The sequence below is a fragment of the Ranitomeya variabilis genome, chromosome 4 (genome assembly GCF_051348905.1).
Source record: "Ranitomeya variabilis isolate aRanVar5 chromosome 4, aRanVar5.hap1, whole genome shotgun sequence".
Taxonomy (NCBI): Eukaryota; Metazoa; Chordata; class Amphibia; order Anura; family Dendrobatidae; genus Ranitomeya; species Ranitomeya variabilis.
Genome location: NC_135235.1, coordinates 291,719,297 through 291,863,475, shown reverse-complemented (window position 1 = coordinate 291,863,475; position 144,179 = coordinate 291,719,297). Strand labels below are relative to the sequence as shown.

Genomic DNA, 144,179 nt, shown 5'->3' with positions numbered 1-144,179 from the left:
GTCCAAAACTGCGGTTTATTTTTTGCCAATGGCGTAGAATCAATACCCCTAAGAGGAATAGGATTTTCCAATGGCTCAAGAACAAATCCGCAGCGCTTGGCAAATGACAGATCCATAAGGCTCAGGGTAGCACCTGAGTCCACAAACGCCATGACAGGATACGAAGACAGTGAGCAAATCAAAGTTACAGATAGAATAAATTTAGGTTGCAAATTACCAATGGTGACCGGACTAACAACCTTAGTAAGACGATTAGAGCATGCTGAGATAACATGTGTAGAATCACCACAGTAGTAACACAAGCCATTCTGGCGTCTATGAATTTTCCGCTCATTTCTAGTCAGGATTCTATCACATTGCATTAAATCAGGTTCCTGTTCAGACAACACCATGAGGGAATTTGCGGTTTTGCGCTCCCGCAACCGCCGGTCGATTTGAATAGCCAGGGACATAGAATCATTCAGACTTGTGGGAATGGGAAAACCCACCATCACATTCTTAATGGCTTCAGAAAGGCCATTTCTAAAATTAGCAGCCAATGCACACTCGTTCCACTGGGTCAGCACGGACCATTTCCGAAATTTTTGGCAATACACTTCAGCCTCATCCTGGCCCTGAGACATAGCCAGCAAGGCTTTTTCTGCCTGAATCTCAAGATTGGGTTCCTCATAAAGCAAACCGAGCGCCAGAAAAAACGCATCAATGTCAGCCAATGCCGGATCTCCTGGCGCCAGCGAGAAGGCCCAATCCTGAGGGTCACCCCGTAAAAAAGAAATAACAATTTTTACTTGCTGAGCGGAGTCTCCAGATGAACAGGGTCTCAGAGACAAAAACAATTTACAATTATTCCTGAAATTTCTAAATTTAAATCGGTCTCTGGAAAACAGTTCAGGAATCGGTATCTTAGGTTCTGACATAGGATTTCTGGTAACATAATCTTGTATGCCCTGCACACGAGCAGCAAGCTGGTCCACACTTGTAATCAAGGTCTGGACATTCATGTCTGCAGCAATCACAAGCCACTCAGAGGTAAAGGGGAAAAGAAAAAAAAAAAATGAGAGAGAGAAAAAAAAAACTCAGAACTTTCTTTCTTATAATCCCGCTTCTGCAATGCATTTAACATTTAATACTGGCCTGGCAAACTGTTATGACCCCAATGGCGAGGGTCTCAGAGATATCGGCAAGTCTGCGAAGTACAAAAATCCAGCTCATAGGGCAGTGGTAACTGGGTTGACCATATATCTACTCCTAACGCCAACACTAGAAGTAGCCGGGGAACATGCCTACGTTGGTCGCTAGATGTCTCGCGCCAGCCGGAGAGCTAACTACCCCTAGAAGAGGAAAACAAAGACCTCTCTTGCCTCCAGAGAAAAGACCCCAAAAGTTGGATACAAGCCCCCCACAAATAATAACGGTGAGGTAAGAGGAAATGACAAACACAGAGATGAACTAGGTTTAGCAAAGAGAGGCCCACTTACTAATAGCAGAATGTAGTAAGATAACTTATATGGTCAACAAAAACCCTATCAAAAATCCACACTGGAGATTCAAGAACCCCCGAACCGTCTAACGGCCCGGGGGGAGAACTCCAGCCTCCCTAGAGCTTCCAGCAAGGATAGGATGCAGATTATGTACAAGCTGGACAAAAATGCAAACAAAAACAAATAGCAAAAAGCAAGAAAGCAGACTTAGCTTAATCAAGCAGGAACCAGGATCAGAAGACAAGAGCACTACAGATTAGCTCTGATATCAACGTTGCCAGGCATTGAACTGAAGGTCCAGGGAGCTTATATAGCAACACCCCTGACCTAACGACCCAGGTGAGCATACAAGGAATGAATGACATACCCAGAGTCAAATCACTAGTAGCCACTAGAGGGAGCCAAAAGGTAAATTCACAACAGTGCACTACACTGCGAATTTGATGCAATTCTGTGCAGCAAAAAACGCTGCGGATCTGCAATCAAATCCGCAACGTGTGCACACAGCCTTTGCATTTAGTGAACCTAGCAAAAAAGCCAAGCAAAAAACAAGTAACAGGACAGTAAGGCAGTTAGCTGGGTGACAGATAGAAGGCGAGGTAGAGGGAAGAGTGCCAGGGAGGCTATTCCTGATCTGGCACACCCCAATAAGTTTGCTAAGTTGGCAGATGAGGGGGGTGCCAGTACAGGGGTAGCACTGCTGCAGCCAGGCATGTCCTCTGAAAGCCGGAGGAGTGACTGCTCCAGTAAGGAGGGAAATAGGAGAGCAGGGCAGGCCAGACAGGTGCTGGTAGTGGGGGACTCAATTATTAGGAGAACAGATAGGGCAATCTGTCACAAAGACAGGGATCGTCGAACGGTGTGCTGCCTACCTGGCGCTCGAGTCCGACACATCGCTGATCGGGTGGACAGATTACTGGGAGGGGCTGGTGAGGACCCAGCGGTCATGGTGCACATTGGCACAAATGACAAAGTTAGAGGTAGGTGGAAGGTCCTTAAAGATGATTTCAGGGAATTAGGCTGCAAGCTGAAAGCAAGGACCTCCAATGTGGTATTTTCCGAAATACTGCCTGTACCACGTGCCACGCCAGAGAGGCAACGGGAGATTAGGGAGGTTAATAAGTGGCTCAAGAATTGGTGTAGGAAGGAGGGGTTTGGGTTCCTGCAGAACTGGGCCGACTTCTCAGTTGGCTACAAGCTCTACGCTAGGGACAGGCTGCACCTCAATGAGGAAGGTGCAGCTGTGCTGGGGGAGAAAATGGCTAGAAGGTTGGAGGAGTGTTTAAACTAGGGATTGGGGGGGAGGGTATTCATTTTATAGGAGGGGAATATAGTGCAGATAGAGACCTGGGCACAAATAAGGAAGTTGGGGGTGGCGGTGGCATGGGGGGTGGGGTTAGAACAGCTAATAATTTAAGAAAGAATAGAGGTACAGAGAGGAACATCAAGTGCATGTATACTAATGCCAGAAGCCTCGCCAACAAAATGGACAAATTAGAACTAATGTTGTTGGAATATAATTATGACATGGTGGGAATATCTGAAACATGGCTGGATGAGAGCCATGACTGGACTGTTAACTTGCAGGGCTATAGCCTTTTCAGAAATGACCGTACAGATAAGCGAGGGGGAGGGGTGTGTCTGTATGTAAAATCCACCTTAAAACTCATCCTGCGTGATAATATAGGTGAATCTAATGAAAATGTAGAGTCCCTGTGGGTGGAGATAAGGGGAGGGGGAAAAAATAATAAATTACTGATAGGGGTTTGTTATAAATCTCCAAAAATAATGGAAGCAATGGAGAATATCCTCGTAAAGCAAATAGATGAAGCTGCGACTCAAGGAGAAGTCATTATTATGGGGGACTTCAACTACCCTGAAATAGATTGGGGAACAGAAACCTGCAGTTCCAGTAAAGGTAATCGGTTTTTGACAACTATGAGCGACAATTACCTTTCACAACTGGTTCAGGACCCAACAAGGAGGGGGGCACTGCTAGACCTAATATTAACCAACAGGCCAGACCGCATATCAAATATAAGGGTTGGGGGTCACTTGGGGAATAGTGATCACAAAATAATAAGTTTTCAGGTCTCCTTTAATAAGATGTGTAGTAGAGGCGTGACAAGGACACTAAACTTCAGGAGGGCAAATTTCCAACGGATGAGAGAGGATCTTGGTGCAATTAACTGGGACTATATCCTGAGACATAAAAGTACACAAAGAAAATGGGAGACGTTTATTAGCATCTTGGATAGGACCTGTGCACAGTATATACTGTATGGGAATAAACATACTAGAAATAGGAGGAAACCAATATGGCTAAATAGAGCTGTAAGGGGCGCAATAAGTGACAAAAAGAAAGCATTTAGAGAATTAAAGGAAGTAGGTAGTGATGAGGCATTAAATAAATATAGAAAATTAAATAAATTCTGTAAAAAGCAAATCAAGGTAGCAAAGATTGAGACAGAGAGACTCATTGCCAGAGAGAGCAAAAATAACCCCAAAATATTCTTTAACTACATAAATAGTAAGAAACTAAAAAATGATAGTGTTGGCCCCCTTAAAAATAGTCTGGGTGAAATGGTGGATGAGGATGAGGAAAAAGCCAATATGCTAAATGACTTTTTTTCATCAGTATTTACAAAAGAAAATCCCATGGCAGCCAATATGACTAGTGACAAAAATTCCCAATTAAATGTTACCTGCTTAACCCAGCAGGAAGTACGGCGGCGTCTAAAAATCACTAAAATTGACAAATCTCCGGGCCCGGATGGGATACACCCCCGAGTACTGCAGGAACTAAGTACAGTCATTGATAGACCGTTATTTTTAATCTTTAAAGAGTCCATAATAACAGGGTCTGTACCACAGGACTGGCGTATAGCAAATGTGGTGCCAATATTTAAAAAGGGGACAAAAACTGAACTCGGAAATTATAAGCCAGTAAGCTTAACCTCTACTGTGGGTAAAATCCTGGAGGGCATTCTAAGGGATGCTATACTGGAGTATCTGAAGAGGAATAACCTCATGACCCAGTATCAGCACGGGTTTACTAGGGACCGATCATGTCAGACTAATTTGATCAGCTTCTATGAAGAGGTAAGTTCCGGACTGGACCAAGGGAGCCCAGTGGATGTAGTGTATATGGACTTTTCAAAAGCTTTTGATACGGTGCCACACAAAAGGTTGATACATAAAATGAGAATAATGGGGATAGGGGAAAATATGTGCAAGTGGGTTGAGAGCTGGCTCAGGGATAGGAAACAAAGGGTGGTTATTAATGGAGCACACTCGGACTGGGTCGCGGTTAGCAGTGGGGTACCACAGGGGTCAGTATTGGGCCCTCTTCTTTTTAACATATTTATTAATGACCTTGTAGGGGGCATTCAGAGTAGAATTTCAATATTTGCAGATGACACTAAACTCTGCAGGGTAATCAAGACAGAGGAGGACAATTTTGTATTACAGGATGACTTATGTAAACTAGAAGCTTGGGCTGATAAATGGCAAATGAGCTTTAATGGGGATAAATGTAAGGTCATGCACTTGGGTGGAAGTAATAAGATGCATAACTATGTGCTTAATTCTAAAACTCTGGGTAAAACTGTCAATGAAAAGGACCTGGGTGTATGGGTGGATGACAAACTCATATTCAGTGGCCAGTGTCAGGCAGCTGCTACAAAGGCAAATAAAATAATGGGATGTATTAAAAGAGGCATAGATGCTCATGAGGAGAACATAATTTTACCTCTATACAAGTCACTAGTGCGACCACACTTAGAATACTGTGCACAGTTCTGGTCTCCGGTGTATAAGAAAGACATAGCTGAACTGGAGCAGGTGCAGAGAAGAGCGACCAAGGTTATTAGAGGACTGGGAGGTCTGCCATACCAAGATAGGTTATTACACTTGGGGCTATTTAGTTTGGAAAAACGAAGGCTAAGGGGTGATCTTATGTTAATGTATAAATATATGAGGGGACAGTACAAAGACCTTTCTGATGATCTTTTTAATCATAGACCTGAGACAGGGACAAGGGGGCATCCTCTACGTCTGGAGGAAAGAAGGTTTAAGCATAATAACAGACGCGGGTTCTTTACTGTAAGAGCAGTGAGACTATGGAACTCTCTGCCGTATGATGTTGTAATGAGTGATTCATTACTTAAATTTAAGAGGGGACTGGATGCCTTTCTGGAAAAGTATAATGTTACAGGGTATATACACTAGATTCCTTGATAGGGCGTTGATCCAGGGAACTAGTCTGATTGCCGTATGTGGGGTCGGGAAGGAATTTTTTTCCCCATGGTGGAGCTTACTCTTACCACATGGGTTTTTTTTGCCTTCCCCTGGATCAACATGTTAGGGCATGTTAGGTTAGGCTATGGGTTGAACTAGATGGACTTAAAGTCTTCCTTCAACCTTAATAACTATGTAACTGTGTAACTATGTAACTATAAGTGTCGGATTGCACTTTTTTTGCAATTTCATTGCACTTTGAATTTTTTTCACATTTTCTGTTACCCGACATGGTAAAACCAATGGTGTCGTTCAAACGTAGAACTTGTGCCGCAAATGATAAGCCCTCACATGGCTATATTGACGGAAAAATTATGGCTCTGGAAAGAAGGGGAGCGATAAACGAAAACAAAAAAGCTCCAGGGGTGAAGGGGTTTAGAAACATGGATATGGACATATCTATGGAAATAGACATAGATATATAGATATATCTGTATGTATCTATCTATCCCATATCTATCTATCTATCTATCTATCTATCCATCCATCTGTGTGTAATGGAGTGTGGGTTGGACAAATGTAAAAGAGGAGGTTGGACAGAAATGACATCACAAATCTTATTGAAGATAGAGGGAGGAGAGGAGGGAGGGGTTGGGTGTGTTTTGGAGTGGGTGTGCCAGGTGCAGAGTTACAGGCGAGTGCAATGCATCATGGAACTTGTAGTATTAGAGCACAGTAAGTCAGGAGAAAGGAAGTTGTCGATTAACCCCATGAGAGCTGGATCCAGCACTAAAGATGTACTGCTACAGCATGATAAAGGGTAATATTGCTAAAATAAACACAGTAGATGTTTTCAGTGGCACATAATAGCAAGATTTATGGAAAAAAAACAAACAAAGGTTATAGTAGTGGACAACTTCTTTAAATTTTAGTTTCATCAGACCACAGGACATGTCTCCAAAAATTAAGGTCTATGTTCCTGTGTGCATTTGCAAACCGTAATCTGCCTTTTTCATGTTTCTTTTGGAGTAATGGATTCTTCCTGGCAGAGTGGCCTTTCAGCTCATGTTGATACAGTACTCGTTTCACTGTGGATATTGACACAATCTTACCAGCTTCCACCATCATCTTCACAAGGTCTTTTGCTTTTGTCCTTGGGTTGGTATGCACATGTCGGATCAAAGCACATTTATCTCTGGGACACAGAACCCGCCTCCTTCCTGAGCGGTATGATGGCTGGACAGTCCCATCTTGTTTGTACTTGCTTATAATTGTTTGTACAGATGAACGAGGCACATTCAGGTATCTTGAAATGATATCCAAGGATGAGCCAGACTTGTGCAAGTCCGCAATTCTCTTCCTGATATCTTGGCTGATTATTTAGACTTTCCCATGATGCTACACAAAGAAGCAGTGTGTTTCAGGTGTGCATTAAAATACATCCACAGGTGTGTCTCTAATTAACTCAGATGTTGCCAAAAAAAACTATCACAAGCATCCAAACACATGACCTCATCATATGGGCAGTCCAGAATTGTTTAAAGGCATAGCAATCTTAGTGTATGTAAACTTTTAACTTTGCAGTAAGTAATAAAAATGCCTTAAAACATTCTCTCGCTCTCATTATTCTGGCATTTGGAAAAAATTAATAATTATGGTAATCCTAATTGACCTAAAACGGGAAAGGTTTATTCTGATTTCATGTCAGATACTGAGAAAAACATGCATGTGTGTCTTTTTATATAGTGTATGTAAACTTCTGGGTTCAACTGTATAAACATAAATATACAAGCCATTACTGCATATATACATTATATAATCACATCCAGATTTTGTTGCTGGAGGGGGGATACTGACCCCCTCCAGCAACAGGGTCTAGGTGTGACTGCTACCTCTGTAATTCCTCTATCTATGCAAACATTGTCTCATTATAATGTACAAGTTTAAATAAGATCGGTCACCAGGTCAAATGCGTCTTATGTTATTCCCACTGCTCCCCTGAGTATTCTACTTTTTTTCTTTTTTTTAAATCCGCCATATGGCTTCAAAGATATAGGTCATTTTATTTAGTGCAAATTTTAATTGTCTTCATGAAAGGGGTGTGGCTGACAGGGTAATAGTGCAGAGGAGCCTAAAGACTCGCCCCAGAGGATTCTGTGAGCCACACTCCCTTTAAAAGAACCATAAAATTAGCACTAAATAAAAAGATCCATATCTCTGGAACCATGTGGTAGATTTTGAAAAAGAATAAAGTGGAATAATCAAGGAAACAGTAGAAATTAAAAACAAAAACTGGACACAGTTGAACTGGTGATAGGTTTTCCTCAATCGCTATCATCATTAGGAAAGGCCAGATGATACAAATTTCCCAGCTTTATAAAAAAACAGCCTCCTCTAATGTTGTACATGAAAAGAGCAGCCATGGGTTCTTCTAAGCAGCTGCCTAGCACTCTGAAAATGAAAATGGTGAAGGCCCACAAAGCAGGTGAAAGCTGTAAGAAGATAGCAAAGCATTTACAAGCTGCCCTTTCCCCAGTCTGAAATGTAATTAAGAAATGGCTGTTAACAGGAACAGTGGAGGTCAAGATAAGGTCTGACAGACCAAGTAAAATTTCAGTGAGAGCTGATCGTAGGATTACTAAAGAGGAAAATCTGAACCCCCTCGCTTGATGCAAAAGACCTTCAGAAACATTTAGTAGACTCTGGAGTTGTGGTACATTGATCTACTTTTCAGAGACACCTGCACAAATATGGCCTTCATGGAAAAGTTATCATAAGAAAACCTCTCATGTATCCTCATCACAAAATTCAGCATCAGAAGTATGCAAAAGAACTTCTAAACAAGCCTGATGTATTTTGGAAAGAAGTTCTGTGGACCGATGAGGTCAAAATAAAACTCTGTGCCCACAATGATCAAAGGTATGTCTGGAGAAAAAAGGGCAGAGAATCTTAGGAAAAGAACATCTCGCCAACAATTAAGCAATTAAACAATTAAGGGTGGATCAATCATGCTTTGGGGTTGTGTTGCAGCCAACGGCACGGGGAACATTTCACAGGTAGAGGGAATAATGGATTCAATGAAATTTCGACAAGTTCTTGGTGCAAACATGACACCATCAGTATAAAAGCTGACGTTGAAAAGAGGATGGCTTCTACAAATGGATAATGATCCAAAACACAAGCCAAAATCCGCAATAAATGACCTCAAAAGGTGCAAACTGAAGATTTTACATTGGTCCTCACAGTCCCCTGATCTGAACATCATTGAAAATCTGTGGCTAGACCTCAAAGTAGCAGTGCATGCAAGACGACCCAGGAATCTCACAGAACTGGAAGAATTGTCGTAGGAAGAATAAATGAAAATCCCTCAAACAAGAATGGTAAAACTTTTGCATCTACCAATCTTCCTTTTTGTGATTTTTTTAAATATAAAAGTTGAAAATATATATGTATTGTATATATTTTGTTTGCCTAAAATCCAAAGGAAATGTATCATTTTTAACTTTAGGCCTTTTATAAATCATTTAATTTTTAACTTGTTTAACTATTCACAATAACAGTAATTTGGCCAGGGGTGCCCAAACTTTTACATGCAACTTAAGCAGAAATGTGCAACAGACCTTGATGTGGCAGCGGTGGAACTAAGATGACCGGAATAGAGTTGAGTTTGCATGCCATGTCACGGGAGAAGAGACAAGACCAGCTGATTACACACACTGCTGGAACTGGGACAGGTGAGTAATAAGTGACATCAAACATTTTCCAGTGCTCCTATATTTATTACTATGCACAGTAGTGTTTTCAGGACTGTATTTCTTCAAATGTTTCCAATGTAATCTATGAAGAGAAAATGGAGGAAATTAAAGGGGTTGTCCTAGTCATCAATGTCTAAGGGTGCGACACTCGGCATACCCTCCTATCAGCTGTTCCCTGTGTCAGCAGCTGCCGTAACTGCTGAGTTGCGGGGCTGCACAGCACAGTTCAAGCGACGGAATAGTGGCCGTGACTGGGCAGTGCACATCCACCACCTATTCAAATCAATACGAGGTGGATGTGCAGTACCCAGCAGCGACCACTATTCCATCAATGGAGCTGTGCAGCTCCGCAACTGAGCAGTTCCTGCTGCCGATGTCACAGATGATTGGCAAGAGTGCCGGGTGCCGCACCCCACTGATCAAACATTGATGACCTATCCAAAGGACAGGTCATCAATGTTCAAGTCAAAGACAACCCCTTTAAGGAAGCCCCATAACTAAAAAGTGTCATAGTTGTCTGTTTTTGGCATGCTCAGCAGCTTCCACAACCTCCTATAGCAACATATGATGTCGGTCTATAACATTTAAAAAAATATTTTTGAGGGGTTGTGACGACACAGCATTTAATTTTAATTATGCCAGACGTATATTTTCAGTAGGCCGGGAGACAGACTACTATTCATATGAGCCAAAACGTTGACTCTTGAATTGATTATTGTGTTGCCATGCTTGGAGGACAGGGTCATTGAACAATTGATGCTTGCTAATATGTTGATTACCCATTGTATAAGTCCATGTAGCTTGTTGACCTGCAAAACAGTGAAGGACAAACTATGCAGACCGATTAAATACTCAAACAATGAGCATTAACCTCATCCCACCTTCCCATTGAACTATGGATGATGGCCATGACAACAGCTCTGGGTATAGAAAGTGATGTCTATCTTTCTGGAATGGAACTCTACAGAACAACAACCAAGGCACCATGGCTCCATTAAGAGGAATCAAAATTTGACATTCTACAGGTTGCAAGCTAAGAGACCACGTCTCTAGCTGGAGGAATACAGATCTGCTTCATTGGCTATTACTGAGTCCATGGAGACATTCGGAGATGCCAGGTTGTGACCCTCCAGTCACCTGGCTCCATGGAGACGTTCGGAAAAGCCAGGTTGGGACAATCAAATCACATGGCCACATACCTCAATGGAAAGTTAGCTTGTTTTTACCGCCTCTCTGTGGGTGCCCACTAAAAATGGGGTGTCACTGATGGGGTAGTCGGCCCTGTAAGTCCCAAAGTCGCAGCTGCTCTAATCCTGGCGAGCAAGTGGAAGGGTGAAACTCTGTAATTTGCACCATCCTGGGTATTTGCTGGGACTGTTCTATATGTTATTTTGTGTTGGTGGTTCAATAAAGTATTGCCACACTCTTTTACCCTCACCCTGTGTTGTCTGAGTAGTATTCTGCCCATGGAACAGGAGAGCAGGCATTCAGCGGGATGAGCCCTTGTCCATGCGGTCTTCCTAAAGTCAGCCAGGCTTGCGGATGAGAGCACCCACTAACCCTTGTGTCTTCACAGGGGGTGGGGATTATATTTTTTTAAATAAATAATAGATACTTTTTTAGGTTTTCTTTAAAGATCCCGAGATCTAATGAAAAACTTCAAATAAAGTTCCCATGTGGCAGCATGCTGGTCGTCTTCTGAGCAGAGGGCCTTTTGAGACCTCTGAAGCACCAGGGGAATACAGCTGCTACTTCTTCACTCCCTACAGCCCGGAGATATATTCCTGGGGGACATCTACTCCATGTCTGGATTTGCATCAGGTTGCAATGATATTGTTCACCTAGACTTTTCGAGGCAACATCCTGGACATTATGACAAGCTCACAGCTCTAAAAATACTTCCCAGCTGAGCCATAAACACTTTCATGACACACTTAGCCATAATATTACACCCAGACCACATCTGAAAATCTAATGATAGTGTTGCGTTTCTCCATTCTTTCATTGAACTCTGCAGAGTTTGTCATTTATTCTAGACGTTAAGATTCTGCTGATCTCAGGCAAATCACAGAGTTTTCAGCCAACAGCTTGGCTGTGGAGTAGAAAATCTGTCCCTGCTTGTCTATGAAGCAAAGTGAGAACAGGGCTCTGGGGATTCAGTAATAACTCTGGAGAACGGTAAATCCCCCGGGTCCCATTTCTGACACTGAATCCTGGAATCCGGCCATAAACTACAGTAATATAAATACTGATCTATCAAATAAAACAGTGGATACAAGATACGCCATCTAGATGTAGGAAATAAAGTCAGAGTCATTGTCATGAGAGGTGGGATATGGCCCTACAGCATGTGCCAATGTCTGTGCCATACATTATGTGCCCTATCAGTGGCACAAGATGAAACTTATGGGCCCCAACAAAAGATCTCAGTTTAATGGGATTGAGCTGCAGTACCAGACGTAGACCAAGGAAGGGATGCATTGCAGAGTCTAGAAAAATAATAAAGGGGCTGCAAAGTGTAACAGACCAATAGGGGTTGTAGAGAAATGGAGGGGTCAGCGGCTGCTCTAGTCCTCTAGCCGAAACCGCATGAATCAGGACTCATCCCACCAAAAGCTCTTTCTCCTTTTACCGTGGGCCTAATACTATTCAGACCACACAGGGCGATGGTAAATCATTGTGGCAATACTTTATTGAACCACAAAACAGGCAAATAACATATAGAACAGTCACAGAAAAATACACAAGATGGTGCAAAAATTCAGTCTCACCCTTCTGCTGACTCACCGGGATAAGAGCAGCTGTAACGCCAGAGCTTCCAGGGCCGACTACCTCCACCTGTGGCAATCGCAGAGAAGAGGTAACGATAAGCTTAGGAAGCTGACAGTCCAATGAGGTACAAGGCAAGGTGACCAGAGGGTCAAAATCGGGCTTTTCCGAACATCTCCATGGATCCCAATCCTGGCTTTCCCAAATGTATCCATGGGGCTCAGGTGACTGGTGGGTCCACATCCTGACCTATCCAAACATATCCATGGGTTCAGTAATGGTCAATCGAGCAGATCTCTATTCTTTCACTCGAGGCCGTGGTCCCCTAAGATGACATCCTATAGAATCTCAAATCCGTGTCCCTTGTGATGGAGCCATGATCTGGTTGTGGTTTTGTAAAAAGTCTCTGGTTCTTTGGATCTTCGGATGTGTTGGATCTATATTGTCACAGAGGCATATCCCCTTTTTATAGTTCACAACTGTACTTCAAGCCATTATTCACATGTCAAGGGGAAGGGGTGATGAGATTAACTCACATTGATTATTTAGTTTGTCCTTCAATGTTTGCAAGTAAACAAACTGCATGGCCTGATATAATGCGAAATCAACGTACCAGCAAATATCATTGTTCAGTGAGCCTGCATCCCTGTTTTGCAAAGATAACAGTATAATAAACTGTAGGGGCTGACTTGACCATCCAAAGAAAGAAACACATAAATTCAAAAGTCAACATATAGATAACAGTCTATTCCTCCTGGCTTACTGAAAATGTATGTCTGGTTAATTAATATAAAATACTGTGTCATCACATGGGGTCCTACAGATTAGCCCCAAAGCAAATGTTGGTACCTTGGTAGATTAGTAGCTTATTCCAAAGCCACACATATACCTTATATGGCTGTTGACCGAACCATCATTCGACCGGCAGCTATCTAGGTCACCTCTCCCATACATCGGAGAGCTCTCTTTGCCGACCATTCCTGTGTTCTCTATGAGAGGGTCAGACTTCTCTGGCGGAGGCTTTCTCCAGGGAGCAGAAAACCATCGGACGTCTAAAATTGGACATGCTGGGTCTCTATCTATCCTGACATTATCTATCGAAAGCCCCCATACACATAAGGCTGTAGGCCAAATCCATCGATAATGGTGTGTTCGGTGGAGGTTATTCTAATATATTTGGGGGTCTTAAGAATAGGCTATGCTTGAAATCGGCATAATTATAAGAAGCAATTATGCATGTATATCAACCGCTGTTTTCCAGGCGAGTGGAGCGCAACAAGATCAACTGAATGTCTGGGCAACATTCCGAGAAGTGGTATCAGTAGTTCTGTCTGCAATCACTTGGAGCTTAGAAGCTAGCTACATTCAATTTATACATGGGGATCAAAAACAAAACAGTATGTAGGACAGCATGAAGCACCTTAGCGTGCCCTAATGGTGGCTCCATGCTGTCACAATTTGATTGGCCATACAGGGGAATTTAAGAAATTAAGCTTCACCCCAATAAAGTAATACAGTATTAAGAAATTATTAATTTGAATCATGTATGGTCGGTTTATTATATAGTTAATTATTTAGAAAACTCAACACAAGAAAAATAGTTAAATTTGGAGGTCGTCCAAGACGGATGTCAGTGGCCATGTTTATGTCTGCTCCATCCTTGTACATACAACTTACTTTGGATGTTAAAGCTAACAGTGGGAATTAGTACTTAGCTATTTTTTTGCTACACCAATTTGTCTGGTGAGAACCACAAGAGAAAGATGAAATGTCCCTTTAAAGGGGCGGTGGGCGAACGCATTTACTGTTTATTTAAATTACACTAGACCTTAAGAAAATGTTTATGGTTCGGTAGGAAGCAGGAACCACAGTTTAAACTCCCTGCCGCAGCTCGTTTTCTCTACTAAATATTAGACCTCGGTTTAGAAAAGAAGCCGTTCCGAAACACACGGTGAAAGAACACACGCAGGTACTGAGTCAGATATTTCTATGGGGGCCAAAAATAGCAAAGTCAATAATGAGTTTACCATCATTATCATTATCTAAAAGTTATTTTAAGCAAAAAGGGCCTACAGAGTAGAATTAATAGGTCTAGCCCCAAATTTAATAATTTTCTTAGTTTTATGTAAATATAAAACTTCAGGACATTTAACTTTTACTAAGGCCAAAGTTCCGTGGCTCAAATCCAACTTACCTGGAGACATAAAATGCTGAGACAGGCTCTCATGTTCTGCTTCCTACTGTGATGTCTGCCTTTTTATAACTATATATGTTAGTATATAGATATTCGTCCTCTGCAGTCCATCGGGAAGTATAATCTGTCCCTACTGAAGGGGACTCTATTGGCCCAGATGGTCTAGAAGCCTGAATCCTGGACCCCAATTTCACGAAGGATGTAGCTCTATTCCCGAGTTTATTGACTATATAATGTATTTTGCTCTCCAGAAGGCATCTGTATCCTTGTGTTACTGAAGCGATGGCCGGGGAACCACCACGGTGCAGGAAGACTACTGTACACAAGATGAGGTGCAAACAACAAAGGGTAGATTAATTGGAAGGCAAGGAACAAAGTGAATGAGGAAGATGCAAACAGGGGTATACAATGGTAAAAGACAATTTACAAGAGTTATAAACGTTATCTTTCCCGTATAATAGCACGGTGCTCCAACTATTACAGACTCAAAATATGTCTAACCAGCAAATGTAAACAATAAACAAGTGATGATGCTACTCTACGTATAACCTCCCTGGCCTTTACTAAGCAGTTCACACGGCTCCCGTGTACTGACTATTGAAGCCTACACTACGCCCTAACAGGTGCACCAAACAGAAACAGACTCACGGTGATGTTGGAGAATCAGATCCAGTCCCAGGGGGCCCCCAGCAGTCTAATATGGTGGTGCGCACGGCTTTCTGTCAGCTCTGTGAAGCGTGGTCTTCTCCTTGCTTCTGGATCCTAGGGATGCTCCTGGTAACTGTAAATCCCTTTCTCTGTATCTTCGTGGCTCTCTTGCAGCTATATCAGGACACAGTTCTTCTCTCTTTCAGCTATCAGCACAAAAAGTCCTCTCTGCAGCAGCCTCAGTTCACACACGCTGCTCCAGCTCCACACCTGCACTCTTCCAGACTAGTTCATCACACCGACTATTGCAGGGGAGAAGCAGAACATTCCATCACGCCAAGGGGGTGCAGCCTCTTAAAGTGACAGCGTGTTCCTTACTGTCTATAACAGCACCACCCTCTTACATTACCTGGGCACTATATGGTGCACTATAGTAGGGGGTCAATGGAATAATACCCAGGGCACCAGTTAACCCGAGGACCCCCTCTTGTTAAAGATAGCATGAATGAAGTTTAACCAGGGCAGGGGATGTAAATGAAAAGGACTAAGGGGTAAATCAATGGATTTAGTTTATCCAATTGACTCTAGGAAAAGTTAAAAAGAAGCACTGTAGGTTGGCCCCTACCTTAGGGTGATTTTTTTCAACTTTCCAAGAATCAAAAGGAGCAAACTGTATATAATGAAAGAAATCTTCAAACCTTACAGACAAGTAGGTGACTTGGTGACCAAAATGTACATCATCACAAAGGTGAAATGTTTGACTGTGGTTATAAGTTACAGGCACAAACTTCTGTTTTTTTCCCTGTTTCTAGCTCTATCCTACATTATGTCAGATCCTGGAATTGTTGAGATAAACCCAAGTATGCCATGGGCTTGCTATTTGGTATGTTGTAAGATACTGTAGGTGCTGGTTCTTTAAGTACCTGAGCACCTAGCGGCCCTTGAAGTCACAGAGGGCCAGGTCTCCTGTGTGAATCATATGTTCTGTAACCTTTTAGGTTCCTGGGCGACGCATGTAAATTTATTTGATGGGGGCTTTGTTCAGGCAGAGCAAATGTTCTGGAAAACAGTGCCCTATATTGTGCTCACAAAGTTCCGTCTTTTGGGCCCCCACAGTAATATTGCCCATAATTGCACACCTTAATAATGTCCCCTTTGTGCACTCTGGACAGAAAAAATGCCCCCTACAAAATAATAATGCAATCTGTGTGTGCCCTGGAAAGAAACATTGCTCCAAACCATGCAGTACTCGACTTCCTCAAGACTACCGTCGACTTTCTGCTGCTGCTCCCAGTGTCTGGCCCTGGCTACGGTGCTGATGTAATGTCGACAGCACGGTAGCCAATCAGTGAGCTCAGTGTCTCAGACCTTGGAGTTCTGTCTATACTTTTATGCACTACCCATAGCTGACTTGATGGCTGCCACGCAGTCAAGGTGACGTCTGAGCCACAGCCAATGACACATATCGGGAGCAGTGGCGGAGACTCACCGGTGGACCTATGGAAGGTGAGTTTAGCGGGGTTTATTTTTTTAAAGCAAAATGCAGCAAGGGATGAATTATATTTGAATTGAATCAACCCCTTTAATTATCCATTTGAAAAGTAATAATGCCCTTTAAATGCCCCTTAACAAGTAATGATGCTGTAAGTACCCCACTTTATCAAATAATAATGTCACGAGTGCATACTTAACAAATAATAAGCCAGGAGTGTGCCCTAACAAGTATTAAAGGGTTCGTCCGGTTAAAACAAGTTGTCACTTATCACTTTTCACCAATCGACAGAATGGGAAACATTTATTTCCGTTAGAATCAGGCAGCAATGCACATGCTCGACCTCCACCCATTCATTCCCTATAAGGCTGCCGAGCTCAGGCATTTTCTAGAAGCCCCATAAAGCAGTGGCGTATCCGGGGGGGCAGCCGGGGCATGTGCCCCAGGCGCAGCCGACGGGGGCACCAGCGGGCCGCCTGATGATGCGGCGGTCCAAGGAGGCTCCTCGTCGAGTCATACCCAGGGGTCAGCAAGGAAGGGGGAGCGGGGGCTTTCTAATTATACTCACCTGCTCCTGGCACGGTCCCTGTAGGTGCCTGGCTCCCCAGCTTCTTCCTGTACTGAGCAGTCACATGGTACTGCTCATTACAGTAATGAATATGCGGCTCCACCTCCCATAGAGGTGGAGCCGCATATTCATTACTGTAATGAGCGGTAACGGTGACCACTGAGTACAGGAAGAAGCTGCCGGCGCCGGGGAAGCAGGGACTGCACCGCGCCAGGAGCAGGTGAGTATAACGGGGAGCGCAGCGCTGCGTGATATTCACTTGCTCCTCGTTCCAGCTGCCGCTCCGTCTTCAGCGTCTTCTGCAGTGACGCTGAGGTCAGAGGGCGTGGTGACGTAGTTAGTGCGCGCCCTCTGCCTAAACATCAGTGCAGAAGACGCTGAAGATGGAGAGGCAGCTGGAGCGAGGAGCAGGTGAATACTGAAAGTGCCGGGGGCCTGAGCAACGGAGAGGTGAGTATGTGATTTTTTTTTATCGCAGCAACACCAAATGGGGCAAGTGTCTGTATGGGGCCTCTTATGGGGCCATAACGCTTGTGCAGCACTATATGGGGCAAGTGTCTGTATGGAGCATCTTATGGGGCCATAAAGTTTGTGCAGCATTATATGGGGCAAGTGTCTGTATGGAGCATCTTATGGGGCCATAATTAACGTTTGTGCAGCACTATACGGGGCAAATATCTTTATGGAGCATCTTATGGGGCCATAATCAACATTTCTGCAGCACTATACGGGGCAAATGTCTCTATGGAGCATCTTATGGGGCCATTATTAACCTTTATGCAGGATTTTATGGGGCTCCTGATTCAATATGGATATCCAAAAACACTTAACCTACTGATGTCTCAATTAATTTTACTTTTATTGGTATATATTTTAACATTATGGGGATTCAGGAATGTATCTTGGCTTGGTCATACAGTTTCAATAGAGTTAAGGTTCAAATGGGGGAGGTTTGGGGGGGGGCGCCAAACTGATCCTTTGCCCCAGGTGCAGGAAAGGCTAGATACACCTCTGCCATAGAGAGTGAATGGAGTGGCTGTTGGGCATGGTGTGTGCCTCTACATTTTTTAAAGGGGACAAAAATTTCCTTTTAGTAATAAAAATTCCCAAAATCTGCTGATCAATGCGGGTCACAGAGGTGGGACACCCACCAATTAGGATCCGTAGCATAGGTGATAACTAGAGATGGGCGAACCCGTACGGTAAAGTATAGGGTCTGTGCTGAACACCTACTGTTTGGGCACAAACCCCAAACATCGGGTGTTTCCCACTCTGTCATCTGCATGACAGCATCATTTGACAGCACGAGAAACACTGGCGGCTCTGTTCGGCGGTAAGATTATTCCCACTGGTTAGAGCACAGCGGCTCCCACACTGTCAGATGACAGCATGAGCCAGCAGCAGGCGCTGGCTGTTGGGAGTATTCATCACTGGGCGCCTGCGCTATAAATAAATAAATAAATATATAAATAAAACGGTGTGGAGGCTCTTCTATTTTTGATAATCAACATGGCAAAACTGACAGCTGTGGGCTACAATCCTGAGCTGTCAGCTTTATCATGACTGGTTATCAAGAATAGAAGGGTCCCCATGCAATTTGTTTATTATTTAAATGAATAATTGAAAAAATAGTGTTGAACCCCCCAATTTTGATAACCAGCCAAGCTAAAGCAGATAGCTGGGGCAGGTATTCTCTGGCTGGTAAGGGGCCATGGATATTGATCCCCCAGCCTAAAAACGGCAGCCCACAGCGCCCCCAGAAAAGGCGTATTTATTAGATGCACTAATTCTAACGCTTTGCCCGGCTCTTCCCATTTGCCTTGTGATGGTGGTAAGGGGGGTTAATATTTGTGGGATTGATGTCAGCTGGTTTATGGCCGCTGACATCAAGCTCACAAGTTAGTAATGGAAAGGCATCTATAAGACTAACTCCATAGTCAGATTGTAAATAATCACACAGCCAGAGTAAAGTCCTTTAGTTGAAATTAAAAATACACACCATTTTGCTTTTTAATTTAAAAATAAAAAACACAGTTATACTCGACTTACGCCCATTACATTGAAGTCCTCGTCCCCTGTAAAAAACTGAAAATAATAAACAACAATAATACTCACCTAACAACCATTCCACTGAAGCCCTGATCTTCTATAAAAAAACAACCATGTCCCTCACCTGTCCGATACACTGTCCCATGTCCCAATCCATGTCTGCGATAAGTGGTTCTCAACCATCTGGGCTGAAATGAGGGGAGAGAATGAGCTGCTTCAAACGTAGACTCAGTGACTAGCGGTGACATCATCGAGATTACTGCAAGTCACTGAGGCTGCGTTGAGTGAGCAGCTATTGGCTGTACAGAAATCTATGAGCTGTAGAGAGGTGGTTGGCAGGTTGAGCTAAGTTCTCTTCTAGAATGTAACTACTGCACACATTCAACCAGGGTTGAGGTAGGCCAAAGATTTCACTTGCTTCTTACGTTACTTGAGTGATATCTATTGTAAATTCTACAATAGCTCAGAAACCGGCGAATCCTTGCAGCCCAAAGTGTGCGCACTGGGGTGATTCAAAAGTCTGCAGTCACACAGAGTGACTGCAGACTTTCCCTTGTAGATTGAACAATATAGTCCTCCATACAGTATTATGCACACCACATAGTCCTCTATACAGTACTATGGGCACCATATAGTCCTCCATACAGTATTATGGGCACCATATAGTCCTCTGTATAGTATTATGGGCACAACATAGTCCTCCATACAGAATAATGGGCCCCATATATTGCTCCATACAGTATAAGGGGTCCCATATATTGTTCCATACAGTATTATGGACCCCATATATTGCTCCATACAACATAATGGGTACCATATATTGCTTCATAGAATATAATGGACCCTGTATATTGCTTCATGCAGTATAGTGGCCCCATATAATGCTCCATACAGTATATTGGCCCCATATAATGCTACATTCAGAATAATGGGCCCTATATATTACTCAATACAGTATATAATGGCCCCATATAATACTCCTTACAAAAAATGGGCCCCATATAATGCTCAAAACATATAATTGTCCCCATATATGACTCTATACAGTATAATGGGACCCATATAATGCTCCATACGTTTAAAAAAAATCAAATACTCACCTCTCCCAGGTCCCTGCAGCTCCGGTCTCCTTGCCATCTCCTGACTCTCTGCACTGCCCAGCAGAGGTCATGCTGTAGTGACGTAATCTAATCCTCTGCCCTAAGACACAGAGAATTAGAAGATGCTGAAGAAACCGGAGCAGCGGGAGAACGAGGAAAGGTGAGTATTTGAGGGGAACCACTGCTGTTTACGGTAATAATGCCTCCAGAGTGTCCTTTTTTCTGAGTCATGATGATCCAGAAAAAAAATGTATACTCACCAGTGTCGCCAACTTTCTCAACAGCCAAGTCCTCTTTTATGCAATTAGTGACCAAGCGTAGGTAGAGCAATGCGGTAAAATCACTGTCAGGAAGCTGATGTTACTGGTCCTTCCTTTATATTCCCCATTTATTTTCTTTTATCTAATAATGAAGAAAACTATCTGAAAAACGTGTAAAACAAGTGTGTCAACTCAGTGATACATAAATATCACAATGACTTGTGCAAAAAGACTCTGCTACGTATGTGTTGTAATAACAGCTAGTAGAAAAAAATGGCATAGTAAAATATGAAATGTATGCGCTCCTACTGCTAGAAAATCACCATACTGCCAGTATATGGATGAATATGAGACCAATCGTCAATGCATTGCAAACAAGAAAAGAGGAGGACGATCAACAGGTCTAGAAAAAAATCAAATACTTTTATTAATTATATAAATTGATAAAATCTACAAATACAGGACAAGGAGATATATGGATAGCCAACAGGCAATAAACAGCCAGGGCACAGAAGGCAATGGAATAACAGTGATATCAGGTATAAAAACAGTGGTCATGTATATCCAATACAGCAATATTATCATTATATTTATGACTCACTGAAACAGAAGACCTTAGGACCCTAATCAACAGACACAATGGTCTGATGTGCATGAGCAAGTGGTAAGCAAAATTGAAAATATTGCTGTCAGTGCAGCATAGAGTAAGTAGCACAAGTGTGAATGACCATACAAAAAGGTATAGCATGAGTCTGAGTAATGCAACAATGGACAGTAACCACATACAGTATGTACCAGCGTATTGAATAGAGAATGCATTAATAAGTATAGAGAATTTGCATGATCAACCTATACCTTAAAACATGCACATAGAAGGGAACAGGATTACACTGCACCGGCGTGCCCGCCCCTACGCGCGTTTCGGAAGCCTTCGTCAGGGGGCATGTACAGATTAGAAAGGCGGTTTAAATAACGCCGACTGCGGGAAGTGTTACCAGCCAAGGCCCGGAAGTGTTACCAGCCGAGGCCCAGAAGTGACGCATCCCATTGCCGAGGAAACAGCAACGCTGGACGGCGTCAGCATCATGGAGCCAATGACATCCGGACATGTGGGAAAACCTGGCCAGACGTCACCGCCCCATAGAGATGCAGAAAGCCGGACAGGGCAGTGACACCCAAGCATGCATGCATACAGGTTCGCAGCCAGCAACACAGAATGCAGGTAGTGCAAATAATGCAAAATATTATAAAATGCTGTGGCCATCATAAATGTACAAAGTACATGGTAGAAGCAAGGATACAATGGATGCAAAGACATACAATTGTCTCGATAATACCCTGGCCCTATACCATGATTCATACTGATGGTGACCCACAAATTGAAAGGACTATAGAATAAGTTATAAAATCACATTTGGTAGATATATAGAAAAGATGTTAGCATGTACCAGCAACAAAGCAACAATGGAAATGATGAAAAATAAGGCAGAAAAAGGGAAAAATATATAAACAATAACTGTCATAGGCAGTATCAAATTGCATAATAGCAAATATATATATTCTTGCTTGTAGACATATACAGGATCCATGTATGTTAGCAGGCAGTTCAGACAAGCATCAACTGGGACACAGCATGTAAGTTGGCGGTGAAGCGGGTAACCTAAATAATAAAACAACGCACACAGTTAAAAACAATAAAAAACAATATGCCTATATGGGATGGCAAAAGTGTCAACACAGCAAACCAGCAATCACAAGAATGGGGCGAAGCTTAGGCACTTATTGAGGCCATGAGGTTGGACAGTCAGTAGTGTCCAAATCCATTTGGCCTCAAGAGGGCCAAGCGTTGAGTTATTCCTCCACCACGGAGATTGGTTGGAAGTATATCTATCCCTCTGACCCTGAATAAATTACTGCTACATTGGTGATAGAGTTTGAAATGGCATGGTATTGTCTTTAGAATGGAGATGTCCATGTGGTTGATGGCCGCCTGTATACCCAATACGTGTTCACGTACACACACTTTAAGTTGGCGTGACGTAAGGCCCACCTAAATTAAAGAACAAGGACATGTGACATAGTACATAACATTAGTTGACATACATGTTACATGTTTTTTAATCTTGTACGCTTTAGAGTCATCATGATTTGTAAATGAGTGACAAGTATCAATACTGGGACAGGCAATGCATTTCCCACACAGAGCGCATCCACGCCTAACTGCAGCGCCATCAAGAAATGTAGTCTGCATTTCTCCCTCATAATGACTAGTTACCAAATGGTCACGGAGATTTTTCAAACGTCTAACAGTAATGGCAGGTCTATCAGGCAATATTTTTGAGAGAATAGGGTCAATTTTCAGGATGGGCCAATATTTCTCAAGAACGGCACGCATTTGATTGAATTGTGAATGGTAATTGGTGATGAATCTCATCTGTCCCTTGGTGTCCTTCATTATATTGTTGTTATATAGTAAGATATTGTGGTTAGAGTGTTTAGCTATAATATAGGCCTTCTTCACCATTCTATTACTATACCCTCATTCCTTAAATCTGAGTTTTTGCTCATCAGCTTGTTTTTCAAAATCATGATCTGTAGAACAAACTCTCCGAAGACAGAGAAACTGCCCTACAGGGACTGTTCGAATAAAGTGCTGTGGATGGGCTGTAGAAGAATGTTGGTGGAAGTGGGTTTTCTGAACAGACAGGTTTGTATCATATCGTATATCGATATCATATCTGATCCCTCCTTAGTGTGACATCCATAAACTCAATTTTATCGGTGTCACATGTATGTGTAAGGTGTATATTGAGGTCACAGCTGTTCAACTTGGCCATAAATTCATGAAGGGAAGCGGAGTCACCCTGCCAAATCAAGAGGATATTGTCAATGTACGAAGAAGGACCCCTTGAAGATAAAAAAAATTATGAGTCAGAGTGAACTCTAATATTTGTAGAATTAGTTGACACAACGTTGGGGTGATATTGGACATGACTAGAAATACTTTTGTGGCTCTAAGTCCATCACTATGGGGAATATTAGTGTAGAGGGATTTTTGTGGGTATTGTCCGCGCTGCTGAACAAATGATGATATATATGTGTGTGGTATTTCCAGAGGAAGAAGTCATATATAGACTTCGAAACGCATTGGATAAAACCACCATTAATTTTCATCAATACGTCCGGATTTCCATTTGTTCAGCAGCGCGGATAATATCCAGAAAAATCCTTTGTATGGTTCTTGATATGGTCAATCTTTGACCCGTGGATCTGCGGCAGCTGACGTTTATATGCCCTATGAAAGGAGCACCAGGTGAGCACCTTACGTGCGCTTATCTCCCATAATTTCAATGTCCAAGTAGAGTCCATCCACCTAACGTAGGAGTAGACCCGTGTCCTTAATATATGAAGGGAGCTTGACTACCAAAGTGTGTAGTTTGGAGTCAATCCACCTGTTCACCTGCTCCAAGTAATTCCCCCCTCCCGAAATAATCAGGCGGCCAGGTGGTACATAGATGTTTTTGTGAATTTTGGGAAGAAGATACATTGTAGGAATAGTGGGATCATCGACTAGTAATGCTAAGGATATTCTTTAGTAATGATACCATCATTAGTTGCTCTGTCAAGAATGGATTTAAGTTGTGCATTAAACGCAGACAAGGGGTTGTACCTCATTTTCTTATAAAGAGTGTTATCATTTAATTGGTGGTAAGCTTCGTTTTCGTATATTACTTTAGGCCAGATGACAATATTACCCCCCTTGTCTGCTGGTTTAAGCAAAATATCAGGTAGATTGCGTAAATATTGTGATCGGTCCCGTTCAAATTTAGACAAGTTATCATTACGCACATGGCGGGGAATCTTCAAAAATTCATTGGTGACGACTTGGACAAAAAGATCTATATTGGCACACATAGAGAGAGGGGGGAATTTCTTGGAGCGTGGAGCAATAGAAGGAGGTATCTTACCTCCTTCACGAACGTTGTGTTCAACAGCCAGCAATTCCAATGTCCTCAGTGCAGATTGTTCCTCCTCTGTTTGGAAACAATTTATAGACATTACCATTGTGAAAATGACGCATAAATATCACAATGACTTGTGCGAAAAGACTCTGCTACATCTGTACTGTACCTATATCCGTACGTCAGCTCTCGGCAATGTATATCACTCTCTGAAATGTTAGTGTCCACTAGGGAATAGATATTATATTAGCTGACCTTATAAACAGAGGATTTTTCCTTTAATGAGGAGGTGTCACCTCTAACTATATAGGCAGGAGAAGTGCTGTGCACACTCTTCTTCCCTAGCAGGGAATTTAATAGGATGAGTATAATTTTAATAGATTTGGCAAAGTGACTGTATTCCGGCATGACAAATAAACTTAATAGACTAAATTGCATACCTGGAAGTTGGACAAGTTTAGTAGAATTTAAGGACACAGAAAACACAGGAATTCACGGACATGTTATAAATGACAGAACGTAGCAACACGGAGCACGTTCATATATACAAAGCATAAATACATTGGGTTTCACATTCCTGTAAAAACTGACAAATGATAACATTACAAGCCCAAGCTAAGATTATACTGGATGGTTATTAGCGCTTTTTTTTCTGAACATTTGTATATTATTGAAGCATCACTCTTATTACATACTTAAAGGAACACTCCAGGCAAAACAGGGCATGAGAGGGTAAAGCATGCATAGTCTCTTTGGGGTCCTTTAAGACCTTTGTCCCCTCATACTGTACACTTTGTATAATAACCACACATCTCCTCGCTTACTTCCCAAAATTTTCAGATTCTGAAATATTCGAGATTTGATTTGTACAAATTTTGCTCTTCCATTGACGTGCCAAAATAACCAAAGATCCAGGTGGAGGATTGGGGAGTTGTAGAGGAGGTGGCATAAGGGGTCAGGTGAGGAGCTAGAACAGGCGAGTATGTGTTTGTTTTTAATTTTTAACAACAATAGGTCAGATCTCAGACAAATTCACATAGGTAGACACCACCGAGATAGAAGAACAGGCAAGGAAAAGAAAGGGGGAAGGGTTGTGAATTAAAATTTAGCTTTTATTAGTATTGTTTAATAATTATAATTTTAGAAAATTATAATTACTAAACAGTACTAATAAAAGCTACATTTTAATTCACAACCCTTCCCCTTTCTTTTCATTGCCTATTTTAATTTTTAAGCCATTTCCTCTCCTCTGTTTATTATGCTTTGGCATCTGGAAAGACCTCTTAGCATAATAAATGTCATTTTATGTGCGTTGCGACACTTTCTATTAAGTCCGATATTGATTCAGACCAAATCAAATCTGCCCGAAATGAGTTTGGAAAATCCGCCCATCTCTACGGCTAAAATTAAGTCTTATAGGAACATTCAGACCTCTTTTAAAGACAAACACATTAACCATTGCAAAATTTGATGAGTAGAGATTTTCATAGTCCCATGCTCTTACAGTAAAGAATCCTTGCTTTCTAGATGTACTGGCTTGCCCCTTGTTATAATTGCAGTACTGGGTACAAAAAGATTATTAATACCAAATAATTAAAACATGTTTCCCAGGATCAGGCAATATTTACCCAAAAGGAGGAATGGGCTAAAATAATAAAATATCATGTACTCACCTGTTTTATTCCCTTGGCGTTCCAGTGATGTTGCCAATCAGGTCTTGGTTTTCCACCACTCTCTGTTAAATGCAACTTCTTATGAAAAGCTGTTCACAGTGAGTCTCTTTCTGGGATCTCCAACGTTTAACTGTAATCTGACAGGGAAATTAGCAGAATATATTCAATTTTCCCGCTGCGTCACCCCAGGGGAAACTAAGAATTACATGATGCCCACTAACATTACCCCGTCCCAACACTTACTATACATTTCTAGCACTGAAGCCAGACAGCAAGAAGTCAGCATTAATAGAAATTTTACAAAATATAACTCCAGCAATCAGGCAATCATATGGTCAAGTTCTCTAATGGGGCTAAAGAAAAGTTAAAAAAAAATAATAAAATGGTAAAAAAAAACTCACACAAGATTATTTCATCCATTAAAAATGTTTTTTTAAGATTAGAAAATAAATAATTGCCATCATCATGTCATACAACAACCCAAACTATAAAATGATCAAGTTATTTATCCAGCATTGTGAAAGTCATAAAACCAAGCTAAAAAATACAATGCCACACTTGCTGTATTTTGTTCATCCCACCTCTCAAAAAATAAATGGGAAAAAATCTGTGCAGACTACTTTTTTTTTTTGAGGCATTCAAAACACCACGTTTTCAAGCGGAAACTGCTTCAAGGAAAGTTCCTTTTGGGGGAAGGTTTTGGTAGAGATTTTCTATTCCTGAATAGTGATAGGCAGACCCGTAAATGTTCAGGTCCGTTGGGTTTGGCCAAACATTTTTTTTAAAGTTTGGTTCGGGTACCAGAGCGATACCTAAACTCGAACCCGAATCAAATGAATGGGGGGCCCGGACATCCACTGTTTCCCCCGTTGTCATCTGTGTGATAGCAAGAGAAACACCTGCTCTGATTGGTGGTAAGTTCGTTACCGCCGGTCAGAGTGCTATGGTTCCGACACTGTCGTACAGATGACAGTGTGTGAAACAGCAGCTGTGACAGGCAGTAAAAAGGTTACCGATGGTCACAGGCATTGACTGATGAGAGTACTATCTTCATCAGTGTACGGCCGATCTCGCTAATAGTAGCAAGAGCAGGCTTACGATGATGAGAGTATTCATCAGCTGTCCCTTGTGAAATAAAATAGAAAAATAGAGCTAACCAATGCTCTGTTATTTTTGCTAACCAATGCAAGCAAAACTGACAGCTGCAGGCTGCAGCCCTCAGGTGTCAGCGTTTTTTTTGCTGGTTATCAAAAATAGTGGGATCCCCACGCTGTTTTTAAAAATTATTTAAATATATAATTTAAAAAAATGGTGTGGAGTCTCCCCATTTTTGATAACCAGCCAAGTTAAAGCAGACAGCTGGGGGCTGGTATTCTCAGACTGGGAAGTGGACATAGATATTGGCCCTTCCCTGGCTAAAAATAGCAGCCACCATGCGGAAATTCTGCTGCTTTGGCCGGCTCTTCCCACTTAACCTCGTGTGGTGGCAAGTGGGGTAATATTTGTGGGGAAGATGTCAGCTTTGTAATGTCTGCTGACATCAAGCCCACAGGTTAGTAATGGAGAGACTCTATAGGACACCCCCATTACTAACTCCGTAGTCAAATGTAATAAAAACAGACACCTTTGTTTGAAAGAAACACTCTCCACCCTCTTTCACCTATTACTGTAAAATTAAAAATAATAAAACACCATATTCCTCACCTGTCCAACTATAATCCCCTCTATTTTTGATAACAGCCAAGGTAACGCTGACAGCCCACTCTGTCGATTTTGCCTGTGCTGGTTAGCAAAAATAGAGGGGACCCCAGGCCTTTTTTAAAATTTATTTATTTATTGCACATTACCATTCAGGTTTGCCCATCCCAATTCCTTTAGCGTTTCCTGAATGGGTTTTAGTTTATGTGCACGCAAGGTTTATAATCTAACCGTGGAACCGCTGGAGTTTTTCTATTAAAAAGCCGCTTTAGGAAAAAGTTTGCGTCTTTTTTTCCTAAAGTGGCTGCGACAGTGGTTTCGCGGTTATTTCTACAGCGATAGCTTTTTCTTCCTGCATCTTCTATAATAGAGCGCAGGCGGCTTCCAAATGAAGCTGTACAAAGCATGAATGTTACTTATTTTGTCCTCTCCAGCGTTTCCGAACCCCAAGTCGGAACATGAGTACAGGAATGTCGTTTTTTTGTGGCGGTTTCGCCGTGCTTTTTCATGCGGATTCCAGGCAAAAATGCCCTGAAAAGACATCAAATGCCAATACTGTTAAAGCGTTTTGAAGTATTTTGGGAATGTTTTCGTGAATTATTTTTTTTTGCAGCCTTTTGATTGGACAGTATCTAGTTTGCACTGGAATCCATAAGGAGATACTTCAAAGAAGTGACTTCCTCTTTCAGTTTTTCCAACAGGCGTTTTTTTTTAATTCAAAATGGAAAAATAAAGCTCTATATATGGACAGACAAGAAGATTAACATAGGAAGAATCTTTCAAGCAACCTTTCAGGTGATTTTGTGTGGCATCTTCTGGAACAGATCAGCCCAAAAAAATCCATCTACATGTAGACAAAAATGAAATAAGTCATATATACCCCAAATTGCTACCATTGAAAATACCAACTCATTCCTCAAACAACAGCCTCTTCACAGCTCAACGGGAAAATTTAAAAAAATGATATCTCGGAATTTGAGAAAGCAAAAGTAAATTATATTTTCGTGAAAATCTTTTCTCCGGTAAATGTAGCAAAAATGTGTTTTTCTCTGTATCCCTCCCAAAAAAAATAACAAAGATTTTTCAATATACATAGCCCAACCCGATGCCCTTAAAAACATCCTGTCCCGGGATTAAAAAAAAAAAAAGAAATGTGCCTACATCATCAGAAAAATAAAATAAAGCTTTGGCTATTACAAAGATTTGGATAAAGAAATTAAGGAGAAAAAGTTAAAACTGCCTAAATGACATTAGGGTCCTCCAGGTAGAGAAAGATATGATTGTCACATGTTTGTTAGAATTTGTCTTTGGCCATATGAGCCTAAAACCTGATGAACCAAATTTGTGAACGTTGTTGACTAATGATGTGGAATAACAACCGTACATCTTGGCATGTTGGATGTGATGCTTCAGACCTTCAGGTTCCTGTCCTACAATGACCATATTGGGTGCTGAAGATACTATATTCCGAAGGAAACCTGTTTTGTGGAGCTGTAAATCATTCAACGTAACATAATTTACTAAATCATTACAAGGAATATTTCCAATAAAACTTAAGATCCACATTAACTTGTAGGTAAAATAAACTGTCCGAGAACCAAAGTTTAGACGTCCAACTTAAGCATTGGAGATCTCATGCCTTTCATTAAAAACAGCCCTGTGGTCTTAGCTTTGGATTATGGAGGTTCTTAAATATGCAAATTGCCTCTTCTGAGAAAAAGAGGACTTAACTCTATAGCGCCACCTGTTGGAAGTAGCGATCCTACAAGTCACAATCAACCCTCTAACGAGTCGTGCAATATGACTTAGGATAAAAGCCAAATCAGTATCTCAATTCGCAGACACGGTGTTTCGGGCTGATGGCCCTCGTCAGTGCGAAGCATGAGAACTGATTTGGCTAGGTGAGAGGCTCTGGACTGGGGTCTAAGGGGTATCGTTTCTCCTTATGGAGAGTGACATACCATGAAGCCTCGTTAACATGTGGAACCAATAGACATACTTGTGATCCCACTCAGAATCCCAGGAATGGTCACCGATTTAGATGACTCCCAAAAGAGTTGATAAATCTTCCGAACCATAGCAAAAACAGTGACACCATATGGTTTCTTTCATGGACGGAAGGAGATGAGAGTTGCTGTTCATAATAAGAGAGGGGAGAGGAGAAACAGATATTCTACAGCATGTTCCATAGAACTTTATGAACACCAACTGCCATCTCCTATCTCAAAAATCGGAAAATATGTATTCACTGGAGACACATTTTGGCCATGAATTGAGAATGAATGATTAATCCATGAGGAGAAAGAAGCAGATATATTATGATATATTGCAAAGTTTCTTATTGTTACCTGCACTATTGATTTATAAAAAAAAATTAAAACAATGGCTATCCTTTAAGCAGCCAATTTAACCCCTTCATGACTTTGGGATTTTTCGTTTTTCCGTGTTCGTTTTTCACTCCCCTCCTACCCAGAGCCATAACTTTTTTATTTTTCCGTCAATTTGGCCATGTGAGGGCTTATTTTTTGCGGGACGAGTTGTACTTTTGAACGACATCATTGGTTTTAGCATGTCGTGTACTAGAAAACAGGAAAAAAATTCCAAGTGCAGTGAAATTGCAAAAAAGTGCAGTCCCACACTTGTTTTTTTGCTTGGCTTTTTTGCCAGGTTCACTAAATGCTAAAACTGACCTGCCATTATGATTCTCCAGGTCACTACGAGTTCATAGACACCTAACATGACTTAGGTTGTTGTTTACCTAAGTGGTGAAAAAGAATTCCAAACTTTGCTAAAAAAAAAAAAAAAATTGCGCCATTTTCCGATACTCGTAGCGTCTCCATTTTTCATGATCTGGGGTCAGTTGAGGGCTTATTTTTTGCATGCCGAGCTGACATTTTTAATGATAGAATTTTGGTGCAGATACGTCCCTTTGATCGCCCGTTATTGCATTTTAATGCAATGTCGCGGTGACCAAAAAAACGTAATTCTGGCGTTTCTAATTTTTTTCTCACTACGCTGTTTAGCGATCAGGTTAATGCTTTTTTTTATTGATAGATCGGGCGATTCTGAACGTGGTGATACCAAATATGTGTAGGTTTGATTTTTTTTATTGACTTATTTTGATTGGGGCGAAAGGGGGGTGATTTAAACTTTTATATTTTTTTATTTTTTTTCACATTTTTTTTACTTTTTTTTTACTTTTGCCATGCTTCAATAGCCTCCATGGGAGGCTAGAAGCAGGCACAGCACGATTGGCTCTGCTACATAGCAGCGATCTGCTGTTCGCTGCTATGTAGCAGAAAATCAGGTGTGCTGTGAGCGCCGACCACAGGGTGGCGCTCACAGCTGCCGGGGATCTGTAACCATAGAGGTCTCAAGGACCTCTATGGTTACAATACTGAAGCATCGCCGACCTCCGATCCGATGTGACGGGGGTCGGCGATGCCGTCATTTCTGGCCATTCGGCCGGATGCGGTAGTTAAATGCCGCTGTCTGCGTTTGACAGCGGCATTTAACTAGTTAATAGGCGCGGGCAGATCGCGATTCAAAACAGCTGACATGTCCCGGCTTTGATGCGGGCTCACCGCCGGAGCCCGCATCAAAGAGGGGCTTCTGACCTCGGACGTACTATCCCGTCCGAGGTCAGAAAGGGGTTAAAGGGTTTGTGTGATTTGGAAACCTCATTCTAAACAGCCCTATAAAAGGTGTGATTTCTGAGTGGTTCCCCAATCAGGATACATATGTATTAGCTAGAGTAGAAAATAACTATAAAAAAGTACCTCTTCTCAAAGACCTGGCATGTCCATATTTTACACACAGCTCATTCATTTCAATAGGCCTTGCTTTTAGGGCACGAGCTCAAGTTTAGTATTTGCGCCGGAAAAGCGCTGCATTTTGCGTATGTTTTTGATGCTTTTTTGCTTGCGCTTGTTTCCCGTCCTCTTTACACTGGCTGAGGAACAATGATGGGGAAAGAATGATCACTAGTAGATCAATCTGTCCCCACACAGTATCATCTTAGCAGCATATATGCTGTTTTCACTAGGCGATGTGCTGCCGAGAACAATGATTTTTGCTACAGCATAACCAATCCAATCACTAGATGAAAAGGTAGCATTTTGCTTGTTTAGTATAATACACTCCCTATAGTCCTCCATATAATATAATACACTCCCCATAGTCCTCAATATAACATAATACACACCCCATAGTCCCCCATATAGTATAATACACTCCCCATAGTCTCCCATATAGCATAATGCTCTCCCCATAGTCCTCCATATAATACACTCGCCATAGTCCTCAATATAACATAATACACTCCCCATAGTCCCCCATATAGTATAATACACTCCCCATAGTCCTCCATATAATACACTCCCCATAGTCCCCCATATAGTATAATACACTCCCCATAGTCCTCCATATAATACACTCCCCATCGTCCTCAGTATAACATAATACACTCCCCATAGCCCCCAATATAGTATAATACACTCCCCATAGTCCTCCATACAATGTAATACACTCCCCATAGTCCCCCATATAGTATAATACACTCCCCATAGTCCCCCATATAGTATAATACACTCCCCATAGTCCTCCATATAATACACTCCCCATAGTCCTCAATATAACATAATACACTCCCCATAGTCCCCCATATAGTATAATACACTCCCCACAGTCCTCCATACAATGTAATACATTCCCCACAGTCCTCCATATAGTATAATACACTCCCCATAGTCCTCCATATAGTATAATACACTCACCATAGTCCTCCATATAGTATAATACACTCCCCATAGTCCTCCACATAGTACAATTCACTCCCCATAGTCCTCCATGTAATATAATACACTCCCCATGGTCCTCAATATAACATAATACACTCCCCATAGTCCCCCATATAGTATAATACACGCCCCACAGTCCTCCATATAATACACTCCCCATAGTCCTCAATTTAACATAATACACTCCCCATAGTCCCCCATATAGTATAATACACTCCCCATAGTCCTTCATATAATACATTCCCCATAGTCCTCAATATAACATAATACACTCCCCATAGTCCCCCATATAGTATAATACACTCCCCATAGTCCTCCATACTATGTAATACACTCCCCACAGTCCTCCATATAGTATAATACACTCCCCATAGTCCTCCATATAGTATAATACACTCCCCATAGTCCTCCATATAGTTTCATGCACTCCCATAGTCCTCCATATAATATAATACTCTCCCTCTAGTCCTCCATATAATATAATACTCTCCCCTTAGTCATTCATATAATATAATCCTGCATATAGTATAATACACTTCCCATAGTCCTCCGTATAATATAATACACTCCCCATAGTCCTCCATATAATATAATACTCTCCCCTTAGTCCTTCATATAATATAGTCCTGCATATAGTATAATACACTTCCCATAGTCCTCCATATAGTATAATACACTCCCCATAGTCCTCCATATAGTATAATACACACCCCATAGTCCTTCATATGGTATAAAACACTCTGCATAGTCCCCTATATAGTATAAAAAATGGGTGAAAAATGGTGAAAAATACTGAAAGAATTGATATGCTGCAGATTTAAAAAAAAAAAAAAGTTTTAAATCTGCAAGGAAAAATTAAAAAGCAAGTATTGTAAAATGCTGCTTCTTTTTCTGTGGCAAAAACACAGCAAAAAAATACAATGTATGATCAAGCCCTACATAGTTTTTCTTGTGGTGGTCCTGCAATTGAACATTCGTGATCTGATGGCTGCAGGACCAAGTAGCAGCAAACACTTCTAACAAAAACGGGTTTGCACGATGTGGTCAACCACTTTGAGCCATGCCCCTCATTATATTTGCTGACTCTCCACTTTACTTTTATGCAGCCTATGTATATTTTACTGTGACATTCCAAAAAAAAGAAAAAAATTCCAAATCACATTCTCGACATGCCTTGTCAAGAAGAAGAGCATTGTTGAGGTTACTGTCACTCTTAATTATTTTCAGGTAGAGCAATCACTCCAGATAATTGCCTAATTGTGCAATATGTTTTCACTCTTGTTTCACTGCAAATTAGTTGCAGGGCATATCAATGTGCAATTTATCATCTAAATAACCAGCACTCATCACACTCCAAGTGAGTTGCTTTAAATATATTGTTATCTTTGTTGTGTAAATGAGTGACAGCCCGGGCAGTGCAGTGTATATATTATGTGGTTATCATTACAAGATTGCATGATGTTTTCCAAGTCAAGTCTCATACTTTACCTAAAGGGCAAAAAAACATTCAAAAATGAAGTTGCTGTTTCCACCTTTTTGGTTCTACACCAACTCCTATAATGCAGCAAACATAGGCTCCTCATGGGCTGTTCTTGGGTTATTTTAAAATAGGAGACCCCCATCCCTACTTCTGAGGAACACAACCAGAGGTCACTTATCCAAGAGCCCAAAAATGTTAGGATACAGAGCTAAGAATCCTGACATCTCAGGCTCATATGGAACCTAAATTCTTGGGATAGGAACGGAATGGGCAGGTTCTAGATTGTTCTTCCCAACATCAGGTGGGCACTTTTTATTTTTGAGATTTATCCGCAATGGGCAGTGAGAAGACATACAGGGTCAACTTGTTAACGCTCACTACGTGAGGTGGATCCTCTAAGCCAGTGTTTCTCAACTCCAGTCCTCAAGACCCAGCAACAGGTGATGCTTTCAAGATTTCCTTAGTGTTGCATAGGTGATGGAAATTATGCTTGAGCAGGTGATGAAATTGCACCTGTGCAATGTTAAGAATGTCCTGAAAACTTGACGTGTTGGTGGGTCATGAGGACTGGAGTTGAGAAACACTGCTCTAAGCCTTAGTTCAGGAAGGACACACAGACCCAGGGTGTCGATACAGTTATCAGGAAAGCACATAAGCAGCAAGGACTGTAAAGGCTCATCAGGAATCTCAGGGTCAGAGGTACAGATGAAGTGAAATCAGTCAGGGGGCACAGCAGAGGGCAGCGGACCCAAGGGAAGGAAGCGGAGACTGAGAAACCCGGCACAAGTGTGTAACACCACTTTTCCAAATCAAATTTTCCAAAGAGCACTAACCTAAAAGGTCACACCTATCTTTTCTGACACAGGTCCTCATCCTCATGTCCCAGCGTGTGGCAACACCAAGAGGGTATGTTTAATTTTTGGCCTATTTATCCATATTATAGTCCAGTTTCAGGTAGTGGTTATATAACAGACTTTACCAGAATAAGCCTCAGATGGTATCTCACTATCTGTGACAAGGTAGTAAAAAAAGTGCTGAATATTTTATCTTTTGGCTTTAGAGTTATTAGTATTTTAGGATGTGATTGTAGCATTTTATCCTACAGCCTGTCTTAGAGCTCATTTAGATGTCCACGGCAATTGGTCTGAGCACGGAGTGCCACAGCATGGACTGACCATAGCTCTCCCGACTCGAGCGTGATAGCTTCACATATTTCTATGAGCCCCAATGTCGGTAAGTGCATTGTGGTCTGACCTCAAAAAGGCTTAAAAGGACGCCTGAATTAACCCTAACTCAGATCTCACCACTGAAGGCTAAAGTGGTTCTCTACCTGAAACGCGCAGGTCCCATCCATAGTTTCCAAACTGCTGTATTGATAAGTGCCACCTTGTAGATACTGTATATCTAGGGAAGTCTTTGGAGGAAGCCTTTAACCGGGATTCTACGATTTTGACAACCTTTTTTAATTTCCACTACAGGTTGGTTTAGAATAAATAGCCCCTTCTTTGATGGACTCCACATAACCACGAATGGCATGATCCCCATGAGCTGACCTGGTTGTAAAGAAAGGACTTTATCGCGATGAGACCCATTTTAATCTTTCCACCATTGGTGTATAGATCACCATAGAATATTAATGACCTTTCATGTTTTTGTTCCTGTTTTCGATTTGTTTGTTGGAGGCTTTGAAATTCTGATATCTAAGCGGACAACATAAAAAATGTTTATCCCTTTCCTATCTGCTGAGACCGGAGGCCTTCCCTGCCTTATATATCAAATATATAATGTTCCTATGATAAGTAAATTTTTCAACTTTTTGCATGCTCCCTTTATAATTGTAGACAAGGCTTGTGACTCGTAGATATATTCCTTCAGGTAAGGCTTGCGCTGGCATGACCGGCAGCTGTAGAGGCTCTGTCATCCTGGAACCTGTTGTAACGATCTTAACTTTTGCAGGAAATAAACCACTTATATCAATTAACACATGCCTGCGGTGCTGGAAACCGTTCCAAATTTTATATAGACTCTGAGCTACGCTGTAAATCTGCTTCTGTATATATGTATGTATATAATTGCTATAGATTTCACTTATGCTACAGGTAGACTGCCAGAATTTAGTATTTGTTTGCTTTGAGCAATATTATATACACACACAGGGCTGCGGAGTCGGAAAGTCAAACCTCTGACTCCTACTCTGACTCCGACTCCTCAATTTCCTTGACTTCCGACTCCACCAAAATTGACACCTACTCCAACTCCACGACTCTGACTCCACAGCCCTGCACAAATGTGAGCTAGATTGTTTCTATAAAAATGTAATAAATTTCTCCTAACCAAACTAAATTTGACCACAATATGTTTGACATCCACCATTTTTTAGTTTTCCATTGAATATAATACAAAATCATTGCTTTTACTCTAGAGTTTAACCTTAACCTTAACCTTCTGCCTTAGTCTTTGGAAAAAAGAACTTGGAGACAAGTTCTTTCTTTAGGTCTGGATGAAGTCTTCACCTACGTTTGACTAGTGGTTTATCCAACTGTTCTTCTTTAGTAATCTACTTGAAAGGTAAATTCTCTTGAGATTTTTTTTTTATGGATTTTAGATCAGGGCCAAACATCCGATGTCTCCTGCCAATCTTGGATGCTTTTTGGAGTATATTATACTCCTGGAGAATCCATGTGTAGATCTTTCTGATACTACATCTGTGCTTCATTCCACAATGTCTCTATAATCTTCTATTATCATCATAAGAACATAGAATTCCATTCAGTGGTCTTGATCCTGGAGCTCTCCAGCTGTTGCAAAACTACAACTCACATCATGGAGCTAATTTTTATTACAACTTTCATCTCTCTTACGATTTTCCTTAGTTCTATCTTCACCAGCTGAATGATCTTTCTTATCACTCGTCTTGTAGCAATGTCTAGGAATGTTGGCTGTAGTTTCACGAGCCTTGTCTTAATAATATGGCTTTTTCCAACAGTTCCTTGGTCTCAAGATGGAGGTAGAGTTGGACTGTCCCTCCAGATTACTAGCGAATTCTCTGTAGGTCCACGTTGTGGCTCAATAATGGGGCCCTAAGATGCAAGAGGAGACAAACTCACCTGAAGCTCATTTGAACCCTTTCTTATGATTTTAGGGCAATTCTCATGAGTTAATTTTTAGACAACTTATCAGAATAACTTAATGATATGATCTGTCTGTGAAATGATAGCAGCATAATATAATGAGGGTTTGCACCTCTTCTGGACAGCTTAATGAAAGGTCCCCAGAATTGTTTAAGTTGGTGAGTTAAAGTTACGCCTCTATATGGATCTGGATTCAGAACTGAAGATATCCTTTCATCCCCAGTATGATGTGATTTGTCACACACATTCCAGAGATAAGCACCATATATCATGCAAAAGTTTTAGGAAGAGGAGAACTTTCAAAAATGAAAGTGTTAATAGTTTACTTTTGCAAATTAACAAAATGCAAAGTGAATGAACAAAGAAAAACCTAAATTGAATACATTTGCTGATGTGACTACTCATTGCCTTCAAAACAATCAATTTTTCTCTATACTTATCACTTGCACACAGTTTTTGAAGGACCTCAACAGGGAGGTTGTTCCAAACATCTAAACATCTTGGAGAACTAACCACAGATCTTCTGTTGGTGTCACTTGCGTAAATCCTTCTGTCTCATCATGTAATCCTAGATAGACTTGATAATGTTGAGGTCAGGGCTCTGATGGCGCCATATTATCACTCCAAAGAACTTCTTGTTCTTCTTTACCTTGAAGACAGTTCTTAAATTGTCTGTATGTTTGAGGTCATTGTCCTGTTGAAGAATAAACTTGAAGTCAATCAGATACCTCCCTGATGGTATTGTATAATGGATAAGTATCCGCCTGTAAATCCGGCAAAAAAGAACCAGGACTATGGCGCAACGAGAATCTGACATCAGCCAAGGATGAGACAACATTCCTCTCCCAAACCTCCAACAGCTGCTCTCCTCACTTCCCAGATGTTTACAGATTGTTGTTAAAAGAGAGGATGATACACAAATGTAGATATTTCCCTTTCCTAACATTTTTTAAATGTATGGCAGCCATCAATTTTTAGATGATTTAATTTTTTTAAATGAAATAGAAAAATGTCCAACGTTCACCTTCTGATCTGAGTCCATTGTCCTGCTGCAAATAAAATATGGCTGTAAGAGATGTCCAAATCATTGCATTCTTGTTTTCTTTACATTTTGCAGGCCTAATTTTTTTTAAATATGGGTGTATATACTGTAATATATATATGTATATATATATATATATATATATATATATATATATATATACATACATATATATACAGGCTCGGACTGGCCCACCGGGAAACCGGTGGATCCCCCGGTGGGCCCCTGACTCCGACAGTCTCTCTCTTCTGAGTATCCCTGCCCTGCATGCACGATTTAAGCCCTGCCCCTCCCCGCTCAGCAGCAGAGGGGAGAAAAGCTGAGCTTCTGGCATTGCCTGGTATGACATAGCGTGGGGAGAACAGTGTGCGGGCAGGATCTCTACCTTCTCTCTCTCCCTCCCCCGAGTCTCTGGCTAGGATGGGGGGAGAGAGGCTCAGCACAACCATTTCCCTGAGCTACACTAGCTAAGATGCTGCTGGAGCCGCTCACAGCAGTAAGCCCCGCCCACCAGCATGGACCGGGTCAGGGTGCTGGAGCGCGGGGCCAGGAGAGCTGTGCAGCCACTGCTGAAGAAAGTGCTTAGTGAAGTGAATAGAAGATGGCCTCTCTCCCCCATACTGCTGTCAGACAAGCTCTAAGCTCTGCTGTCGGCACGGTCAGGAGGGGGAGGGGAGCTCCAGAGGAACACAGTGCTGACCTGAAGTGAGTCCTGGAGCTTCCTGTTTATGTCTCTATCCTGACCATGTTCTGTCCTTCCTGTGTGCCCCATACATCTGCGCTCTCCCTGCCCCCTCTACCCTTTCTGCTTTCTAGTTGCTGATATCACAATGTCTCCCCCACTGCTGTTCTATGATGGTGACAGGAGATCCCCATCTTCTTTACAGCGCTTGCTGCCCGAGATCCATCTACCTTATTTCTGTGTGTGTATAAGGCTCTGTGCACACATTGCTGATTTTGATGCGTTTCCGCAGCGTTTTTGGGCGCGCGGCATTGCCTCAAATCCGCAGTGCGTTGTGCACACAGTGTTAATCAATGGGAAATACAAAAACGCTGTACACATGCTGTGGAAAAAACGTTGTAGGTTTTTTCCCAAGCATGTCAATTCTTTGTGCGGAAAGGCAGCGTTTCTGCACCCATTGACTATACACTGAGTAAGGCAAATCCGCACATCAAAAAACGCATGACAATCCACAACAAATCCGCATCAATTCTGCATGAAATCCGCAAGCATTTTGGCCTGCATTTTCTCTGTAAGAGATGCAGATTCTGTGCGGAAAATTCCACAGGCCAATCCGCAATGTGTGCACATACCCTAAATGTATACACAAATGCACACCTATACACTATATAAATAAGTACAGTATGTACAGTATGCATGTCTGCAATGCATTTATGTAAGTGAATGTGTATACAATACATTTGCCATTTTTAGTGATGGATTCAGACATAAAAAAGCATATACAGTTATATGAAAAAGTTTGGGCACCCCTATTAATCTTAAGCTTAATGTTTTATAAAAATTGTTTTTTTGTGCAACAGCTATTTCAGTTTCATATATCTAATAACTGTTGGACACAGTAATGTTTCTGCCTTGAAATGAGGTTTATTGTACTAACAGAAAATGTGCAATCTGCATTCAAACAAAATTTGACAGGTGCATAAGTATGGGCACCCTTATCATTTTCTTGTTTTAAATACTCCTACCTTTTTACTGACTTACTAAAGCACTTTTTTTGGTTTTGTAACCTCATTGAGCTTTGAACTTCATAGCCAGGTGTATGCAATCATGAGAAAAGCTACTTAAAGTGGCCACTTGCAAGTTGTTCTCCTGTGTGAATCTCCTCTGAAGAGTGGCATCATGGGCTCCTCAAAACAACTGTCAAATGATCTGAAAACAAAGATTGTTCAACATAGTTGTTCAGGGGAAGGATACAAAAAGCTGTCTCAGAGATTTAACCTGTCAATTTCCACTGTGAGGAACATAGTAAGGAAATGGAAGAACACAGGTACAGTTCTTGTTAAGGCCAGAAGTGGCAGGCCAAGAAAAAGATCGGAAAGGCAGAGAAGAAGAATGGTGAGATCAGTCAAGGACAATCCTCAGACCACCTCCAGAGAGCTGCAGCATCAACTTGCTGCAGATGGTGTCACTGTGCATCGGTCAACTATACAACGCACTTTGCACAAGGAGAAGCTGTATGGGAGAGTGATGCGAAAGAAGCCGTTTCTGCAAGCACGCCACAAACAGAGTCGGCTGAGGTATGCAAAAGCACATTTGGAGAAGCCAATTTCTTTTTGGAAGAAGGTCCTGTGGACTGATGAAACCAAGATTGAGTTGTTTGGTCATACAAAAAGGCGTTATGCATGGTGGCCAAAAAACACAGCATTCCAAGAAAAACACTTGCTACCCACAGTAAAATTTGGTGGAGGTTCCATCATACTATGGGGCTGTGTGGCCAATGCCGGCACCGGGAATCTTGTTAAAGTTGAGGGACACATGGATTCCTCCAGGGCCGGACTGGGACTAAAATTCAGCCCTGGCATTTGAAGTTACACAGGCCCACTTGTCACATGGTGACTGTATAATACCTTTGTACACTTGTAGGCAGGGCCGGTTTTAGGCAAAGTGGGGCCCTAGGCAAAGTTTAAAATGGGGCCCCAAATGCTAACATATTGCACATCACACAGAAGCCTTTCTGTTGTATTTACGTGCGCTGAGTTCAGGCCGCTAAACGAGTTTGATCGACAATACTGAAGTTGTTCAACGCTTGTTTCCTGGCCTCTTTCCACCAGCTGAGGAATAATGATGAGACAGAACGATCACTAATAGATCACCATACAGTATCATGTTTTCAGCAGCACATCTACAGTTTACACTGGCAATGTGCTGCTGACAACAAGGCTTTTTGTTCCAGCAAAAACAATCCGAATATGCAGCATTTTACTTGTTTAGTAAAATACACCCCATAGTCCTCCATATATTATAATGTGCTCCATAGTCCTCCATATAGTATAATACACTCCCTATAGTCCTCCATATATTAAAATACACTGCTCAGTCCTCCACATAGTATAATACACTCCTCATAGTCCTCCATATAGCATAATACAATCCTCATAGTCCTCCATATAGCATAATACAATCCTCATAGTGCTCCATATAGTATAATGCACGGCCATAGTCATCCATGTAGTACAATTCACTTCCCATAGTATAATGCACCCCATAGTTCTTCATATAGTATAACGTATTCCCCATAGTCCTCGATACAGTATAATGCAGCCCACATATAGTATAATGCAGCCACCCCAGAGTATAATGCAGCCACCCCAGAGTATAATGCAGCCACCCCACAGAGTATAATGCAGCCACCCCAGAGTATGTAACCCCATAGAATATAATACAGCCCACCTCCCCATAATATATAATGTAGCCCCCCATAGAATATAATGCAGCCCCCCATAGTATATAACGCAGCCTCCCCCATAGAATATAATATACCCCCACAATAGTATATAACACAGCCACATAGTACATAACATGGCCTCCCCCATAGAATATAATATACTCCCCATAGTATATAGCAAAGCCCGCATATTATATAGCACAAACCGCATAGTATACAGCACAGCCTGCATACTATAGCACAGCTCGCGTAGATAACACAGCCCACACAGCAGTATTCAGCACAGACCACACAGTAGTATACAGCACAGACCACATAGTAGTATACAGCACAGCCCACGTAGAAGTATACAGCACAGTCCACACAGTAGTATACAGCACAGCCCACAGAGTAATATATACAGCACAGCCCACAAAGTAATATATACAGCACAGCCCACAAAGTAATATATACAGCACAGCCCACAGAGAACTATATACAGCACAGCCCACAGAGAACTATATACAGCACAGCCCACAGAGAACTATATACAGCACAGCCCACAGAGAACTATATAAAGCACAGCCCAGAGTACTATATACAGCACAGCCCAGAGTACTATATAAAGCACAGCCCAGAGAGTACTATATACAGCACAGCCCAGAGAGTACTATATACAGCACAGCCCAGAGAGTACTATATACAGCACAGCCCACAGAGTACTATATACAGCACAGCCCACAGAGTACTATACACAGCACAGCCCAGAGTACTATATACAGCACAGCCCACAGAGTACTATATACAGCACAGCCCACAGAGTACTATATACAGCACAGCCCACAGAGAACTATATACAGCACACAGTAGTATACAGCACAGAGCACAGCCCACAGAGAACTATATACAGCCCACAGTAGTATACAGCACAGAGCACAGCCCACAGAGAACTATATACAGCACAGAGCACAGCCCACAGAGAACTATATACAGCCCACAGTAGCATACAGCACAGAGCACAGCCCACAGATAACTATATACAACCCACAGTAGTATACAGCACAGAGCACAGCCCACAGAGAACTATATACAGCACAGAGCACAGCCCACAGAGAACTATATACAGCCCACAGTAGCATACAGCACAGAGCACAGCCCACAGATAACTATATACAGCCCACAGTAGTATACAGCACAGAGCACAGCCCACAGAGAGCTATATACAGCCCACAGTAGTATACAGCACAGAGCACAGCCCACAGAGAACTATATACAGCCCACAGCAGTATACAGCAGAGCACAGCCCACAGAGAACTATATACAGCCCACAGCAGTATACAGCACAGAGCACAGCCCACAGAGAACTATATATAGCACAGAGCACACAGTAGTATACAGCACAGAGCACAGCCCACAGAGAGCTATATACAGCCCACAGCAGTATACAGCACAGAGCACAGCCCACAGAGAACTATATACAGCCCACAGCAGTATACAGCACAGAGCACAGCCCACAGAGAACTATATATAGCACAGAGCACAGTAGTATACAGCACAGAGCACAGCCCACAGAGAGCTATATACAGCCCACAGCAGTATACAGCACAGAGCACAGCCCACAGAGAACTATATATAGCACAGAGCACACAGTAGTATACAGCACAGAGCACAGCTCACAGAGAGCTATATACAGCCCACAGCAGTATACAGCACAGAGCACAGCCCACAGAGAACTATATACAGCCCACAGTAGTATACAGCACAGAGCACAGCCCACAGAGAGCTATATACAGCCCACAGTAGTATACAGCACAGAGCACAGCCCACAGAGAACTATATACAGCCCACAGCAGTATACAGCACAGAGCACAGCCCACAGAGAACTATATACAGCCCACAGCAGTATACAGCACAGAGCACAGCCCACAGAGAACTATATACAGCCCACAGCAGTATACAGCACAGAGCACAGCCCACAGAGAACTATATACAGCCCACAGCAGTATACAGCACAGAGCACAGCCCACAGAGAACTATATACAGCCCACAGCAGTATACAGCACAGAGCACAGCCCACAGAGAACTATATACAGCACAGAGCACACAGTAGTATACAGCACAGAGCACAGCCCACAGAGAACTATATACAGCCCACAGCAGTATACAGCACAGAGCACAGCCCACAGAGAACTATATACAGCACAGAGCACACAGTAGTATACAGCACAGAGCACAGCCCACAGAGAACTATATACAGCCCACAGTAGTATACAGCACAGAGCACAGCCCACAGAGAACTATATACAGCCCACAGCAGTATACAGCACAGAGCACAGCCCACAGAGAACTATATATAGCACAGAGCACACAGTAGTATACAGCACAGAGCACAGCCCACAGAGAACTATATACAGCCCACAGCAGTATACAGCAGAGCACAGCCCACAGAGAACTATATATAGCACAGAGCACACAGTAGTATACAGCACAGAGCACAGCCCACAGAGAGCTATATACAGCCCACAGCAGTATACAGCAGAGCACAGCCCACAGAGAACTATATACAGCCCACAGTAGTATACAGCACAGAGCACAGCCCACAGAGAGCTATATACAGCCCACAGTAGTATACAGCACAGAGCACAGCCCACAGAGAACTATATACAGCCCACAGCAGTATACAGCACAGAGCACAGCCCACAGAGAACTATATACAGCCCACAGTAGTATACAGCACAGAGCACAGCCCACAGAGAGCTATATACAGCCCACAGCAGTATACAGCACAGAGCACAGCCCACAGAGAACTATATACAGCCCACAGTAGTATACAGCACAGAGCACAGCCCAGAGAACTATATACAGCCCACAGTAGTATACAGCACAGAGCACAGCCCACAGAGAACTATATACAGCCCACAGCAGTATACAGCACAGAGCACAGCCCACAGAGAACTATATACAGCCCACATCTCTTCTCTTCCTCCCCTCACCTCCTCCGAGAATGGCCCCACAGTCCAGAAAAAAAAAAAACTCTCCTCACCTCTCCTCGTGCCCAGCGTTGCTTCCTGGTTCCTGCTCCTGTCTCAGCAGCTGCAGTCTGCCCGGGACACAGCAGGTGCGCGATGATATGACATCATCGCGCACCCGCAGTGTCAGAGGCAGAGTGGGGAATGATGGGAGAGGAGCGTCTGTAGACGCTCTCTCCTCCATCATTGCATTCAACTGTACCGGCGTCTATACGCCGGTATAGTTGAATGTGACGGCGGGGGCGGCGGATTGAGCGGCCCACCACTGGCACCGGCCCTTCTGGCATTTGCCAGAAGTGCCCTATGGCCAGTCCGGCCCTGGATTCCTCTCAGTATCAGCAGATTCTTGACAATAATGTTCATGAATCAGTGACAAAGTTGAAGTTACGCAGGGGATGGATCTTTCAGCAAGACAATGATCCAAAACACCGCTCCAAATCTACTCAGGCATTCATGCAGAGGAACAATTACACTGTTCTGGAATGGCCATCCCAGTCCCCAGACCTGAATATCATTGAACATCTGTGGGATCATTTGAAGAGGGCTGTTCATGCTCGGTGACCATCAAACTTAACTGAACTGGAATTGTTTTGTAAAGAGGAATGGTCAAAAATACCTTCATCCAGGATCCAGGAACTCATTAAAAGCTACAGGAAGCGACTAAAGGCTGTTATTTTTGCAAAAGGAGGATCTACTAAATATTAATGTCACTTTTCTGGTGAGGTGCCCATACTTATGTGCAGCGCCCCAGAGTCCTGGTCGTTGCAGTAATGTCGCTCTTCCACCAGGGGGAGTGATGTTACGTCTGATTGTACTAAAGGAGTTCACCTGACCAGGTATCACAGTCACACACTACACTTCACACTCTAGTCCACCAGGGGGAGCAAAGGTTCTATGTACTAGGCCACTCCTCACAGATGGGTAAAACTGGTGGGTTGGATAGGAAGTTAGACAGAAAGCTACCTGGGTTTGACCCAGAGAAGACCTGTCAGGCAGACAGGGGGAGGAGGAACATCTGAGCTGCAGACAGAGGGTCTCTGTCAGGGGTGGGATCCTGACAGAGGCCAAGCACGAGATAGAACGTTACGGAGCTGCGCCTGCACTTCATTGCGGCAGCATCCTAAGAAAGGACACGAAGCGAAGTATATTGTGGAGAGTGAAAAACGAGATCACAGCACAAGGAGATAACACCAGGAGGTGTCCTGCCTTAAGACCGGCAACATCCTTCCGAGGCGCGTAGCCGGTGGCCGGAACACCGAGGGAGTAATAGGCTCTACGCATTACTTCAGAGACCGGCAGGACAGTTAATTCCAAGTTGGCTGCCCGACCTTAACCTAATGAAGACAACGGAGGCAAATTGTGGGAGAGGGGCGTCTCTAGGGTCCCTATAAAATAGCTCCAGGCCAACCCCGTCATACGGGTTGTCCTATCCATATCATCTGTTGGACAGAGAGAGAGAGAACATCAGAAACATCCACGAAAGTTGTGAGGACTATCCCGTGGTGCTCAGCAGGGAGGTACTACAACACACAGGCGCTAGTAGGAAGGCTACTGATTTCCACCTGCAAAGGGAACTCCGGATGTGCCTTCGGACCGACCGGATTCAGCCAGCCCTGTAAACGGTACTCTGGACTGTGGACGCTGAAGTCTTCAGTAAAAGGTAAAGAGACTGCAACCTTTGTGTCCTCGTTATTCATTGCACCTTACGACGTCCAAAATCACCATCTACACATCTGGGAAGCCCTGGGGATATACTTTACCTGTGGGAAGGTACACCATCTAGCTGCCATTCCATCACCCCAGCGGACCCCTAGCAGCGTCGGTCACCCTGACCGAATACAACAGGTGGCGTCACGAACACCGTGTAAACCACTACACCTTTAATTGGGCACCCCTTAGAAGGGCCACGGACCGGATCGGGCCACCGTGACATCCCTAGAACTGAAAGAGACAGGCCCGGTACCGAGTACCCCGCTGCCCTTTGCCTGGGGGCGATCCATATGCACCTGTCAAATTTTGTTTGAATGCAGATTGCACATTTTCTGTTAGTACAATAAACCTCATTTCAAGGCAGAAACATTACTGTGTCCAACAGTTATTAGATATATGAAACTGAAATAGCTGTTGCAAAAAAAACAATTTTTATAAAACATTAAGCTTAAGATTAATAGGGGTGCCCAAACTTTTTCATATAACTGTATGCTTTAGTTAAACGCGCCACAAAAAAATGCTCATGTACCTTTAAAAAAACCTTGCACTTTTAAATGCAGAATGAATAATATATCTATAATGTTATTTATAGCAAAAATATAATAGTAAAAAAAAATTACTAAGGGTTGTTCCATTTTAAAAATTACTTCATAATCTTCGGGGTATAAAAAAAAAAGGTCAAAAACAACTGAGCTTTAGGGTATGTTTCCACGTTCAGGAAACGCTGCTTGTTTGACGCTGCGCAATCCTGTCTCCACTATGCGTGGAAACCCGCACGCGGCGGCCCTGCGACTCCGGACATGCTGCGCGTCTTTTCAGATCGCAGCATGCCCGTACACCTTGCGGGGACGCAGCGTCCCCGCAAGGCATATCACAGGGCCCTATGGGAGAGAGCGATCATCCCGGATGTGAAGAGTTAACACATCCGGCATGATCGCGTCCCATTAAGGGGGCGGGGCTTAGCGCCGAGCGGCTTCGCCGCTGCGGCGATACCGCCGCCCATCCGTACCGTGGAGACATACCCTTAGGCTGTGTGCCCACGTTGCGTTCTTTATACATTTCTGCCGTGTTTTTGCTGCAGCGGAAGCACTTAAAAAATGCATTCCCATGCAATCCTAAGGGATTCCGCAGTTGTTGTGCCCATGCTGCGGATTTTCCCGCTGCGGAATCACATAGCGCTAAAATCCACAGCATGTTCATTATCCCTGCGGAATCGCGGAGATTCCGCCACCATAGGATTGCACTGAAACGCTCACTTTACGCATATGGCTATGCCCACCATGCATAAAGTGAGCGCTTCATGTGCAGATGGTACCCGGGTCTGTAGAAGAGGAGTCTCTCCTCCAGGCCCTGGGTACCATATTCATGTAAAATTAAAAAAAAAAGAATTAAAATAAAAAATAGGGATATACTTATGCTCTGATGGCCCCCGGAGTCCTCCCGGCTCTCAGCGGTGCACGCGGCGCTTCCGTTCCCAGGGATGCTGTGTGCGAATCACCTGGGATGACGTTGTGGTCACGCGACCGTGACGTCACAAAGGTCCTTCGCGCAAAGCATGCCTGGGAACAGAACGTACTGGGAGCGCCGCTAAGGAGATCGGGGGCCGTCAGAAGGTGAGGATAACCATATTTTTTTATTTTTTTTTATTATTTTTAACATTCTATCTTTTACTATTGATTCTGCATAGGCAGCATCAATAATAAAAAGTTGGTCACACTTGTCAAGCACTATGCTTGACAAGTCTGACAAACCTGTCAATCACTTTTCCAAGCGATGCTTCAAATCGCTTGGAAAAGCGCAAGCATTCTGCAAGCTAAAAACGCTTGTAAAGCGCTTGTGTTTTGTGGTAAAACGGCAAGGAGTTGCGGAAAATGCTGTGGACATTTCCGCAGCATTTCTGCAATGTGGGCACATAGCCTAACTTTTTAGCTTTGTTGATTGGGTGCAGCTGTGAAGTTGTCTGCAGCGCTGAGGTCAATCACTGAACTCAGTGTCTGATGAAGATGTCACAATCCACTGAGTTCGGTGATAGATTACAGCACAGTAGACATGAGTCTCATCAGAGATGAGAACAGTGGAAAGAGGCCTCGCTGGACCCCGATAGAGTGACCTTATGTACACACGGTGTCTTTTTCAGGATTACCGGTAGTTTGTTTGGAAAACACCTGAAAAAAGGATAAAAAATAAAATAAAATGATCCAGTGTAAAAATGACTTGTACATAAGTTCACTCTTTTTCAGCGTCTTCTAACAGCTTTAGGTTTTCAAAGATGAAAAATGGCTGAAAGAAGGCAGCAAGAAGCTCACTATTAACACTCATAATAATAATAATAATAATAATAATAATAATGCCTGTTAAAAAAAGAAAATCTTAAAGGGAACCTGTCACCCCAAAAATCGAAGATTAGCTAAGCCCACCAGCATCAGGGGCTTATCTACAGCATTCTGGATGCTGTAGCTAAGCCCCTGATGTATCCTGAAAGATGAGAATAAGAGGTTATATTATACTCACCCAGGGGCGGTCCCGGTCCGATGGGCGTCGCGGTCCGGTCCGGGGCCTCCCATCTTCTTACGATGACGTCCTCTTCTTGTCTTCACACCATGGCTCCGGCGCAGGCGTACTGTCTGCCCTGTTGAGGGCAGAGCAAAGTACTGCAGTGCGCAGGCGCCGAGCCTCTCTGACCTTTCCGGCACCTGCGCACTGCAGTACTTCGCATTCCAGAATGCTGTAGATAAGCCCCTGAGGCTGGTGGGCTTAGCTCACCTTCGATTTTGGGGGTGTCAGGTTCCCTTTAAGGCTTGTGCACACATTGCGTTTTTTTCACGTTCTTTTGCTATAAAAGTGAACGGGTGTAGCTAAGGATCACATTGGTATTCAGGTTTTTTTTCTTTGTATTGTTATAGTAACAGAAAAATTAAACTAAGGCCATGATCACACGCTTAGTATTTGCTCAGTATTTACCTCAGTTAGGCCATGTGCACACGCTGCGGATTCCATTGTGGAATTTTCCGCAGAGGAATTGATAAATCCACAGTGCAAAACAGCTGCGGTTTTTACTGCGGATTTATCGCGGATTCTAGTGCGGTTTCCGCTGCGGTTTTACACCTGTAGTTTTCTATTGGAGCAGGTGTAAACCCGCAGCGGAATCCGCACAAAGAATTGACATGCTGCGGAATATAAACCGCTGCGTTTCCGTGCGTTTTTTTCCGCAGCATGTGCACTGCGGATTTCGTTTTCCATAGGTTTACATTGTACTGTAAACTTATGGGAAACCGCTGCGGACCCGCAGCTGCGGAAACGCTGCTGTTCCGCAGCGAAATCCGCAGCGTGTGCACATACCCTAAAGGTCCTTGAGACCTCTATGGTTACCATTTTGATGCATCGCTGACCCCCGATCATGTGACGGTGGTCAGCGATGCGCTCATTTCCGGCCGGAAGCACCGGTTAAATGCCGCTGTCAGCGTTTGACAGTGGTATTTAACTAGTTAATAGCGGTGGGTGAATCGCGATTTCACCCGCTGCTATTGCGGGCACATGTCAGCTGTTCAAAACAGCTGACATGTCCCGGCTTTGATGCGGGCTCACCGCCGGAGCCCACATCAAAGCAGGGGATCTGACCTCGGACGTGCTATCCCGTCCGAGGTCTGAAAGGGGTTAAGTAAAAGAGCCACCTTCAGCAGCACCAAGGCTGCATTCTGTGAAGGTGGCTCTTATGCTTAGTATCCCTAGGAATGCTGAAATAATCACTTTTATAAATTTTGCGCCATACCTGTATTGAGTCCCAGAGGTATGTCTTCTCCCCCGGTGTCAACCGCCTCCGAGACGTCAATCATCTCCCTCTTGCGTCTGTGCGCTGCCTCCTGTGTTCAAAATACATGCCCAGCGCCTGCACTCTGCCAACGTTACTCGCCTGATATAAGTTCTCGGGCAGTGCGCATGGTGCATGCCCGAGAAATGTTGGCAGAGTGCAGGCGCTGGGCATGTATTTTGAACACAGGAGGCGGCGCACAGACGCAAGAGGGAGATGATTGACGTCTCGGAGGCGGTTGACACCGGGGGAGAAGACATACCTCCGGGACTCAATACAGGTATGGCGCAAAATTTATAAAAGTGATTATTTCAGCATTCCTAGGGATACTAAGCCTAAGAGCCACCTTCACAGAATGCAGCCTTAGTGCTGCTGAAGGTGGCTCTTTTACTTAACCCCTTTCAGACCTCGGACGGGATAGCACGTCCGAGGTCAGATCCCCTGCTTTGATGTGGGCTCCGGCGGTGAGCCCGCATCAAAGCCGGGACATGTCAGCTGTTTTGAGCTTGTGATTGGTCGCGTGAGCGGTCACATGAGCGGTCACGCGACCAATCACAAGCCGCGACGTCATCGAAGGTCCTAAACTCCTCATTCTTAGGAACGGAGGCTGCCGGTTACATCGGTAAGGTCCAGGGGCCACCGGACGGGTGAGTATATCCATATTTTTTATTTTAATTCTTTATTTTTTACATGAATATGGATCCCAGGGCCTGAAGGAGAGTTTCCTCTCCTTCAGACCCTGGGAACCATCCAGGATACCTTCCGATACTTGTGTCCCATTGACTTGCATTGGTATCGGGTATCGGTATCAGCGATATCCGATATTTTTTGGATATCGGCCGATACCATCCGATACCGATACCTTTGAGTATCGGAAGGTATCGCTCAACACTAGTCGCGAACCAGATTCAGCACTGAGAGAGGGTTGCGAGCCACATCCAGCCCCCACTTCCTTCAAAGTAGTGTCAACCAAAGCCCCCATTACAGGTATAATAACCAAAGCTTTGCACATAAATCACTCTAAAGCAGTAAACTGAGATCCATGAGTTCCCACAATACCCCCATTCTGTATTCTCCCATCAAGGACTCCCAACACACTGTCACATCCAGCTTTGAGCACCTCCTCTAACAGGTAGTACCACCTTCTAGTGTACCATACCTAAAACATCTCTAAACCCCTAAGACCAGTAAATGTGCATCCAGATCTGCACGTCTGTGCAGGGCAACTCACAAAATTTACCATTTTGAGATGTTCTCTTCATACCAGTTTGCTAGACATTGAGCTAATGCACCAAGCTGGAAGACAGTCGCGAGCCACAATTCATGGGACCGCGAGCCACATGTGGCTCCCGAGCTACAGGTTGGGGATCCCTGTTCTAATGAATATAATGAAACTTACTACTGAGCCTCCTAACAAATACTACAAAACAAAGGTGTACCTAGCCTGAGCATTGAAATTTAGAGTGGGCCCCAGGAGTCAGTTCCATTGGTGGACCCTAGGCACCCCAGTCTGACACTGGGGCTACCCGAACCCCCGCTACATAATTAAGACGTGTACTACCTTAGATTATACGCTGATATTAGTGTGTTTTACCGCACAATTGGTGGTCTTGTATTTATTGCTATGTAGCTACATAGTGGGCCCCAAGAATGATTTTCTCTGGTGGGCCCAAGGTGCTCCAGTCAGGCGCTGTATATATATACCTCGTATATATATATATATATATATATATATATATATATATATATATATATATATATATCCCTGGCAAAAATTAAGAGACCACTGCAAAATGTTCAGTTTGTCTGATTTCTCTCTTTATAGGTATATTTTTGAGCAAACTGTAAATTGTTCATTTATTCTATAAACTTCTGACAACATGTCTCTGAATTTAGAAACAACAATACTAATGTTTTAGCTCAGGAAGAGTTCATAAATCAATATTTTGTGGAATAACCATGATTTTTATTCACAGCTTTCATGCGTCTTGGCATGCTTTCCTCCAGTCTTTCACACTGCTTTTGGTGCAAAAAAGTAAGCAGTTGGTCTTTGTTTGTTGGCTCGTGACTATCCATCATCCTCTTGATCACATTGCCAGAGCTGTATATATATATATATATATATATATATATATATATATATATATATACATATATATACATATATATATATATATATATATATATATATATTCTTTCAGTTGGTAGGAATGTCTTGCAGTGAAAATGCTTCTATGGGGTTTCCCAGTATCAATCTGAAAGGTGAAACAAGATATGACATGATAAAAAATACCAGTGAAAGTGTTTCACACAGCTGGGATCTCCAAAACTGGTGCCTTTAAAATGAGTGTTATTCTAACAAAATATTACAGAAAATAAGATTTTAGACTCATTGATTTTGCAGAGCGCATATTTTGTTAGCATTTTTTAGCACCTGTATGTTGGCAATATTTGGGAATTGAACGACAAAGCTTTTTGGGTACTGCATAGTATTTTAGCTTTGTATCACCATGATTTAGTGTACTACATAATAGTACCTACCATTCACATAATTACATTCTGTAATCCATTATGGTAAAAAAAATAGTCTTGTGCTAAATAAGTGGGAAAATAGACTGGAAGTGCGCCACCAGTTCATATGGCACTGGTACTTATAATAGTGGAAGTCTCAGATGTCAGTTTTTAGCCTCTAAAACCTACTTTTCCTAGCGTTGGGGTCTGCATGCATACACATTCGATAATAGTCGGCGACTCATGGTGGCATCGGCTGACCATCTAATGTGTGAGGTGGCCTCCCAAATCTCCCGAAAGATGATGTTGGCAAAGAAAATGATCCCTGCCATTAAACCTTTAATATCTGATACTTTTGATAGTGCGGATAGACCACTGCATGAGGAGTCTGAGCCAAGTGTTCCTATGTATGTAGGATCGGGAGCGGGAGCGTCAGGAGTCAATCGTTCTAGTAATTAAAAACTCTAAGGATAGTGGTTTCAAATGTTTATATACTGATATAATCTATCTCCAATGATTGTGAGATTCACCATAGAGATCTACTTGGTGTCAAAAAAATCTACTCTGACAATAAAGACATAACAGAGTAATACATAATTGGACAGATACCAGGAGTAGTGAGGTTCCTGCTCACAAGCTACAATCAATGAGGAAATAAGGGCGACATGAAAGGTAAATGGTTAAAGTGCTTGTATTGTACGGTCCGGTCATCAATATAAATACAGTAAATAGGACATTCCAATAACGCTGCATGAACCGGTCACAGCCAGTATGTGTACAGCACAGATACAGCGTGCTATTACAGGTACAGTAAGTGCATGGAGGGTGTGAGAACAGTTTATAGAAGATTCAGAGGAAAACGTTAAAGGGGCAAAATGGGAATAGTTAGATAAGTGAGGCGATGGGCCAGTCTAAAGAAATGCGTTTTGGACTGCCCTTAATATTATGGATATTGGGGATTTATTGAACTGTCTTGGGTAGCGCATTCCAGAGAATTGCCGCAGCACATGAGACGTCTTGGAGATGGGAGTGGGAGGTTCAGATTATTGAGGATGTTTAGTCTTAGGTCATTAGCGGAACAGATAGGGTGATAGACTGAGATGATGGAGGAGATGTAGGGTGGTGCTGAGCCATGGAGAAGTTTGTAGGTGAAAGAGAAAAAATTGATTTATGGTATCACTAGAGTGCAAAAAAGTTAGTACTAGCTGTACTTGCTTCCAAAAATTATACTGTGTAGAGTCACATTTGCCTTCCTGTTTTGAAAAGAGACAGTTATTATTATTGTGCTGTGTGCCTCCTCATAGTAGAGCATCTGCCTGCAGCCCCCTCATCCTGTAGATCACTCATCTGCTTTGTTCTGCTCCTGTGCCAGCCTGGCTTCTCCCTCACTCCTATGGTAAGTGATGAACAGCCTCGGATTTGTACACATTATGCCTCTGCAGGTGCTTCTCACTAAGAATATCATCAAAAAGTTAACTTATTTCAGCTCTTCAACACAAAAAGTGAAACTCATATATTATAGAGTCATTTAGAACAGAGTGATCTATTTCAAGTGTTTTTTTTTGTTAATGTTGATGATTATGGCTTACAGCCAATGAAAACCCCAAAATCATTATCTCAGTAAACTAGAATACTTTATAACACCAGCTTGAAAAATTATTTTGAAATCCGAAATGTTGGCCTACTGAAAAGTATGTTCAGAAAATGCACTCAATACTTGGTCGGGGCTCCTTTTGCATCAATTACTGCATCAATGCAGTGTGGCATGGAGGCGATCAGCCTGTGGCACTGCTGAAGTGTTATGGAAGCCCAGGTTGCATTGATAGCAGCCTTCAGCTCGTCTGCATTGTTGGGTTTGGGGTCTCTAGGGTTACGGTTGTGGCTAGGGTTGGGACTGGGGTTAGGGTTGGTGTTAGAGCTAGGGTTAGGGTTGGGGCTAGGGTTAGGGTTGGGGCTAGGGTGAGGGTTGGAGCTAGGGTTGGGGTTAGGGTTGTGTTGGGGTTAGGATTGTGCTGTGTTTAGGGTTGTGGTGTTAGAATTGTGGTTAGGGTTTTAGTTAGGATTGGGATTAGGGTTAGGGGTGTGTTGGGGTTAGGGCTGTGTTAGGGTTAGAGTTAGAATTGGGGGGTTTCCACTGTTTAGGTACATCAAGGGCTCTCCAAACGCAACATGGCGCCTGCCATTGATTCCAGCCAATTTTAGTTTTAAAAAGTCAAACGGTGATCCCTCACTTCTGAGCCCTGCCATGCACCCAAACAGTGGCTTTCCCCCACATATGGGGTATAGGTGTGCTCAGGAGAAATTGCACAACAAATTTTGTGGTCCATTTTCTCCTGTTACCTTTGTGAAAATAAAAAAAATTGGGTCTAAAGTAAATTTTTTGTGAAAAAAGTAAAATGTTTATTTTTTTCCTTCCACATTGCTTTAGTTCTCGTGAAGCACATGAAAGGTTAATAAACTTTTTGAATGTGGTTTTGAACACCTTGAGGGGTGCAGTTTTTAGAATGATGTCACTTTGGGGTATTTTCTGTCATATTGACCCCCCCCAAAACTCACTTCAAATGTGAGGTGGTCCCTAAAAAAATGGTTTTGTACATTTTTTGGGAAAAATGAGAAATCGCTGGTCTGAGAAATCGCTGGTCAACTTTTAATCCTTATAACATCCGAACAAAAAAAAATTATGTTTCTGAAATTGTGCTGATGTAAAGTAGACATGTGGGAAATATTATTTATTACCTATTTTTTGTGCTATGAATCTCTGATTTAAGGGCACACAAATTAAAAGTTTTAAAATTGCTAAATTTTCTAAATTGTTGCCAAATTTCCATTTTTTTCATAAATAAACACAAGTTATATCGAAGAACTTTTACCACTAACGTCAAGTACAATATGTCCCGAAAAAACAAACTCAGAATCAGTGAGATCCGATGAAGTGTTACAGAGTTATGACATCATAAAGTGACAGTGGTCAGAACTGTAAAAATTGGCTTGGTCACTAAGGGGTTAATATGCTTGGATACAGCACTCTGTGAAACAGCCAGCTTCTTTAGCAATGACCTTTTGTGGCTTACCCTCCTTGTGGAGTGTGTCAATGACTGCCTTCTGGACATCTGTCAAGTCAGCAGTCTTCCCCATGATTGTGGAGCTACTGAAACAGACTGAGGGACCTTTATAAACACTTAAGGAGCCTTTGCAGGTGTTTTTTGTTAATTATTCTAATTTCCTGAGATAATGACTTTTGGGTTTTCATTGGCTGTAAGCCATAATCATCATTAACAGAAATAAACACTTGAAATAGATCACTCTGTTTGTCTGACTGTATAATATATGAGATTCACTTTTTGTATTGAAGAACTGAAAAAAATAAACTTTTTGATGATATTCTGATTTTGTGAGAAGCGCCTGTATATACTTCGGTGACACTTTGTGACTACAGTGGTGCATACACTTACTGTGCCTCACATACAGACTTTCTTTGGGCTGATGGACTAACTTCTCGCTTGTATTTTTCACTTGTCTATCTTTGTTATTTAATTTTTATTATGTCTCTTTGACCACCATTGTTTTGTATAAACAATCAAATCTTTTATATGCAATCATAAATTCCTTCTTCTCCAGTTTTCTTTCTAGCTCTCTCTTCATAACAGAGCATCTTGTGGCTGCAGCTCCCTCATCCTAGCAGAGAATCTGCCTGCATTATAGCATAGCATCTGTCTGCAGCTCCCTCATCCTAGCAGAACATCTGCCTGCATTATAGCATAGCATCTGTCTGCAGCTTCCTCATCCTAGCAGAGCATCTGTCTGCATTATAGCATAGCATCTGTCTGCAGCTCCCTCATCCTAGCAGAGCATCTGCCTGCATTATAGCATAGCATCTGTCTGCAGCTCCCTCATCCTAGCAGAACATCTGCCTGCATTATAGCATAGCATCTGTCTGCAGCTTCCTCATCCTAGCAGAGCATCTGTCTGCATTATAGCATAGCATCTGTCTGCAGCTCCCTCATCCTAGCAGAGCATCTGCCTGCATTATAGCATAGCATCTGTCTGCAGCTCCCTCATCCTAGCAGAGCATCTGCCTGCATTATAGCATAGCATCTGTCTGCAGCTCCCTCATCCTAGCAGAGCATCTGCCTGCATTATAGCATAGCATCTGTCTGCAGCTCCCTCATCCTAGCAGAACATCTGCCTGCATTATAGCATAGCATCTGTCTGCAGCTTCCTCATCCTAGCAGAGCATCTGTCTGCATTATAGCATAGCATCTGACTGCAGCTCCCTCATGCTAGCAGAGCATCTGCCTGCATTATAGCATAGCATCTGTCTGCAGCTCCCTCATCCTAGCAGAGCATCTGCCTGCATTATAGCATAGCATCTGTCTGCAGCTCCCTCATCCTAGCAGAGCATCTGCCTGCATTATAGCATAGCATGTGGCTGTGGAGCACCCCCACGTAAGGGCAATGGGGTACTCGGTACCGGGTCCTTCGGTTTGGGGAATGTCATGGTGGGCCGACCCGGTCCGTGGCCCTTTGAGGGGCGTCCAGATAAAAGGGGGTAGTTTGTATGGGATAATATTCGTGACACCACCTGTGGTATTCGGTCAGGGTGACCGACGCTGCGGTGAGGAGTCCGCTGGGGTGATGTTATGGCAGCTAGATGGTATACCTTCCCACAGGTGAAGTGTGTCCCCAAGGCCTCCCAGAAGTGTAGGTGGTGATGGTGGATGGTGTAAGGCGCAGAGAATAACGAGGGCACAAGGTTGCAGTCTCTTTACCTTTACTGGAGGCTTCAGCATCCACAGTCCAGGGTACAGACCACAGGGTAGGCAGAGTCCAGCCGGCCTGAAGGCAAATCCAGAGTCCCCTTATCCAGGTGGAAATCAGTAGCCTTCCTCTAGCGCCTGTGTGTTGTAGTACCTCCCTGCTGAGCTTCTCGGTAAGGTCCTCACAACTGTTGTAGATGTTCTAGATGTTATTTCTTCCTCTCTGTCCCCCAGATGGTGTGGATAGGACAAACCCGTATGACTGATGGCCTGAGGCTTGTTTATAGGGACCCTAGAGATGCCCCGACCCCCACAAGTTGCCACCGTGTCTTCTTAGGTATTAAGGTCGGGCAGCCAACTTGGAATTGATTGTCCTGCCGGTCTCTGGAGCAAGGCTTGGAGACGGTTGCTCCCTCGGTGTTCCGGCCACCGGCTACGCGCCTCAGAAGGAGGCAGCCTATTTCAGGGCAGAACTCCTTCTGGTGATATCTGCTTGTGCTATGACTTCGTTTCTCACCCTCTACAACACAATTCTCTTCGTGTCCTTTCTTAGGATGCTGCCGCACGTGGGGCAGGCACAGCTCCGTGTCTTTCTGTCTTGCTAGGCCTCTTAGAGGATCCCACCCCTGTCAGGGACCCTCTGTCTGCAGCTCCGATGTTCCTCCTTTCCCCTGTCTGCCTGACAGGTTTTGCCTGGGCAAAGCCCAGTCAGCTTCTCTCTAACTTTCTATCCAGCCCACCAGTTTTACCCTTCTGTGAGGAGTGCCCTAGTAGATAGGAGCAAGGCTCCCCCTGGTGGTCTGGAGTGTGAAGTGTGGTGTATGGTTTGTGAAACCTGGTAGGAAGATCTCCTTTATTGCCATCAGACGTAATATCACTCCCCCTGGTGGAAGAATGACATCACTGCAACGACCAGGACTCTGGGGCGCTGCAGCTGCAAGTCCCTCAACCTAGCAGAGCATCTGTCTGCAGTTCCCTTCATCCTAGCAGAGCATCTGCCTGCATTATAGCATAGCATCTGTCTGCAGCTCCCTCGTCCTAGCAGAGCATCTGCCTGCATTATAGCATAGCATCTGTCTGCAGCTCCCTCATCCTAGCAGAGCCTCTGCCTGCATTATAGCATAGCATCTGCATGCAGCTCCCTCATCCTAGCAGAGCCTCTGCCTGCATTATAGCATAGCATCTGCCTGCAGCTCCCTCATCCTAGCAGAGCATCTGCCTGCATTATAGCATAGCATCTGCCTGCAGCTCCTTCATCCTAGCAGATCATCTGCCTGCATTATAGCATATCATCTGTCTGCAGCTCCCTCATCCTAGCAGAGCCTCTGCCTGCATTATAGCATAGCATCTGCCTGCAGCTCCCTCATCCTAGCAGATCATCTGCCTGCATTATAGCATAGCATCTGCCTGCAGCTCCCTCATCCTAGCAGAGACTCTGCCTGCATTATAGCATAGCATCTGCCTGCAGCTCCCTCATCCTAGCAGATCATCTGCCTGCATTATAGCATAGCATCTGCCTGCAGCTCTCTCATCCTAGCAGAGCCTCTGCCTGCATTATAGCATAGCATCTGCCTGCAGCTCCCTCATTCTAGCAGAGCACCTGCCTGCATTTTAGCATAGCATCTGTCTGCAGCTCCCTCTTCCTAGCAGAGCCTCTGCCTGCATTATAGCATAGCATCTGCCTGCAGCTCCCTCATCCTAGCAGAGCATCTGCCTGCATTCTAGCATAGCATCTGCCTGCAGCTCCCTCATCCTAGCAGAGCCTCTGCCTGCATTATAGCATAGCATCTGCCTGCAGCTCCCTCATCCTAGCAGAGCCTCTGCCTGCATTATAGCATGGGATCTGCCTGCAGCTCCCTCATCCTAGCAGAGCCTCTGCCTGCATTATAGCATGGCATCTGTCTGCAGCTCCCTCATCCTAGCAGAGCATCTGCCTGCATTATAGCATGGCATCTGTCTGCAGCTCCCTCATCCTAGCAGAGCATCTGCCTGCATTATAGCATAGCATCTGTCTTCAGCTCCCTCATCCTAGCAGAGCATCTGCCTGCATTATAGCATAGCATCTGTCTGCAGCTCCCTCATCCTAGCAGAGCATCTGCCTGCATTATAGCATAGCATCTGTCTGCAGCTCCCTCATCCTAGCAGAGCATCTGGCTGCATTATAGTATAGCATTGAGCATCTGCCTGAATTATAGTATAGCATCTGTCTGCAGCTACCTCATCCTAGCCCAGCATCTGCCTGAATTATAGTATAGCATCTGTCTGCAGCTCCCTCATCCTAGCAGAGCATCTGGCTGCATTATAGCATAGCATCTGCCTGCAGCTCCCTCATCCTAGCAGAGCATCTGGCTACATTATAGCATAGCATGTGGCTGCAGCTCCCTCATCCTAGCAGAGCCTCTGCCTGCATTATAGTATAGCATCTGTCTGCAGTTCCCTCATCCTAGCAGAGCCTCTGCCTGCATTATAGCATAGCATCTGTCTGCAGCTCCCTCATCCTAGCAGAGCATCTGCCTGCATTATAGTATAGCATCTGTCTGCAGTTCCCTCATCCTAGCAGAGCATCTGCCTGCATTATAGCATAGCATCTGCCTGCAGCTCCCTCATCCTAGCAGAGCATCTGCCTGCATTATAGCATGGCATGGAGCTTCTGCCTGCATTATAGCATAGCATCTGTCTGCAGCTCCCTCATCCTAGCAGAGCATCAGGCTGCATTGTAGCATAGCATCTGCCTGCAGCTCCCTTATCCTAGCATAGCATCTGGCTGCATTATAGCATAGCATGTGGCTGCAGCTGCCTCATCCTAGCAGAGCATCTGCCTGCATTATAGCATAGCATCTGCCTGCAGCTCCCTCATCCTAGCAGAGCATCTGGCTGCATTATAGCATAGCATGTGTCTGCAGTTCCCTCATCCTAGCAGAGCCTCTGCCTGCAGTGTAGCACAGCATCTGTCCGCAGCTCCCTTATCCTAGCAGAGCCTCTGCCTGCATTATAGCATAGCATCTGTCTGCAGCTCCCTCATCCTAGCAGAGCCTCCGCCTGCATTATAGCATCTGCCTGCAGCTCCCTCATCCTAGCAGAGCATCTGGCTGCATTATAGCATAGCATGTGTCTGCAGTTCCCTCATCCTAGCAGAGCCTCTGCCTGCAGTATAGCACAGCATCTGTCCGCAGCTCCCTTATCCTAGCAGAGCATCTGGCTGCATTATAGCACAGCATCTGTCCGCAGCTCCCTCATCCTAGCATAGCATCTGGCTGCATTATAGCAGGACTCTTGGCCCCCCACTCCTGCATCACATAGGTATGGTATATGCGGCTGTGTGCCGCCAACGCTATTAATACGTATTTGCACTGTTATTTTGATAAAGTAATTATGCGCTCTCATTATGTGTGGGTTAGTGGTTAGTGGTGATGCGGGGGGGTGTGGCTAATTGAGCCCTTTCAGTCTGTCCATGCTTAGCTATGGGCACTATTCATCTCCTACTTTGTGACATTTACCTGGTTTTTGTACTGTTTTTAACGGTTATTTAATAAAGTTAACCTTTTTGACTACCTTTTTTTGTGTGGTCTTTTTGTACATTATAGCATAGCATGTGGCTGCAGCTCCCTCATCCTAGCAGAGCCTCTGCCTGCATTATAGCATAGCATCGAGCATCTGCCTGCATTATAGCATAGCATCTGTCTGCAGCTCCCTCATCCTAGCAGAGCATCTGGCTGCATTATAGCATATCATCTGTCTGCAGCTCCCTTATCCTAGCATAGCATCTGCCTGCATTATAGCATAGCATCTGTCTGCAGCTCCCTCATCCTAGCAGAGCATCTGGCTGCATTATAGCACAGCATCTGCCTGCAGCTCCCTCATCCTAGCAGAGCCTCTGCCTGCATTATAGCATAGCATCTGTCTGCAGCTCCCTCATCCTAGCAGAGCCTCTGCCTGCATTATAGCATGGGATCTGCCTGCAGCTCCCTCATCCTAGCAGAGCCTCTGCCTGCATTATAGCATGGCATCTGTCTGCAGCTCCCTCATCCTAGCAGAGCATCTGCCTGCATTATAGCATGGCATCTGTCTGCAGCTCCCTCATCCTAGCAGAGCATCTGCCTGCATTATAGCATAGCATCTGTCTTCAGCTCCCTCATCCTAGCAGAGCATCTGCCTGCATTATAGCATAGCATCTGTCTGCAGCTCCCTCATCCTAGCAGAGCATCTGCCTGCATTATAGCATAGCATCTGTCTGCAGCTCCCTCATCCTAGCAGAGCATCTGGCTGCATTATAGTATAGCATTGAGCATCTGCCTGAATTATAGTATAGCATCTGTCTGCAGCTACCTCATCCTAGCCCAGCATCTGCCTGAATTATAGTATAGCATCTGTCTGCAGCTCCCTCATCCTAGCAGAGCATCTGGCTGCATTATAGCATAGCATCTGCCTGCAGCTCCCTCATCCTAGCAGAGCATCTGGCTACATTATAGCATAGCATGTGGCTGCAGCTCCCTCATCCTAGCAGAGCCTCTGCCTGCATTATAGCATAGCATCTGTCTGCAGCTCCCTCATCCTAGCAGAGCATCTGCCTGCATTATAGTATAGCATCTGTCTGCAGTTCCCTCATCCTAGCAGAGCCTCTGCCTGCATTATAGCATAGCATCTGTCTGCAGCTCCCTCATCCTAGCAGAGCATCAGGCTGCATTATAGCATAGCATCTGTCTGCAGCTCCCTTATCCTAGCATAGCATCTGGCTGCATTATAGCATAGCATCTGTCTGCAGCTCCCTCATCCTAGCAGAGCATCTGCCTGCATTATAGCATAGCATCTGTCTGCAGCTCCCTCATCCTAGCAGAGCATCTGGCTGCATTATAGTATAGCATTGAGCATCTGCCTGAATTATAGTATAGCATCTGTCTGCAGCTACCTCATCCTAGCCCAGCATCTGCCTGAATTATAGTATAGCATCTGTCTGCAGCTCCCTCATCCTAGCAGAGCATCTGGCTGCATTATAGCATAGCATCTGCCTGCAGCTCCCTCATCCTAGCAGAGCATCTGGCTACATTATAGCATAGCATGTGGCTGCAGCTCCCTCATCCTAGCAGAGCCTCTGCCTGCATTATAGCATAGCATCTGTCTGCAGCTCCCTCATCCTAGCAGAGCATCTGCCTGCATTATAGTATAGCATCTGTCTGCAGTTCCCTCATCCTAGCAGAGCCTCTGCCTGCATTATAGCATAGCATCTGTCTGCAGCTCCCTCATCCTAGCAGAGCATCAGGCTGCATTATAGCATAGCATCTGTCTGCAGCTCCCTTATCCTAGCATAGCATCTGGCTGCATTATAGCATAGCATGTGGCTGCAGCTGCCTCATCCTAGCAGAGCATCTGCCTGCATTATAGCATAGCATCTGCCTGCAGCTCCCTCATCCTAGCAGAGCCTCTGCCTGCATTATAGCATAGCATCTGTCTGCAGCTCCCTCATCCTAGCAGAGCCTCTGCCTGAATTATAGCACAGCATCTGCCTGCAGCTCCCTCATCCTAGCAGAGCATCTGGCTGCATTATAGCATAGCATCTGCCTGCAGCTCCCTCATCCTAGCAGAGCATCTGCCTGAATTATAGCACAGCATCTGTCTGCAGCTCCCTCATCCTAGCAGAGCCTCTGCCTGCATTATAGCATCTGCCTGCAGCTCCCTCATCCTAGCAGAGCCTCTGCCTGCATTATAGCATAGCATCAGTCCGCAGCTCCCTGCGCCTCCAGTGCGCACCAGCCTCTCATCCAGCAGCGCACAGCCGCATCCTCCTCCTCCTCCGCTTCTCCTCCAGGCTGTCAGTGCAATGAATGAACCCAGCCTGCACAAGCTGCACATATCGTCCCCTGTCACTCCCCCAGGAGGGTCTGAGCCCTGTAACCCCGCCTGGGTATCACCAGCCCGGACCTGCCCCTTTCTCCTCCTCTCCCAGTTGCTCCATCCCGGGACTCCTGCAGCTGAGCTGACATTCTGCGCCTGACCCAGGCAGGAGGCACTGCTACAGGACTGTGCCATGCTGAGGTCACTATGCTGATGCCACCTGCAGTGCCCTCCTAAGGAAGGATCACCACCTGGACCACCAGAGCCAGCTGTCTGCCAGCTTCACCCCTCTGGACACTGGAGCTGGCACATAACTTCCCCCTGTCCTGAGCTGCTCCTGGATACATTCATTACTAAAGAGGAGACAGTGAAGGAAGTAGGCTGCAAATAGCTGGGTCACTCGAGATCTTCTTGGATATTGAGATTTGCCCCCTGAGGACCTACAACAACCTGCTTCATATCTTGTATTTCTACACTTTGATATTGGGAACCCCCTCAGCTTCTCAGGATGACCCCTGAATACTTCTTGAGGTCCTTGTTGATGATGATTTTAGCAGTTTTTTCTGCAAATGCTAGCAACTGGCTGTAAGTGATGTATTCTATGTTCTTCTCTTCCTTTAAGATGTTATCATAAGACAACTGTATGGATTATATAAGAGGGACAGGTAGCAGCAACCTCTCACCTGCTGAGTCTTTCCTGACCAGTTACCAGCATGTAGCACTCACTTCTGCAGAAGAACTTGCAATCGAGTCACACTTTGAGGATCAATGATCAGATCTTATACCTGGCAGCTTTAGATCCAGTAGGTATAATTGGGTGGTGGAGCATTACTGCAGCAGACTCTTGGTAGCAGAGCTTGCAATCAACCCTGCTTTAAATTCATAAAAAAAAAGTCAATTTTTAATACAAACTCAGTTGAGTACAACTTGCTGAGCTGAAGAGCTGACATCTTTCCTGTGCAATTAATTCATTTCATAGCAGCAAAGTAAATAATATCCAGATCCCTGAGTATTTCAGGGCAGCAGAGCTAGCAGTCAGTGCATGGTGATAGAAGAAATATAAATGATTGGGTCGCAGATCAGCATGTGGGACACATCCTAGGCTGCAGAGCTAGCAATCCATTTATTTCTTATTATTTTCAATTGCCCCTTACAGATCATCCTAGCCAGAGATCTTACAATTAGTTCGGAAATGGATACACAGTCCCTAAAATAGGCATAGGTGTCATTTATATCCAATTTATTATCCATTTATATCTCAGTAATGCATTGTGGATGGCATTGATAAGCTCTTAGTCAATGAGATATAAAGCAGCAGCCTGTGGTCACACCAGCCTGGTCCTTGCTGCTGGCATTGCTGCTTCTGCTGGCATTCTTCTCCATTTGGTTGTCCCATATCCTAATTTCCTATACATATTAGATTAATATTACACTGAGCTTTCCTCACCCCTCTGTCCTTACACCCAGCACTACAACAGGTGCTTTATCAGCAAGTCCATGCTAACAACATCCTACATGGATCTCGGTGCCAAAAAGGACAATTTCTATATAAGCAATGATTGGGAAAGGATTGATACAATTGGTTCTGCATAAATGTACAATATTATTGCAGATTTCTTCCAAGTACAATAAGAAAAAGCAACCAGTAAGTGAAGGAAGTAGTGGAGTTTATAGAATTAGCAATGGAAAAGTGAAAATATGAAGGAGTTTGTGCTAATAGCAATAAGCAATAGCAGATTAGATGATGGATAGATATATAGATAGATATTAGATAATAGATAGATGATAGAGACATAGATAGATAATAGATAGATAATAGACAGATAATAGATAGATGATAGACATAGGTAGATGATAGATAGATATTTGATTGATAGATAATGGACAGATAGATGATTTATAGATAGATAATAGATAGCTGATGAATAGATAGATAGATAATAGACAGATAATAGATAGATAACAGATAGATAATGGATAGATAGATAATAGATAATGGATAGATAGATAGATAGATAGATAGATAGATAGATAGATAGATAATGGATAGATAGATAGATAGATAGATAGATAATAGATAGCTGATGGATAGATAGATAATAGACAGATAATAGATAGATGATAGAGACATATATAATAGATAATAGATAGATACAGTAGATAGATAATAGATGGACAGACAGATAAGATAGACAGATAGATACTAGCAGAGGTCATATGGGTTTGTCAGCAGATGTAACAGCTCTGTGTAGGTCACATACATAGTAGCAGAGCTGAGTTTGCCACTGGCACCACTCCTGCTCATCCTGGTTTTGCTTAGGACTGCAGATCATCCTAATGATGCATTATGAAACCATCAATCTTTGTGTTGCTCCATGAAGTCTTTTGGTTGTGTTTACAGACTTTTTGGCAAGGATTCTATAGGGAGGATATTATAATGCATGATAAGTGTGGACATCAACTACTTCATTAAATAGGGAGGGAAATCTGCCTCTGAATCCACTCTGAAATCTGCACAGGATTCACATTGTGCAGAATGCCTGATGGGGTGGATTTGTAGCAAAAACGTCAATGAAAATCACTTCTTCACATGTAAATAGGGTTGTTGTTTCTGCAGCACCTGGATGGATTTTTTTTGCAAATCTTACTAGGATGAATGGGACAATCACAGACATTTTTTTGCAGCATTTAATAGTGACAAGGGCTGATTTAGGAAGCAGAGATATGTGGAGCTGATTGGCAGGGTGCACACAGGGGTAAGCTGGTAGAACTGGTAATAAAAGACGTCTGCAGAGTAAACAAGTTAAAGGGGTTTCCAGTAGATTTTTTTTATATTAAAAATGTGCCCATGAAAGTATTAAAACAAAGCAGAACACATTGTCACCCATCCAGTGATGCTGCTAATTGGTGGAGGGTATGATAGATGAGTATTAGTTCTTTTTTTCTTATATAGAGGTGGGGGCACTTTTTGAACTTAAAAAAGTACTGGACACTATCTTTGATTTCCTCACTCTTTAAGCTATTAATGATCACCATTTCTACACCATGTGGCTAACAGGGGGAGCTGAGACCACTCTGGTTACACCTGAGCTCTTAGGGGTTAGGCTTTAATGTTACTCCATGACAATTTCAGCTATGCTACATCTTTACAAAGCATAGATATATGCACAGACTACTTGCATTGTTACTTTTGCATAGTTGTATATAAGTTCTGTCAAGTTTTCCTGGTGCTGGGTCAGGACATTCCTGCATAGTAGCTGCTCCTTGGCTTTATTCTTGCAGACTAGACTTGTAACTCCATTCAGGTCTTTTTTTTTTTTGCAAAAGTAAATGCCCAGTAATGACTGAGAGACACATTATCAGGTTAATCCAGATGGGAAAAAGTGAAATCTCTGGTTATTAAGTTGAGTATGAAGAGTGACATGGAAGTAGCTGCTGTCATCATAGATGAGGGAAACAGTGCAGGATCATTGTATGCAATAATTCTGCACCAAATTGTTGTTTGTGGCTCAAGGTAAAGTCTTCTAAATGATCTGGAGCCAAAGGCAAGAGGTAAAGTAAATGACCCCTAGTGGTAACAATGGGGAGATGTCCACTAGCCAGTATGTTCTACATACAAAGCTTATTTACAAGGTCTGTTATCACATATTAGTGAGAATCATGACTTCTAGAATAACCTGTCAGATACACTCTTGCAAGGCATGCTTGGATTTTTAGTTTCTTGATAGGGAAGATTTTGAAACTTTTTATTTATACAACGTGACAATAAAGATCCCTATAGAAATTGTGCGTGAAATGTGCAAATCTGCTGCCTTAGATGTAACATAATACAAAAGATATGGGAGATATTCTCTGCAGGGCTTGTTGTGTAGGTCACTTGTCTATCCTCAGGGAGCTTTGCTCAATTGCAAGTGAAGCCTGTCTGTTGTGTATTGCTGATAAAGTAATCTGATCTGAAATATACATTTCATGGAGCTAAACTTGAGATTCACCCATAATACTGGGTCACCGAAAATATTCTTGCTCCAATCTACATTTAGAATTGTTTAGAGCTTGCGGTGACCTCTGAGGTTAGCAGGGATATTTTATAAAAAATAAATAAATAAAAAGGGTGACAAAAAATAAATATTTTTTTAATATACTGTATATATATATATATATATATATATATATATATATTTTTTTTTTTAATTATTTATGTTATTTATTATTTTTAGATTTTTTTAAAAAATATATATATGTACATTCCTTCCCACTTATTTATAGAATTGCATTTCTATACACCTAAAAGATTGCAAAACCTATGTGATGACAACTATTCACCTAGGTATCTTACCCTTCAGATGGAGAAATGTTAGAGGAAAACATTTTAATATCATTTTTATTTAATTTTTATTCTGATGTTTTTTTTTCCATAAATTTTGCATTTTATATTTAATTATATTTTTCTTTTTCTTTAATGTCACACCCATATATATCACGAATAAACATATATATGAAAATATATTATATACATATTATTTATATACATATTTACACAAATAAATGTATATATATTTTTTATATATGTATTAATATATATATACATATATTATATATTTAGCTTAATGTTAAGGCTAAGTTCTTACAATGAGTTTTTTACGCTGCGCATTTTTGAAAAAATGCAAGTAACCTATTTTACTTAATGGGTGTAGAAATGGTGCAGAAAATCTGCAACATTAAAACTCATCGTGTGAATGTAGCCTAAGGCAGATCAGCCTGTAAAAAAAATAATGAAATAAATAAAAATCACTAAAATGATTAATTATTTACATCCAGTTATTCTCGCAGTTTGACCTCGTTACTAATCTAGTGGTGGTCGTATAAATAATCACGTCGCTTGCAAATCACGTTTAATTGGTGTTTCTTGGATGAAAGTTTACACACTACACGGTTCAGTTTAGCAAGAGGTTACTTTTTATTGCAGATTAAAAAAAAAAAAAAAAAAAACGTTCTGGATGTCAAATTGTGGTGTCAGCTAAACAGATACTTATTAAATCCCAGTGAAAACGTTGAAAATCTCTATTATTATAAACAGCTTGATTGCTGTAATATCAATGAAGCAAATCGTCTCGGATTAACACTGAAAAAAAAACTGCCAGTGATTTTCATGTTAGAAGAAAGGTCAATGCTCAGCTGTATATTTTCTGGGCAAAAATAATATAAACAGCACAAAGGCATAGGATAAGATAACTGGGGCCCAAACAGTCAGCCATGACTTATTGGATAAAAATAGTTTATGTAGAGCGGCAGGAATTATTTAGATTTTTTTTATTATTATTTTAAAAAATATATAATAATAAACTACAATATATCCTGGCTTATTTTACCTACTGTAAATATTTTCAAATTTTTAATGTAAAAATATATATATATAAAAAAAAAACATAAATGGTTGTGCAAATTTACAATTGCAGACATATGTTTAAATGTGATACATATCGCAGCTAATTGCCGCATAAATGTATATTTTTTTTATTAAGTTCTTAGAAAATATCATCTTGCAGCTCATTTATTCTATTGTATATATTTATAGTGCTGAATATAGTAAATTGCATTACCGGCCTAATTATACTATACAATAATTTGGCAATATGGAGTTTTATCACTTCTTAGCGCTATATATATTTTTTTTAGCATAGTGTTCTTTGTGTAATTTTGGGGGGATGTGTTAACATTTTATCAAGTTGAAGAAACGTGACTTGTGTATATAAATATATATATATATATATATACATATATATACTGTATGTGTGTGTATATATATATATGTATATATATACATACATACATTTATACATATATATATATTTATACATATTTATATTTATATATATATATATATATATATATATATTTGGAAATTCAAAGTAATCCAAAAAGTCTAAATTTTGCAGAAAACTCTCAAATCTTCGGTATCCTGCAAATTTAACATTTTCCTCTTATCCCAAAAAAAATCATAGAAAGTTGTTGTTTTTTAAAAAAATAAAACACCATTCACTTGTATTTACTATACCCCCAAATCCAAATGTGCCTCAATTTAACATATGAACCCCACTGGAGCATTTCTTAGCTATTTGGATGGGTTGCAGACATTTGACTCGATGGGGCCCTCTAGCACCTGTCTCTATGGTATGTGCACCCCTGAGCAAAATTTGTAAGCCTGAGCGAAGGTGTTTTACATTATTATCTCTGATTATTTGGTAAATATGGAGCAATTATTGTTAATTAATATAAAAACAAAGCATTGAGCGGTGTCTTTTTTTACTATACCTTGCTACTTTTTAGGCCTTTTTAGTTGCTGATTGGTGGCGTTATGGAGAATGCAGTGTTTATGTAACAGGGTTAGGGGTAGTATGATACTCACTGAGGTTGGAGTCTGGAGTAGTCCTGTTGCTGTGATATTTGTAAGGCTGACGGAGCATGACGAGCTGCTAATCTATCATATATGTCATGAAAGCTGCTGTCGTCACAGTCCCAACAGGACGGAGGTGGTGACTGTCAGCCGAGTCCTGCACGATCTTTGTGATTTCTAACATTGGGATACTACTGTGCTCGGTTGTCCATGTCCCTCTGGAGGTAACCTTATAGACAATGGGATGTATAAATTGGGTTTTATGTGATGTTATTGGTCAGTAGTATGTATTATTATCATCATTGTTGCTATTGTTATCACTTTGTGTTTATTTCTTAGCATAAAGAATTTAAAGGGAACCTGTCAAGAGAAAAAAAAACGCTATTAATCTGTTAATCTGCGGGTTCTGATCCTCCCCAATTCCCACACTTAGAGCCCCACTGCCAGGAGGAAATGACTTTACCCCCGGCAGTGTTCAGTATTCAGTCATGGGCGTGAATCTGGCAGGTTCAGTCCCCGCTCTAACTGCGCCCCCGGCACTGACTGACAGCCATCCCTAATGATGAGCGATTCTTTTTTAAATTGTTTTCCTTGATTTTATTTGTTTGATAAATTTGGCACAGCTTTATATATAAATCGTCTGTCTAGAATCATTTCTACACTTTTTCCCCTTTTTAGTGGCTTTTTAAGAAGTCCCAAATATGACTTGTAGCTCATTTACATAGCAGCTTGACCACTTCAGCACCCACTTTTCCAAATGTGACAAATTGCAGAAAAAAGTTTAACATTTTCAAGCAAAAAACAAGAGTGTGCCAAAATCTGAAGACTTCTGATGCCAAAAAACTAGAGCAAAAGCCTTAAAGAGAATCTGTTAACAGATTTTTCTTATGTAATCTGAGAGCAGCATGATGTAGGGGCTGAGACCCAGATTCCAGCGATGTGTCACCTACTGGGCTGCTTGGTGCAGTTTGATAGAATCTTTGTTTTCTGTGCTGTAGATTTAGCAGTGCTCAGAATGCTGAGCTGTGTATAACCCCGCCCACAATGCTGATTGGCAGCTTCTTGTGTACACTGTAGTTTGTCAGCAAGCTGCCAATCAGTGGTGGGGGCGGGTTTACACAGATTAGTTGGACTGGCTTACATGTGCAACCTAGTCTGGCAATGATAATCTCCTGCGATTCTCCTGATATGTTCTAGTCCCCGCTGCTGCATGTCTCGCGATTTTTTGACAACTGCAACACATGCAGGGATTGTCTAATAAACAGGAAATCCCTGAATGTGTTTCGGCTGTCTAACAGCCATGAGACATGCAGCCGCGGGGACTAGAACGTATTATTCGAGCACGCCGAAGATGCTCGATTAGCACCTGATCATGCTCAGATAACACCTTATCCCAGCACATTCGCTCATCACGAATATCTACGTATAAAATATGTATTGTGCAGTTTTACTAACAGAATGAAAGAGTAGCAGCCCCTTCAGAGTCTTCCCTTACACAGTGGAGCTCCCATCCTCTGCTATGCAGGGTAACTACAGCTCAGCACCAGAAGAGTAGATGGGCAGAGGCGTAACTACAATGGGTGCAAGGGTGGCAATCACACCCGGGCCCTGGAGCCTAAGTTACCCCAAAACTCCCTTTGGCCTATATAAAAAGACCAATACTATTAAAGACTTGTAATAATTGTTTGGTCCAGTTGAAGTTTTCGCATTGGGGCCCATTGAGCTTCTAGCTGCGCCACTGTAGATATGGTCGACTGCAGGTCTGTGCACAGCAAATGGATGGGAACTCAGCTCTGAAGAGAAAGACTGTGAAAGGGACAGGGGTAATAAATGAAGACTCCAGATCTCAAAATAAGTGGTCAGAAAGTGATGGCATAACCTAGCAATATACCCTTACGTTCTAAGATAAGAATATCCCTTTAATGGTATCACTATTAGGGAATCAGTGGAAGTTCGGGTTCTGGTACCCAACCTGAACTTTGTTCTGGGGTACCAGAACTGCACCCGAACTTGAACCAGAACCCAAACTCCATTGAAAACAACAACATTTCAAATAATTTGATTAATTAAGATTTGAGTGTCTCTTAATGAATCAGGAGCGTCTGACTCTACCCCACCGCCTCATCAAGAACGCCATGAACAACACCGATCTTAATTAAGCAGGGTCATAATACTTCTAACAGATGAAAGTTTGCTAGCATTGTATCCAAATGTATATTGCTCATCAATATATCAACAACCCAAGTGCAGAAATCACCAAAAACGAATGTGCGTTTTTTACCTACGGATTTACTAATGCAAGTCTATGGGAAAAATCCGCACATAAAACTTAGCGTACCCACAAGAAAATGGCAATGTTGCGGGTCAGTTTTTTTTTAAAAAAGCACAGTGGGCATAAGATTTTTATAAATCCCATCCACTTTGCTGAAACTGTAATACGCAGGATTAAAAATTCATCGTGGGCACATAGCCATAAAGGTCAACAATCTTTTAAAACACATTAGTCTTGTACTATGCTTAAAAAAAAAAAGCACAATAACTACAAAAATCACACCAGTGGAGGACATTTGTGTAAAAAAAATTGCAACTTTTTAAACTATTGCACAGGATGAATAAGGCAAAAAACATCTCAAGTTGGCTAACCTTGCCCACACTGATGATCAAAAAATATAAGTAGCAAAGAGCTTAAAAGAGGAACAAAATGGGTAATAAATTAGGCAGGAAAAAAACAGCAAAAAAAAATCATTCAAGAAAAAAAATGCTAATTCAATGAGCAATCAGGCGATATGTAGAACTTTTTATTATACTGATTTGAGCTCGTATTGTCTTGATTCAGGGTAATGTTTTATTCATTAGAACTCGGAATTAGTTATGAGCGAGCATGCTCAGATAAGGTGTTATCCGACAATGCTGGTGAGTTAATAGAGTATCTTCGGCGTGCTCGAATACTATGTTTGTGTAACTGCAGCTGCACATCTTACGGCTGTTCGACAGCCGCAACACATGCAGAGGATGGCCTGTTTTTTAGGAAGTCCCTAAATGGCGACTCAAACATAGTAGTCTAAACAAAGAAGAGGAGCCACTTATATGAATGCATTCATATAAGTGGCTCCTCTTCTTTGTTTAGGTTCATGGCATTGGCCGCTTTTTGCACCCCGATTGGGATTCAGTATTATATATTATTGGTAGTGCGCTCTTCTTTTCTATTTGGTTTCAAACATAGTAGTCGAGAATGGCGACTCAAACATAGTAGTCGAGAATGGCGACTCAAACATAGTAGTCGAGAATGGCGACTCAAACATAGTAGTCGAGAATGGCGACTCAAACATAGTAGTCGAGCACGACGACTCCATCACAGTAGTCGAGAATGGTGACTCCAACATAGTATTCGAGCACGGTGACTCAAATGCAGACAAGCACGGCGACTCAAACATAGTAGTCGAGAATGGCGACTCGAATATAGTAGTCGAGCACGGTGACTCAAATGTAGTCAAGTACGGCGACTCAAACATAGTAGTTGAGCATGGCAATTCCAACATAGTAGTTGAGCACGGCAATTCCAACATAGTAGTTGAGCACGGCAATTCCAACAAAGTAGTCGAGCACGGCGACTCGAACATAGTAGTGGAGCTCAGCGATTCAAACATAGTATTCAAGCACGGCTACTGAAACATAGTAGTCGAACACGGCAACTCAAACATAGTAGTCCAGCACGGCAACTCAAACATAGTAGTGGAGCACGGCGACTCCAACATAGTATTCAAGCATGGCTACTCGAACATAGTATTCGAACACGGCAACTCCAACATAGTAGTTGAGCACGGCGACTCGACCATAGTAGTGGAGCACGGAGATTCAAACATAGTATTCAAGCACGGCGACTCAAACATAGTAGTCGAGCACGGTGACTCCAACATAATATTCGAGCATGCAGAAGATACTCTATTAAACCCATGAGCGTGATCGGATAACACCTTATCCAAGCAAGCTCGCTCATCGCTTCTCAGAAAGTCAGAATGTAAGTGAACCCCAATCGTCACCATCTGCAGGGCGCATTACACCAACAGCAGGATATTCCTTCCGCACGTGTGTACGTTCCAGTTCCTGTCTACCGCTGTTTATATATATATCACTTTCCTCTCTATATCCATGAGAATTTGGAGCTTTTTATAGCACATCATCTTGTGCCTGGCTTCAGTCAGTCAGAAGGTAAGGGCCCGCCGTTGTTTGCATTTATCAGACCTCTTGTGCATATTTAAAGTCCCACTTCTGCAGATTATTGCTTTTATTAACACCATCGCAACGTGGGACCTGATCTTTACGTTTCAATGTGCAGCCTGTCTACTCGTTTATGGTGCATTTGACTGTAATAATCACTTAACCTTCACTCTTGTGGTTAATATGTCAGCTGCAGAGCAAGCACATAGCTGGGGGTACTGTAACATTTATATATAAACCATTGTGGTTTACAGCCCCGTTGTATTACGTTAGAGCCTGGAGTAAATATCAGCAGCAGATGTCAGATTTATGGTCAGCTAAGCTTAATTGACTCTGTGTAATGAGAATACTACACACTGGTGGCCTCAGGACTAAAAACTGGTCAAGACTTCTTTTTACAAACCAATTGCAGAGCAGCTGTTATTTTCCTACTTTGGATCAGTTAGTTAAAAAAAGATATCCGATTGGTTGGAACTGTGCCAGACATGATGCTAAACTGTAGTGCCAGCGACACTGTATTCAGAAATGGCAGCTACGTTATCACTGATGTCATTTCGGGAAAGCCCTTCATCAGGTAAAACTCCAGCAGCGGATTGTAGCAAACATGGGATTGGCTAAAAAAAAGCTGCAAAGTAAGAAATCTGAAAAAAACAAAGTGTTAATAATTTATTTTTATCAATTAATAAAATGCTAAATAAATCTAAAACACATCAATGCTTGGTGACCGCGCTTTGCGCTCAAAACGGCGTCAATTCTTCTAGGTACAGGGATTTTGTAGGGTTATAGTTTGGAGCATGCTTAACCAATTATACCAGACAGTTGATAATTATCATTTTCATATGTAGTCATTTCCGGAAACAGAAACAGCTGTGTAGGAGTCTTATACTGGGTGAGGAACAGTCAAACATTGCTACAAAGGTGAGGTTGTTGAAGACAGTTTCATGTTATAGGTCAAACACCACAGCAACAGGACACCATGTAGTTATACTGTAAGGTCTCTCTCAGGCAAAGATTTCAAAGCAGACCGGGGTATCAAGATGGTCTGTTAAAGATCTTTTGAAGAAACTTCATGAAATAAGCAATGTTGAGTACCGTACATGCAGTGGTCGGCCCAGGAAACTTAGTGCAGCAGATGAAAGACACGTTATACTTCCTTTCGAAATTGAAAGATGTCAAGCAGTGCCATCAACTTAGAACTGGCAGCATCCAATGGGACCCAATTACACCAACTTTTTGGGGAAGTCTGATCAAAAGTGGTCTTCATGAAAAAAATGTGGCCTATAACCAAACCATCTACGGTACATGGAAACAAGGCCAAACAAAAGACTTAACTATGCACAAAACATAGGAAATGGGGGCGTAGGAAAAGGACAGCAGGTGTTCTGGACTGATGAGTCAAAACGTGAAATATTTGGCTGTAGTAGAAGCCAGTTTGTTCGCGGAAGGGCTGGATAGCAGTACAATAATGAATGTCTACAGAAAGAGTGAAGCACGGTGGTGGACCCTTGCAAATTTTGAGCTATATTTCAGCAAATAGAGTTGTGAATTTGGTCCGAATTAATAGTGTCCTCGATGCTGAGCAATCTAAACAGATACTTATCTATTATGTAATAATATCAAGGAGGCATCTGATTGGCTACAAATTTGTTCTGCAGCTCTACAGTGACCCTAAAAAAAAAAAAGCCAATGTCATAAAGATCTATTTTTAGAGTCAGGAAGAACAAGGAGTCCGAAAAGTGATGATATGGCCCTACAGAGCCCTGATCTCGACATCATCCAGTCTTTCTGGAATTCCATGCAGAGACTTATGAAAGTGACATCCACAGATCTGTGGGTAGTTCTCCAAGATGTTTGGAACTAGCTCCCTGACGAGACCCTTTACAAACTGTGTGCTAGTGACAAGTGTGCCTAGCAGATCTGATGAAGGCAAATGGCGATCACACCATTGATTTGATTTTGTTCATTCACTTTGCATTTTGCTAATTGATAAACTATTCTTTCTTTTTGAAAGCATTTTTACTTTGCAGCATTTTTTCCGCACCTGCATAGAAAGAACATTTGTACCGAACTATGTATGCGCTCCTTTACCAGACCCCTAAATATATTTAAGTCTTCTGTATTCACCCCTTAGCCCCCTTTTTCATCCTCTTCTTCCAAGAGCAGTAGCTTTCTTATTTTTCTGTCTCTTACCTCCCGGTATCCGCAGCTCTTCTTTTGATTAGCCGGCCCGGTGTGATTCCACATGTGCATCACCCCGCAACAATAACGTTATACCAGGATGGCGTTTCACAAGAAAAGCCATAGATGCCAGGAGGCAGTTCCCATGGCTTCGGCCCAGCAGCCACAGATCACTGACAGAGCTGATAAACCAGGTCCTATGACTTGATTTGTACCACACAACCTATACAGGGTGGGCCATTTATATGGATACACCTAGGTGGGCCATTTATAAAGTTGGATCCAATATGGCCGACTTCAAAATGGCCGCCTTGGTCACCACCCATCTTGAAAAGTTTTCCCCCTCCATGTCACAAACAAGAAGTTGATATCACCAACCATTCCCATTTTATTTAGGTGTATCCATATACATGGCCCACCCAGGTGTATCCATATAAATGGCCCACCCTGTAGTATGTATCATCATCTACATCACTGAAAGAGACTAGGCCTCACTTACAAAAAAAACAATGTTGTCCATAGCAACCAATCAGAACTCAGCTTTCATCTTTCCTGATCACTTTTAAAAATGAAAGCTGTGCCCTGATTGGTTGCTATGGGCAACAAATATAATTTTGCTTTTTTTTTCATAATTCTCCCCCTGTTTTCCAGTCTTCCCAGTATAATAAGATAGATAATGTACAGTGGAGTATAAGTAGCGAGCGCCTGTCACTGCTCTCTTCTTACATTGTGTATGTTATGACATTATTATCCAGGCCTCCTTTAATCTGTACAAGTGCAGATTATCCAGCGCTGTCCTTCTCTCATACTTTCCATACATGTCGCAACCTGTACACTAAATATCTGCGAATGGTGACTTCATATTAGTGGATCTGTGTGAGGTCAACACACTTGCACTAATAGAAAAAGGAAACAGCTTGAATAGCAACTCCTCAGTGTCCCGTTCTTACGGCAGCGATGGCGGTGCCCTGCACATCAGCGGACAGGTTTACGTCAGTCTGTAGTCTGAATGTATATTTTCGGATTTGTCCTACTATGAATGGGAGCCATTCCATAAACCACATGATATTAGGCAATCGCTGCTCCAGAGATCTACCCCCTAGATCTCAGCCCCCTCATAGTACATATTGGAGCAAATGGGGCAATATTCACCCAGGGGGCAGGTTGGTTCTAATTAATAACTAATAATAAAGGAGGAGACTGTGAATTGGAGATTTCGGAAATTAAAAGAAAATAAAAAAAGACAATTAACCTCTTCGTCTCCTGCCTCTGCTCATTGCTGGTCCTCGTTATGCCAGGGCATAGTCTATGAATAAGGGCTCGTTCACACGACGGTATTTTCGCTCCGTTTTTTTCACCAATGGGACAGTGCAGACAAGCGATTTTATTCACTGACTGAATCTGCGTGTGTGCACTAGTTTCTTCCGAAAATCAGATGAGACTTATCTATTCAAGTCTATGGATGCAGGAAAAAATTGGATGCCCTAGTATAGCGCATGATTTTAATGCAAATATTTCACATTTTAAAGGGGTTCTCCAAAATTGGAAAACAGAAACAATCACGTACTTTGTCTGCAGGCTGTATCTGGTGCTGGTGAACATCCCCATTCACTTAAATCAAGCAGAGCTGCAATACCAGACCGAGTCCAAGGTCTGGGGGTGGTGCTGTTTTGGGATTTAACAATCTATGCTTATTTCATCCTATGCAAGCCCTTAAGGTCTCACTGCTCTGGGAAGTCAATGGCTTGAGACCAGACCTAACATAAAGTACATTTGGGCCCAAGAGTGAATATCACAGTGGGCCCCTGTGTACCTCACCTATGGGCTTGACAACCAAAGTGCATTTGTACCCAGGTCAGAATGTCCCCCTAAGGCCAGGGTCACACGACCATAATTTTGGCCTGAGTGCTGTCTGAAAAATCAGGCAATACTCGGATCAATGTTATTCAATGGGACTGATTTTTTTCAATTTTTTCATTTTTATGGATGAAAAGCTAAACTATTTTTGTACACATTTGTGTGAACCTATGCACAGTGTACTAATATTTTGGGACCCAAGTAATAGTGGATCAATGAAGTTGGTACCTATATCTTCCTATATGTGTCTTCCGACCAACAGATCTTCAGGCACTCAGTGGTCTATTCTTGGTACGGGGCTATCCTTGGTATGGGTTTAGTTTAGGCTATCCTCTACCCTCTAGGAAGAGTCAAATAAAGGCATTTGGGTACTTGCTCTATTGGATCTCATCTGTTTGGGCACCTGGGGCTGCGGCTAGTCGAATTCAATCCCGTCTAGGTGGATGGGACAAGTTGCAGTACCAGGCAGTCACTTGTACATAGGGCATTTAATGATGTTTTGCAACCCCTTAATGTCCACAAAAAGAAGAGAGTTGATTCAGCACTTTATGCTAAATTTTCTTCCATTAATATTCTATTGGTAAAAACATGATTCAAGGAAAAATCCACATTCTGAAATGGATAAATGTGTCATGCAAGGAGAGATTCAAAGTCCTGGTTGACGCGTTTTGATGCTTCTTATTCATAACCCTTAATGTGCTAATCAGCCGGGATCCTAAAGCTCAGACATGCACAAATTAGACATTATTTTCCAATCCTTTGTATAAGCCATCAATGTTAAAGTCTCTATGCATCCCCTTTCACCAGAACTTGTCATTTGCATAAATACATATAATTATTTTTACCTGGTATAAATGCCGCTGTTCTCCTTAATAGAGCATTGTTTCGTTTTTGTTCCGGCTCCTCTCCGTTCCAGAGATAAGACCAACTTTTCCCGATATATAGGTGTGGTCCTCATGAAAATATTCATAGAAACAGTTGACCACGCCCACTTGACTAAAAAGACTAGATTTCTATACAGGAAAAAGGAAGCCATTTCTCAGGTATGGAGAGGCGCAGGAACAAAAGAAAAACATCGCCAGATTAGGGACAATAGTGGCGTCTACACTAGGTATAAACAAAAATGTACATGCTTATGGCAAGTGACAGGTGTCCTTTAAGAGTCATAATGTGTCAGACGAGCTCTTCCGCTGATGTTTTACATGGCAGCATGTATCTGTAAATGGAGCGTGTCCTGTGGATGGCGGTATTTGGATGAAATGTTTGCTTTCTTGCATCAACTGTTAGCACACATGTCATTTCCACTAATGTGAGGATTGTAATCATACACAAAAGCACCATTGTTATGTAGGTCTGACGAAAGACGGTCGGTATGGGATTTTAGCATATTTTAGTAGTATAAAATATTCCATTCCTGAACCAGGATGATCAGGATGTGCAGATCTCTCGGCCCACATAGAAGAGTTCATAGACTTGTGAGATGATACAGCGGTGTCGGGCCACGTCCTATGACCACCGGGGGTTCTTTTATATAAGGTTGGCTTCTTCAATCAGTAAATATGGGTCGTTGCCAAAGACAAATGGATGGAGTCTGGTGCTTCCTCTCCGAAATCTTCTTAAAGTGATGACGAAAAGCAATTCCAGTTATGGCTGGCATTAAGTAACCCACTTCTCTTGCTCCTGACGAGCGTACTGACGGATTGATATGTGATGCTTGCATTCTGCCTTCGTGACTTTCGCACTTTGTGTCATTCTCGGGTCTGAAACGGAAAGTGATTCGATTTGGCCATCATTATTATTTTTCACTTTAGATCAAGTAATTCATTTTAGATATTTAGTTTAAATACATTAACATAATTACCCTTTAACTACCTCTTTTTCTACTCTCTTACCCAGAATGGAGCATGAGGCTAAAAGTGACTGCTTCCAATAAAATTTTACCCTGACTTTTAAATCATGGAATCGCTGCCACATCTCATAGAATCATAATCGCTGCCACATCTCATAGAATCATAGAATGTTCGAATTGGAAGGGACCTCCAGGGTCATCTGGTCCAACCCCCTGCTCAATGGTGGATTCACTAAACCATCTCAGACAGATGTCTGTCCAGCCTCTGAAGACTTCCATTGAAGGAGAACTCACCACCTCTCGTGGCAGCCTGTTCCACTCATTGATCACCCTCACTGTCAAAAAGTTTTTTCTAATATCTATTCTGTATCTTCTCCTACTTGTAGTGCCAATGCAAGGCAGGCCATTATTTGGATCACTCAACTCCAAATTCGGAAATACAAATTACTTTTGCACCAAAATCAGTTTTTGCCCAGGTTGAAGGAAACTCTAAAATCTTCCTTTATCTTTCATATATGAAGTAGTTTAATGGAATTCGAGAAAACTCTGCCTCAGGAGCAGCGCCACTCCTCTCCGTAGGCTGTAACTGGTATTGCAACATTTGTACCAGACAAAAGAGGTGCTTTTCTTCTCCAATAAATTGCTAATCTCATAGAGGCACAAGTGTTCGGATAATGGAGACAGAAATATCTGTTTGGGGCTTTATCTTTGTATCTACGGTCGGATTTACTATCACTCAAGTTCTTAGCTATAAAACGTTGAGCAGCTCTGCTTCAGACTAATGGAAGCCAATGCATGATTGATAGCAGCGTGTCTATGTTTCCCCAGTGTCTCCATTTCCTTATTGCTGGAAAAGTGATCTCTCCGTGTTATCATGCTAAGCATTTGTAAAATTATTTGGCACCGCTCAGGTTGCAGTGGAACGCCAGGACATATCCAGCCTCTCGCTGACAGTTCTTCAGCTTCAGATTTCTGCAGGGGGAAATCGACAAGTTTACTCCAGCGAGTGTCTGCTGCTTTCTGCTGCCTGGGATCAGCCATTACTTTATATTCATGGGCCATAAATTAATTACCGGTAATTAATTATACATTTATATAGGTGAAGCTTATTTACTACAATACGTGTACTTAATTCTTCATTATGGTTTTAATATCTGTTTGTTGTGATTTAATTTGATCGAATTTTCTCTATAGCTACAGTTGGTTGCACAGTAAGGGTTGCAGGGCCAAATATTGCTCCCTCTGACTATTAATAAGGGTTATTTCTACCCGAAACGCGTAACCTTATGGATTCTAATATTTTTTAACTTTTTTTAACTTTTTAACATTCGCAGCAAAATTTTTCTTTTCCTTTTGCTGGAGTTTTGTGCTAATGGACCTCTTTATATTATTTTGACCTGGTAGCCAGTCTGGTGTGTTTTCCATAAACTTTGACCAGAGACTGTCTATTCCTAAGGGTTTTTCATGCAGAATTCCTATGGATCTCCTTTTATTACTAACGTAATTGGAGGGTGAGCTAAATATATTTCTATTGCTCCCCCTAACCCTGTAACAATGATTTTTTAGTGCGCCTTTAAAACAAATAATGTCGCAATGACCCCTAAATGCCCTATTTTAAAAGTAAAACTGCCCTTTAGTGCCCCTTTGAAAAGTAATAATGCCCCCTGAGTGCCCTCTCCAAATGTAGTAATGCGATCTTTGTCCCACCTACCACAAAAAAATAATGCAGCTATGCCCTCTTCTCCCCTGCGCCCCGACTGGGTCAGCGCATGTGGTCAAGTCATTATGCCACCTGCATCGAGACGTTGGCATTAGTGATGAGCGAACGTGCTCGGGTTAGGTAACCGAGTATCTGCACAAATAATATGTTCGAGTCCTTGTGGGTACATGTCTCGCGGCTGTTAGACAGCAGCAACACATGCATGGATTTCCTGTTTGTTTGACAATTCCTGCATGTGTTATGGCTGTTGAACAGCCGAGAGACGTGCAGCTGCGGGGACTCGAACATATTATTTATTAATCATTTCTTTTGGCCCCTTGAGTTAACATGGAAGGTCAGCTTTAATAGTCTGAGCACATGGCGCTGTACTATGCGTTGGACTGACCTTTTTTGCTGTGGTCCTATGCCTAGGAGATGATGACCCAAGGTGGCGTAGCCTTGTAGCAGTTGGTCTTCTCGGTTGCTCCCTCCGCACGTGCTGAGTTGCAGCAGTCTTCATGCATTGCTTTACCCAATATACTGTAGTTACTTAACGGGGTTGTCCAGTACAATTTTATTTTTTAACTTTGGACCTAAACACTATCAGGCAGGTAGTTGGTAACTATCTGCCTGTTCTGCTCAGCACAGATCTCTGTTGGCACAAAGTGGTCTAGACCGCTCCTCTCAGCGATTCTTTGGCTTCTGATGGGGCTTCCGCTCTGCTCATTTGATGGGATGTAACTGCCTATGTCATGCTGAGTGACAGCTGGTTCCCCGCTGCCTAACTGCAAAAAGCTGGCTGTCGCTAAGCAAAATGTTGGTAGTCACGCCCTGTCAAAAAAGTAGCCCAGAAGAGGAAGAGCTGCTCTGTTAACGTGAAACAGCAGAATCGCCGACAGGACTGGTCAGTGATCACTCAGACCAGGCGCCGGGTAGACTATGCCGGTAGTTTGCATCTACCTGCCTTAGTTCTTAAGCCCACAGATAAAATATAAATTAGGCCCAGACAACCCCGTTAAAACAGCGGCATTCTGCAAAGTGACATGTGGACAATTGAAATGTGTAAGACAAACCATAGGTTCAGTCCTTAAAAATTTGCCATAGCTGCAATAAATCAACATAAAAACTAGAAGTCCGCACTTTGTGTTTTCTACAATTGTTCGCTGAGAATTATTAGGTCTGTACAAAGGTTTAATTTTGACATGTGAACTGTAACATTTTCTTTCATTGATGGCAAACAGTGATATTTGCTTTTGTAAATAAGAAAATTAATTCTAAAAAAGTAACATTACATTGTGTATTAACGAGGGCAGATTGACACCACTTTTCAAACATCATTTCAGAAAAAGTGATGGATATAAGCGAGCACCTAACGAGATCATTGCTTTAGTCTGGCCTACAGACACTCTGGTCGCACAGCAGCAGATAGGTGAGATAAGTTGTACAACCAAGGAAATTGAACACTTCTTTTGCAGCTATCACATGTTGTACATCCTACCGATAGGTGATCAATATGTGAGTCTCAGACAAGCCCTCTAACATTAGACCCTCTCGTCAGTGGCTAAATCGAGAGTTACGTCTGGAAAACGGTGTTTGGATATATGCGCTGACTGTGCCATTGACTGTAATAATGGAAACGGAGTCAGTGTGTGCTCTGTCGGACATCACTTTTGGTGGTATCCACCTATTAGAGGTGGGCTCCAAGATGCAATCAACCATGTTTTGGAGACATCCTCAAAAAGGTGGATACGGCTTAAAATGATTTCTGCCAGAGCACACACTGACTCTGTCTGCGTCGTTGCAGTCAATGGCCACGTCAGACGAAGGCAGACTCACCAAAGTTTTCCTAGGGGAAGCCGCTTCCGAAAACAAAGTGGTCATTTTCTTGAATCTGCTTCTCGGACTTTTTTGCCTATGTTTTTGCAGCGGTTTCGCCACCGGAGCCTTTTTTCTATGGTTAATAGCTACCATGCCGCTTCTTTTAACGTGCTACTTCTTTTAACTGCTTCACGGTTTCTTAACCCTAAAGCAGTTAAAAGAAGTAACAAAAAACGGAAGAGGTCATTTTACATTGCTTTGAATTATGCTCAGTTTTTGCGGTGCTTTTTCAGGCGAGTTCCAGGAGGAAACCGCTTGAAAAAGAAGTTGTGTGCCCTTATTGTGTGCTCTTATTGTGTGCCCTTATTGTGTGCACTTATTGTGAGCCCTTATTGTGTGCACTTAGTCTTAGCAGGTTTTCTTTAAAGGTACAGTATATGAATTTTGCAGGTGTTTATACTACTCCATCACTAATATGCTGATTACTGGCCCCCTGCATTTCGGCTGCATTTAGTAACTGGTAACTTTATCAATAATCTTGTTTTAGCTGGCAGAGAATTTCCTGAGCCATCGCTGTTGGGTCTTGGAGAAGGTAACTTGATCAATAATATGAAGTGGTTGGAGTATCCATGTTAGGGTTTCTCCAGCAGATGGTAAACCCATTCCCTGGTGTCAGTGGCAGGAAACAGGTTGAGCCAAAGTGTTAGAGCAAGGGAATCTCAAAGCTGTACACAAGATAAATAAGAATTTTGGATCACCGTGAAAAGGAAGTTTCAAATATTTGAGGCCTGTAAATCTTTGGGAGGGCAGGACCGAAATGAGGAGCTGATATGGAGGGTCTGTAATAAGCACGGTGCTGTAGGCCTCCCGGAGGTTGGTCTGTCAGGCTCGGGAAGGAATTTCAGCAGCTTAACACATAATTTATAGCTCAACCATTTCCAGCAAGAAAAATGAATTATGAATCTGTATAGAATCCTACATTGACACGGTGGGCAGGAAAGCTCCAGGCAATCCTCGTATTATGATCCCAGGGCGGTAAAATAGCAGCGAGACATTGCACAACTGCTTGTAGGGTCTACCTGCTTATTAATCTGACACTAGGTCATATTTCATACAATGCAGAGAGCAAAAATTACATGCAAAATGGGGGTGAAGCCGGCCATACATGAAATAGCTGTCTGCTGAATGTTCATTCGGCAGACAGCTATCTCTCCTGACTCCCCCATACTGATGAGCACATGTCTTGGCTATTAATTCATGTATTTTCCATATTGAGAGAGGAGAAATCCGCTGCCAGACTCCTCCAGTACCATGTTATCTCCCCTGAAAATAAAAGAATCAGCCATTGAAATTTCTACTGCCTTATCTGTGGGGTTCCCATAGAACTCAGATGATCAACTGGTCCTGTCGAAATCACCAGGTTCAGCCGGTTTTCATCTAATGTGTATGGAGGTGTTTACTCAAATAGAAGTCCTGGTATTTGAGAACCAAAGACCTCCTCGGCCAAACAGCTAGAGACCAGTATCTGTAGTCATTTCTCTATGCACCACAACACAGTCTCCGTATCTTCTTGGCACAACTTCCACCATTGGGCCAAGAGTCCTACTAAAGGATGCCTTCTGTAAACATCACTCTTGAGTCTTTGGTACTGCCTCTAATATGTTATCCTGGTCTCCTTCCAATCATATGCAGTGATGACATAATGTTCACATCACTGCACCCATAGGTTAAAAAAGGTGAATGGGGACTACCCCCTAATATTATGGCTCTACCACACATGGGTCCATTATTACCTAGTTATAGAACCAAAACCAAGGCTTATTCATGATTTCGGTAGTTACTTGACATCTCATTCAAGTAGGCAAATATGGGGGAATATCTGGAGAAGACTATTGTCTCCTGGAGAAGATTTACAATAGTGTTGTGTTCATGTTATGGGGTATGGATCCTTTAGAGAACCTTGGTTCTCTCCAGCTGCCATTCACAGGTTTGTTTTCTGTTCTTCCATTAGTATATTCCGGATATTATTTCACAAAGTCCCGGTAGACGAATCATTCCATTCCATTGATATTTTGAAACTGTCTTCAACCAAGTTGTTAAAAAATACCATTATTACAAACATCAATAACATCAATAAATACTATTATTGACAACTTCAATATCAAACGATAAGAATATTGTACGACAACAATATCCCTATGTAGATTCTTGGGGACGGTCAGTAAAGAGAGCACACCTATAAATGTGTATAAAAAAGAAATTATTTTGCATCCTCAATCAAATGCAAAGTGTAAAATTGATAAAACAAATCACTAAATAATCACCAATAACAAAATCATTACGATAACACAACAAAGACACTGACATTCCTTAAGCTTACGATCATTGACATAATGTCATAGTTACCAGAAAGAAACCCTTCACCTTGTGCCTCCTGGTTATGCCACGTTGGTGTGCTCCTCATCTCCTCGGAATAGCCTATCTTTCTCAAAGACCCATCTATGAATGGCAACTTTCCTACAGTCTCTCATTTTCTCTATTCCCCCCTCATGTCATACTTGGGTCCTTTATATCCCATTTTAGGAATTCGGTTGTACAAATCCCACCACCAACCTGGAGACACTATGTCTTACCTTGTGAATAAAGAACTGCTTTGATCTTCCTGTTCTTTCCCTGCAACATGTTTTACAAAAGACCGACATGTTGGCCGGGTGATATCACCCCTTAATGGTTGTACAATGGCGGTATTCTTGTTGTCTCAGGCACCTTTGTACTTCAAGATATGAGCATCCTGATTATCACATCTTAAGACCCTCTTAGAAATGAACTAATGGTCTATCCTTTACCTTCAAAATAAAAAAAATTATATAATTAGTAATAGTAATAGTGCCACTGTTCCTGGCGGTGACATGGCATTGTTGCATCTCGAGCAGGCGGCAGCCAATGAGTGGTGGCTCGTCAGCTGCAGCCTTTACTATTCTGTCAGAGTGGACGACAGCCCTGACAAAATATTAATGATTGCCTGCATCAGACCCAACCAGTCACGTCATCGCCGGGAACAGCAAAGCCATCACTGGGGGTGCCGCTGTAGGAGGTGAGTGGCCAGTAGTGGACAACCCCTTAAAAAACAATTAAAGCCCTACACACAACAGCGTTATCATACCCATTGGCGTCAGACCTGAATAGGGTACTGAACAGGGAAGTCCAAGGAGCATGTATCATTAAACTAACAAACCACCATAACTAAATATTTAGAAATAGGCTATATTTTTCCATAATATCCTCAAAAGTACATGAAAAACTCACAAAAAACTTCGATACCATAGGAGGCCATTTTGAGTTGAGTCTAGTACTCAACCCCCTCTATAGACCAATGGTAGGGAAGTGACCGTTTAAAATACAAAAAACTGACCTCAGTGTATAAAAACGTAACCAAGATGAGGTAACTATTGATCGCTTCTTCAATTGAATTGACTGCTTTTGTATTAATAGTTACAAAACCAATAGCCTAGAGCCTAAAGGTAGAGAAACCCACATTTAGGAGGTGGGAAAGTTAAGTTTACCTGGTGCGGCTGCAACAGTGGTGTGGAATCTTCTGCTGCTAAATCCGTGTGTGTTGTAAAAGTCCAGCTTCAGTAGATACCGCGTGTTGCCTTCTAAAGAGCGGGCTATGGGCGCTGCCCCGGCCGGCGGCAGAACACCCTTTGCTCGCTTCCTACGTGGAGTGAATCTGCGCTGCCAGATTAAGCCACTTGGTTCTCTGTCAATGCAGGACCTTACTTGATGTCACGGTCACGTGATTGCTCACGTGACTAGCTAAGGAAAGCGCAATGGACCAGTTCCTACGCGTTTCGGAATCAAACGTATTCCTTCATCAGGGATGGTCCATACTAGGTGCTCTATACCTATATAACCCGCAGCGATCACATGGCCACGTTATGTGTTGAAAGCAAACAACTCTATTTCACTGTTCAAGCCTTTGAGAACTAAAGTGTCAAGTTCAAATATCATTTTCATCTCTTCCCAGGACATCTGTTGGATATAATTTCCTTTTCTCCAGCTCCTATGCACTACTTTGAGGGCTGTAATAGTAGTGCCTCTAGTTGAACCGTCATGATGGATCAAAAAATGCTTTGAAAGAGGGAGGCCTCAAAGTAGTGCATGCTCCTTGGACTTCCCTGTTCAGTACCCTATTCAGGTCTGACGCCAATGGGTATGATAACACTGTTGTGTGTAGGGCTTTAATTGTTTTTTAAGGGGTTGTCCACTACTGGCCACTCACCTCCTACAGCGGCACCCCCAGTGATGGCGTTGCTGTTCCCGGCGATGACGTGACTGGTTGGGTCTGATGCAGGCAATCAGTAGCTGTTTTTGTTTGCAGCTCATTAATATTTTGTCAGGGCCGTCGTCCACTCTGACAGAATAGTAAAGGCTGCAGCTGACGGTCACTTCCATACCATTGGTCTATAGAGGGGGTTAAGGACTGAATCTAGCGCACATATTATATCACTTATTATATTTATAGACATTGATACAGAAGGGTGGCACTGTATCATTATCTGCTGCAGGACTCACAGGGTTTGAAGAGCTACTGGTATCCAAGTATCTATCTTCATTGTCTAGTACTGCCCATATGGTCTTTCTATGCCTGGTTTCTTTTCCACTTGGCCTGTATTACCATAAGACTATGTGCACACTAAGTCTTTTGGCTGAGTTTTTGGAGTGGAAACTGAGCAGAAACTCCAAGTTTTTGAGGAATTTTGAGCCTTTCAGGAAGATTTGGACAGTTTCAGTCCAGTTGAGTTTTTGGAGTAGATACTTAGAGGAAACACTTCAAATCCTCCTCAGAAATGCAAAACTCCTCAAAAACTTGGGAGGTCTACTCAGTTTCTTCCAAAAAAAATTAGCATAAAAAGACTAACCTGTTTCTGCTCCAAAAACACAAAAAAATCATTGTACACATTCCTTAAAGGCTGGAATACACCTTCAACTACACTGGGATGGGATCTCTCGCCATGTGGCCTTTCCATATGGACTATTTACAATATGGCCTGAGTAGATATTAAACTATACTTTGGGGGGCATTAGCCAGAGTGTCTTGTACTCTTAGTGTCTTTGGACCTCGGAGGTGTAGGTCACATGGGACATGGACTTTACTACTCTGCGTTCTTTAGGCTATAGACTCGTCTACCAATGGTCTTTGTGTAGAAGCCAAAATCGCCCAAATGCATGAATTGCCGGACTTGTTTTCCTCTACAAATGAGCTACAGGTCTGAAATCACAATTCTGATCGTTTGGTTTGTAATAGATGTGTGAGAGAGATTAGAAAACAGCAGAAGCTGAGAGAAGACAGTATGGCAGCTGGGAGTTGGCACTCACAAGTATTTTCTGCTTATTTTGGCTGACTCTGAAGACCTCTGGCTTTTCCAAGTACTACTTGGATACAGCAGTAATCAGGATTTCTGACAAGATAGATTCACGGCTAGGAATGCACATCCCTATAGTATCAGCGAGATAGAGCAGAAAGTTGCCGACTTGTGAGAATTAGGGCGATCACTGCCCAAACTTCCTGCAAGATATGTCAGCAAGAAGACGATTGATCACTGAGCGGGAGACAGATGGGTTGTCCAGCAGCCAAGATTACATTTACAAGATGAGGAAGTTTTTCCTTGTCCGGCCCGACAGAACATTTGGATTGCAAGCTCTATAGGCAAAGTGCCTGCAGTGTCTCTCTCCATTAAGGTGCTGCTAAAATATGTTTGCTTTTTTTATTATTACTCTTTTCTCGCACTTTACCCGTACTCCCTGATTGGAACGAGCAAATAGTTTTTAAAAGGCCGAATGTTCAGTTGTAAATAACTTACTCATCTGTTGCCAAAAATGTTCTGCAAATCTTCTACAAGAAAGAGAACACGCTGAAACGGTCTTTTATCGCGGCCCTATCGACTAGGGCACGTCAGAGCACAAGCTCACTCTGTCAACACCATTATAGTCTATGACCCCGTTAGCACATATGCCCAAATCCCGTTTTGCGGGGAAATCCGGATGTATGCCCCAACGGGACAAACGAACGTGTGACAAAAACACAATTTGAAAGCCCTCTAATATTTAAAAATGTTGTCTCACAACATAAATTTATGGCATTTCCCAAGGATATGCCATAAATGTCTAATATCTTAAGAGTGGGAGTCCATTGCTCCCCATTTAAACTGGTTTCCAAGAGAGGTGACACAAGAGGTGGTCTTTCTATTCCCTGGTATAGGAGTTCCGAATACAGCTGAGCGGAACAGAAAATCAGAACATCCATAGTAGAGAATGGAGAGAGCCACCTCTCCTGTCACTACAGTCATAGACCAGTTGGAATGATGGACAGGTGGATGCCTATGTTCTGGAGATTGGTGCATGTCCCATAGGTAGGATGCCCACCACTTACACATTTATGGATATGCCATAAATGACCATCATTGGGCAACCCCATTAAATTTTCCTTTGTTGGCACTACAGGAAAAGTGGACAATTGCTGCCAGATTACAGCAGATCATTGGGAATATCAGTAGGAAGAGAAGCGGCAATCAGTTTATAATCTGGGTATACTTTTATTGGTAAATGTTTACCGATTGGCGGTCGTTTAGCGCTGCCGGACATTCTGTGTAAATAAAACCCTCACAAAGGTTGACATTGCCGATGAGATAGTTGGTTATCCCTACCTGGATTTGAAGGAACTGTGCCTACATGGTAGAGATGTCCTTGTTCTTGGCATGTCCAATCCTGACCAAAGGAGAGCAATCGCAAGTCAGAATGCATTTTTAAAACTTTCCTTAATATTTTCCCACCAAAAACTTCATACAGTCAGGATATCCATAAATAATTTTTTGGGTATTTCTATTCTATAGGGTAAGTCACCCCTCCCCCCCAAAAAAATAGCAGCTCCCACAGTCATTACTTTATTTTTCATATTTCCAGGTCTTACAACCTTCCAAAAAAACTGTCCATACCCGATGACTTTTCAAAGCTTTAGACGTAACGTTCTTCTGAGATCCACATTCTACACGTTGCTCTAAAAGAATTAAGTTGTCTTCCTCTGTATATCCTACAGGTATCTTGCAAAACTGTCCTCGGTAGGCAGTATTTCAGAGGAGGAAACTTGTGAGAAGCTCAAGGGATTAATTCAACGCCAGGTGCAAATGTGCAAGAGGAATCTGGAAGTCATGGACTCGGTGAGGCGAGGGGCTCAGCTGGCAATTGAAGAATGCCAGTATCAGTTCAGGAATCGACGCTGGAACTGTTCAACACTCGACACATTGCCTGTTTTTGGAAAAGTGGTGACACAGGGTAAGAAACATAGATTTCAAAATCGTGTAAGCCTTATAGTGCTGTTTACATTCTTAGTAGAGCTCACGTAAAGTAATTCTCCATGTAAAGGGGTTGACAACTTTTAAAGAACTTTAATTAGTAGTAATTAGCCAACCTTAATAATTCCCTCCGATAAATTCAGAGACATCATTCAGGCAGTGGATTACATTGCTGAAGGATACAGTCCATGAAGAGATTTACACTAAAGAGGCCTGAATGGCTTTTAATAATGTCCAGAAAGGAGCAAAAACCTGTTTGCTACTGTTAGGGGAGCCATCAATGCTCTGTGTCATGTGAGTGTAAATGAGAGAATGCCATCACAATGTACAGAAATTAATTTGATGCACGACACGACATGACATGTAATGTGAACAAGTTTCATGGCATATAGCGCTGGCTTGTGCCAGCACATGCAGTATTCGGTGCACATGGTGCACCTACATGTCTGTGCAATGGACTGGTTGGAACTCCATATAAGACTACATTGTGACAAGGTACTCATAGTAACTTCTTCTTGCTGCCATATCAATTTGGCTTTATCAACAGGTCCCTCTTCACATTTAAAGGGAACCTGTCAACAGAAAAAACCCTATTAACCCCTTAAGGACCAGGGGTATTTCCGTTTTTGCATCTCCATTTTTTGCTCCCCTTCTTCCCAGAGCCATAACTTTTTTATTTCTATGTCAATATGGCCATGTGAGGGCTTGTTTTTTTGCGGGATGAGTTGTACTTTTGAACGACGCCACTGGATCCATAGTGCACTGGAAACCGGGAAGAAAGTTCAAATTGCGGTGAAATTGCAAAAAAAGTGCAATTCCACAATTGTTTTTTTTTTTTCCACGTTCATTAAATGCTAAAACTGAGCTGTCATTATGATTCTCCAGGTCATTATGAGTGCACAGACACCAAATATGTCTAGGTTCTTTTTTAGTTAAGTGGTGAAATAAAATCTCAAATTTGTCAAAGAAAAAAAATTGCCATTTTCCGAGACCTGTAGCGTCTCCATTTTTCATAATTTGGGGTTGGGTGAGGGTTTATTTTTTTGTATGCCAACCTGATGTTTTTATTTATATAATTTTGGTGTAAATACGATCTTTTGATTGCCCGTTATTGCACTTTAATGGAATGTTGCGGCGACCACAAAGATGCAATTCTGATGTTTTGATTTTTTTTTTCCGTTACGAGGTCTACCGATCAGATTCATTCTTTTTATATTTTGTTAGACCGGGCGATTCTGAACGCGGTGATGCCAAATACTCGTATGTCTATTTTGTATTTTTATTTTATTGTTTTATTTTGAATGGGGGGTGATTTAAACGTTTATATTTTTAAAATTTTTTACATTTTTTTTCTCTTTTTACCTGCTTCAAAAGTCTCCATGGGAGACTAGAATCTGCGATCATTTGATCGCTTGTGCTACACAGAGCAGGTGAAGCCCTGCTCTATGTAGCAGATCACCTTCCGCTGGGCGGCACTCATAGCAATCCGGTTATGACAACCACAGGGGTCTGCTGCAGACCACGGGTTCTCATACTAACTTATGGGTGACCCGCAGTCATGAGACACATGCGCCGATCGGCGTGGTTTGCGACGCGCTTCCAACGCGTGCGTGTTAAATGCCGCTGTCAGAGATTGACAGCGGCATTTAACATGTTAACAGCCACAGATGGATCGCGATTCCACCCGTGGCTGTTAGGGGCACATGTCAGCTGATCAGCCGGAGCCCGCTACAAACAGGGGGATGCACCCAATGACGGATACTGCGCGTCATTGGTGTTAAGAAGTTAACCTGAACATATGGGGTTAATATGCAGGGAAACTACATTATTAACTGCCGGCACCTTAACTTAGCTGAACACTGCAGGGAGAAAATGAACTGTATTCCCCCTACAGCATTCCGTTTCCATCATGGAGCGGCGCTGGCGCAGGTTCAGTCACAACTGAGTATATAGAGCAGTGACTGTAACCGCACCCCAGTCGACTGACGCTCACTCTGCATTAGGTCCGGCTGTCAGTCAGGGCCAAGGTCGCGGTTACAGTCGCTGGTCTGTATACTCAGAGTGGTGACTGAACCGCCGCCCCTGTGGCTGTAACCGGAACTCTGCAGAGGGAATAAAGTTAATTTTCTCCCTATAACATTGGGGTAAGTGCAGGCGCCGTGCAAATTAATAATGCTATTAACCTGCAGATTAACCCCATGCAGGTTAATAGTTTTTTCTGGTGACAGGTTCCCTTTAAGTTTTTTTGGGGTGGGGTTTTGGACAGATGATTTGCTTAAAAAACTGAGAAATGTCCTATTTTGGTCCAATTTGTGGACCAAACCCACCCATGTAAGTGAATGAGTCAGGAAAAATAATAGACAGCATATGAATGCCAACAGAGTTGCCTTCATGTGCTGTTAGTTTTTCTCTCATCGCTTTCATTGCTTGCTAGAAGAAGCTCAAAAAACCTCCATCTTTTTTTTAGATGAAGAAAAATGGATGACGGAATGGCAGACATAGACAGAAAAGGGCCCCTGTTCAAGAACAGTATATGGGCCCCTTAAAGTCCAATTGTTCTGTCTAAGGCTACTTTTATACTAGCGTCGTGAACTGCACGTCGCTATACGACTTTGCGGCGCACCGACGCTAGCTGTGAAAGCGCCGCACAACGGGGGCAGCGGATGCAGTTTCCCAACGCATCCGCTGCCCCATTGTGAGGTGCGGGGAGGCGGGGCGGAGTTCCAGCCATGCATGCGCGGTCGGAAATGCTGCAGACGACGCACCAAAAAAACGTTACAAGCAATGTTTTTTGGTGCCGACGGTCCGACGCAACACAACGCAACCGTCGCATGACGGTTGCGACGTGTGGCAATGCGTCGCACTGCGTCGCTAATAAAAGTCTATGGAGAAAAAACGCATCCTGAAAGCACTTTTGCAGGATGCGTTTTTTCTGCAAAACGACGCATAGCGACGTACAGTGCACGACGCTAGTGTGAAAGTAGCCTAAGACAGGATATGCTTTCTGCTTTGGAGGTGGACGTGGGTCCACTTATTTCTTGGGTTGTGCAGGTTGCTCCAATGATATGTCTGCCCCTGGGATGACGCATGGATGGTTAAAATGAACACACAGGCCAAGACCTAATGATAACTGGATTAGGCACACTAATGAAAAACAGTCTGTTTTCTGCATTCGAGAAAAAAAATTGGCATGTGAATTTAGCCTAAAGGTTGTATAATCCCACCGTTCCCCAAAATGAGGAATCGGGAGGTAGTTTTAGTGGCCGATGTATCCCTTTGGTCTATTTAAATAGGACGTACTTGGCCTAATTGAAAAGTTCTTGCTGGTGATACATACCTTACTGATTGCAGAGGGTTTACAGTTGCCCGCATGGTGGAGTGCACCTTTACTTGTTTTCTTTTACGTAATACAATCAGGAGGCTAATAATGGAATTAAATGCTAAAATAGAAATGAAAGGAAAAATAAACATAAGCCCGGTCTCAGCACAACATGCACTTTCATATAAGCAGTGTGTTGACATGTGTGTCCCTTTAAACTTGGCAATATTCCCAGCATTCCAAACATAAAAGCTACTGCAGTAGAACTGAGGGTGAGGACAGGGAATAGGCGCAGTACATAACACAGCTGGCTGTACTATATGAAGTTTACAGTCGCAATTAAAATGATTCAACCCTCATTGCAAATTCGGTTTATTAGCAAAATTCACAAACTTTCTGCTGTTTGCATGCATTGAAACAAGAACAACGTAAAACACTCAAAGCAACTAGTATAACAAGTGGTTTCTCCTAATTCATCACAATAAGCCTCTTTTACTGACTACAGCAGTCTCAGAATTAGTCAGCCCCTTTATGACAAGCGTCTTACTTAGTAGAGTCCCTCTGGCTGTTATGACCTGCTGCAAATATGATGCACAGCCAGATACCGGCTTCTGGCAGCCTTAAGAATCTTAATCAATTTCACATGGGCAATGATCTCTAGGTCACTAATATTCTTGGATTTGCATGCTGCTACCAACTTTTTCAAATTCCACTAAAAATTATCATATCAGGAGACTGTGACATTTTCTGCAGAATCTTCCAGGACTTCTTCTGAAACTAAGCCTTGGTGGACTGTGAGGAACGCTTTGAATCATTATTCTGTTGGAAGGTCCAATGACTTCAAGGTTTCAGCTTCCTCATAAGAGGCATGACATTTCCTGCTAGGGCTTTCTTATACTTGATTGAATCCATCTTGTCCTCCACACACTGCAGGTTTTCAGTGCCAGATGAAGGAAAGCAATCACAGAGCATCATCGCGCCACCATCATGATTCACTGAGGGCATTTCTTAACCACCACCATGCTTCACTGTAAGCATTACCAAGTCACCACCATGCTTCTGTAGCGCCCCCACTGCCGCAGGGCCGAGGGGTACCCGGTACCGGGCCTCTGAGTCTCTGTTCTGGGGTTGTCACGGTGGCTAGACCCAGTCCGTGACCCTGCTGAGGGGCGTACAATGAAGGTGGAGGGAATGGTGATGTTTGTTGTGGTGGTGCGGTGCAATTTGCAGTAAATAACGAGGACACCAGGTTGCAGTCTCTTTACCTCTTTACTGAAGGCTTCAGGATCCTCAATCTGGAATACGGTTAACCGGGCTGCGCAAGCCTGGCCGGTCCGATGGCACATCCAGAGCTCCCTTTGCAGGTGGAAATCTGTGCCTACCTTCTAGCGCTTGTGTGTTGTAGTCCTTCCCTGCTAAGCACCACGGGATAGTCCTCACAACTGTTGTGTCTGTTTCTCGTGTTCCCTCACAACTCGATTCTGATGTTCTTCCACGTCCCCCAGATCTTATGGTTAGGACGCACCCATATGACGGGGAGGCTCGGAGCTCTTCCGGGACTCTAGCGTCGCCCCACTCCTGTTGTTACCCCCCTGTGTCTTCCTAGGTCAATTGGGTGAGACAGCCCGCCTATAACTGACTGTCCTGCCGTAGGTTTGAAGTTTGGCCTGGAGCTCTATACTTCCTCGGCGTTCCGGCCACCAGTTATGCGCCTCAATAGGATGTTGCCTCGTCTTACAGCACGACTCCTACTGGTATTCTCCTTGTTGCGTTGATCTCGTTTCTCAGCACAATGAACCTCGCTTCTTATCCTTTCTTGGGGTACCGCCACTATATCTTGCAGGCGCGGTCCCGTAACGTTCTTCTCTGTTTGCTAGGCCTCTGTCAGGATCCCACCCCTGACAGGGACCCCTCTGAATCTTCCCCTACAACACCCTCTGCCACAAGGTGTTGCCTGGTTCCAACCCAGTCAGCTTTCTGATCTAACTTTCTGCCTTACCCCCAGTTTTACCAGATTGTGAGGAGTGGCCTAATACATAGAACCCTTAGCTCCCCCTGGAGGCCAGACTGTGAAGTGTATTGGTGACTGTGATACCTGGTCAGAAGAACTCCTTCAGTGCCATCAGACGTACCGTAGCCCCCCTTAGCGGCGGAGCTCCAGTACTGCAACGACCAGGACTCTGGGGCGCTGCACTTCACTATAGGCATCATTGAGCCCCTAACATGCATCACAGTACGCATTAGCAAGCCACCACCATGCTTCACTGTAAGCATCACCAAGCCACCATGCTTCACTATAGGCACCACCAAGCCCCCACCATATATCACTGTAGGCATTAGCTAGCCACCATCTTGGGTCACTGTAGACATCACCGAGCACTCACCATGCGTCACTATAGGCATCACCGCCCCCCCATCCGTGCATCACTGTTGGTATTAACAAGCCACCGCCATGTGTCACGGTAGACATCACCAAGTCCTCACCATGCACCATGCTTCACTATAGGCAGGTTATTCTTTTCAGCATATGCTTCATTCTTCCTCCTCAAGCTATACCACTGATCCACAGGCCCAAAAAGTTCCAGTTTTGTTTTATCCCTACACAGATCAGAATCACAATTTTTTGTGGCTTATTTATTTATCTACATATATGGCACCTAGTATATCAGACCCAAATATTTTAGTGATTTTAGGTCAGTAGAGGTGACATCTTGGAGTTCAGGCATTAAGACATTGTTTTTATCAGGTGCCTTATTGTGCAAACTGAAGCCTCAGCGCTTGCTGCCACCACATTTTGCTGCAAGTCTTGTGTAGTCACTTGAGTGTTGTTGACCACCTGCTCTTCAGGAATCTGGTGGCAGTCAATGACAGCTTCCTTCTTCTGCCACATCCAGCCAGTGTAGCTACTGTACATTGAACTTGTTAACTCTACTTCCAGCTGTATCTCTAGGAACATTCAATCCCTGTAAAGCGCTGCGGAATATGTTGGCGCTATATAAATAAAATTATTATTATTATTATTAATCCCTTTGTATCTTTTTCTGTCCTTTTCCATGTTTGGACGAAGTCATGATCTCTTCTCTAAACTTTTTGGACCACTCTCTTTAATTTACCATATTTATAACAAGCTGTCACAACTCTGTTGTCAGAATACCTGGAATTCCTTCCCTGTCCCTAACGCTAGGGGTGCCCTTGCTATCCCTGCTTTCTGGATTACTTCTGATGGTGAAGATGCCAGGGACATGTACCTTACTGAACTCCTGAATCAGCCCTACATTTGTCCCCCTCCGCCACCCAGGGAAGTGGGGAGTAATAGTGTATATATACACAAACTAGACTAACAAGGGAGGATGCACAGGGATAAATGAAAATACCCAACATTCAAATATGCACTCATACCCAACAGAGAGAAACACTGTGGAGAAAAGGAAAGAAAACCAAATAGGAGAGGATGAGGATTTGCACACAGCAGAAACATCAAGCAGCAGTCAAAGATCAACACTCCAAACGCCTCTACCAACAACCAACACCTCCACTCCACAGCAGTCAGTATAAGACTAACAATGGCAATCCAGGTTGCCAGACGCAAGTATATATAGCTAAGGGCAGTGGTCAATACTGAACAGCTGAGAGAATTCAAGCGGGAAAGCTTCAAAGACTCTAAGCTGAACAGTTTAACCCCTACACTGCTAACATAAACCTGCACCATTTAATACGAAGGAAAAGTGCTTCTAATCAGTGCAGGAGTATGTGAAATCGGATGCTGCAGTCTTCTCGCCCCTCTATATCGCAGTAAACCCCTGAAAACAATCAGTAATCAACCCAGCCAGTCCAGGTATTTGATGTGTTTTGTCTCAATCACATTTGATGTGCCTAATAAAGGTCTTAGTATATTATGTGCTTGATACAAATATTTGCTCTTATGACAGAATCTATTCAGTGGGTAAATAATTCTAAGACTACAGTAGTCAGTAAAAGTGGCATTTTGAGCTGAATTTGGAGAAACCACTTGTTATATTAGTCGGGTTGAGCTATATTAAATTGTTCTTATTTGATTGTTTTATTGCAAACGGCCGAACGCTTGTAAGCATTGCTTATAAACCATATTCAATAATTCTGATTGCATCAGAATGCATACAGTATATATAAAGTATGTGCAGTATGTTTATATTTCCTATTGCCTGCAAACCGCACTGGGCGTTACATTGCACTCTGTTCACACCAGGTCTGTAGATTTGACCATACATTTATACAGCTTCACTGGTTACTTTGTAAATGGAACCTTGAGAATTCATTGCCAAGAGGTGTCACAATTCCTGCTATTATAGATTATCGATCTGTACCATGATCAGTTTCAGATTCCTTGAATTCCACAAAGAACATGTCCACATATCATTGCACGGCAATCTTATTTGCTAACATTGTACACTCAGGACACAACAATAAGATCTAATTATTTATTTGCGAAGCATCTTAGAAGAAATAGACCATAATGACAAGTGACTGGCTTTGTCAGCTCCAAATGGGGTTGTCTTGTCCTGGTTCTTCGAGGCTGATTGTTGTATCAGAGCCTGTGCCCAATGTAGTATCTTCTCTTACTGACCATGCCTGGGTAACAAGAGGAATAGCTATTCATTTTTCCCAGACACCAAAATTAATAAATAACTGGACAGTTAAAAAAAATTCTACTGCTTCCAAAAAATATGTAATTTTTTTTTTACTTTATGTAGGTTCCGTTTTTCTCCTGATTCAGACGTTGTTTTCCTTTTGTTCCTGCTCCTCTCTGTTCGACAGATATGGCCCTGTCTTCCCTGTATATAGTCTTTTTTTGCCAAGAGGGTGTGAGCCTCAAGAAGACAGCCAGAGACAGGACTTGAAGACCACACCCACTTGGCTAAAAAGATTACATTTATATACGGAAAAGAGAAGGGCATATCCCTGGAACGGAGAGGAGCAGGAGCAAAAGGAAAACATAATCGGATTCAGTAGAACAGCGGCATTTACATCGAGTGAAAAAAAAAAAAAACATTTATGGAAGTGACAGGTTCTCATTAATACAAGGGCTAAAGGAGCGCCCACTAGGACCGTGGGGCACTCGGGAACCGGGCTGGTTCAATAAAAGGGGATATGAATGGGGAATAAAGTTTATAAAAGTTATTTGTTCGTGACGCCACCTGTGGTACTCGGCCAGGGATGGCCGACGCTGCGTAAAGGGGTCCTCTGGGGATGATGGTATTGCAGCAGAGGTGGTATAGTTCCCCACAAGTAGAACTTAGTCCCCAAGGCTCCCAGTGTAGTTGGTAAGGATTATAGATGGTGAAGTGCAGGAAAGAATTAGAGGACACAAGGTTGTAGTCTCTTTACCTTTTACTGGTAGTATGCAGCCACAGACCAGGGTACGGATCACAGGTGATGGTGAGGTGGGGTTGGAAGCCTTCCTTACTGCGCTGTGTTGTAGTCCCTTGCTGTCTAAGGCTTCGCACAAGTCATCACATTCTCTCTGTCCTATTAGTAGGACAATATCTGTTATGATCCTAGTGGCTTAGGATCACAAATCTAACCAGCTAAGTAGAAAATAATAGGACGAGCTCTGGGGATGTGGTAACTGGACTAACCGCAAACCTGATCCTAACCGCACACACTATAGGCAGCCGTGGAACGTTTCCTGAAATCCTAGATGTCTCTTCACGGCCTGAGAAACTGACTACCCCTAAAGAGAAAGTAAAGACCTCACTTGCCTCAGAGAAATCCCCCAGAGATATAGATGCCCCCCACAAATAATAACGGTGAGTTAAGAGGAAAAGACAAACGCAGAGATGAAACAGGTTAAGCAAATGAGGCCCGCTAACGCTAGATAGCAGAAAATAGCAAGGGATCTGTGCGGTCAGTAAAAAACCCTATGCAAAAATATCCACGCAGAGAATGCGAGAACCCCCACACCAACTAACGATGTGGGGGGAGCAACTCAGCACCCCAGAGCACCAGCAAGCAGGGAAATCACATATTAGCAAGCTGGACAAAAACTCATCATATACTAGGAAACATCTTGAACACAGATGAGCAAAAATAAGCAAACAGAACTTAGCTTCTCTTGGAGAGACTGATAACGGATGTAGACAGGAGCAATCAGAATAGCACTGAATACAACGGCAACAGGCAAGGAATGAAGGACCAGGTGGATTAAATAGGAAACCTAACTAGCAGATGACGAGACAGCTGATCCTGCCAGAAACCTGCAAAATAACAAAAAGAGCCACCAGGAGGAGCCCAAAGAGAGAACTCACACAGTACCACTCATGACCACAGGAGGGAGCCCGGAAACAGAGTTCACAACAAATATCCGCATGTTAGGCTACTCAAGCCTTTTTACAGGTGTCCCTGGTTGCGGCGACTTCGGGCTCTATATGCTGCTGTGCCTTCGGATGTAATGCTGGAAAGGCGACTTGAAATCTCCTGCCCGCCGTTTTCTGCTGTGTGGCGAATAGTTACCCCCCCACAACCTCGGAATTCTGGCCTCCGGTATTCTGCGCTGATTCTGGAGTGAGCCCTCTTGCAGCTCCACTCCCACTATCTTTCCTCTCCTTTACTTCTACTCCCCTCACAATCTCTCACAGACTGCTCTGCCGGGAGCTGCAGAACCTCGTGTCTGCATGGCCCCAACTCTTCTTTAGACTGCTCCTCCACCCACAAACTGGATCAGAGCTGTGTGTATGTGTCACCTGTTAAAGGGATCTTCCTCGCTTCCAGGCATGGCATCACCCTCCCTGTGAGGAAGGCAATGCCACTGTGACAACCGGCTTCCTGGGGTGTTACACTAGATTTTTTTTTTAAATCTGTCTAGGTTGTTATTAATTTTTGGTTTCTGGGAAAGATCAAGAGAGAAGCAGGAACAGAAGAAAACAATGCCAGATTGGGGAAAACAAGCACATTCATACCAGAATAAAAAAAAAACTGGCAATTGACAGGTTCTCTGTACATATCATTCCTTGATGTTGGTGTTTTCTACCATAGATCTTTTCTGGTGATAGAATTTTTGAACTGTAAATCTTTTGTTTATGTCAACATATTAACTGTATATGTGATTCATGCAAAGAATCAGATCAAAGAGAACTTAACTATTTATATAAATCTGGGATTATTTGTCAGTTTTCTCCTTGAAGTAAACTTGTTTATAAAGAGACCTAATCCTCACATCATTATTCTATAACTGTGATGCACAATATATGGGAAAAGGCCCTGAGAATGGCCCTACGTTCTGTTTCCTACATACCTACCCATTGAGAACAAGTGCATGTAACCAAGCAAACATCTCCATAGACAAACATCAGCAGCAGCTTGATTTTGACTCTACAGCTCAGTGACGTTTAATGCGGCGCTTTTATTGGATGCCACATTTGCCACTAACCTGTTTAGGAAATGTTCGATCTTTTCCAGTCTGCTAATATTGTGAAGTAGAAGCATCTAGTAGTGTAAGAGCCTAGACAAATACAGAGGCAAACTCAGCGAGGATTCCTAGTGCTATAATAAATCATTTTCGAACCACATGTTTGTGCTGGTTACAAAAATAAAAGTTCAATCTCTATAACAAAGCACCAAATCCCGCATAGTTATAAAAATAAAATCCTTCAACCACCACTAGGGGGAGCATACTTAATACAGTTTTATTATTGGGTTTAATGTATACATGCATGCAGTTATCTCCTTAGCTCCCTCTAGTGGTGGTTGTATGCAGCCAGAATTATATATATATATATATATATATATATAATTTAGGTCTATGGCTACACGATGCTCCTATAAAAAAAATCTAAAGCGTTAAATTACCGTAGAATAATCATCCTAAAATTGATATGGTGTGTCTTTTTGCACTCATTGATTTACCTTCCTAACTCCATTTTTAAAGGGAACCTGTTCAAACCATAGACATCATAAATCAGAGTCCAGCTGCACCATTGCAGCTGGGTTTGGATTTCTCATAAATGCTCTAGCTGTTCAGAGAAAACATAGTTTAGAGATCTGCTCCCCAACCGGCTTCTTCACCCCCATCGCTCCAGGTGATTGACATGTCTATCCCTATGTACACGCATGAGAGAGACCTGTCAATCAACTAGAGCAACATGGGGAGAAGCCAACCGGAGACGGCGCTGCAGAAGTCTCATCTCCAGAAATGGTCCCCAGCCAAACCTTTAAACTATGTTGTCTCTGAGACGCCGGAGCATTCCAGAGTAAGACATACCTGGCTGATAGTGTTAGGCGGATCGATTCGCGGACTGGTCACCAGTGTCTGGACGCTGGATGGAAGGCTCACAAATCTATTACCTTCCAAAATTCCCAGCGCATCTTTTGATTATCGGGGCTGTTGCAATGTTATCATCACGTACAGATGATGTTGTGCCAGGACGGCTAATCAAATGCCGTGTCGGGGATCCCCGGCACATAGTGTAGAGCGATCATCCTTATTCTCATTTGTACATGGAATGAAACTGAAAGGGAGAAGATATAGATTAGATATTAGAAAAAAACGTTTTGACCATGAGGGTGATCAACGAGTGGAACAGGCTGCCACGAGAGATGATGAGTTCTCCTTCAATGGAAGTCTTCACACAGAGGCTGGACAGACACCTGTCTGAGATGGTTTAGTGAGTCCTGCATTGAGCAGGGGGTTGGACCAGATGACCGCGGAGGTCCCTTCCAACTCTAACATTCTATGATTCTATGAAGGGAACAGATTCGCGAGCCTTCTGACCAGCATCCAGAGACTATTCACTAGGCCGATGCCTAATTCTAGCAGAGCCTCCATTCATGGGTCATGAGGCATTGATCTTGACAACGGATCTCAATCCTATTAAAGGGACTCTGTCACCTGAATTTGGCGGGCCCTCTGTCCGGTCCGATGGGCGGTGTTTCCTCAGCTTTTATTCACCTCTTCCTTTCCCGCTAGGCGCAATATTTTTTGGAATTTCCGTCGGTTTCCTCCGTAGTTCACACGTGCGCAAAGCAATCTTGCCTTAAAGGTGACAGAGTCCCTTTAATCATTCTATCCATCCAGGATCTGATTTGTGCTGCCTGTGGTTTGAGGAGCATGAATCGGCTGAGACTCACTTCTTCAACCCTTTTCTCGGTGGTGTTGGTGGCTTCCAGTGAATTCATACGCTACATCCTAACATAAGCCCGCAAATATCTTGCCTGCCCTCAACGTAGAGGATGGGTGTGCTGTGAAGTCACACAACCGTCCGACTTACTAAGTACAGTTAACCAAACAGAAAACAAAACATCCAGAAATTCTCTTTCCATCATAAGTGATGCTTTCCTCCGCTGAGATACAATTATCATCCCACTCCGATTTAAATGCTCTCAAAGGAACCACATATTGATTTTAATGTGTTACAGCTGAACTAGCAGAACGTTCCGCTCCACAGAAATACATTCAGTAGGTCTGGACATAATAGTGTCACCGCCTCCATGATCCAAGGGGCAGATTTTCACAAACCATCTTAAAATGTAGACAGTTTACATTAATCTTAAGGCCGCTATTTATCCTATTTATCATTGGCATTTTTTAAAGTCACTTTTTTTGTGTAGTTTTTCCATTTTTTGGGGGGGTGTTTACTGCATCAGATTCATTAAAGTAGAGCAAATATATGATGAATTTGGAGTAAATGCAAAAATTTAAAAAAAAAATTAGCTATTTTGCTTTATGTTCGTTTTTTTGGAGTAAAAAGTTACACAACCTTTTCAATAAGCGTAAAAATGTCGCATGCAGGGTCGTCAACAGGATGAATGCAATCCAATTAATAATCCGATTGCATTTGCACCAATTTAATCCTATGATTGTGTTGTCAATGGCGTTTTTTTTCCTGCTCCGATCGATTCGCAATTGGATGAAAGAAAAAAAAAAGTAGCATGCTGTGATTCCATGAGATGTGACATGCTAGTGTCTCCAGCCTTAGTCTAGGCAGAAAAAATGAATTTCTTTAGAACGATTGTTTAAAAACGTCCCTACATTTCAAAAAGTCTCAAATTATGAATTAGCCGAAAATAATTGGGTAATGAAAACCACTGCCACGAAAAAAAAAAAAAAAAGAAAAAAATTTGCATAAAAATAACTTGCATAATAAATTTGGGGCAAGCATAAAAATATCTAAAACCTAAACTTTCATTCTAAAAAAGGTGCAAAGAGAATCATGAAGCCAGAGATGAATGTTTTGTGCAGTAGCTCATGCAGAATGTTAAAATACTGCCTAACCTCACTCTACAAAACCTCCTGCCTTACTTAAAGGGGTTGTCCAGGCTTGGGGTACAAGATTGCAGTCACGCTATGTGACTGCAGACCTGTGAATCCTCACACTGCGCATTGTCAGGATTCTCCGGTGCATGACCACAAGTGTGAGATTTGCATGCATGTGGTCACATGTCAACTAGACGTGCGTGGCCTCATGCCATACAAGTAAATTGATTGAGGTTGGCACACTGTGCACACTGTGATGATTCATGTAGAGTGATGCAGACTTGAGGTCCAAGCCTGGACAACCCCTCCAAGACAAACTTCTTCTTGCACATCTTAAACCATGCCCTTTCTTTGCCAAGCCATGCCCCTTGCAGGGTGAACCTAAAGAGGTACCTAATACAGTCAAAACATGTGGTGCATGGCATGTGCACAATAACAATGACTTAATTTAAGCCAGAATTCTAATGCATTTTTAGCTGAGCTCCAAAAGTATTATGGAGGGAATTTTGCTATGTAATCTGACAGCAGCATGTTGTAGGGGCAGATTCCCTGATTCCAGCAAAGTGTCACCTATTGGTCTGTTTTTGTGTTTCAATAAAATCTGAGTTTAGAAAACTGGTTTAGAGGGAGTGATGATTTCCCCCTGCCCCAGGATTCCAGCTCTGAATGGCACCAAGCTGCAGTACCAGGCGCAGCCACAACTATATGGGCGGCGCCATGCTTTATAAACAGTGAAGCAAGAAGCCCCTAATGTGGTACATGGACAGGGGTGCCAGAAGTAGGACCCCCAGCCATCAGCTATACTAAGACAATGCCATTAATAGTAGAGTCCTTGGGTCAATCTTCTTCTCCAAAACTGTCCTTTTTCCCCACTCCCAAACATTTGTATCTCGTTATAGAAACATATGCGCTGTTATAAATATGAGAACATTTTCTGACCGCTGTTTCTGTAACAAATGGGATTTTAAGTAAAGAATCTTTTTCCAATTTATCAAACACATCCTTACATTCTGAGCAAGAAAATGGGCGCCAGACTCAATAAGAAAAGGTAAAAATGTCAGCTATTTACAAGTTCGAAGTGTATTGGCCAAGGGTCAATAATGTAAATATTCAAGGGGGTTTTAGCGATATGCAGACCCCAGAGAATCTAGGCAGAATACCAATAGTTTTTTTTTTTCCCATCCACATTGAAATGATCAAGTGTTTTATTTTCAGACACGCAAAGCTGGTTTGTGTTACACAACTGATAGAACTTTATCATGATTATCATCATCGCTGTGAATACGATGCAGCGGATACAATCCTCCCTCCCTACCAGTCAGAAAGACACCTATTGCAGGTTCTAGTGTCGGCCATGTTTTAACACAGATTTTGCATTTAGAACCATAGCTAAGTTGGGTGACAATATTTGACTTTTACGGCCAGTCCTGGTTTGCCGCAATGTTATCAGTATTAGTAAAATGTCTCAGTTAGTTCACACACAACTCTGGACAACACTCACATATTTAACTAGTATAGGTATTGAAGTGAATCCGTCAGCAATTTTTGCTATGAAATCCAAGAGCAGCCTGGTGTGTTGTCGTTGTTCTTAATCAAATTAAATCAGTGTTTTATCAGCAGGAGATGATCACTGCAGGACTAGGTGTCTCCTGCCTGCTGGTACAACCACGCCCCCACTGCTGATTGGCAGCTTTCTCTCAATATATGGTGTACACAGAAAGCAGCCAATCAGTGGTGTGGGCGGGGTTATACAGGGCTCGGCATTACGAGCACTGCTAGATCTATAGTGAAGATAACAGGGATTTTTATCACAGCTGTGATACCCAAAAAACTAAGTGATACATCGCTGGAATCAGGGTCTCTGTCCCTACATAATGCTACCAAAATAGTGGGAAATGTAAATACGGATTGAAGAGGACTGGAATAAGTCAAACTTGTGGGACTTAGTATGAGTCAGTGGGTGTAGAAAAACACACCGCCACCTGGTAACACCCAGTTATCTGTTCATCTAGGAGGAGTAACAGAGGAATAGGTTCCTCACAATTATTAGTTCATTGGACGCACAATTATTTTGTGCCCCCATTGGTGCGCTGGGGCTGTCACTGTCATGGCGGCACTATGATTGCATTGGATAGCAGCATGATTGGGACTATGGAAGCACGGTGGTTATGGCTTTTATAGGGTACTGTGGATATCAGCACGATAACTGTTATGTGCTCATTATTGCACACTTATAGGGGAATCTTTTTGCAAAATGTATTGGACACTTATTTTCACTGTCATGTTGGTACTGTTGTTGGCACTGGTATAGGGGCAATGTTGGACTAGGTGGCAAGGGTCCACTTTAACAGTAGATCTAGAATCCCACTGTACAGCTACATTCAAAAATGGGGTCTTGGGTGAAGGCCGATGGGGTGACACATTCTATTTTTATTTTTGGGTACCTCTGACTATAATTTATCTTTTTCTCTTTGCATATCACATTGCACCAGATTTCTATAGATCCAAATGTAGAATTGCATTGTAATTAACTTTGTATATATATATATATATATATATATATATATATATATATATATATATATACGGTATATATATATATATATATATATATATATATATATATACTGTATATATATATATATAGCCTATCATCATCATTCCTTGGTAGGATTCTGCCATCCAGTGGCTACCCCCTTGTTTTGTTTTCCTATCTTCATTATTTTATGTCTCTCATCAGCTTCCCCCACTTTCATTGTTTCTTGATTTTAATCATTAACATTTCATTTTTATTGTATAGCTGTGTGCCTCGATAAAATATTTATTGGTTATATACTTTTGTTTGTTTTCTGATTATTTTGGCGTAACACTTGTATGATATTTTGCATTCAAAAATTATCTGACGCTAATACACAAACTTACTCATGCTTCTTTATAATATTAAACTGGTCGGTTTGTGTAATGTATAATTAGGTTCTGGCTTTCTGTGAAAATATTGAATCAAGTTTAGTAGCAGTACTCATTAGCACTCCTTCACAGGAGCCCACCGTGGGATTTACCTGCTCTCCCGTGGACCAGTCCGACATTGTATATAGATACTTTTCAAAGTATTTAGAAACTGCCATGTTGGTACTGATCTAGTTTTGGTGTAATTTGTCATAATTTGTTGTTCATCTAATTTTAAGACTTTCTAAAGACTACTGTGTATACTTCTTAGTTTTTTTATTTTTTTTTTCGTGCTTTTTTTGGGCTAGGAGCTGGGAGAGGAAATTTAAGCTTTATAATGGACACTGTTTCAATATTTTTGCTTTCTGTCCAATTTGCTGAGTTCATATATACACTATAAAGTATTAACATTGGGCTGCTATATGAAGATCTGCATTTAGATGGGGGGCTGCAGAGTGTGAGCGCTCAGTTTCAGCGGCACCCAGGCCCCGGAACAGATGTACCACTTTAACGCTGCTATTTTGCAGATGAGACTCGAAACCTCAGGCCAGCATACTTGTAGGACATTAAATATCCTTTGGTAAAAGTGTCCTGTACTGTGTTTCCGCTCGGTTTTGCTGACTCACCCTACTCCACTGTTGACTGTTTTTTCAGTGGTTGTGTGAACTACTACTGGGATAAAGGAGTAATTTATGGTGAAATGGCTATTTCCTCTTGGTCTCAGCACTGTACGTCATTGTTTGACACATTGCAGAGGGCAATCCATAAAATTAAAATATCATCAAGGTCTCTGGAAGGATTAACCCACATTTGTGTTGTGCTAACATTTTGAAATCATTGAAAGCAGTCATTGACTTCCTCTGCGAGGCGCGGCGGCGTGTTTTATGCTGGATGTGCACTGGTTTTAATTAGCTTGGTGCAAATTGTGAAAGATGCTGGGAAAAAATATTCTAAAATTTAAAGAAAATCAGATGTGTGTGTATGTATGTATATATATATGTGTGTGTGTATAAATATGCATACTTGATTTTATATATTTCATTCACTGTGCATTTTGATAAAAATATAGTATTCTATTTATTAAATCACACTTCCTTTGTAGCTATACTATGTATATATGTATATGTATATATGTATATGTATATATACAGTACAGACCAAAAGTTTGGACACACCGTCTCATTTAAAGAGTTTTCTGTATTTTCATGACTATGAAAATTGTACATTTACACTGAAGGCATCAAAACTATGAATTAACACATGTGGAATTATATACTTAACAAAAAAGTGTGAAACAACTGAAATTATGTCTTATATTCTAGGTTCTTCAAAGTAGCCACCTTTTGCTTTGATGACTGCTTTGCACACTCTTGGCATTCTCTTGATGAGCTTCAAGAGGCAGTCACCGGGAATGGTCTTTCAACAATCTTGAAGGAGTTCCCAGAGATGCTTAGCACTTGTTGCTCTTTTGCCTTCACTCTGCGGTCCAGCTCACCTCAAACCATCTCGATTGGGTTCAGGTCTGGTGACTGTGGAGGCCAAGTCATCTGGCGTAGCACCCCATCACTCTCCTTCTTGGTCAACTAGCCCATACACAGCCTGGAGGTGTGTTTGGGGTCATTGTCCTGTTGAAAAATAAATGATGGTCCAACTAAACACAAACCGGATGGAATAGCATGCCGCTGCAAGATGCTGTGGTAGCCATGCTGGTTCAGTATGCCTTCAATTTTGAATAAATCCCCAACAGTGTCACCAGCAAAGCACCTCCACACCATCACACCTCCTCCATGCTTCACGGTGGGAACCAGGCATGTAGAGTCCATCCGTTCACCTTTTCTGTGTCGCACAGACACGGTGGTTGGAACCAAAGATCTCAAATTTGGACTCATCAGACCAAAGCACGGATTTCCACTAGTCTAATGTCCATTCCTTGTGTTCTTTAGCCCAAACAAGTCTCTTCTGCTTGTTGCCTGTCCTTTGCAGTGGTTTCCTAGCAGCTATTTTACCATGAAAGCCTGCTGCACAAAGTCTCCTCTTAACAGTTGTTGTAGAGATGTGTCTGTGTGGCATTGCCCTGGTCTCTAATCTGAGCTGCTGTTAACCTGCGATTTCTGAGGCTGGTGACTCGGATAAACTTATCCTCAGAAGCAGAGGTGACTCTTGGTCTTCCTTTCCTGGGGCAGTCCTCATGTGAGCCAGTTTCTTTGTAGCACTTGATGGTTATTTCCACTGCACTTGGGGACACTTTCAAAGTTTTCCCAATTTTTCAGACTGACTGACCTTCATTTCTTAAAGTAATGATGGCCACTCATTTTTCTTTGCTTAGCTGCTTTTTTTCTTGCCATAATACAAATTCTAATATTCTGTTCAGTAGGACTATCAGCTGTGTATCCACCAGACTTCTGCACAACACAACTGATGGTCCCAACCCCATTTATAAGGCAAGAAATCCCACGTATTAAACCTGACAGGGCACACCTGTGAATTGAAAACCATTCCCGGTGACTACCTCTTGAAGCATATCAAGAGAATGCCAAGAGTGTGCAAAGCAGTCATCAAAGCAAAAGGTGGCTACTTTGAAGAACCTAGAATATAAGACATAATTTCAGTTGTCTCACACTTTTTTGTTAAGTATATAATTCCACACGTGTTAATTCAAAGTTTTGATGCCTTCAGTGTGAATGTACAATTTTCATAGTCATGAAAATACAGAAAAATCTTTAAATGAGAAGGTGTGTCCAAACTTTTGGTCTGTACTGTATATATATATATATATATATATATATATATATATATACATTTTATATATATATATATATATATATATATATATATATATATATATATACAGTTGTGCTCAAACGTTTGCATACCCCGGCGGAATTTTTGCTTTCTTGGCCTTTTTTCAGAGATAATGAATGATAACACCAAACCTTTTTCTTCACTCATGGTTAGTGGTTAGGTGAAGCAATTTATTGTCAAACCACTGTGTTTTCTTTTTTTAAATAATAATGACATAAGGATTGAGTATAGTGCAGTGGTAGGCACAATCGTTCTGGAAGTAGACAGATTTAGGATAGAAGCAGCTAATATGTTCAAGAACAGCCCAGTGTGGGAGGGGCAGGGCCAGATAACAAGAGAAACACTTCCTGGTTAGTGCAGGAAGAGTAAGAGATTAGATGGAGAGAGAGCATTAGTTGAAGGTCTGAGGGCACAAGGAGCACAGGCAAGAGAATGTCAGCCATAAACTCGTGGAAAATCCTGGAACGCCCGGGGCCTACGGTCCAACTGAGGCACTGAGAAGCATGCCTCAATATATTGCTAAGAGAGATAGTTGGATGGGGAATCGCATAAGGGAGTTGGGAATGGACTCATGGAAGCTTCAGAGCCGGAAAGAGTATCCCTGGGGTCAGAGGTGCCAGAGAGGAAAGGGATAGCTCAGCGGGACATCAGAACGTGCTGTGCTATGGACTTTGTAAGCGGAAAAGTTTGTTCAGAATACTGCGTGTTTCAATATGACGAAAATGGACAATTAAGTAAACTTCTTTAAAATAAAATGAATTTGATGCCCCCAAATGTGTATGCCACCATTCCTGAAGTTCAAGAACCGGAGACAGCAGAGTCCTGCAACCAAAATGCATAGCACAGGAGAATCGGGACTCCACTTATTTGTAGGGTGCCTGGGTGTAGGAACACAGCAGCCCCTCGCCCATGACTACCACCATTCGCACCTCACAGCTTCATTACATTTGTGTCTCATAGAATGTAGTTGGAGCAGCAACTATCTCAAGATCGGACACCTGTCTTGCGCTGCTGGAAATGGAGAGGTGGCCGCCCACATACACAGCCCTCTTCACTCCTATGACTCCTATGAGAGATCTGACAATAATCAAGCATGCCTAAAAGTTTATTTGGTTGGTTGCATGCGCACCATTTTCATGAACTGAAAACACCTATTTTTTCCTAGTAGCTTTCTAAACAATTTTTTTGAAAACTAAAAACGTTCCAGCTATTATTTTTTAAACCCTAGAATGTGTAACGTCTGAAATATACACTTTCACATAAACCAGGCCTTTTAGGCCCTTGTGCAAATCATATGGAGGAACTCAAATAAATAAACTTTTACAAGTTTATTTCATAATTGTAAAGTAAGGTGTGAAAAATGCACAACATTGTAATTATAATTGTTTGTAAAAAGTAAGCATTCTAGGGAATCTGTATTGTAATACATACAATGTTTTTTTGTTTCTATAATTTTGGTGACTTTTTTGGGTGAGTGGAATTATTTTATCACAACAAAGTGTTTTTTTGGGGGGTAATGGAGGCTTTTCTGACATTTCTCCCATAGATTTCTCTAGAAACTTAAAATGCAAAGAAAAACTATATATACAATGTTACAGCACAAAAAAAAACACCAAAAAATGTTGAAATTCATGTTCTTTTTGATAGTATTTCAAGAAAGCCTTGAGGTCTGTCTTTGAGCACCAAGAGAAAGGGAACCTGTTATATGATCAATGCTGCTCAAACCATGGGGGGCACGAATCCGACGTTTTAGAGAAAGCATGCTTAGCAAAGCCTGTCCGGGACTATGTGTCTTGGATGACTCGTCCAAAGTAGGTCCCCGGAGGCTTCTGCCACCCCCAAACCCTTTGAATGGCGGGTCTATCACTGTACATACACATAGGTCAGTCAAAGGGCATGTGGCGGGGAGAAGATTCTGGGGACCGGCCTCGGAATAATCATCTCAGATGCGTAGTCTCCGGCCAGCTTTGCTAAATATGTTTTTCTGAAACATCATGACATTTTAAAGGAAAACATACACGGCTGCATTAACACAGCCAAACACACGTGGTTTGGGCAGCATGACATGGATTCCCTGTGATCTGCCGAAAAGCATAATACAGTAAATTTGTAATTACATTATTCATTAATTACAGTTAATTAATTACTACATTACTTGCGCTGTTTCTGAGTTACAGCCTTTATTATACTTCAGAGCTGTATTCACTAATCTGCCCATTTGCACTACAAACATCCCTTAAAGAAGCAAATTAAAGTTTTTATCCTGTTAATATATTGCAATCACCATATTATTTTTTATCCTCTTAATATATTGCAATCTTCATATTATATAGCACTTATATTATACTATATTATACAGTACTTACAATTGCTCATTTTCCTTTCTACCCAGCTAATTATTCTCTTTTCCATTAGGTCTGTGTAGAAACAGGAAGTCTCTTTTCCCTGCATTTATCATTCCCCACTTCAACTCCTGACCCAGCTGCCTTCTCCTTTCCTCCTGCCAGAGACATTACAGTGATGACCTCCTGTTTCTACATGAAACTTAGAAGGATTCATTTAGTTGGTTTTTAATGGAAAAGAGAAGAACTAAATGGGTAGAAAGGGAAAATGAGCAATTGTAAGTACACAGTGCCATATAATAGGACTGCAATATATTAAGAGGATACAAATTTGGATTGGAGTGCTTCTTTAAAGTTTCAGTTTTGCTCCTGTATTGTAGTGTTTTATTAAGTTTTTCCTATTTCTGATTATCGGAGGTGTATTGAGAACATCACCAATAAATCAACATTAGGAAAACAAACTCTAAAGTATCAAATCGCAGTCTGAAACTTACCAATGTTCATTAAATGTATTTTCAGAATTGAATAGTGGATAATTTACTAATCTTTATGGGGTCCAACCACCAGTGACCCCAAGCCCGGTGCAACACGATTCAGAGCCTCGTCTTGAGTGGAGCAGAGAGGTGCACATGCATGACCTTGGCTTCCTTCATTGTCTATGGCAATAGCCAAGATCTGTACTTGGCTTTCTCTGACAATTTAGTTTCTATTCCTTTTCCAAATTGTCTCTTCAGAGAGGAAGAGGACTCGAACGCTAGTGCCGCCTAAAGGAAGTAGCAATCCTAAAAGTCAATGTCGACCCTTGAACGAGCTTTGTCACATGACTTAGGATAAAAGCCAAAACCAAAATCTCAATTTGCAGACACTTGTGTTTCGGGGTGCTGCCTCTCATCAATGCAAAGTGTGAGATCTGGTTTGGCTATGTGAGAGGTGTCTGACCAGGATCCAAGAGGAAACGTTTCTCCTTGTCACTCTCCTCAAGGAGAAACGCTATTCCTTTTCCATGTCATTGCAGTATTTTTTTTCGAGAAGGGAAGCCTAGGCAGCGTCATGCCACACAGTAACAAAGGGGATGGAACAATCAAACATTGAACCACCTCTCCTGGGCCTTAACTATAATAGGTGCAGGGTTTGCGCTGGAGGTTAGGGAGGTCCAAAAAATCTCTTTTTCCCATATGAAAAGGCTAATACTATTAAAGACCCAAGATAGTTGGGGGGATTTTGCATTGGGACGCCATAAGGTTGAAATGACGCCACTGCACTTCTCTCCAAAGGCCGCACTGGCTGCCTTAAAAGACTTTGTGGCATCTACCTGGTCATTCCCACTGCCTATATATATATATATATATATATATATATATATAATATATATAGCTTTAATTCTCCCGATGCTGATGAGTATAGGACCACAGATCTTTCCCATAGTTACAGCAGATGTGTTTGTATAAATAGAGCCTTTGAACAGTGCCCGTCATTGTAGGTCGGGTCTAGCACAGCTCTGCTTTCTAAGCTGGCATCGCGCACAAGTCAATTTGCGGTAAGAGACACCGGTTACATGTAGAACTCCAGTCTATAAGTCTTTGCCTTATTGTTCGACGCTGGTTGTTTTTTTGGGGTTACGTGAAAAAAAAGGGGAAAAGACTTGTGGTGTGTGATATTCCAGACTGGAAATGCCAGCGATACTGGAATATAAGTCTCCTCTTCTTAGGCAACCACAGTGCAAAACGACCCACACGAGCCTGCTGTTAACCTCAACTGACTTGGAAGGGAGTCAGTCCCCACAATAGCTCAGTCTGGGGCTTGTTTTTGGCAGGCTTATTTCTACTATGCCAGATTATTTGCAGTGCGGACCAGCTACCAGTCAGCTACGACCACCAAAGTAGTCCCACTTATGTTGACAGGATGTATCCACAGGAGAGACGTAGAGGTGAGAGACGGGGCTAAATCCAGAGTTACCATAAAGTTGATAAAACATTCCATCTTCCCAAGCAAACTGATGGAGGATAATATTTGCTAAGGTGGTTACTTAATACATGGGCCCTGAATATGAGTGAGCATATTGTATTTACGAGACTCAGATCGCATATTAAAAAAAAAAATTCACCCCAAAAAATAAAAATATGTAGGATATCTATTTCATCGTTTCTTTGGGAAAGCTGGATGACAACCTAGTAAAAGTTCTCACCACTCTGCACTAATGTTCAAGGCCATCTGTCCTGTTATGATGATATATTGCTATATGACTAGGCCTTTAAGGAGACCATGAAATCTGGATGAGGAACCCCATCTGTAATGGTGGTTGTCACCTAACACTCCAAAAAAAGTTTTTATTTAGAGGGAAGTACATGCCTGTATTTAGTGTGATTGTCCTGGATATAGATCTCGGAGAGGATGGGGTATACGCACAAATGTAAGCATTTCTAGGAGGTCTTATGGGCTGTTTTTGGGCTAATGGGGAGCAAACATGTCCCATGAATGGGATCTAAATTTTTGGTTAAGATGGTCCTTGTCATGGACAGAGAAGGTAAAGTGGTTGTACAGTCTAAAGGTACAAGTCTGCAGTCACTCTATGTGACTGCAGACTTGTGACTTCTCACATTGCGCACACTGCACGCTGCATGGATTCTTCTAGAGTTGGGGGTCATTGTGACCACAAGCATCCGATAGGCCACGGCTACTATCCCGTCAACAGAGCTATGCTGTGCAGCTCCACAACATAGCAGGTCTAGCCGCCAAGGACACCAGGAACAGCTGATCAGAGGGGCTGCCGGGTGTCGCACCCCCACTCATCCTATGGATAGGGTATCAATATTAAACTCCTTTAAATATTCGGAGTGGTTGATAGTGGTAACTTCAGCACTTTTTCTTTAGATCAGCTTAGATAAATATCCCTTGGTATGTTTCACGTTTAGGAACAGCATGAGTCTAATAATGGAAATGTAATATTTATAGCTGACATATAATATTTTTTAACATTTATATGTAACTTTTTTATAACTCCAAGTTCCGGAAATGAAATGTAGAGCTGTGCAATACGCTGGGATTTCTAGCTGGTATCTGGAGGACACGATGATAAGTGAAACGGCAAACATCTAAATTTACAGTGAAAACTTTTCGATGAGCTAGACATAATAAATATTTGGAAAAGTTTCTTGCAAGCGTAAACTTGGACAGCTGCTACAATGTTTTGCGGCCAGAAAAACAATGCTTTGACTACTACATGTCTTAGCCCCGAATCCTCCGTTTTCTATGATATTTTGTATTTAAAAAAAGGTATATTACAAAAGTTAATCTTGAACCCCTGGCCAGAACACTGCATGTCTCCTGAATCCTCACCAAAACCACAGAATAAAAAAAAAAATGGAAAAGAAAAGATGTTAAAATATTAACTAGGGGTATAAGAATGCTCATCTCCTGTCTGGGGCCATCTATGATGGTGGAGTATATCAGTGTAGGCCAGAAGTCTTCTGGATGAATGTGAAAATTCATATTAAAGGTATTGTGTTATGATCAATATAGCCACCAATAAAACTCCCATATTGGTTGTCATGTGTTATGTAAAGCATCAGAGGAAAGAGAAAGAAAGGAAGTCCAACTTTAGCTTACCACTTACCTTTGCCCATGGGCATTGCCTCATGTCCTCCACAATTTCCAACAGATGTAGCTACTGTATAGGGGGTGCAGAGATAGCAGTTTTTTGTTTTATTTTTCCAACGGCCTTCGACTTGATCTCAAGCGATGGCGACTTGATGGATGAACTCTCTGTAGGAAGATCAATCTTGTGTAAGCCTAGATAGGTCCACCATGGTCTTCTCTGCCATTATCTTGATAGTGTCAAGCCATCAGGTTGCTGGTCTTCCTCTTCTCCTCGTTCCTTCTAGTCTTCTAACCATGATGTTCTTCTCCAGTGATTGCTCTCTTTGTATGATGTCCAAAGTAGACTAGTCGTAGCTTGGTGATCCTCAATTCCAGTGACAAGTCTGTCTTGATTTGTTCCAAAATCGATTTGTTTGTTCTTCTTGCCTTCCATGATATTTATAACATCCTTCTCCACCACCACATTTCAAAGGCGTCAATTCTTCTTCTGACTTGTTTCTTTATCGTCCAGGTTTCGCATCCATATGTTTCCAAAGAAAAGACCAAACTATGTAGAGCCATATCTTCGCCATCAGTGAAATGTTCCTCCATTTCAAGGCCGTGTCCATTGACTTCATTGTTGATTTGCCCATAGCTATTCATAGCAGTATGAGGGGGTCAAATACTTTGCATATCAGGACGTTGGTAATATTAATGGGATACGGTTGGTAGGGTGTCCTGTAACAGATTTTGCTTTGGGTTCCAAAATAGTAGCAAAAAGCAAAGTGAAGAGCAAACACAACTTTTCCCATTCATTTGAGTACAGATTCATCCCCTGGCACCAGCTCTGAATGAAATGATCAGCTTGTGTCCCATTCAGTAATGTTTTGTGGTCGGAAATCTGTGTTTTTCATCACTGGTCTGTAGGGTAAAGGAAATGACTACCACAGATATGTGGTTGTGAACTCATGGCTCAGAAAGTGCAGTGAGAGATGTGATTATGGTTGGAATTACTAGTTGGGTTCACGTATGAGTAGATATTGGGGTCAAGTGTTTAAGGTCTAAGCAGTATCTACACATGAAGGCAGATGGGCGTAGTTATAAGCTGGCAGAGGAAGCAGTCACACCTGTGACCTGGTGCTTGAGGGGGCTTCAAGGACATGTGCCAAAAGAGAAAACACCAATATTATAAATGACACATGGTAGATGGCGGTCCTGTTACAGAATTTGCATCAGGGCCGTGATCTTCATATTATCCCTACATCCTTCCTTGGAGCATTCAACGACCATCCATATTTCACTGTAAACTGTCTAAACTGTAATCTCATTTTACAATATGGAATCTGTCAGCATAGTTTTGCTATGTAATCTGAAAGCAACATGATGTAGGGGTTAAGACCCTGATTTCAGTGATGTGTCACTTACTTGGCTGCATGATGCTGCTTCAATAAAATCAATGTTTTATCAGCAGGAGATTATCACTACAGGACTAGTTGTCTAGTGCCTCCTGGTCCAGCCACACCTCCACCACTGATTGGCTGCCAATCAATGTAGTGGGCGGGGTTATATAGAGCTCAGCGTTCCGAGCACTGCTAGATCTGCAGCAGAGAAAACAGTTATTATATCAAAATAACAACGAGCAGACTAGCAAATGATACATCGCTGGAATCAGGGTCTCAGTCCCTACATCGTGCTGCTGACAGATTTCCTTTTAGAGATCATGCATATGGTATAATCAGACCTTTGTGTTTTTTCTATTGCAGGCACCAGGGAAGCAGCTTTTGTGTATGCAATATCTTCAGCAGGAGTCGCCTTTGCAGTGACCCGAGCATGTAGTAGTGGAGACCTGGAGAAATGTGGTTGCGATAGGACTGTCCATGGGGTCAGCCCTCAAGGTAAATACAGACATAGTGTACTGTCATATACATTTGGACTGGATTGAAACTGCTCAAATTGGAGATAATCCTGCTCTTATTCCCCCAAATTACTAATTGGGTAAGCTGCGTATCTTCAGTACTCTTTGGCTATGTTCACACTGAGGTTTTTTAAGGAGCTGTTGTTTCAAAATCCTCCTACAAAAAGACACTTAATAAATGTTTTAAAAATTCTTCTTAATAATTTCTATGGGAAATCCACTTTGCTGTTCATTTGAGGATTTTTTTTAGCATTTTGTTTTCTGAAGAGGTCTTGAAAAACGCCTGGTATAAAAAAAAAACAAAAAACTTCATGTCACTTTTTTGAAGCAGGTATTGATGGATGGCATGAAATAAAAACTTGTGAAAAAAAAACTCTCTAATAAAAATTTTCAAAACCACTTCTGGAAGGGGAAAACTCCTCAAAATAATTGCCCAAAAAATAAGTTTCCAAAATCAGTTTCTGCTTGAAAATGCATGGTTTTACAAGGTCTCTAAAACCACTGTGTGAACGTAGCCTAAGATACAAATTCCTCTGAATTTACAACCACAAATTTTAATTACCGGAAAATGCAAAGTAATGTTAGTGGTCCTATTAGCAGGTGGTAGCGCATATTCAGTACTATCTTGTATAAATACAGGATATCACAAAAGTGAGTACACCCCTCACATTTTTGAAAATATTTTTAGATCTTTTCATGGGACAACACTGAAGGTCTGACACTGTGATACAATGTAAAGTAGTCAGTGTACAGCTTGTGTAACAGTGTAAATTTGGTGTGCCCTTCAAATAACTCAACACACAGCCGTTAATGTCTACACCAATGGCAGCAAAAGTGAGTACACCCCTAAGTGAAAATGGCCAAATTGTGCCCACTGGGTGAATATTTTGAGTGGCCACCATTATTTTCCAGCACTGCTTTAACTCTCTTGGGCATAGAGGTCACTATAGCTTCACCGGTGGCCATTGGAATCCTCTTCCACTCCTCCATGATGACATCACAGAGCTGGTGGATGTTAGAGACCTTCCGCTCCTCCACCTTTTATTTCAGGATGCCCCACAGATACTCAATAGGGTTTAGGACTGATTACATGCTTGGCTAGTCCAGCACCTTTACCCCCAGTTTCTTTACAAGGCAGTGGTCGTCTTGGAGGTGTGTTTGTGGTTGTTATCATGTTGGAATACTGCCGTGCCGCCCTGTTTCCGAAGGGAGCAGTTCATGCTGTGCCTCATTTTGTCACAATACATGATGGCATTCATAATTCTCTCAATGAACTGTAGCTCCCCACAGCCAGCAGCAATCATGCAGCCCCAAACCACGACGTTCCCACCACCATGCTTGACTGTAGGCAGGACACACTTGTCTTTGTACTCCTCACCTGGTTGTTGGTTGTTGCAACACATGCTTAATACTATCTGAACCAAATACATTTATCCTGTTCTCATCAGACCAGAAGACATGGCTCCAGTAGTCCATGTCATTAGCCTGCTTGTCTTCAGCAAACTGTTTGCAGGCTTTCAGGTGCATCATCTTTAGGAGAGGCATCCTTCTGGGACAACAACCATACAGCCCAATGTGATGCAGTGTGCTGCATATGGTGTGATCACTGACAGGCTGACCCCTGTAACCTCTGCAGCAATGTTGGCAGCACTCATACGTCTATTTTGGAAAGACAACCTCTGGATATGACTGAGTCCACTTAACACCTTGGAGGGAAAATGTCTAATTGTGCACAATTTGGCCATTTTGACTTAGGGGTGTACTGATTTTTGTTGCGGTTTAGACATTAATGGCTGTGTGAGCTATTTAGAGGACACACAATATTTACACTGTTATACAAGTTGCACACTGACTACTTTATATTGTCATATGTTCAGTGTTGTCCCATGAAAAGATATCATAAAATAATTACAAAAATGTGAGGGGTGTACTCACTTTTGTGATATACTGTATGGGTGCCGACCCGCCATCCCGCCTCGGTGATGGCGGGTCAGCTTCCAATTCCGGAAGTTGACGTGACATCACCGGATATCAGAGGCCATGATGGGGATGAGCAGACAGCGAGAGCGCCACTCACAGGCACCTTTGGAAATGGAAGGTATTTGAACAAAGCCTTATTTCCGAGGTTTAAATCGATCTGCCCGCTACACATTGTAGTGGACAACCCCTTTAAAAATGTTGCCGTACTAACTTGCTAAAAATGTGGAATTTAGCACCAGACTCTCATGCCCTGCTCTGTGTACGGGTGCCTGTTTCTTTAATTTCACACCTAGCTGCTCCTGTGAATGTTATTACACAGCTTCCTGACCTAAAGGTAAATTAGTTAATATGTTATAGAAAAATAAATGACCCAGATAATTATCATATTAACCGATGTGGTGTTTCCAGAATTAGCGCAATGGTTTTGCTTATGAGGACAAACAAGTTGTACAAAACCAAAGTCCATAGGAAACTTTTAAAGTTTTTTTGGGGTCCCTCAGGCACCAGCGTCCAGGTGCAAATTGTACCTCTATACCTACACCTCTACACTTCATAGCTATGCCCCTAATGTTTTCTTCCCACATTACGAAAAATACCTATGTTATAGCATCTTTTTATCAAACTGGCCTTTGTGTGTGTTCTAGAACGGACTTCACATACAGTACATAAAATGAATACATTTTGGATATAGCTTTGTGCCCTCTGTAATTATATGTAGAAATGTAATAATGTATTTAGGATACTCAGGGGGTATTAACATAATTGGGTCCAAAGTGATACTTTATACCATATGGATGGTATACAGGAAGACTTCTGAATTTTGGGTTTTTCCAATCATTGATCATACACTTAGATCACATTAAAGGAAATCTCTCAGTAGAATTCAATCCTCCTAAGTCATCTATATGGGCGTGAAGAGCATAGAAAGTTGAATAAAATGGAACAGTGATATCTGCGACCTGATATCTTATTCCTGAAAATTCCACATTTTTCTTAATATGTAAATAAGCTATTAAAATCTATGGGTCGCAGATAGATCTCCCCGATAATCTGCTTCCAGAGCTTATTTTATACAAAAGGGCGTAAGACATGTAATGACTGACAGTCGGCTTTCCTGATTTACATGTCTCACACTGGTAACTCCCCCTTTCATTCATAATAAGCTCTGGAGATCTATGTCCGGCCCATAGATCTAAACAGCTCATTTACATATTGAGAAGAAAGTGGATTCCTCTGGAATAAGACATCGGATCTCGTATATCAAGGTTTATTCAACTTTCTATGACCTACATCCCCATATAGATGGTTTAGGACTTGTGATCCTACAGACAGATTCCCTTTAAGAGAAATTCAAAATCCTATACTATTTAGTCTGCCAATAAGACGAAAAGTGGAGTTTGCCATATTTCCACTCTCTATAAATACATGATACAGTACATACTATATGTAAATAGTATTTTTGAAAAAAGACAATTTTTGTGTAAAATGCTGCAGGCTCATTCTTTGCATGTAAATGTTGGCATCGCTTCAGAAAGAAAATATTCTCAGGAAATGTTCTTTTTTTGACATCTTACAGGATTCCAATGGTCTGGCTGTTCGGATAATATTGCTTACGGAGTGGCCTTTTCACAGTCATTTGTAGACGTAAGAGAAAGAAGCAAAGGTGCATCGTCCAGTAGAGCGCTAATGAACCTTCACAATAATGAAGCAGGACGTAAGGTAATTGGTTCTTTCACTGAGTTTTTGCCTAAGCAGTGCTGAGACTTTAAGTCATCGACTATTTGGAGGTTTTTGAATCAATGAACTTTTTCTTTTCTCAAAAATATCAAAACAGTAACTAAATAAAAAAGGGAAAATATTTTTTTAAATAATCTAGCGTATCTAAATATGGAGATGTTCCATCTCATAAACCACCGCTGTTTCCCCGACATGTTCCAAAGACAAGATACCTTCATAAGATACCATTATAAGACATCTTATAATGTAGTTTAAGTCCAGTGTCACGTTATTGCCAGGGACAATGGGCACTTACCCTGACCCTCGAGCTAGGGGAACCCTAGGCTATTCCTGTTCCCTGGATTACTCCTGATGGTGAAGATGCCGGGGTTTCGTACCTTGCATTGCTCCTATAATAACACTTATCTATTCCCTCCCCCACCCAGGGAGGTATGGGGCGGAAGTGTATAGGATAACACAAACCAGACAGACAGGGGTAAACAGACAGGGACAAAATAAAACTACAATCATACAAATACACTCACAGAACAACCGAATGGGAAACAGGGGAGGTGTAGGTGTGACAAACCTAATGGGAAAGGATAGGGAGGAAAACGCACAAGCCAACTCCGTGCAGAAATCTTCTGAAAATCACTCCAAATGCCTGCTACTAACACTGAACTTCTCCTTCAACTCAAAACCAGGAAATGGTAAACTATCGCTGGCAAAAAAAGAAACCAGGAAGTGGTAAACTGTCACTGGCAAAGAAGGAAACCAGGAGGTGGGTTCTTAAACCTGCAGGGAGTAACAAACTCAGAACAGCTGATACAATAAAGACAGAGAACTCCAGGAGTCCAATCAGCTTAACACTTGCACCAACAGATCAATAAAAGCCAGAACTACTAATAGGATGGTGAAGCCATGGTGTATGTGTCACCAGACGCTGCAATCGTCTGACCCCACTCTATCGCTGTATCCCTGTGAGATCCAGTTTTTCCCACTAAGGACTTAATGTATGATAGCCAAGGAGCCAATTCCTGTAACCCTCTACTTGTGCGAGCACTCTTCCTTTTCTATCGCTGCTCCATTAAAATGTAGAGATCCCATTAGTGATGGCATGTCCCCAACAATCATAGGTCACATCATATCACATCAGTAGTAGGTGAAAATGTTCTTAGGGAGAAAACCTCTTTAAGAGTAGGCTACAGATTTTGTGTCCATATTTTTAATGTTCCATAATGTAATAATACACTTATGTTCAGCTAAATGTTTCTAATTCTTCTCATTAAAGATGAGATGGATTCGCCAAATTCGCCGAACTTTTCCAGGAAATTTGATTTGCAGCAAATTTATTGTCAACGGATTGAATGTCTCTTATACAGTTCTGGGGTTTAAAAAGACCCCAGGACAAAATAAACGTAAGACGTGGATTGAAAAAAAAACAACCAAAACTCATCTCTCCACTTACCTCTGCTGCTCACTGTCATCTGTACAGTCCTCGGCTCATCTTCTTACCACCTCATCTTCCTGCTATGCTGGGACTTTCCGCCATGGCACAGGGTAATCCGAGGCATAGTCATGGCTGGAATTACCAACCTAGAATGTGCTCTGCAAGGTGGCTGTGGCCGTCCTGACCTCACGACAACGCTGCCGCGCTTTATGACATGCATGTGCATAAACATCCTGGGCCTGGTTGCAACCTAGCGTAGAGAGTTTCAGAGTTTCTGTTCGCAGTGGCAGTAAAAAGCAGGAGTGAGGACCGTATGGGGAGAGCAAGCAGAGGTGGTAGCCAAGACGTGAGCGGTAAGGTGGGAATAACTTTTTTTAGTCTTTTGCCGACCTTCGTCGGTTCAGCAAAACGGTGACCTACGAGCTGCCTTTTTGCTGAATTTACATGGAGCAAATTTCACAAGATTCTGGAGAATACAGGTTTTTGTAAAATTCAAACAGAATTCAAATTCACCTGAATTAATTTGCCCAACTCTGCTTCTTATTCATGTCTGAATTCCTGTTGTGCATATTTGCCCATATTTGATAAGTCAATTGAACTTTTGCCATTTTATTGTAGGCCATCCTTAACAACATGCGCGTGGAATGCAAGTGTCATGGTGTCTCTGGATCATGCGAAGTGAAAACCTGTTGGAAAGCCATGCCTCCATTTCGTAAAGTTGGGAACGTTCTGAAGGAAAAATTTGATGGCGCTACCGAAGTGGAGCAGAAAAAAATTGGAACAACTAAAGTTTTGGTCCCCAAAAATTCTCAGTTTAAACCACATACAGACGAGGACCTGGTGTATTTAGATTCTAGTCCTGATTTCTGTGACCACGATATAAAAAATGGTGTTTTAGGAACTACTGGCCGACAATGTAACAAGACTTCCAAGGCTATTGATGGCTGTGAGCTTATGTGCTGTGGTCGAGGGTTCCACACGGAAGAAGTTGAAATTACAGAAAGGTGCAGTTGTAAATTCCACTGGTGCTGCTTCGTCAAATGTAAACAGTGCCACAAAGTGGTAGAGATGCACACGTGCCGGTGATCAGACTGGAATCAGTAGCCTATTTTACCAGAATGGACAATTCTCTTCTGTACACACCACCGATGTCATTCCTTCCACCACGACAGGTGAAGCTCCAAAAACTGCAAAAAAAAATGATAAGGAGGGACAATGGATTTTTTTAAAGAATATTTAAAGTCCCCAGATATCATTGATGTATATTTGTATCCTCGTTCTTATTTATTGCCGACAAACATTGAGATTTTAAGTCAGTGCTTCCTATCTACATGTGGTGAAATAACTTTGTGTTGCTGCTTCCAGAGGGATGGAGACCTACAAAAAAAAAGTGATCTACAAAATCTGCTGAAGGAACGGAACTCCAACAAAAATATAAAATAAAAAAACAGAATTTAATTTTTTTCCGAGAGAAACTTATATAGGATGACCACTATCCACCTTGTTATTCCAGAGACTTTTAACTAACTTCCACCAAATGACCAAAATAACGAATGAAAAAAAGGTTTCATTATATTTTTCAAATGGAAACAAAAAATGTTAGCATAGGTATTTTATATCTATATTGATGTATATAAATATATATTCATGTTTTTTTGTATTACAAATATTTCTGTAAAAGAAAGATTATTAAGAAAAGTATGAGGTCATTACACAGGATTTTCACATATCTCATTCCTTGAAGATAGTCGATAGATCGTCAATAGACACAGCCGTACGGTTAATTTTAAGTAGAATTTTTTTAATTTTTCCATTTTCTCAGATTTTCCTGCTGAATAGATGAATCATTCAGTAAGGTGGCAAAACGGCTTTCTTGGAACTAACTTAAAGGGAATCTGTCAGTAGAATAAACCCTCCCAGGCCATCTATATGGGCATGATGGTCTTAGAAAGCCGAATAAAATGATATCTTGATATCTGCATTCTGATGTTTTAGTCCAGAGAAATTCACATTTGTCTTAATATGTAAATGAGCTGTTGAGATCTATGGGCCGGACATCTCCCTAACAGCTCATTTACATACTAAGAAAAACATGGATTTCTCTGGATTAAGATATCGCATAGCAGATATAAAGGTATCATTTTGTTCAGCTTTATATGACCTATATGACGATGTAGACGGCTTAGGAAGGTTGATCCTACTGATAGATTCCCATTAAAGAACAACACTAGTCATAAGTGACCCACCTAAGATCCATTGTCCTGTATTTAGGGGGCATTCTGTAAGTAATTAGTGCTGATGTAGATGATATATTTAACTTTAATGGACTTGAAAAGTAACAACCACTTTTTGAACCAGAAATTTGCTTAAAGCAGTCACCACTTCCATCGCCTTCACTAATCTCGGCAGCTCATATAAAGTGCATTATTCAGCACAGGGCTCCAATGAGCATAGAAATTGAATTTTTTGCCCATTTGAAGACTTATTGGAGGTAAAATTTAGAATTTCAAAAATATATTTAGCAAAATCTATCATTTACGTGACTTTACAATTTAGGGTAGCACTATTTAGATTTATATCGATTATGACTGGAGTTGCTCTTTAACATTTTGGAACAAAATAGAAAAATGTTTTAGAAACTGTTTCTGTTTTTGCTTTTCTTTTTTTTCTTTTTACATTTTTTTTTATAATTAACTTTTTATTAATCCCCAGGGTCCAAAATTAATGAAAAATAGTGAGTGCAGTTGTATGTCGATTGTGCAGTATTGGTATGTTACCAGATGTGAGACAATACATATCTTACAATGTATAACTAAAGCAAATCAAACCAACAGAAATATCAACTGTAGCGCATTCATAACAATTAAATTCCCATTCATTGAACATTGTCAAATACAGCCCGCAATCTAACAGAAAGACCGAAGAAGCCTCCCAGAAACACTCACTTTATGGTCTACTTACGTGGTCAATACTGCAAAATTAACAGGTCGCTTGCGTGGTAGGCATTCATATTTTTATAACATTTATTGGGTTAAAACATTGTGCACCTTTGTCGGAGATTATGATAGTAGTTTAAGGTGCAACAGACCGTCCCATGAACATGTACAGTATATGAATTAGAAATCGGCTTTCCTAAAGGTATTGCCATATAAGAGACCACCAATTTCAAAATGCAGCCCCCAGGGAAGATCACTTAATTGCCCTCTGTTCCACTTTTTGAACCCCTGGCCGTATTACATGTTGGCCATTCAGATAACTGGGTGTCATTGTAATAGAAGGATGGTGAAAGTCGTCCAGAATGGAAGATGCTCCAACAATGTGGCTTCCTGTTCTGACTTAAGGCCTCCATACGCATTAGACTAATGTCGTATGAACGCACCGATATCGACAGGTTTGGCCAACTGTCCAATGTGTATGAAGCATTGGTTGACTGATCATCAGTAGAGATGTTGCCTGGACATGTCCAACTTCAGATTGCCGATCACATTGTTCTCTCGGAGATAAGCTGCCACCCCACGTGTTAGTCAACGGCTTTCTCATAGAGGACACAGGAGCGCTCGGCCGAACAATCGTCCTGTGTATGGGAGAATTGGCTGAAATAGCTGTCAGCTAAGGGATTGGCCAAAGCATCTTTCAGCCAAAAGCCATCTAATGTGTATGGCCAGCTTTATAGTGGAGGGTCCAGAGCAGGGGAAACGCCTATATGATGTCCAAAGGCCCCTTTGCAGGGTATAAGCACTTTTGAACATTTTTTGACATTAAGCAATGTCTGGTGTGGGGTTGTGAGCTAATGTTTTTATTGGTTAGGTTTGTGATCTCAGATCCGCAGTGATAGCTACAACATAAGGTCAATCACAACATAGTTCTTTGGCCTTCAACTTTTTCAAGATCTACGTCCAATGAAACAGACAGCACCTGTATTGAAATGATTCTGACTATGTTGCCCTAAGTGGTGAAACCCAAGGAAGATGAAGAGGTGCAATGAGACCAGTTGGGTTTTGGCATCTCAATAATCTGTCTATAGATGTCCAATATTATACGGACTCTTTAAAACTTTACAACTTACTGGCCATTTTAATAAAGCTGCGATCACTTCATTCTCCTCCCTTCTCGACTTGTAATATATCAACATGCCAGGGTTACACATCAACCGGGAGATACCTTGCTGCAGTTTTGATAAAATCCGTGTTTTCTCTGCTGCAGATCTACCAGTTCTCTGAATGCTGAGCCCTGTATAACCCCGCCCACACCACTGATTGGCAGCTTTTTGTGTACACTGTGCCTTGGCAGAAAGCTGCCAATCAATGATGGCGGCGGAGTTTTACAGCTCATAAATATGGAGGACTACATGGCAAGCAGGTTTCCTAGTCCTCTAGTGATAATCTCCTGCAGATAAAACACTGATTTTATTAAACTAACAGGAAGCAGCCCAGTGAGTGACACATTCCAGGAATCAGAATCTCTGCATCATGCTGATTGAGGTGGCAAAAAACCTGCTGACAGACTCCCTTTAATTTACCTGCTGTGAACCCTACAGGAGAATTGATTATTACTAGGCTCCTCCATAGATTCCAGCTTGGGTTCTAAAAGAGACACTGCATTAAGAATTGGCAGGTAGTCCCACAATTCCAGCATTATTGCAATCTTTATATATAGAAAAGTCTGAGATGTGACGTGGCTGTTCACATGACCCAAGGAACTTTTATAGATTGGAATGGAAACATCTTAAATTATGGTTGAAATCTACATATAAACTTAAAGGGGTTGTCCAGGACTATGAAATTGATGACCTAACTGTAGGATAGGTCATTGGTAACAGATCTGTGGGAGTTAGTCCGACACTTAGAGTCCCCATCGATCAGATATTATGAGGTCCTCCGGTGGCTGGATACACACAGTATATAGAGCCGGAACTCCATAGCTCCTTACAGCGTCTAGTTAAAGTTCTCAGCTACTAAAACTCAAGTTCCATTGCAGTGAATAGGAGCTGAGCTGCAATACCCGAGAACGACCACTGTGCAGTTTACTGGCTCTGTACACTATGTACGTCCAGCTACCAGGAGAACTGGTAACATCTGATCGATGGAAGTGCTGGTTGATTTTTTATAAGCATTTTATGTTGTTTTCTTCATTCATACACATTCAACTGGTTGCCATCCCATTATTGGTTAGACAGACATACAGGAGTAGGAAACCATTGGCTTTGTGGATGTAGCTTTAAAGATGATTGGAGAAGAAAACATCATAAAGTTCATGCTCTGTGCAAGGTATCAAACCTATAACCTAGTAAACAAAGTTTTCATTAGATTTTGTTGTACATTGTTGCTCAAAACTGGAACTTTCCTTTAAATTTAAATAAAATGAGATTACATTTTTAATTAAATATCTTGATTGGATAATGAACTGTCCATTAAAAACAAAACATTTTCATCAGTATTGGATTTTTAGCCTACAGTATATGGGTTCAACTCTACAGGCCCTCCACATAAATGAGTATAAAGTTCTCCAAACGTGTTGGTTTCAGAACACATGCGGAAACACTGACCTCATGTGCATGAGGGGTTAGGGAGATAGCGGTCAAAGAAGTTTTTGAACAACGGCTACTTAAGATTTTGGGAGATTTAAAATGCCTAGTTCTCTAAAAATTTGATATGCAAATTGCCTCCTCGGAGAGGAAGAGGACTTGAGCTAGTGCCACCTATTGGAAGTTGCAATCCTAAAAGTGAAATCTTTAATGAGCCTTGCCACTTGACTTACTTAGAATAAAAGCCAAACCAGAATCTTTATTTGCAAAAGTGTTTCAGCGTGTTGTCCCTCCTCAGTGTAAAGCAATAGATCTGATGTGGTTGTATGAGAAGCCTCTGACTGTGGTCTAATGAATAACTTGCTTTGCACTGAGGAAGGGCAACACCCCGAAACATGTGTCTGCTAACAAAGATTCTGGTTAGGCTTTTATCTTAACTCATGTGGCGAGGCTCGTTAAATGGTCAATATTGACTTTTACAATTGACAATTCCAATAGGGGGCACTAGAGTTCAAGTCATCTTCCTCTCTGAAAAATCAATTTGCATATTTAATTTCAAAAAGAGCATTGCATGGCCTACAAGTCTCCTTACACTGGCATGCCAGGTATGTAACTCTCGACACGGAGAGAGAGGTTGTCCCTATACCTTTGACAAATTGTGCAAATATTTTCAAAATGGCACATGAGAAAGTAAAAATTTGATGGAACTTGATGCTTGACATGTTAGACCATGTACTCTACTGTAAGCCAACTCTTGGCTGGCAAATTTGACGCCAACATTTTACAGCATAAAATTGGTTGCAGCTGGTAATATATTTGGCCCATTTCCTGAATCTTATGCCTTTTTTGTTCTGGATACTTTTTCAAAATTTTTCTCTAAAGGTGCAAAAATGATCTACAACATATAAAAAAAATTTGAACATGCCATTTACTTCACATTTCTGTAATCCCCCTGTAATGCCAAAGCATAGGCAATTAACATGGACATGACAGGTGGGAAAAATACTCTTTCTAACAGATCCATGCTATGGCTCATAGATGAGGATCCTAAAGAAGGACTCAAAATTCAGAATTTCTTAAGAGGATATTGAAAGATGGGTATTTTCTAAACCAGATAGACCCTTATAAAATGGTAGAATATGTGGTAAAGAATAAAAAAAAGTTTGAAATGTTACTAGGAATATGAGAGACAGATCAAAAATAACCAGAAAACTTGGTTGATTACAAAAAATGCAGGTTTGAAAAATAAAAACAATCTTGTTATTGCATGATTTAACCAGAATTGTAGTATACATAGGTAGATGTTTCATGGTTGCTGGTTCTAGATCCATCAATGGTACATTTTCTGGTCCTATCTTTTCTGGATTTATTATTGGATTATAACATATCAAAATATTTTTTTTTGAATGGTATCAAGTGATTCCAATTATCAGATGTTCCCTGTATCATCTTCATACATGACCCCAGTCTTGGAAGAAAGGTCCATGAAGAATTAGCTCTAGCACCAAATGACCTCATGGACCTTTCTTCCATTTCTGAGTCTGTGACTCCTTGCACAACCCCTTGACCAAACAACATCTCAAAAGGGTTCCTATGTGAATTCAAGTGGTTTTCACACTTGATTGTCCTCCCTGGAAGGTGAGCTGATTCCTTGACCCCAGTCTTTCCTATTCATCAGCTCAGGATCTTGTCAATGCACCCAAAGTTATGGTTCATTTTGGGGCATTTGCCAACATTTTTTTCGACCGAAAATGTGATTCAATAACTAATTTCAGATATGGAAAAAAGTTAAAATAATTGAGACAAACTCATCATGCCACAACATTGGTGAATGATCTTTGCCCTGACAATGGTCCACTGATTTAAGTAATTACATATATTTTGTTGGAAGGGCTTTATTGTGCTCTGTTACTGTAATAATTTACAACCGCAGCAGTATATATTTATGATTCATGATATTTTTTTTTTTCAAATCCGGAATAACGCAGCCAGAAATGATGGACTTTGGACTATTTAATGACATACACCACTATCCAATATGAGGATTAAGTAAGCTTTGCTTCTGGAGTACAAGTAACATGATACGCTAGTATCTCCGGCATGTTTAAGGAATCACTGGGTTATGTATCACAATTTGTTCTGGTTTCATTCCCCCTGTACAAAACATACAACATTTATGCAGTCGTCTTATTAGAGAAAGGCCCCATTTGCTCATTAACAGAAATTGGTTTATTTTTTTACTATGTATTATAGCATTTTAGTGCAGTTTTATTTGACTACAGAGATTAAAAATTCTGTTGAATGTTCAAATACATAAATCGTACGCCTCCAATTGATTCTAGGACTGAACTCAATGTATATGATTTATGGAGGGGTAGGAGGAGTACAGTAAGGGTTGAGTATAGAGACCGACCTGATACTGGTGTTCAAGGATATTGAGAGAAATGACTAAGACAGTAGATGTCATAATTCTGGAAGAGATCCAGCATTTGCGGCAAAGTTTCCTGGAAAAAGGGTGCAAAATAGTATTCTCTAATGCCTCCTGTAGTTGTTGGTTGTCACTCCAAATCAAAACCTAAAGATCAAATATATACCAGTGATCTGTGGTCCAAACATAAGCACCTAATGGACAGAACTTCAATCAAGAAAAAATGGTGCAGGACAATAGTATTCCTAAAAATATAACAAGCTTTATTATTATTATTATACATAATAAAACATGATTACTATTTAGGGGTAAACGACACAGTATGGGTTTTAAGAAAAATAGGGGCTACCTGGAGTCACAAATGAGATATGAAGCAGAGTAACAATACAGCATATATGTGTACATGTCACAGCATAGTGCTAGAAATACCAAAATGCTTGCACAAAAAAGAAGAAAGAATATGAGAATTTTTACCAAGAATTAATGCAACTCGCTGAGAAGATTGTATGCGAAACGCGCGTCGGGTGTTGGTGCCTTTCCAGACATCCATTTCTTCTGAGTAAAAATTCTCATGTTCTTTTTACCTTTCAACCTTACATACTTTTATGAATGTTTTTGTTCTGCACAATTCTGACTTCATTAATAATCCGCCTGCTATCTTTTCATCTTCCCCACAACCAAGAAAATTGGATCATACTTTGAACAAACTCTGATCACAATTTGATCAAAGTGTGATTAGCATACTAGGCTCAATTCTCTCAGATGAGAGAAAATATACTGATGTGACCATAGCCTTAAACAAGCACCCCCATAAAAGTTTTCATCCTCTCGATATTCAGTACAGACCAAAAGTTTGGACACACCTTCTCATTTAAAGATTTTTCTGTATTTTCATGACTATGAAAGTTGTACATTCACACTGAAGGCATCAATACTATGAATTAACACATGTGGAATTATATACTTAACAAAAAAGTGTGAAACAACTGAAAATATGTCTTATATTCTAGGTTCTTCAAAGTAGCCACCTTTTGCTTTGATGACTGCTTTGCACACTCTTGGCATTCTCTTGATGAGCTTCAAGAGGTAGTCACCGGGAATGGTTTTCTCTTCACAGGTGTGCCCTGTCAGTTTTAATAAGTGGGATTTCTTGCCTTATAAATAGGGTTGGGACCATCAGTTGTGTTGTGCAGAAGTCTGGTGGATACACAGCTGATAGTCCTACTGAATAGATTGTTAGAATTTGTATTATGGCAAGAAAAAAGCAGCTAAGTAAAGAAAAACGAGTGGCCATCATTACTTTAAGAAATGAAAGTCAGTCAGTCCGAAAAATTTGGCAAACTTTGAAAGTGTCCCCAAGTGCAGTGGCAAAAACCATCAAGCACTACAAAGAAACTGGCTTACATGAGGACCGCCCCAGGAAAGGAAGACCAAGAGTCACCTCTGCTTCTGAGGATAAGTTTATCCGAGTCTCCAGCATCAGAAATTGCAGGTTAATAACAGCTCAGATTAGAGACCAGGTCAATGCCACACAGAGTTCTAGCAGCAGACACATCTCTACAACAACTGTTAAGAGGAGACTTTGTGCAGTAGGCCTTCATGGTAAAATAGCTGCTGGGAAACCACTGCTAAGGACAGGCAACAAGCAGAAGAGACTTGTTTGGGCTAAAGAACACAAGGAATGGACATTAAACCAGTGGAAATCTGTGCTTTGGTCTGATGAGTCCAAATTTTAAATCTTTGGTTCCGACCACCATGTCTTTGTGCGACGCAGAAAAGGTGAACGGATGGACTCTACATGCCTGGTTCCCACCGTGAAGCATGGAGGAGGAGGTGTGATGGTATGGGGTTGCTTTGCTGGTGACACTGTTGGGAATTTATTCAAAATTGAAGGCATACTGAACCAGCATGGCTACCACAGCATCTTGCAGCGGCATGCTATTCCATCCGGTTTGTGTTTAGTTGGACCATCATTTATTTTTCAACAGGACAATGACCCCAAACACACCTCCAGCCTGTGTAAAGGCTATTTGACCAAGAAGGAGAGAGATGGGGTGCTACGCCAGATGACCTGGCCTCCACAGTCACCAGACCTGAACCCAATCGAGATGGTTTGGGGTGAGCTGGACTGCTGAGTGAAGGCAAAAGGGCCAACACGTGCTAAGCATCTCTGGGAACTCCTTCAAGATTCTTGGAAGACCATTCCCGGTGACTACCTCTTGAAGCTCATCAAGAGAATGCCAAGAGTGTGCAAAGCAGTCATCAAAGGAAAAGGTGGCTACTTTGAAGAACCTAGAATATGACATAATTTCAGTTGTTTCACACTTTTTTGTTAAGTACAGTATATAATTCCACATGTGTTAATTCATAGTTTTTATGCCTTCAGTGTGAATGTACAATTTTCATAGTCATGAAAATACAGAAAAATCTTTAAATGAGAAGGTGTGTCTAAACTTTTGGTCTGTACTGTATATTACAATCATCATATTATATAGCATTGTGTACTTACAGTTGCTCATGTTGTCTTTCTACCCACCTAAATCTTCTCTTTTCTCTGCTCTATGAAGAAACAGGAAGTCTCTTGTCCCTGCATTTATCATCCCCTCTTCAACTTCTCACCCAGCTGTTCTGCTCCTCCCTCCTTCCATTGACTTTTGCAGTGACTTATGCACTTATTAATTAATAATACAAAATGAGCAATTGTATGCACACAGTGCCATACAATATGATGACTGCCATATATTAAGAAGATAAAAATTTTAATGGGAGGAGGGCTTCTTAAGCTTATTTTGGCAGAGGAGCTTCAGCCAGAGACTTATCTGCTTCTCATGTATTGTGCTGCTATCCGACTTTAATTACAAGGCTAATTGGTATAAATAATTAATTTTGAAAACCAGAAGCAAGAAAAATGTATATTTATGAATATTAACAGTTACTGCTTTCCTACATTCAACCAACTTATCTTGATGGTTTAGTGCCAATGTATAAGGAGATAAAACATCATTATTACTTGCAGCATGAAAATGTCATGATAAATGTTAACATTTTTGCCTGTGGTGGTAGATTCCACAGCAGTGGGTTATACTTTTCACTTTAATTCATGTAGCCGTCATTATTTACTGACATGTAGTTATTTTGTCCTCCTTTTAATAAGTTGATTCATCCTTGTGGCTTTTTTGGATGCAAAAGGCAAATTAACCAAATACCCCTGAGATGATCACAGGGTGTCTTGCTGCTAGGTCCCCTGACAAATAAAAATAATCTTTCTTATGTGGTGTTTAATTTTCCTGCAGTGCCTCCACAGGAAAAATAAAGTATTACACAGTTACCTTTTATATCAGTGGACTGAAAATGTAAGACCTGGAATTATTAGGTCCTTCAGAGATTTAGAAATTCAACAGAAAAAAATGAACTGGTGTATAAGTTGGTATGCATGCAAAATAGGAGCATGTTCTCACTGGACATTTAACAGACAATGCCTAAGACAGAAACAAAATGAACTTATGCTCTGCTACAAGTACAGTAATGAGCAAAAGGGTAACTGTCACGACTGTTGTCGGGTGTCCCAGGCCCAGGGGCTCCTTGCCTGTCCCTAAAGCTAGGGGTGCCCAAACTCGTCCTGTTCCCCGGATTACTTCTGATGGTGAAGACGCCAGGGCCACGTACCTTGTTATAGCTACTAAATCTGCCCTCAGTCTGTACCCTTCCCTCACCCTGGGAAGAGCGGAGTAATAGTGTACAATAATACACCAACCAGACTAACAAGGTAATACAAACAGGGATAAAGAAAAATACCAATCATACAAATATACTTACACAATCAACAGAGAAATGCAGCGGGGAGTGGAGGATGGGGTTAAATGTAAAAATGGAGGATGGGGTTAAACCAAAGTAGGAAAAGAAGTAGAATTATTACACACCCAAAACCTAGCAACGGTCACCGATAAATCCACCAAATGCCTTCTTCAATAATAACTGTTATGATCTGGTGGCCTAAGAGCAGCATGAGACGTACTCTGGAGAAGGTGGTACCTGTGCTGACCGCAGACCCTGAACTTAACACCGCAACTAGAAGGTGCCGTGGAATGTACCTAGCGCTCCCTAGACATCTCGACACAGCCGGAGGACTAATTACCCCTAGAGATAGAAAAGGGAAAACTATCTTGCCTCAGAGAAAATCCCCAAAGGATAGACAGCCCCCCACAAATATTGACTGTGAGAGGAGAGGGAAAAAACATACACAGACTGAAATGAGAATTTAGCAAAGGAGGCCACTTCTAGCTAAATAGAAAGGATAGGACAGAGTACTATGCGGTCAGTATTAAAACACTAGAAAATATCCACCACAGAAAATACAAAATCTCCACAGCTAACTAAAGATATGGAGGGTATATCTGCATCTCCAGAGATACCAGCTTGGCTAAACAAATCCTTATACAGACCAAGCTGGACAAGACAAAAACATGGAAAAGAACTGAACAATAAGGCCACAGCATGTGGACAGCAAAAATCAAGGCCAGAACTTATCTTTGTTGAAATGAACTGCAAAGCAGAAGAGACCAGGCAGGGATGTGAATCCTCCAGGAACAATGGACAACTGGCACTGACTAAAGGGTGAAGCAAGATTAAATAGCCCAGTCAAAATTGCAAAAAGTGAACACACCTGATAAATGCTGCGATTCAGAGACAGCAGCGCTACCACTTACAACCACCGGAGGGAGCCCAAGAGCAGAATTCACAACAGTACCCCCCCCCCCTTGAGGAGGGGTCACCGAACCCTCACCAGAGCCCCCAGGCCAATCCGGACAAGCCAAATGAAAGGCACAAACCAAATCATCAGCATGAACATCGGAGGCAACAACCCAAGAATTATCCTCCTGGCTATAACCCTTCCATTTGACAAGATACTGAAGCTTCCGCCTCAAAAAACGAGAATCCAAAATCTTCTCAACCACATACTCCAACTCCCCATCAATCAACACCCGGGCAGGAGGATCAACAGAGGGAACAACGGGCACCACATATTTCCGCAACAAAGATCTATGAAAAACATTATGGATGGAAAAAGAGGCTGGAAGGGCCAAACGAAAAGACACTGGATTGATAATCTCAGAAATCCTATAAGGGCCAATAAACCGAGGCTTAAACTTAGGGGAAGAAACCTTCATAGGGACATGACGGGAAGACAACCAGACCAAATCCCCAACCTGAAGCCGGGAACCAACGCACCGACGACGGTTAGCAAAACGCTGAGCCCCCTCCTGAGACAACACCAAATTGTCAACAACATGAGCCCAAATTTGCTGCAACCTGTCAACCACAGAGTCCACCCCAGGACAATCAGAAGGCTCAACCTGCCCTGAAGAAAAACGAGGATGAAAACCAGAATTACAAAAGAAGGGTGAAACCAAGGTAGCAGAACTAGCCCGATTACTAAGGGCAAACTCGGCCAATGGCAAGAAAGCCACCCAATCATCCTGATCAGCAGACACAAAGCATCTCAAATAAGTTTCCAAAGTCTGATTAGTTCGCTCAGTTTGGCCATTTGTCTGAGGATGAAATGCGGAAGAAAAAGACAAATCAATGCCCAGCCTAGCACAAAAGGCCCGCCAAAACCTAGAAACAAACTGGGAACCTCTATCGGACACAATATTCTCCGGTATGCCATGCAAACGAACCACATGCTGAAAAAACAACGGAACCAAATCAGAAGAGGAAGGCAACTTAGGCAAAGGTACCAAATGAACCATCTTAGAAAACCGGTCACAAACCACCCAGATAACTGACATCCTCTGGGAAACCGGAAGATCCGAAATAAAATCCATAGAAATATGCGTCCAAGGCCTCTCAGGGACCGGCAAAGGCAAAAGCAACCCACTAGCGCGGGAACAGCAAGGCTTGGCCCGCGCACAAGTCCCACAGGACTGCACAAAAGAACGCACATCCCGTGACAAAGAAGGCCACCAAAAGGACCTACCAACCAAATCTCTGGTACCAAAAATCCCAGGATGACCGTCTAACACAGAACAATGAACCTCCAAAATCACTTTACTAGTCCATCTGTCAGGAACAAACAATTTCCCCACTTGACAGCGGTCAGGTTTATCAGCCTGAAATTTCTGAAGAACCCATCGTAAATCAGGGGAGATGGCAGAAAGAATCACCCCTTCCTTCAGAATACCGACCGGCTCAAGGACCCCAGGAGAATCAGGCAAAAAGCTCCTAGAGAGGGCATCAGCCTTAACATTCTTAGAACCCGGAAGATACGAGACCACAAAATCAAAACGGGAGAAAAACAGGGACCATCGGGCCTGTCTAGGATTCAGCCGTTTGGCAGACTCGAGATAAGTCAGATTCTTATGATCGGTCAAGACCACAATACGGTGCTTGGCCCCCTCAAGCCAATGTCGCCACTCCTCAAATGCCCACTTCATAGCCAACAACTCACGATTGCCGACATCATAATTGCGTTCCGCAGGCGAAAACTTTCGAGAAAAGAAGGCACACGGTTTCATCAAGGAACCATCAGAATTCCTCTGAGACAAAACGGCCCCTGCCCCAATCTCAGAAGCGTCAACCTCAACCTGAAAAGGAAGAGAAACATCCGGCTGACGCAACACAGGGGCAGAAGTAAATCAGCGTTTAAGCTCCTGAAAGGCAGAAACAGCCGCAGAGGACCAATTCGTCACATCAGCGCCTTTCTTCGTCAAATCGGTCAGGGGTTTAACCACACTGAAGAAGTTGGCAATGAAACGGCGATAAAAATTAGCAAAGCCCAAAAATTTCTGAAGGCTCTTCACGGATGTGGGCTGGATCCAATCATGAATGGCCTGAACCTTAACCGGATCCATTTCTATAGATGAGGGAGAAAAAATGAAGCCCAAAAAATAAATCTTCTGTACTCCAAAGAGGCACTTAGACCCCTTCACAAACAAGGCATTATCACGAAGGATCTGAAATACCATCCTGACTTGTTTCACATGAGACTCCCAATCATCTGAAAAAATCAAAATATCATCCAAATATACAATCATGAATTTATCAAGATAATTCCGAAATATATCATGCATGAAGGACTGAAACACAGATGGAGCATTAGAGAGTCCGAATGGCATCACAAGATATTCAAAATGGCCTTCGGGCGTATTAAACGCAGTTTTCCATTCGTCACCCTGCTTAATACGAACAAGATTATATGCCCCTCAAAGGTCAATCTTAGTAAACTAACTAGCCCCCTTAATCCTAGCAAACAGATCAGAAAGCAAAGGCAAAGGGTATTGGAATTTGACCGTGATCTTATTCAAGAGGCGATAATCAATACAGGGTCTCAAGGAGCCATCTTTTTTGGCAACAAAAAAAAAACCTGCTCCCAATGGTGAAGAAGATGGCCGAATATGCCCCTTCTCCAAGGACTCCTTAACATAGCTCCGCATGGCGGTATGTTCTGTGTCATGAATCCCAATGGCTAGGGATAGCACAGGACAAGCAAAGTACAAATATATTACGGACGAGCTCTAGGGTGATGGAACCTGGGCTGACCGCTGCCCTACGCCTGACAAACGCAACTAGAGATAGCCAGGGAGCGTGCCTACGTTGGTTCTAGACGCCACGCACCAGCCTAAGAGCTAACTAGTACTGCAGAGAAAATAAAGACCTCACTTGCCTCCAGCGGAATGACCCCCAAAAGATATAGTTGCCCCCCACATGTATTGACGGTGAAATGAGAGGAAGGCACACACATAGAGATGATATATATAGTGTTAGCAAATTGAGGCCCGCTGTAAACTAGAAAGCAGAACGATACAAAAGGGGACTGAGCGGTCAGCAAAAAACCCTAATCAAAAAAACCATCCTGAGATTACAAGAACCCATGTGCCAACTCATGGCACATGGGGAGAACCTCAGTCCACTAGAGCTACCAGCTAGCATAGAGACATAATAAGCAAGCTGGACAAAAAACCAAACAACTGAAAATCAGCACTTAGCTTATCCTGAAAGATCTGGGAGCAGGTAGGCAGGAACCAAACAGAGCACATCTGAATACATTGATAGCCGGCAAGGGAAATGACAGAAAGGCCAGGTAAAATAGGAAACACCCAGCCACTGATGGACAGGTGGAAACCAAAGGCCGCAACCCACCAAAGTCACCCAGTACCAGCAGTAACCACCAGAGGGAGCCCACAAACAGAATCCACAACAGTTCTGGCACAGTCAGGTTGAAAAGTCGGCCCTTAGGGAACTTACAGCCTGGAATCAAGTCAATAGCACAATCACAGTCCCTATGCGGTGGAAGGGAACTGGACTTGGGCTCATTGAATACATCCTGGAAATCTGACAAAAACTCAGGAATTTCAGAAGAGGGGGAGGAGGCAATTGACATCAAAGGAACGTCACCATGAACCACCTGACAACCCCAACTAGTCACAGACATAGATTTCCAATCTAATACCGGATTATGCACCTGTAACCATGGGAAACCCAGCACAATAGCATCATGCAAATTACGCAACACCAGAAAACGACAATCTTCCTGATGGGCTGGCACCATGCACATGGTCAGCTGTGTCCAAAACTGAGGTTTATTTTTAGCCAACGATGTAGCATCAATGCCCCTCAAAGGAATAGGACTCTGCAAACGCTGCAAGGGGAAACCACAACGTCTGGCAAATTCTAAGTCCATTAAGTTTAGAGCGGCGCCTGAATCCACAAATGCCATGACAGAAAATGACGACAATGAGCAGATCAGGGTCACAGATAACAGAAATTTAGGTTGTACAGTACTGATGGTAACAGAACTAGCGATTCTCTTGGTACGCTTAGGGCAATCAGAAATAACATGAGCAGAATCGCTGCAGTAAAAACACAACCTATTCTGACGTCTGAATCCTTGTCGTTCAGCTCTAGACACAATCCTATCACACTGCATAGGCTCAGGACTCCGCTCGGAAGACAATGCCATAGTGTGCACAACTCTCCGCTCGCGCAAGCGCCGATCAATCTGAATGGCCAGAGACATAGAATCACTCAGACCAGCAGGCGTGGGGAGCCCCACCATAACATCTTTAACGGATTCAGAAAGATCCTTTCTGAAGATTGCCGCCAAGGCATCCTCATCCATTTAGTCAGTACAGACCATTTTCTAAACTTCTGGCAATATGATTCTGCCACTTCTTGGCCCTGAGACAGGGCCAACAAGGTCTTCTCAGCATGATCCACTGAATTAGGTTTGTCATACAATAATAACCCAAGCGCCTGAAAAAAGGTGTCTACATTAAGCAACGCCGGATTCCCAGGTTCCAGGGCAAATGCCCAATCCTGGGGTCACCACGCAGCAGAGATATAATAATTTTAACCTGCTGGATGGGATCACCAGAGGAACGGGGTTTCAGAGCAAAAAACAGTTTACAGTTATTTTTAAAGCTCAGAAATTTGGACCTATCCCCAAAAAACAAATCAGGAGTTGGAATTCTAGGCTCTAAAACCGGAGTCTGAACGATATAATCGGAAATACCCTGTACTCTAGCAGCAAGTTGATCCACACGAGAAGCCAATCCCTGAACATCCATACCAGCGCCGAACTCCTGAGCCACCCAGAGGTAAAGAGGGAAGAAAAAAAAAAAACACAACAGACTACAGAAAAAAAATGGCTCAGCACTTTCCTTCCCTTCTTCTGAGATGCGGTTAACTCATTGTTGGCCAGTTGTACTGTTATGATATGGTGGCCTAAGAGCAGCATGAGACGTACTCTGGAGAAGGTGGTACCTGTACTGACCGCAGACCCTGAACTTAACACCGCAACTAGAAGTAGCCGTGGAATGTACCTAGCGCTCCCTAGACATCTCGACACAGCCGGAGGACTAATTACCCCTAGAGATAGAAAAGGGAAAACTATCTTGCCTCAGAGAAAATCCCCAAAGGATAGACAGCCCCCCACAAATATTGACTGTGAGAGGAGAGGGAAAAAACATACACAGACTGAAATGAGAATTTAGCAAGGAGGCCACTTCTAGCTAAATAGAAAGGATAGGACAGAGTACTATGCGGTCAGTATTAAAACACTAGAAAATATCCACCACAGAAAATACAAAATCTCCACAGCTAACTAAAGATATGGAGGGTATATCTGCATCTCCAGAGATACCAGCTTGGCTAAACAAATCCTTATACAGACCAAGCTGGACAAGACAAAAACATGGAAAAGAACTGAACAATAAGGCCACAGCATGTGGACAGCAAAAATCAAGGCCAGGACTTATCTTTGTTGAAATGAACTGCAAAGCAGAAGAGACCAGGCAGGGATGTGAATCCTCCAGGAACAATGGACAACTGGCACTGACTAAAGGGTGAAGCAAGATTAAATAGCCCAGTCAAAATTGCAAAAAGTGAACACACCTGATAAATGCTGCGATTCAGAGACAGCAGCGCTACCACTTACAACCACCGGAGGGAGCCCAAGAGCAGAATTCACAACAAATAACCACTGGCAACCTCCAGCCATGCAGCATAAGCTAACTCTGACAATGAGTGCTAGCCAGGACCCAGAATATATAGAAGACGGGAGTGGTCAACAGTGAACAGCTGAGATGCTTAATGCAGGAAAGCTTCCAAGAGCTCTCAACTGAGCAGATTAACCCCTGCACTGCTAATAGAAACCTGCACAGTTTATTATGAAGTTGAAGTGCTTCTATACAGTGCAGGAGGAGTAGGAGAAATCAGATGCTGCACTCTTCTGGCTCCTCTGTCATGGTAAACCGGCGACAGTAACAATGTTTTGAACTTTTGACTTTCAGGCTCTATATCTCACATCCACTACAGCTTCGAATTTGAGATTACCATCATTTTATAGACTGTCATCTTGGCTATCTCATACATACATTTTACTTGCAACTATTTAGCATATGATTAGTTATCCAGATTCTTGTCATGTCACTGCATTGTTACTATTTTGCTCCTAAAAATCTACATTTTAATTTTTATTATTTTGTTAGTGTTTTGTAAATCTACTTTTGGCTTTCAGCACTGCCTGAATCCTTCTGGGCATGCTCTCGATCAGATTCAGGCATGAGTTGACCAAAATCTGATTCCAGGTCTCTTCTACATATTCCCAAAGTTGGTGCATACTGGTCAACTCACTCGATTATCTATACAGCTTTTTCTTTAATTCTACCCACAAGTGTTGAATTGGATTTTGGTCTGGGGACTATGGGGAACAATCCAGCACCTCTACTTCATTGTCATTGAACCATTTCTTCGCCAATCTCTACATATGCTTTGGGTTGTTGTCCTGCTGGAACACTATGTTGTCCCTTTCATACCCATACTACTTGAGTGTACGAAGTAACTCATCTTGCAAGATACTCACATATAGCTCAGAATTGAGACTATCATGTGTCCTGGTCAAGTATCCAACGCCTTTGGCTGTAAACAACCCCATATCACCAGGTTTCCTAAATTGAACATGAGAGTTCCTTCAATTTTTCAATCCGTTAGCCCCTTTCCTCCCATGTTTCTTCCAGACCCATTTGCACCCATTAGAGCCTAGTCTATTGACTTGTCTCATCGCTCCAAATCACCCGTTTCCAATCTTCTACCGTCCATTTTTCGGACTTTTTTTTAAAACTCGAGCTGACTTTTCTTATGACGAAATGGAAGTCGAGGCTTTTTCAACTTTTTTTGTGCCACCATTCCAGTCTTGTGTAATGTGTGTCACATGTTGCTTGCATGGATGTCTGTGATTTCACAATTATGATGCATACGAGCCACTGCCACTGCCGTTTGTTGCGCCAGATCTGATAGACCTTGTGATGATCCAACTTGTTGACTCTGATATTTTGCCTGGACGTCCACCTCTTGTCTTATAAATGGATGGACGGACTTCATTTCATATTCTTCCAAATATCATGGCTGGCACTCAGTGACCCATTCCTGCCCTTATTCACATTGATGCCACTTTATCACATTGTAAGGTTTTAATACTAGAGGCAAGGACCATCCCGAATTTGGATGCACCTTGTCGCTGGTGAGATGCCTTTGATGCTTTTTTTTTAATCAAAAATGGTGTTTACTAAGTCCCCTATGTTATTTTACGCACTATTGCTTTTACTTACTTATAGCAGGGTATATGTTCATGTTGTTTCTGTCTTAGATTTAGAAACTCGTTGCAGTCCCTTTTTTTATTCCCTTTGGAAACAAGGTTTATAAACTAGAACATTTCTTATAGAGAAATAACCATAAGGGTAAGATTTCAAACAGGAAGCAGGTTGCTGAAAAATCAGGGACCTATCAATCAAAGACTGGAGGCAGGTGGGCAGGAGGAGAAGAACCAGTGCACAGTCCCGCCCTTGTGCACCAAATTCTCATAAGAAGAAAACTTCAAATGCTGATTAAAGCAGAGCACAAAAGCGGATTTGTTCACCAAAGGTATCAAATTAATCTGTATAACAGCACCATTACAGCCATGTCTTTACATTGCAAAATTGGGCTGACAGGTTCTCTTTAATATCCTTAAGTCAAGCAACTTAATGCCGTTGAGCACCTAATTACTTCTAGCTTGTTTTTATTGAGTTTTCGCAGACCCTAGACTTAAATTTAAAGGGAATCTGTCAGCAGTTTTTTTTGCTATGTAATCCGAGAGCATTATGGTGTAGGGGTTGAGAGCCTGATTCCAACTATGTATCCCTTACTGGGCTGATTGGTGCAGTTTTGATAGAATCCCTGCTTTCTCTGCTGTAAATGTAGCAGTGGTCAGAATGTTAAGCCCTATGTAACTCCGCTCAAACCACTGAGTGGCAGCTTCCTGTGTCCTGTGTGCAAGCTATCAATCAGTGGGGGCGGGGTTACACAGATTAGCCTGATTTGCCTGCACATGAGACCTAGTCCTGCAGTGATAATTTCTTGCTGATAAAACACTGATTGTATTGAAAGTACAACACACAGCCTAGTAAGTGACCCATCCCTGGAATCAGAATCTCTTGCTCTAGATTATGCTGCTCACACATTAAATATCAAAAACCTGTTGACAGATTCCCTTTAAGCAATGGGATGATTCCCAATTAGAAATGTGAATGATTAGAAATCAATGCAGAAAATCAATGTTAACATTGTGTCCACTCTAGTAAGGTATTTGACAATCACACAATGATACGTTCATTTGCTCAAACAATAATCATTTTTTTCTCTTTATATTTTACAATAAGGAGAAGTCTTATTAAATTCAAA

At 42.1% G+C, this 144,179-nt stretch overlaps 1 protein-coding gene and 1 long non-coding RNA gene across 2 annotated transcripts; one reads left to right on the top strand and one right to left on the bottom strand.

Annotated features, from left to right (window-relative positions):
* Nucleotides 1-21,019: 21,019 nt before the first annotated feature.
* LOC143768848 (uncharacterized) lies at nt 21,020-26,302 on the bottom strand. The gene is made up of 3 exons (XR_013214082.1): nt 26,191-26,302; nt 24,524-24,589; nt 21,020-22,215 (listed from the first exon to the last, which is right to left on the bottom strand). It is a non-coding gene; the product is annotated as an uncharacterized LOC143768848 (long non-coding RNA).
* Nucleotides 26,303-63,484: 37,182 nt separating this feature from the next.
* On the top strand, nt 63,485-131,843 carry WNT4 (Wnt family member 4). The gene is made up of 5 exons (XM_077250185.1): nt 63,485-63,955; nt 90,480-90,715; nt 117,712-117,843; nt 121,420-121,562; nt 123,628-131,843. Exons 1-5 carry the CDS (start codon nt 63,879-63,881, stop codon nt 124,093-124,095), a joined length of 1,056 nt encoding a protein of 351 aa, XP_077106300.1. The 5' UTR covers nt 63,485-63,878; the 3' UTR covers nt 124,096-131,843.
* Nucleotides 131,844-144,179: the final 12,336 nt, after the last annotated feature.

Bases quoted from the DNA above. Each gene is read 5' to 3' on its own strand.
- WNT4 (XM_077250185.1), top strand. From the start codon at position 63,879: ATGACCCCTGAATACTTCTTGAGGTCCTTGTTGATGATGATTTTAGCA. The intron at 90,716-117,711 runs GTAAGAAACATA...TTTCTATTGCAG, and splicing joins TGGAAAAGTGGTGACACAGG to GCACCAGGGAAGCAGCTTTT. The intron at 117,844-121,419 runs GTAAATACAGAC...GACATCTTACAG, and splicing joins CCATGGGGTCAGCCCTCAAG to GATTCCAATGGTCTGGCTGT.